At 42.0% G+C, this 144,179-nt stretch overlaps 6 protein-coding genes and 1 non-coding gene across 13 annotated transcripts in view; 2 read left to right on the forward strand and 5 right to left on the reverse strand.

The window, feature by feature from the left end:
• Positions 1–3,168: 3,168 nt before the first annotated feature.
• On the reverse strand, positions 3,169–42,416 carry LOC106568967 (lysine-specific demethylase 4A). 2 transcript variants are annotated; one of them, XM_045693910.1, is made up of 22 exons: positions 42,183–42,416; positions 36,155–36,311; positions 35,874–36,049; positions 35,496–35,610; positions 30,699–30,892; positions 30,444–30,493; positions 30,207–30,310; positions 29,970–30,107; positions 25,307–25,530; positions 25,016–25,167; positions 23,885–24,549; positions 23,131–23,659; positions 18,595–18,776; positions 18,138–18,357; positions 17,197–17,273; positions 14,108–14,163; positions 13,008–13,116; positions 11,709–11,897; positions 8,258–8,428; positions 7,430–7,549; positions 6,886–6,978; positions 3,169–5,079 (listed from the first exon to the last, which is right to left on the reverse strand). In XM_045693910.1, exons 2-22 carry the CDS (start codon positions 36,293–36,295, stop codon positions 4,939–4,941), a joined length of 3,846 nt encoding a protein of 1,281 aa, XP_045549866.1. In that variant the 5' UTR covers positions 36,296–36,311; positions 42,183–42,416; the 3' UTR covers positions 3,169–4,938. The 2 variants fall into 2 exon arrangements, with proteins under 2 accessions (XP_045549866.1, XP_045549865.1); XM_045693909.1 differs by having other exon boundaries at positions 14,108–14,190.
• Positions 42,417–49,370: 6,954 nt separating this feature from the next.
• On the reverse strand, positions 49,371–71,991 carry LOC106568966 (protein ABHD8). 3 transcript variants are annotated; one of them, XM_014139861.2, is made up of 5 exons: positions 71,655–71,991; positions 55,280–56,076; positions 54,448–54,618; positions 52,021–52,237; positions 49,371–51,785 (listed from the first exon to the last, which is right to left on the reverse strand). In XM_014139861.2, exons 2-5 carry the CDS (start codon positions 56,065–56,067, stop codon positions 51,570–51,572), a joined length of 1,392 nt encoding a protein of 463 aa, XP_013995336.2. In that variant the 5' UTR covers positions 56,068–56,076; positions 71,655–71,991; the 3' UTR covers positions 49,371–51,569. The 3 variants fall into 3 exon arrangements, with proteins under 3 accessions (XP_013995336.2, XP_013995335.2, XP_013995337.2); XM_014139860.2 differs by lacking the exon at positions 71,655–71,991 and adding an exon at positions 56,366–56,701; XM_014139862.2 differs by lacking the exon at positions 71,655–71,991 and adding an exon at positions 56,430–56,700.
• A 7,370-nt stretch (positions 71,992–79,361) lies between these two features.
• On the forward strand, positions 79,362–81,369 carry mrpl34 (mitochondrial ribosomal protein L34). 2 transcript variants are annotated; one of them, XM_045693915.1, is made up of 2 exons: positions 79,362–79,617; positions 80,836–81,369. In XM_045693915.1, the coding sequence occupies exons 1-2, from the start codon at positions 79,559–79,561 to the stop codon at positions 81,155–81,157; spliced, it is 381 nt and encodes a 126-aa protein (XP_045549871.1). In that variant the 5' UTR covers positions 79,362–79,558; the 3' UTR covers positions 81,158–81,369. The 2 variants fall into 2 exon arrangements, with proteins under 2 accessions (XP_045549871.1, XP_045549872.1); XM_045693916.1 differs by having other exon boundaries at positions 79,403–79,617; positions 80,839–81,369.
• Positions 81,370–83,635: 2,266 nt separating this feature from the next.
• LOC106568965 (DET1- and DDB1-associated protein 1) lies at positions 83,636–89,401 on the forward strand. Of its 2 annotated transcripts, none has more exons than XM_045693917.1 (5): positions 83,636–84,039; positions 84,873–84,953; positions 85,201–85,252; positions 87,179–87,240; positions 87,365–87,403. In XM_045693917.1, the coding sequence occupies exons 1-5, from the start codon at positions 84,006–84,008 to the stop codon at positions 87,397–87,399; spliced, it is 264 nt and encodes an 87-aa protein (XP_045549873.1). In that variant the 5' UTR covers positions 83,636–84,005; the 3' UTR covers positions 87,400–87,403. The 2 variants fall into 2 exon arrangements, with proteins under 2 accessions (XP_045549873.1, XP_013995334.1); XM_014139859.2 differs by having other exon boundaries at positions 83,901–84,487; positions 87,365–89,401.
• LOC106569005 (anoctamin-8-like) lies at positions 86,166–121,891 on the reverse strand. Of its 2 annotated transcripts, none has more exons than XM_045693914.1 (17): positions 121,569–121,891; positions 116,002–116,112; positions 114,686–114,818; positions 110,368–110,506; positions 107,362–107,458; positions 106,933–107,049; positions 106,592–106,719; positions 105,851–106,012; positions 104,510–104,662; positions 103,823–103,949; positions 101,485–101,540; positions 101,271–101,345; positions 100,513–101,169; positions 100,085–100,276; positions 96,661–96,792; positions 95,756–95,866; positions 86,166–86,284 (listed from the first exon to the last, which is right to left on the reverse strand). In XM_045693914.1, exons 1-17 carry the CDS (start codon positions 121,645–121,647, stop codon positions 86,225–86,227), a joined length of 2,529 nt encoding a protein of 842 aa, XP_045549870.1. In that variant the 5' UTR covers positions 121,648–121,891; the 3' UTR covers positions 86,166–86,224. The 2 variants fall into 2 exon arrangements, with proteins under 2 accessions (XP_045549870.1, XP_045549869.1); XM_045693913.1 differs by lacking the exon at positions 86,166–86,284 and adding an exon at positions 91,110–92,442.
• Positions 105,032–105,104, reverse strand: trnak-cuu (transfer RNA lysine (anticodon CUU)). The gene has a single exon. It is a non-coding gene; the product is annotated as a tRNA-Lys (tRNA).
• A 21,441-nt stretch (positions 121,892–143,332) lies between the features above and the next one.
• The window catches only part of LOC106568963 (plasmalemma vesicle-associated protein), a 6,008-nt gene continuing 5,161 nt past the window's right edge, over positions 143,333–144,179 (reverse strand). The window contains exon 6 of the mRNA XM_014139858.2: positions 143,333–144,179. This exon is cut by the window's right edge and continues 7 nt beyond it. Within this exon, the coding sequence (XP_013995333.1) occupies positions 144,174–144,179 (6 nt within the window). The 3' untranslated portion in view covers positions 143,333–144,173.

Raw genomic sequence — 144,179 nt, forward strand, 5'->3', positions numbered from 1 at the left:
GCAGCAGTCAGTTGAGAGTGAACGTATGTATCAATGTTCTCTATGTATTTAGTGTATGCAGTATGATGGACTGACAGTTTTAAATGTGTGTGATGTGAGAATGTACAGTATGTGTAATGAATCCTTTTAATGTAAGGCGATGCCAAAGAAAAATGGCCATCATGGATGGACAAAGTTTTATTCTATAATGGCATACGTTTTGTTACCCTCAAGGCCAATTTTTTCCCCCAACAAAATGTACAGTATATAATGAATGATTATTACATATGGCATCCCCTGCTTGTAGAATAATGACACACTGAATGAACCAATTACAAAACGGTTCCACTTCCCTAGAAGATTGTCTGTCACTCACTTGCACAGAGTTTGAGTCATTTCCTTTACATACCCACATAGTCAGTCTATGGCTGCCCAATACTTTGACTGGCACCGTGGCGTCATACATACAGTATAGCAGCTGACACGGCTAGAAAGCTAGAGTAAACTGCTCATCGAAGAAGACAAGAAACATCGCAGAAAATAGCACCCTAAATTTCCTGTTCAAAGAACACAATGTTCTGAGACATTGATCTTGATTTCCGACAAGGAGAAGAACCAGAGAACTGTTATCTTCAATGAGAGGGAAAAAATGTTATTCAGAATAACTTTATTTTCGTATAGTAGTAACTGTGCTGATATGCCATATTAACAGCCAAACACAGTCCTTGTAATAACACTAGCAACTATGAAATCTCGGTCTCCCCTCCATGCCGTTTCAGTACCAGTTGCAATCCATAATCCTTGTACCCAGAATGATAACTGTTTAAAATTCTTTGGCTTATGAAAACATTTAAGGTTGTTACTAGCCAAATGATGTCCTGCAAGGATGAAGTGGCCTTCTCTGAGTGACTGAATGACGGTGGCACTGGAATGCCTGTGACCGGAGTGAATGACATGGAGAGAGGAGATGGAGAGTGGTAACAATCGAGTCCACAGCTTGGCCTTGGATGCTTTTATTCTTATTACGCTCTTATATGCAATTATCTCATGTGACCTAATTGGCAGGGCTTGGTAATTCTGTTGGCAGCTTCTCTGGTTCTTTAGCCTCGGGCCAGGGTGAGCAGCCATGCACCGGGCAAGCCATCGTTGGAGGAACACTCGTCTCGTGCAATGATACGATCTGAGTGTATATCTTCTGATATACACTCAACGGCCACTTTATTAGGTACACTACCCCGTTCATGAAAACGGATCACTCCTACAGACAGTGAGTCACGTGGCTTGCTATATAAAGCATGCATCGAGGCATTCAGTTACTGTTCAATTGATTGTTTCAATTGGCTAAATGAGTGACCTAAGCAACGTTGTATGATTTTGTATGATTTTTCGGTACCACATACAGTACCAGTCAAAAGTTTGGACACACCTACTAATTCAAGGGTATTTCTTTATTTTTTACTATTTTCTACATTGTAGAACATTAGCGAAGACATTAAAACTATGAAATAACACATATGGAATCATGTAGTAAGCAAAAAAAAGTGTTAAAATCAAAATATATTTTAGATCCTTCAAAGTAGCAACCCTTAGCCTTGATGACAGCTTTGCACACTCTTGGCATTCTCTCAACCAGCTTCATGAGGAATGCTTTTCCAACAGCCTTGAAGGAGTTCCCACATATGGTGAGCACTTGTTGGCTGCTTTTCCTTCAGTCTGTGGTCCAATTCATCCCAAACCACCTCAATTGGGTTCAGGTCAGGTGATTGTGGAGGCCAGGTCATCTGATGCAGCACCCCATCACTCTCCTTCTTGATGAAATAGCTCTTACACAACCTGGAGGTATATTAGGTCATTGTCCTGTTGAAAAACAAATAATAGTTCCCCTAAGCACAAAGCATATGGGATGGCGTATCGCTGCAGAATGTTGTGTAGCCATGCTGGTTAAATGTGCCTTGATTTCTAAATAAATCACAGTGGCACCAGCAAAGCACCCCCACACCACCTCCTCCATGCTTCACAGTGGAAACTACACATGCGAAGATCATCCGTTCACCTACTCTGCGTCTCACAAAGACACTGCGGTTGGAACAGATTTCCATGGGTCTAATGTCTATTGCTAATGTTTCTTGGCCAAAGCAAGTCTTCTTATTGGTATCCTTTAGTAGTGGTTTCTTTGCAGCAATTCGGCCATGAAGGCCTGATTCACACAGCAGAGGTAACGGTAACTCTGGGTCTTTCTTTCCTGTGGCGTTCCTCATAAGAGCCAGTTTCAACATAGCGCTTGATGGTTTTTGCAACTGCACTTGAAGAAACTTTCAAGTGCAGTCGGATTGACTGACCTTCATGTCTTAAAGTAATGATGGACTGTCGTTTCTTTTTGCTTATTTGAGCAGTTCTTGCCATAATATGGACTTGATCTTTTTTCGTTTTAGGGGAAACTTGGTCGTTTACCAAACAGGGCTATCTTCTGCACACACCCATACCATGTCACAACACAACTGATTGGCTCAAACACATCAAGGAAAGAAATTCCACAAATTAACTTTTAACAAGGCACACCGGTTAATTGAAATGTATTCCAGGTGACTACCTCATGATGCTGGTTGAGAGAATGCCAAGAGTTGTGCAAAGCTGTCAACATTTTTACATTTTAGTCATTTAGCAGACGCTCTTATCCAGAGCGACTTACAGTAGTGAATACATACATTTCATTTTCATTTCATGCATTTTTTTGTACTGGCCCCCCGTGGGAATCGAACCTACAACCCTGGCGTTGCTCACACCATGCTCTACCAACTGAGCCACAGTGAAGGCTCAGTTGCAAAGGGTGGCTACTTTGAAGAAATCTAAAATCTATTTGTATTTGTTTAACACTTTTTTGCCTACTACATGATTCCATAGTTTTGATGTCTTCACTATTATTCGACAATGTAGAAAATAGTAAAAACCCTTGAATGAGTAAGTCCATAGATTTGGGCCTAACACATTTATTTAAATTGACTGATTTCCTTTTGAACTGTAACTCAGTAAAATCTTTGAAATTGTTGTTTTTATTCAGTATAGACGGGTAGACGTAATAAACTGGCCGGTGAGTGTATATCTTTCAATAGGATCTTACTCAAGTGAACTACGTCTGACATGATGTTTCAAATTAGTGTATGAAGGGGACAGGAAACAAGAGACGTGAAATGAGCTTTTCTCAGTCCGGTCTTTACTGCAACAGTTGATGTTTACAAATGTAATGCACAGAGTTGACGCTTCCCGTGTACATACCAAATCAATCCAAGCGCTTCAAACAGTAGCCATGGAAACAAAACGTAAATCGGCGGTGCGGCTCAAGAGGTGGAGGGGGGGGTGTGTGTGTGTGTCCTCCTGAGATAGACTTTACAGCTTTAAATTAGCTACATATACAATACTATCCAAAGATGGTCACGATTTATGTCAACAAGGAACTTTGACAAAGCATTAGGAGGAAGAACATTCTTCTAATGATATGAAAATATATTTTTCCTATAAAAACTTTCTGTAGTTGTCTCACTGGTTGTGATAGGACCACAAACCAACTAGTATACACCTAGGCTGTAATTGACCAACACTAACATTTCTGCACATGCTCAGTTATGTACCTGAACTTAACGGCCACCTGCATAAGCAATGATAGACGTGCCATGGGTACTTTAGGGAGAGAATTAAGTGCTTTTTTCTGCAGGAGTAGGAAGTTAACCCATGTTGGCATATACTATAGAGAATGACGGAGGCCTCTAGCGGCCAAAAAAGCTATTTTAACATGGGCCTCACTAAAATGTATTGAACTGAGTGGGACTTCCAACTTCATTGTCTGATTCCTCCTGGTGAACCTGTTGGAGTCATGTCCAGCCAGGTCATCAGGAGGGATCAGCCAATCGTGAAGAAAATGTACTACTGGAAAATGGAGATTGCACGGGGAACACCATTGAGGCAATCTAAGACGTCATAATGGGAACTATGTAGGGAAGCTCTCTTTCATTCTCTATGGCATATATACACACACACTACCAATGCAACCCAGGATGGCTTAGAAAAAAAAAAAAAACAATAACAAGAATTGAGAACCAACGTGCGTCCAAAAACCTATCCACATAACAAATAAATACATCATCTTGGGGATTTTCTGAGATTGTAAGCACAGTGAGCTGTGGTATCAAACAGTTGCGTTCTCAAACTCATACAACTTACATAAATTAAATGCAATAAATCCTAAGCTTTAAAGTTGTAAAGCTAAACTTAACAAGAAAACACTGCCCTTTGAACTTAAGGCTTGGGCTACTAACTTCTATATTCCTATTGTCACAGTAGACACTATCATTCCTGCACATTCCTATGAAGTCCATAAATGTATGTATTGCAAAGAGTATAAAGCAAAACATGTTTGGGGATTAAAAATAAAATCAGTCAACAGCATGTTACTGAAAATCGGATTGAATAATGGCCTGCATTGTGAAAAACCATTGTTTTCATCGTCCAATTAATGCTTTTGGATGGGTAAAGCTAGAGGTTAAAATGCCACCTTGAGTTCAGAGGAGAAACAAATTGTCCAAAAAGTGCAGGAGATAATGCAGAACTGAAATTCTAGAGTTCTATATATATTTTTTTACATCTACATACATACATATATAGATGTAAAAAAAAAAAATATATATATATATATAAACCTGCGGTTCCAGTTTAATGGGTAGTTCCAATTCCAACTATTTCAGCGAAAGAGGATAAAGATAACATTCACAGAAATGGGGGGGGGGTCATAAAGAGCAGTAACTCCGTTAAAGTCCCAGCCGTGGTTTACAAAAATGCCCGAGGGACATGGGAGAGTTTGTTCGTACTGGTACCCAGGGTTGGAGCCACTTGTCAAGGCTGTGGGTGCCCAGATATACCCCACTCTCTGGGAGTGTGGTGAGTTTATAAGGAAGTAGAGAAAGAGGGTTATTCCATGATAGCTCTGTATATGAGAGGCTCGATATAGTCCTCTCTGTAACGGGAGTTGATGACTCGCTGTCTTTTGGAGCCCTGCTTCACCTCCTTCTCTGTGAAGATCCCGTCGAAGCGCATGTCTGACGCCTTGGACTGAAGAAGTGAGAGACACAGGCCATGAGAACATTAGTGACTGCTTAGCTATGAGTTAAGGTGGCGCCATTAAAAAGGTAGTATCAACATATCATAAATAGAATTGAAGAAATACATTTACATACAGCACCAGTCAAACATTTGGACACACCTACTCATTCCAGGGTTTTTCTTTATTTTTACTATTTTCTACATTGTAGAATAATAGTGAAGACATCACAACTATGAAATAACACATATGGAATCATGTAGTAACAAAAAAAGTGTTAAACAAAATCAGAATAGATTATATATTTGAGATTCTTCAAAGTAGCCACCCTTTGCCTTGATGACAGCTTTGAACACTCTTGGCATTCTCTCAACCAGCTTCATGAGGTATTCACCTGGAATGCATTTCAATTAACAGGTGTGCCTTGTTAAAAAGTTAAATTCCACAAATTATTTCCTTATTAATGCATTTGAGCCAATCAGTTGTGTTGTGACATGGTAGGGGTGGTATACAGAAGATAGCCCTATTTGTTAAAGACCAAGTCCATATTATGGCAAGAACAGCTAAAGTAAGTCCATCATTACTTTAAGACATGAAGGTCAGGCAATACGGAAAATGTCAGGAATTTTTAAAGCTTCTTCAAGTGCAGTCGCAAAACCATCAAGCACTATGATGAAACAGGCTCTCATGAGGACCGCCACAGGAAAGGAAGACCCAGAGTTACCTCTGCTGCAGAGGATAAGTTCTTAAGAGTTACCAGCCTCAGAAATTGCAGCCCAAATAAATGCTTCAGCGTTCAAGTAACAGACACATCCACATAAACTGTTCAGAGGAGACTGCGTGAATCAGGCCTTCATGGTCAATTGCTGCAAAGAAACCACTACTAAAGGACAACAATAATAATAAGAGACTTGCTTGGGCCAAGAAACACGAGCAGTGGACATTAAACCGGTGGAAATCTGTCTGTTGATCTGATGAGTCCAAATTGGAGATTTTTGGTTCCAACCACCGTGTCTTTGTGAGACGCAGAGTAGGTGAACAAATGATCTCTGCATGTGGAGTTCCCACTGTGAAGCATGGAGGAGGTGTGATGGTGCTTTGCTGGTGACACGTTCTGATTTATTTAGAACTCAAGGCACACTTAACCATCATGGCTACACAGCATTCTGCAGCGATACTCCATCCCATATGGTTTGCGCTTAGTGGGACTATCATTTGTTTTTCAACAGGACAATGACCCAACACACCTCCAGGTCCAAGAGCTATTTCATCAAGAAGGAGAGTGATGGAGTGCTGCATCAGATGACTTGGCCTCCACAATCACCCGACCTCAACCCAATTGAGATGATTTGGGATGAGTTGGACCGCAGAGTGAAGGAAAAGCAGCCAACAAGTGCTCAGCATATTTGGGAACTCCTTCAAGACTGTTGGAAAAGCATTCCTCATGAAGCTGGTTGAGAGAATGCCAAGAGTGTGGAAAGCTGTCATCAAGGCAAAGGGTGGCTACTTTAAAGAATCTAAAATTGAATATATATTTTGATTTGTTTAGCACTTTTTTGGTTAGTAGATGATGCCATGTGTTATTTCATAGTTTTGATGTCTTCTATTATTCTACAATGTAGAAAATATTAAAAAGAAAAACCCTTGAATGAGTAGGTATGTCCAAACTTTTGACTGGTGCTGTAGATGGGTATTATAAACATGGACCAGATCCAATATTCCTTTGATAAATGAATGATTTGTGATCTCATTTCATATGACCTAATCTGATATAAATCAGTTCGTATAAAGGAACATTGGGAGAGAGTGCGTCTCACCAGTCGGGACTTGACTCGTTTGGGCAGCTCCTCGTCTAGACTGTAGACTTCTTCCCTCTTGGCAGACAGCGACGACCCGTCCTCAAACTCCATCTGAGTCAGCACACAACAACAATAAAAAAATAAATAATGTATGCATGTGTTCTGGATGAAGTGCATGTAAAATATGTGAATTAGTATGCGAAAAGAGTAGCAAGAATAAACAAAATGTTTACATTAAAGAAAACAACCCTGTCCTGGAGAGTTACCCTCCTTGAGGTTTTCCCTCCAACCCCAGTTGTAACTAAAACCCGATTCAGCTTATCAACCAGACAATTATTAGAATCAGGTGCGCTAGATTAGGGCTGGAGTGAAAACCTACAGGACCGTAACTCTACAGCAACAGGGTTGGAGAGCCCTGCTATAGAGCTTGAAACTGTGGACCACATCTGTGTTTGATGTGTTATTAGAACACATGTACTTGCTACCCTTATTACAACCCACGCTTTCCCTGTAAATCTGATGAACGTGGTTGGGGCGAGGAAGTTAATGTGGTCCCTATTACCTGGTACATTGGGATGGAGTGCGACGCGACAAACTTGGCCCCGTAAAGCAGGTTGTCGGTCCAGCGCACCTGCACTACGTCGCCCACTGTTGGCGGGCCCAGCTTCACGCAGTCCCGATTCTGAAACCAAACCATTGACAGGCTCATCATATAGGTCATATGGTTAAATACACCCGAGGGGGTAACACTAAAAAGCAGGATCAATGAGTCAGCTAGCTAACTTTGCTGAACCAGATAACTATTGATTTCTGGTTTGTTAAAGAAAAGATAAACATAGATACACGTTTTAGTTGTTGAGTCAATGAGACCATGCCCATTTAAAAAATGATATTTCAAAACATTTTAGCAAGATAGCTAGCTAACGCATTGATCCTGCTTTGTAGTATACCTGTCTGGACCATTAAAGCATGTCAATATAGCCAACAGCCCAAATGGATTGATTTGTTTCCACTTTTTAGGATTGGTGAATTTCTATGACCAATACTACCACTGTTTTTGCCATACTACAGTAGCCCACAGCTTGCACTGATAAAAACAGATTAATCTATTGGCACTGCTGCATTAGGGCTCCTCATTGTAATACAATGACATAGAGAAAGGTAGAGTTACAGTAGAAACTGTCGCATTTGTTGCCATGGCGATTGCAGCTTGTTAAGCATATATACATACATACATACATATATTTTTTTTCTTATTCAATAAAAAAAAAAACTTTACGGTCCATTTGTTACAGCGAACAACGAAAAATTTGTCTTTTGCTCCTTTTCAACACCTCCAGATAGCATTTTATGACGCCATCAACCAACAATACAGGTGACGCTTCCTCACCTCAATGTCCTCTGGGAAGAGGTTGTCGCTGTAGGAGCCGTCGTCGAAGACGACCTCGTAGAAGGTGGCGATGGTCAGCTCCAGCACCTCACACTGGTAGTAGCGGCCGTTTTTGTGCTTACAAATAACATTCTGGCCCACCTCTAGCTCTCGCATGGCCGCCTTATTGCGCTTGGAGATAAGAGGACAATAAATCACACATCACTCCAAATAGCAAGGCCGTTAGCCCCCAACAAAAACTGCTCCCCGGCGCCGATGACATAGATCTGGATTAAGGCAGCCCCCCCCCAAAAAAACGTTCTGATTCAGACGGATTTGGTGAAACGTGGAAGACACACACATCCCCTTTCCCTAGCACCATAAACGGATGACCATAAAGATAAGACACGTTGTATATTTCCAATAAATGAATATACCATCTGGCAAGCATAAATACATTTGAAGGTGGCCTCGTAAAAGCATGTGCTTTGCTATTGTTTAACTGTTTTCTACTTTTAAAACAGAGCCGTATATTTAAATTATATCATTTCAAAATATATGGCTCTGCTTTTAAAGTTAACAGCTAAAATATTGAAAACTAGAAAATGCATAAGCCGGTTAAATGTTTAGAAAAAAAATCTTGCTGCCATATTGAGCGAAGAGATTAAAAACAAATGTTTACAATTATCACACCATTCAATATAGCACCATAAAGATAACAGTTTATTTCCACTTAAAGATTAAGACACTTGGTAAGAATAAATAAATGTGAAGGTAAAAGTAATTTCAGTAGCGGTGAAATTCCATCTTCATGTTAGACATCTTTTTAAGTTAACTCAACAAAAAAGGTATTAAAATGCATGAGCCGTCGGTTTAGAAAAAAAACATTCAGAGAACATTCATTTGCATTTCATTGAACATCAGTCCTGTGTCCGCACTCATGTCTTATTTTACAACAATCAAATCTTGCCCGATTAGGGAAATAAAGCACTGAGGCTGAGCTTCGACAAAAACCAGAGACCCTTCAGCTCCTTAGGAGGGGAAAACGTTTAGTCTGCAACCCGCTGCACTGACTGACTACATCAGAGCAGCCAAAGGCACAGAGACAACCAGAAGTGTTGATCTTCGCTCCAACCGTCTCCAATTACAGGAGTATTAGTATAAAAGAAACATAAACCGTCCGGAATATTCAATCGTTCATAGATACAGCTTTTTATACAGAACACATACACACATTGTGATATCTGTATAACGTATGGGATTCTGAAAGTGTTTTCTGTATACTATATTAATATTTGTAACCTGACTGACCTTTTGTAATGACCCGAGGGGATAAATAAAAGTTGTACTGAATGGAATATTGTGTTGTGTTACAGCACTGATCTGAATGAACATAGACGATTAAACCGAAGGCCTAGGCTGTAAACAAACCTTAGAACTCTACCCGAGCTGAAAATGAATGACAGGCTAACCCACACGCCCCCCCCCCACACAAAAAAAGGACCAGGTATGCCACCGATTGTATCTGAAACTTGTTTGGACTCACTCACGCAATGCTCGCAACAACACTTCACATAAGGTGGCTGACATAAAATAAGCGTGTAAACACACAGGTTCCAAGAGTCACAGAATTCTTTCTTCATCATGTCAAAGTGTCTGTACCTGCTTGCAGGCATTCTAGGTCTCACTGTAAGGGATAGGACATCATGTTTCTATATGGTCACATGGTCTCTGGTTTGGAGTTTGTCGTTGTTGCGCAACATTTAGATAGGCATTTCATTAGGGAAGTGTGTTTTGATTTGTTTCGTCTAGTTTCAAACCGGCTTTCAACCTGAAAACTAAGCTGCAGGTATTGTCTGCTGTGCAAACAACATAGTGTCTTCAGAAAGTATTCATACCCCTTGACTTATTCCACATTTTGTAGTGCTACAGCCTGAATTCAAAATGGATTTTTTTTCTCCACCATCTACACACACACACAATAGCCCATAACGACCAAGTCAAAACATGTTTTTCAAAATGTTTTCACATTTATTGAAAATGAAATACAGAAATACTTAATTTACATACGTATTCACATCCTAGAGTCACAGATGTTAGAATCACTTTTGGCATTGATTAAAGCGGTGAGTCTTTTTGGGTATGTCTTTAATAAGAGCTTTGCACACCTGGAGAGTAGAATATTTGCACATTTTTCTTTTTACAATTCTTCAAACTCTGTCAAGTTGGTTGCTGATCATTGCTAGACAGCCATTTTCAAGGCTTGCAATAGATTTTCAAGCTGAATTAAGCCAAAATTCAGTGTTGTCTTGGTAAGCAACTCCAGTGTATATTTGGCCTTGTATTTTAGGTTATTGTCCTGCTGAAAAGTGAATTTGTCTCCCAGTGTCTGTTGGAAAGCAGACTGAACCAGGTTTTCCCTCTATGATTTTGCCTGTGCTTAGCTATGTTCATTTATTTTTATCACCCTCAAAAACATAGTCCTTGCCAATGACAAGCATACCCATAACATGATGCAGCCACCATCATGCTTGAAAATATGAAGTGGTAATTGGATTTGCCCCTAACATAACGATTTAGTAACTTACTGTAAACAAGTTGCATGTTTTGGAATATTTGTATTCTGTACTGGCTTCCTTCTTTTCACTCTGTCATTTAGGTTAGTATTGAGGATTAACTACAATGTTGTTGACCCATCCTCAGTTCTCCTATCACAGCTATTAAACTGTAAACTTTTTGAAAGTCACCATTGGCCTCATGGTGAAATCCCTGAGAGGTTTCCTGCCTCTCCGGCAACTGAGTTGGGAAGAACACCTGTATCGTTGTAGTGACTGATTGATACACCATCCAAAGTGTAATTAATACATTTACCATGCTCAAACGGACATTCAATGTCTGCTTTATTTTTTACCCATCAACCAATAGGTGCCCGTCTTTGTGAGGCATTGGAAAACCTCCCTGGCCTTCGTGGTTGAATCTGTGCTTGAAATTCACTGCTCGAGGGACCTTACAGATAACTATAGTCCATGCAACCTATTATGTGACTTGTTCAGCAAATTTGGACTCCTGAACTTATTTAGGTTTGCAATAACAAAGGGGTTGAACACTTATTGACTCTAAAAATGTCTAAATAAATAATTCCACTGACATTATGGGGTATTGTGTATAGGTCTGTGACAAATTCTCAATTTAATCCATTTTAAATTCAGGCTGTAACAACAAAATGTGGAAAAAGTCAAGGGGTAGGAATACTTTCTGAAGGTACTTGATTGTGGAGGCAATAGAAAATGGCAAGAAACTCAATATGCAGAAGTAAACCCACGTGTAGGAATAATTGCTGTGATATTTGAGATATGTATATATTTTTTTAAGAGTTAGAAAACTCTTACATAACCCTCTAGAAATATCTAATGCCCCAAAAGTGTATCATCATATGTTTGCACTACATGAACCCCTCCCCTGTAATAGCTACCTCCGGCAGGACGGGTGACTTATGCCTGTAGCAGGTGACGTGGACGATGAAGGGCCAGTCGTCAGGCTGCATGAGCTGGCCAGCAGCCTGGGCGCAGGTGGGGTGGACGGCGGTGGTGCAGCGGCCATGGGAACACTGCACACAACAGCCCACATCCCTCTTCACCCGCCGCTTACAGTAGAAACACTTCTGCAGGGGGGGGGGGTGGATAGGGAGAAGGGAGATGGAGGAGAGGGAGGGAGAGAAGGAGCAGCGGGAGTTGGAAAAGGAGAAGAGAAACAGCAGTCGGAGGAGTAGAAAGAGGAGTGAGGAGGGTCAGAGGGAGGGTGGGAAAAAGTGAGGGGGAAAACAAAAACAGAGGGGAGTTGGAAGGAGACATGGGCATTGAGAAAATTACAATGTCTCCTTTCTCACTGTTTCAAACTCCCAGGTGCCACATTTTCTGTCATTCCCAGTCCAGTTAGAAAATTGCCTTTTCTCATCTGGGCAAAACCCGTCCTCCGTGAGCCGGAAACCAATAAGTGGTCAAAGAGATGTGAATTAGTTAGTAGGCAAACGGAAGAGTGTCCTCCCCGCCTTGATAACCATCTTTCATAGAGGATACTCATGTTTATCCTACCGGAGTCCTCCACAGAAGAGTTTTGAAATCTGCCACGTTTAAAACTAAATTTATTTTTAGCACTTTACACACTTATTTGGGGCTCCACCCCTGTAAACCTAATTTGCTTGATGATGCGCGAGTGGAGAAGGAGAGTCATTTCATACAACCATACTTTCAATCAAGTTCCCTCTCCTCGCCGGCTCTCTTCGATTACCGTTGACCTTTTTCAAAAGGAGGCGAGAGAGGACGCACTGTAGACTAACATGGACAACCAAAGGAACCATACAGAAGGGGTCAGGACCAGAGTGACAAGTGAAAGCCATGGAAAAAGTGACTGACCTACCAACATGGCGGAAGTATGATTTTAGTATGAAAAATGTAAGAGTTTGTGGTCATATGTACATCTTTAAAAACATATGGGTGCTGGGCTAATGAAGAATACTTAGAAAACCCCCCCAGAAAGAACAGAGTATACTACGCTCATAATAAGGAAAACAAGTAGTCCTAAACTCACAACAGACAGTCTATAGGGAACTTGAATTCAGTATCTCTCAACAGTTGAAAAACAGTGTCAAATGACTCAACACCAAAACTGAAATGACAGGAAGTTGATACACATCTGTCACGTAGAAGTAACCTTGACCATGTTTGGGTCTTGTTGTGGTCTTGACTGTGGCTGTGGTGGAATGGTAGCTCACCAGTTGGAACCTGGCCAGAGGGATGTAGCTGAGGTCCACGGGATTGCGGTGGGTGATGTTCACGAAGCGCGCCTCCAGGACCGCGAGCGCACACAGCACGTGCACCCACCTGTGTCACAGGAAACAGGACAGCACATCAAACACAGAGTATGTGTGTGATACAACAGGGGAGAGTATCCACTGAGGAATTTTACTGGGCCTTCATTCCACCATTCAAGGAAACGACAACGTAGAAACGTTATTAATAACTATCAGTATGGCTCGGCTATATTAAACATATTTATTTGTATAAATACAAAAACGTTTGCGTCACATGTACTCTAGAGAAAAATGGTTTCATATTAGATCTTGTAATGCTACAGTATATAGGACATTTCCCTCATGCTAATGCTAAGCTACAGGACTGTTTTGCTAGCACAGACTGGAATATATTCCGGGATTCTTCCGATGGCATTGAGGACTTCACCACATTAGTCACTGGCTTTATCAATAAGTGCATCGATGTTATTAACTATGCATAGTCACTTGAATAACCCTATCTAGACTACCGTTCAAAGGTTTGGGGTTACTTAAAAATGACCTTGTTTTGAAAGAAAAGCACATTTGTTGTCCATTAAAATAACATCTAATTAAACAGAAATACAGTGTACACATTGTTAATGTTGTAAATGACTATTGTATCTGGAAACGGCTGAGTTTTTAGGCCCATTATCAGCAACCATCACTCCTGTGTTCCAATGGCAATGTGTTAGCTAATCCAAGTTTATCATTTGAAAAGGCTAATCGATCATTAGAAAACCATTTTGCAATTATGTTAGCACAGCTGAAAACTATTGTACTGATTAAAGAAGCAATAAAACTGGCCTTCTTTAGACAGGTTGACCAGACACTTGACTAGACAGAGGAAAAAGCTAGCTTGGTCTGCAGGCATTCCCTGCCTTTTACCTTTACTGACTGAAGTGTCCTAGCTGCAGCAGGTAGAGTAAAGTGAGACCACTGGCTGCAGACTAGAGTGGTTGTAGCGTTGTGTTTAACTACATGCATTTAGCCTGGACGCCTTCCATTAAATGGGTAGCTCCTCAAATCGCTGCACTACTCACTTGTCGTTGTTGGCTCTCTGTAGAGCTCCCCCTCGCAGTGAACACAGGCAGCAGTCCTGAGGGAGAGAAAGACACACAGATGACTGACCTAGTGTTAAACATCACATTTTGGTTACACATGATTTTACAGCCCTTTGCTTAGTATTTACAGTACATAGAAAAATGTCATAGTAAAATTGTAATTTCATAGTCATTTGCCTGGTAATAGGGCGGCACAATTGGCCCGGCATCGTCCGGGTTAGGGTTTGGCCGGGGTAGGCCGTCATTGTAAACAATAATTTGTTCTTAACTGACTTGCCTAGTTAAATAAAGGTTAAATAAAAAAATCACTTGTGTTTATTTGGGATTCATTAAAACATCCCCATTTCATGCAACGTGGTGCCAGTCAGTTACCTACCGACTTACATTCCTTCAAGTCATTACCAGAATGTACTCTTTATTTAAAAAATAATAATACTAATTAATTTCTCCAGGTTGTCTATGGCAATACCCTTTTGCAAACAAAGCTGGCCAGAGTACTGCTATTTAAAGTCCTTGCTGTGCTGCCTGGCAGAGGGTTTTCGATTATCTTGTAATGGGTGACTTTTATGGACCTAGGATGCTAACTCTTGGGTTGCCAGAGACAAGCACTTGAACATAAGTGAGACCTTCTGTCATTTGTCTGGGTTTGAGATTGCCTAACTTGCGGTCAGGACTGCATAAAATTACTGACCAATAAAATCACCTTGCACTCCAACTAATTACTCATGTGACTAAGATCAGCGATTCTGCTCCTGGCTTTGCTTAAATACATTGGGTACACAGAGACAAAAGCCAGAATGTAAATCACTTCTCCCTTTAAAAAAAAAACCACAGCCCTCTAGCGGTTAAGCTTGGTTATAACAAGTTGGGACTTCATCCAAAATGGACATATTTCACAGCTTGACAAGTACTTGTATTCTGACGCAGAAATACGTTTCACTAAATAGTCCAATAATCAAGAACCACACACCCATACTAAGATTCATGACTTGGCGTGCGAGACCCCATATTGGATAGGAATTGAACTATCCAATATGGGGTCAGCAAATTTAATGAGGTTAAATCCAGGGTTCTCCCCAAAGAATGTAGGAGGGGCGCTGCGCCACCCTGTGGACTGGCTGCCACACTATGTAATACAACTCCTGGGGAGAATCCTGAAATCCGATTTGGCCTGCTCTAACCAAAACAAGGAATGATGTAACGGTTTGTTATTATGTTGTGCATTTCAACTCTGGCGACTGTTCACATGTAATCCCAGGGTAAAACTGAGTGACGTGCCAAATATCAGAACCTTATTCAGAAATTTGTGAAAGGGCTACATTCAACCTAACACTCTTTTCTTAATAGAGTCAGGGAGTAGTGTGACTGTTGTGAACATAGATTCTCTCTTTTTCCAAGGCATAGATGTTGAATCTATGAATGATTCGCATGTGTATGAGCAAGAGTTAACATCCAGTTAAATGTGATTTGATGCTATACTTTGTTGTCAGCTTTCATGTTTCATGTATACGAGCTTAGCGACAACATATCTCCTATCCAACCTAATTGTCAGTATTTATTCTACCATTATTTTAAAAACATACCGTAGCAAGGTCTCTTTCGTAAGGGAGCCAGCCCCGCATCATACTGTATGGAGCTAGCGTATAAAGTAGGTGCTAAGATCGTGTAGTGGGGCTAGTGATATGGCTTCAGATTTACAGTGAGGGAAAAAAGTATTTGATCCCCTGCTGATTTTGTACGTTTGCCCACTGACAAAGAAATGATCAGTCTATAATTTTAATTGTAGGTTTATTTGAACAGTGAGAGACAGAATAACAACAAAAAAATCCAGAAAAACACATGTCAAAAATGTTATAAAATGATTTGCATTTTAATGAGGGAAATAAGTATTTGACCCCTCTGCAAAACATGACTTAGTACTTGGTGGCAAAACCCTTGTTGGCAATCACAGAGGTCAGACGTTTCTTGTAGTTGGCCACCAGGTTTGCACACATCTCAGGAGGGATTTTATCACACTCCTCTTTGCAGATCTTCTCCAAGTCATTAAGGTTTCCAGGCTGACGTTTGGCAACTCGAACCTTCAGCTCCCTCCACAGATTTTCTATGGGATTAAGGTCTGGAGACAGGCTAGGCCACTCCAGGACCTTAATGTGCTTCTTCTTGAGCCACTCCTTTGTTGCCTTGGCCGTGTGTTTTGGGTCATTGTCATGCTGGAATACCCATCTACGACCCATTTTCAATGCCCTGGCTGAGGGAAGGAGGTTCTCACCCAAGATTTGACGGTACATGGCCCCGTCCATCGTCCCTTTGATGCGGTGAAGTTGTCCTGTCCCCTTAGCAGAAGAACATCCCCAAAGCATAATGTTTCCACCTCCATGTTTGACGGCGGGGATGGTTTTCTTGGGGCCATAGGCAGCATTCCTCCTCCTCCAAAGACGGCGAGTTGAGTTGATGCCAAGAGCTCTATTTTGGTCTCATCTGACCACAACATTTTCACCCAGTTGTCCTCTGAATCATTCAGATGTTCATTGGCAAACTTCAGACGGGCATGTATATGTGCTTTCTTGAGCAGGGGGACCTTGCGGGCGCTGCAAGATTTCAGTCCTTCACGACGTAGTGTGTTACCAATTGTTTTCTTGGTGACTATGGTCCCAGCTGCCTTGAGATCATTGACAAGATCCTCCCGTGTAGTTCTGGGCTGATTCCTCACCGTTCTCATGATCATTGCAACTCCACGAGGTGAGATCTTGCATGGAGCCCCAGGCTGAGGGAGATTGACAGTTCTTTTGGGTTTCTTCCATTTAAAAGACACCTGGGAGCCAGAAATCTTTCTGATTGAGAGGGGGTCAAATACTTATTTCCCTCATTAAAATGCAAATCAATTTATAACATTTTTGACATCGTTTTTTCTGTATTTCTTTGTTGTTGTTCTGTCTCTCACTGTTCAAATAAACCTACCATTAAAATTATAGACTGATCATTTCTTTGTCAGTGGGCAAACGTACAAAATCAGCAGGGGATCAAATACTTTTTTCCCCCTCACTGTACTTGATTGCAGTACTACTGACCTCAGTTAAAGCATTGGCCTCACAGCGGGCACACATCCACTCATCTGACACTTGGTCTGCAGAAACTCCATAGCAACCTGTAGGGGACAGGAAAAACATTTAGAGGCCACTTTCCTATTTAAAGAGGTGGCTTGTCACATTTATTAGTACGGTAAATCCATTGACGAACGTGCAAATTATTGTTTAAATCGTTAATTATTTATGTAGATTTTGGAACGCTTGTTAGTAGTTGTAAATTCTGAACTCTGGAATGAACTGGATTTTCCCTGAGGGCATATCATTGATTACATCAAACATATTGAACACGTGCACTGTTCTCTAAACTATGGCTTGCCGTTTGGGTCTTTGCATGGCAAAAAAGATATATGTCAAACAGTTTTTGATGCATCAAATATGCTTGTTGACCAATCAGGACCTGAATACAACTGCACGCCACATACTTTAAAGTAGTCACATTAATTTTTTTACATAGTTACTACACATTGATTACACTATCACTCGCATTTCATATGTCACAGCAATTCACCGATATGTAAGCTATGACGCTGGTAAAGTTGTGTCTAGTGCACCTGTCGCTGCCGCACGAGCGCAGACAAAACCTCCAAGCTCTGGGACAGGGGTCATAAAAAAAGCTAGCTAGCTGATGGATTTGTTATTTGACGTAAAAGTGTTACTTGACATTTATCCTTTTTGACACGCAAAGACCCAAACGGCGTCCCATACTAAAGAGTGGTGTTAAACGGACTGCTGGCATGAATTAACTGGGATTCAGCAAGAGCAAAACATTCGTTATCAATGGAAAACGTGCTGTCTAAGAACCCGGTCTAAATGAACTAGAATTCATTGAAAGCGTAGCCCACAACACAACAATCAACTACTAATTAAATAAATGCTCAATCTAACAGGCTGTAAAACATGGTGAATGAAGCTGGATTACTCACTGGCGTGAACGCGGACACAGCACTGGGAGCAGCTGACCAGGAGGCTGGTACCGTCCTCCTCCAGGTGAGGGGTGGAAAGTTGGCCCACGCCGCTGTCGCTGCTGTTGTTGGACTTGTCATTGGTGGTGCTGAAACACATCTCCGGGATCAGGGGCTTGGACCTCTGTCTGCCCCCTCGCCGGCCTTTTAGAGTGTAGCTGGGGTTGCCGCTAGACTCCGACTGTCGGAGAGGAGGGAAAAGGGACCCGTATTAGTAGGGTTAAATAGTCATTTATATGATTGTTATTATGCTGACCGGGACTTGTTAGCTGAATGGTTTCAGTAAATCAAATTTGTAAAAAACATTTTTTGGACCTCATTATTATGTTTTGCGTTATCAGTCAAATAAAAACATTGTTTGGGTGCCTATGAACAACAACTGAACTGTAGTTCGAGAAAGACAATGGAGTTATCTTACCTGGTCATATGTGTGGAAAAGCAGGCAGATGGAGCAGTACGGGGCCTGCAGGCCCATGAGTTGGTTGTATTCCCTCTCCGCCTGGGGGTTGTAGGGTCTACTCTGCCACAGCTGGGCCAGGGGCTTGGCCCACTCCTCCTTCTCCTCCTCTGGTTCATCCTCCATATTCACATACAGCTCATCTGTAGGAGAGAATAATAGGGAGAGAGAGAAAGAAACAGAGTGAGAGAGATGAACGAGGGAGGTTAAGTGAAAGGAGAAACAAAGTAGGGCTCTGTTCGAACACTCTGAATATGTACAGAACTTGCGTTGAAATCAGGGCTTCAGATAAGCTTTTTTTGCCACTTATCCTTCCGACAAGTAGAACTGATTTTTTACTTGTCCAAAAGCTCAAGTCACATAGAGAAAATTGTATTTTATGACGCAAGGAACCAATTTACAAAATAAAATGCATTACTATATTTTTTACCATAGAGAAATCAGACAAAACATTTAGGCTACATTCTGCCTATTGGCTTCTTTGCATATTCAAGCCTGTCTCAAAATACAACACTGCCCCTGGAGGATGGTTGGCCACCCTTTGTAGCCTATAAAATATTGCAACAAAATACTTTTGTACATGTCCACGGTTCAAAACAGACTCTGGGACAACAGATCCAAAATTCATACAACCACTGCAAATTACAAGATGATTATTTTTTATTTTTTTAAATGTTAAAGGCTGATGCAACAGATCAGACCGTTAAGCTTAAAATATTGATAAGGTTTTATTTCATCATATTTTAAGCTCAACAATGCACACATGGCGGCAGGCTATTTACGAATGTTCCAAAGTGCAAAAAGCGGGAGGAGTTTCATGTGACAGAGATGAAAATATCCGTTACAAATTAGGAAAAGGGGGGACCTAAAAGAGGTCTCAACTAGCATGGGTTACTGATATGACTGATATGAAAAATAAAATAAAGTTGATTTGAAAACCAATAGAACTGGTTTCAAAGGAAAATTATAATTTAAAAAATTCCCTTAACATTTCTATGGTCGCATTGTACTAATAAATTGACACAAAACGTCCAGGTTTTAAACAACTACAGTTGAAGTGGAAGGTTTACATACGCTTAGGTTGGAGTCATTAAAACTCATTTTTCAACCACTCCACAAAATGTATTGTTAACAAAGTATAGTTTTGGCAAGTCGGTTAGGACATCTACTTTGTGCATGACACAAGTCATTTTTTTAACAATTGTTTACAGATTGTTCACATACACTAAAGTTGACTGTGCCTTTAAACAGCTTGGAAAATTCCATAAAATGATGTCATGGCTTCAGAAGTTTCTGATAGGCTAATTGACATAATTTGAGGTGTACCTGTGGATGTATTTCAAGGCCTACCTTCAAACTCAGTGCCTCTTTGCTTGACATCATGGGAAAATCAAAAGAAATCAGCCAAGACCTCAGAAGAAAAAAAATTGTAGACCTCCACAAGTCTGGTTCATCCTTGAGAGCAATTTCCAAACACCTGAATGTACCACGTTCATCTGTACAAACAATAGTACGCAAGTATAAACACCATGGGACCACACAGCCGTCATTCCGCTCAGGAAGGAGATGCGTTCTGTCTCCTAGAGATTAATGTACTTTGGTGCGAAAAGTGTGAATCAATCCCAGAATAACAGCAAAGGACCTAGTGAAGATGCTGGAGGAAACAGGTACAAAAGTATCCACAGTAAAATGAGTCCTATATCGACATAACCTGAAAGGCCGCTCAGCAAGGAAGAAGCCACCGCTCCAAAACCTCCATAAAAAAGCCAGACTATGGTTTGCAGCTGCACATGGGGACAAAGATCGTACTTTTTGGAGAAATGTCCTCTCGTCTGATGAAATAAAAATAGAACTGTTTGGCCATAATGGTCATCGTTATGTTTGGAGGAAAAAGGGGGAGGCTTGCAAGCCGAAGAACATCATCCCAACCGTGAAGCACGGGGTGGCAGTACCATGTTGTGGGGGTGCTTTGCTGCAGGAGGGACTGGTGCACTTCACAAAATAGATTGCATCTTGAGGAAAGAAAATTATGTGGATATATTGAAGCAACAGCTCCAGACATCAGTCAGGAAGTTAAAGCTTGGTCGCAAATGGGTCTTCCAAAATGGACAATAACCCCAAGCATACTTCCAAAGTTGTGGCAAAATGGCTTAAGGACAACAAAGTCAAGGTATTGGAGTGGCCAACCCAAAGCCCTGACCTCAATCCCATAGAAAATGTGTGGGCAGTACTGAAAAAGCGTGTGCGAGCAAGGAGGCCTACAAACCGGACTCAGTTACACCAGATCTGTAAGGAGGAATGGGCCAACATTCACCCAACTTATTGTGGGAAGCTTGTTGAAGACTACCAAAAACATTTGACCCAAGTTAAACAATTTAAAGGCAATGCTACCAAATACTAATTGAGTGTATATAAACTTCTGACCCACTGGGAAAGTGATGAAAAAAATAAAAGCTGAAATAAATCACTCTACTATTATTCTGACGTCTCACCTTCTTAAAATAAAGTGGTTATCCTAACTGACCTAAGACAGGGAATATTTACTAGGATTAAATGTCAGGAATTGTGAAAAACTGAGTTTAAATGTATTTGGCTAAGGTGTATGTAAACTTCCGACTTCAACTGTATGTTTATGGATAAATAGTTTCAAAATGCTGACTCAGCTCAGATTCAAGGTGGGTGATGTGCGGTGCGCAGCAGGCACTGTCCTTCACTCTCCGGTCTTGTGACCATTTGATCGGCATGAACCGTGCCTCAAGTACAGCACATTCGGAAAGTATTCAGACCCCTTGACCTTTTCCACTTTGTTACGTTAAAGCCTTATTCATCCATCTACACAATACCCCATAATGACAAAGCAAAAACATGTTTTTACAGAAATACCTTATTTACATAACTATTCAGTCAGACCCTTTACTATGAGACTCGAAATTGAGCTCAGGTGCAAGCAGTTTGCATTGATGATCCTTGAGATGTTTCTAAAACTTGATTGGAGTCCACCTGTGGTAAATTCAATTGATTGGACATGATTTAGAAAGGAACACACACGTCTATATAAGGTACCACAGTTGACAGTGCATGTCAGACCAAAAACCAAGCCATGAGGTTGAAGGAAAATCCGTAGAGCTCCGAGACAGGATTGTGTTGAGGCACAGATCTGGGGAAGGGTACCAAAACATTTCTGCAGCATTGCAGTTTCCCATGAACACAGTGGCCTCCAACATTCTTAAATGGAAGAAGTTTGGAACCACCAAGACTTCCTAGAGCTGGCTGCCGGATTCTCTGGTCTGATGAAAACAATAATAAACTCTTTGGCCTGAATGCCAAGCGTAACATCTGGAGGAAACCTGACACCATCCCTATGGTGAAGCATGGTGGTGGCAGCATCATGCTGTGGGGATGTTTTTCAGCGACAGGGACTGGGAGACTAGTCAGGATCAAGGCAAAAATGAATGGAGCAAAGTACAGAGAGATCCTTGATGAAAACCTGCTCCAGAGCACTCAGGAGCTCAGACTGGGGCGAAGGTTCACCTTCCAACAGAACAACAACCCAAAGCACACAGCCAAGACAATGCAGGAGTGGCTTCGGGACAAGTCTCTGAATGTCCTTGAGTGGCCCAGCCAGAGTCTGGAATTGAACCCGATGGAACATCTCTGGAGAGACCTGAAAATAGCTGTGCAGCGACGCTCCCCATCCAACCTGACAGAACTTTACGAGGCTCTGCAGAGAAGAATAGGAGAAACTCCCCAAATTCAGGTGTGCCAAGCTTGTAGCGTCATCCCCAAGAAGAGTCAAGGTTGTAATCGCTGCAAAATGTCCTTCAACAAAGTACTGAGTAAAGGGTCTGAATACTTATGTAAATGTGATATTTCAGTTTATATTTTTAAAACATTTGCAAACATTTCTAAAAACCTGTTTTTGTTTTGTCATTATGGGGTATTGTGTGTAGATTGACGATGAGGAAAAAAACTATTTTATACATTTTAGAATAAGGCTGTAACCTAACAAAATGTGGAAAAAGTGAATAGGTCCGGATACTTTCTGAAAACACCATGTCAACAGAATCAAGCCTGTGGATGTTAAGTATCCTTCATTATATTTGTCAAACATGACTGATGTTTAGCCTATATTTCTGTAATTAAAAGTCTCATTAAAGTTTGGCTACATTTTCTGGCACCGCATGTCAGCATCGGTTTCGACATGAGGCTGTAGCCAATATGCATCACCTATACTTTGACATGTAGGCTTTTGTATTTATGTACAAGAAAAATTGATTTGAATATTATTTAAATGTTGGCCTCACTGATCCAATTCTGATCAGAGTAATTGTTTGATATTGTGATGTGTGCATTTTTTTTTTAACGTAATCTATAGTCTTGTCCGACAATTAAAATTTTTTTTTTTTTTTTTTTAAACATGTCCCTGAGTTAATATCGAGCCCTGCAAATGGTTGCTTGTTGTAAAAGTCCATGACGGCAATACATCCAGGTACTCACCATCATCACTGGAGCTTTCCCTGGGCCTGAGTAGTGGGTGCTGTTTGGGCAGCTTGCGGAGGAGAGGATGCGGTTTGCTCTTGATGCCCTTGGATGCCGTCTGCTTACTCTGACTGGAATCCGTCTGCTTACTCTGACTGGAATCCGTCTGCTTACTCTGACTGGAATCCGTCTGCTTACTCTGACTGGAATCCGTCTGCTTACTCTGACTGGAATCCGTCTGCTTACTCTGACTGGAATCCGTCTGCTTACTCTGACTGGAATCCGTCTGCTTACTCTGACTGGAATCCGTCTGCTTACTCTGACTGGAATCCGTCTGCTTACTCTGACTGGAATCCGTCTGCTTACTCTGACTGGAATCCGTCTGCTTAATTGAACTTGAGTCCGTCTGCTTAATTGAACTTGAGTCCGTCTGCTTACTTGGACTTAAGTTTGTCAGCTTACTTGGACGTAAGATCGTCGGCTTACTTGGACGTACATTTGTCTGCTTCATTAAAGTTACATCCGCCTGCACAGGGGAAAGACATTGCTGTGGAAAGAGAGGGGAAGAGGATGAGTAGCCATCAGCTGGCTCGTGTCGATCCACATCTAATGGCGTTTTCTGCTGTATGGCAAGTGTGGAAACATCCATGTCACATTTTCATTTTGAACATATTCACCTCTTAATATCACTCAACTATCATCACAAACTACACTACTAACCAAACAGTAATAACTTCAAAAAAGATAACGCCATGAAAGAGGGCAAACAAACCTTCCGCCTGTCCCTTCGGACCTCCGCCTTGACCCTCTTGGCTGTCCTGGTGTGTGCTTGGGTCTGGACAGGCTCTGGACTGCTAGGGGACCTGGCTTCAGACCTCTCCTCCCAAGCCTGGGCCTCGCCAGGATGCTGCCGCCACTTACCGAGGCCTTGGGTCTGGGCTTTGGTTTCAACCGGTTCTTCCTTATAGGGAATCTGTGCGTCGGCCTGGTTCTGCTCTCCTTTGGTAGATGGGACGTGGGACTCCTGCTGCTCGGCCTTGACTTGGGCCTGGGGCTTGGCCTTGAGTTGGAGGTGGGGTTGGAGGTGCCGTGGCAGGTGCTCCCTGGCATAACTGTGCACATGGAGGTGGGTGTGGTGAATCTGCTGCTGGTTCTCACGAGCGTAGCTATGGACCTGCAGGGCCTCCTTAGGGCTCTGGGTCTTATGAAAGAGCAGGCTGGCCACCCCTAGCTTTCTGATCGGCTGGGTGGAGGGGCCAGTCCTGGCTGGAGGAGCCACGACTGGAAGGTGCCCGTTTCTGTGCGACTGGGGTTGAGCCAAAATGGCCGCCGCATGATTGCTGGTGGAGGGGATGGTGACTTTTTGCGGAGTAGGGCTTCTGCTGCTGTTACCCTGCATTGGGTCCGTCTTTACATTAGGGAGGTCCCTCAAGGTGACTGAAATACAAACATGTGTATAAGGAGAAGCAATGGGGATAGCATTTCCAAGTATCAGAGTCCCATTGAGAATCAGTGATGCCGATCTATTTACTACAATAATCTGATTTTTCACTTAATTTTTTTTTATACCAAACAAAAAACATTGATTTCAAAGTTTAACAAACCATAGAACTCTATGCACAAGGACTAATTTTAACAGTCTCAGTGAAATTCCGTTATAGGGGAATTGCCCTAATACACACACAAAAGAGGCCTAGATTCAAACAATTTGACATTTGGTGGTGGGATTTGAACACAAGCCTCCAGAGGCGCTGACATGATACATTAGTTAAATCAGAGGTAACATGAAAAAGTATCATACCATGCATCATCTGTTTCGAGGTTTCATATAATTGCACAAGTTTTACATTGTGAAATTAAGTGATGAGGTAGAAAAGCACAGTCTTACAGTCAGTGAGGTTACCTGTATCTTTGCACTCCTCTGCTCCCGTGCCCTGAGTGGTGAGGCCTAGTCTGGCTTTCTTTCCATACTCCTCTTCTTCATCTTTAGGGACCACCTCATCAGGTACATCCAGACACACTCGGTGCCTCTTGGTCCCTATCCTCTGTGTGGGGCTGATGGGCCACAAAACATTAAAAAGTTCATTCGTTTTTCATGTCAAGCATTTTAGAATGGGAATTTAAATCCATATACCGTAAAACAAAACAAAAAAATCTGCTCGACCAACGTAAAAATGAACAGATCTCTTCTGACCTCTTTCTCTCCCCCTCCGTGTTGAGCTCATCCACACATGGCTCATGGGAGATGGAGTCCTTCCCCTCCTCCTCCCCCAGGAACTCCTTGGCCTCTGGGGTGGGTCGTGAGTGGTCAATGGACCCCGTGTCCTGACCTGCCAGCCACTGCTCGTAGCGTTCCGGCTGGTACTTCTTCACAAACAGGTCCATGGAGATCTTCACCATGTCCTTCCTGCACGAACACTGGAGGCAAGAGGAAGGAACTATAAGTGCTAGAGAAGTAATCATGCCCCCAAAGAATGAAGGTAAAAAAAATAAAAAATAACACAAAAGTAAAACTAGTCAGTCTGATAGAGCAGGGGTGTCAAACTCATTTTAGCTCAGGGGCCACATGGAGGAAAATCTATTCCCAAGTGGGCCGGACCGGTAAAATCATGGTATATATAACTTAAAAACAACAACTTCAGATTGTTTTCTTTGTTTTAATACGATCAACATAAAACATAAAGCTGGAGCCTGAGGACAGTGTGTCCACAATAGTACAAGCACAACATCACTATTAATCATAAAACACCTCAAGTTTATTTGAAAATTCTAAAGAAAAAGAACACAATCAATGATTCACAGAAGTATATCACAGATCACAGAACTATATCAGGGTGTCTCATGCAGCACTTTAAGTGGGGTTGCATAGTTTATTTGACTCCTGATACCTGGCATCTTTTAGCTTTCACCAGCGCATCAATATCAGGCGTCACATCCTGAGTGACAGCCAACTTCAGGATGTGATTCAAGTGCTTGTGCGTGAGCCTTGAGTGCAGCTTTGTTTCATTTATGCTCATTACATTGAAAACTTGCTCACAAAGATATGTGGTTCCAAACATGCACAACAGTTTTGCAGCGAGGGCTGTCAAGTTGGGGTAACCTGGCAAGAGATTCTGATAAAATGTGTCCAAGCCAGCTGCAGCAAATTTGCCCTTCATATCTGAGTCACACTGCAAGTCTATTATTTCAAGTTGGATGCTGACGGGCAGATCAGAGGAATTCACGGTGAATGGCGAGCAAAAAACGTTGAAGTCTTTCTCCAGTTCACCAAAAATCTGAAAGCGTTGCTCAAACTCCCGTAACAGTCCCGTTATTTTATCTTTGAACCGCTTCATGTCTGCCACATATTGGGTCGCGCACACATTTTTCAGACAGGGCAAGTGAGCTACATCACCACCGGCGAGTTGCGTCTCCCACAATGACAGCTTCAACTTGAAAGAACGTATGCTGTCATAATACTGCGTGACGACTTTGTTGCGCCCTTGCAGCTGTTTGTTCAAGTTATTCAGGTGCTCTGTAACATCCACCATAAATGCAAGGTCCTGCATCCATTCTGCGGAATGAAATTCTAACACTGGTTTGCCCTTTTCTTCCACGAACTGTTCAATTTCTTCTCGTAAATCAAAGAAACGCCTAATCACAGCACCTCGGCTTAACCATCTTACCTCAGTGTGGTATGGCAGGCCATAGATGTGGTCTTTCTCTCCGAGAAGGCTGTCAAACTGATTCAGGCTTCTGGATCGGATGAAATTAACAGTTTGGATGACCACCTTCATGATGTTATCCATCTTTAATGACTTGCAACACAAAGCCTCCTGGTGCAAAATACAGTGAACAGTCCAAAAATCACGTCCTCCATTTGCAGATTGCACTTTCTCTCTGAACTTTGTCACAACGCCTGCTTTTTTCCCCCGATCATTGAGGGCGCACCATCTGTAGCCAGGCTGACAGCGCGGGACAAGTCCACTCCGACCCTGTCCAGCGCGCCGACGAGTGCGGTGAAATCTGTCATCGACACCAACTCCACGAAGTCCTCGGTGACGGTCAATGTGTCATCAAGAAGAAGCTGGGGGACAATGAAAGACCACTCTAAAATGTGCAGTTTTGTCACGCAACACAACGCCACAGACGTCTCAAATTTTTAGGGAGTGTGCCATTGGCATGCTGACTGCAGAGATGTGCACCAGAACTGTTGCCAGAGAATTTCATGTTAATTTCTCTACCATAAACTACCTCCAACTTCATTTTAGAGAATTTGGCAGTACGTCCAACCACTCACAACCGCAGACCACGTGTAACCACGCCAGCCCAGGACCTCAACATCTGGCTTCTTCACCTGCGGGACCATCTGAGACCAGCCACCTGGACAGCTGATGAAACTCTGGGTTTGCACAACCGAAGAATTTCTGCACAAACTAAGCTACGGACAACGAACACAATTGTATTTTATTGATGGCAATTTGAATGCACAGAGATATCGTGCCGGGATACTGAGGCCCATTGTTGTGCCATTCATCCTCCCCCACCACCTCATGTTTCAGCATGTTAATGCACGGCCCCATGTCGCAAGGACCTGTACACAATTCCTGGAAGCTGAAAATGTCCCAGTTCTTCCACTGCCTGCATACTCACTAGACATGTCACCCATTGAGCATGTTTGGGATTCTCTGGATCGACGTGTATGACAAAGTGTTCCAGTTCCCACCAATATCCAACAACTTCGCACAGCCATTGAAGACGAGTGGGACAACATTCCAGAGGCCACAATCAACAGCCTGATCAACTCTACAAAAATTAGATGTGACTTGCTGCATGAGGCAAATGGGGGTCACACCAGATACTGACTGTTTTTTTTTTTTAAAAGGTATCTGTGACTAACAGATGTATTCCTAGTCACATGAAATTCATAGATTAGGGCCCAATTCATTGATTTCAACTGACTGATTTCCTTGAACTGTGACTTTGAAATTGTTGCATGTGGAGTTTATATTTTTGTTTAGTGTATATTTTTATGTTATTGATAAGATATTTTGAACAATGATTCCCTACAGTATTCAGTGCTTGTTTTCTCACATCAATTGAAATTGAGCGAACAGTGTAGAATTTTAGCAACCAGGAAATGACAGAGGGATTTCTACATTGGCCGCTTGCCCTGGTTCCCACTAGATAACACAACCACCCCATTTTGATAAAATAAGCCAGCCCGGCGGGAGAAATCAATAGGCGAATATCACAGCCAATCACACAATGGCAGGTAAGTAATACGGTGAAACACTATCATTCCAATATTACTGCAGATATAATGAAACATTTCTGAAATGCCCCCAAAAATACAAATCCTATGTATAGCACCTTTAACTTCTCTTGGGTAGGGGGCAGTATTTTCACAGCCGGATGAAAAACGTACCCAAATTAAACTGCCTACTACTCGGGCCCAGAAACTAGAATATGCATATTATTAGTAGATTTGGGTAGAAAACACTCTGACGTTTCTAAAACTGTTTGAATGATGTCTGTGAGTATAACAGAACTCATATGGCAGGCAAAAACCTGAGAAAAATCCAACCAGGAAATTGAAAATCTGAGGCTGTAGTTGTTTAAAATTAATTCCCTTTCCAAACTACAGTGACTTAGGGGTCATTTTGCACTTCCTAAGGCTTCCACTATATGTCAACAGTCTTTAGAAAGTTGTTTGAGGCTTCTATGGTGAATTTTGAGGGAATAACAGCCGGTTCAAGCAGTGGATTGTCTGAGGTCATGTAGTTACTTCATGCGCATTCATGCATGGCTAACATTTTTTTATTTTTCTTCTGTAATGAATACGCTATTGTCCGGTTGGAATATTATCCATTATTTATGTTAAAAACACCCGAAGGATTGATTGTAAACATCGTTTGACATGTTTCTACAAACGGTAATGGAACTTTTGAGCTTTTCGTCTATTGATTTGCGCTCCCGCATCGTGCCTTTGGAATAGTGTTCTGGACGCGCCAACAGAGGTATTTGGACATAAATGATGGACTTTATCGAACAAATGAACATTTCTAGTGGAAGTGGGAGTCCTGCGAGTGCATTCCGCCGAAGATCAGCAAAGGTAAGGAAAGATTTATAACACTAATTTAGAGTTTTATTGATGCCACGACTTGGCGGGTAGCTGTATAGCTTTATTTGATCGTTGAGCTCTGTACTCAGAATATTGAACAATGTGCTTTCGCCGAAAAGCTATTTTAAAATCTGACACAGCGGTTGCATTAAGGAGTAGTATATCTATAATTCTTTAAATAATTGTTATATATTTTGTCAACGTTTATGATGAGTATTTCTGTAAATTAATGTGCACATTCACCAGAAGTTTTGGGAGGCAAACATTGTCTGAACATCATGTGCCAATGTAAAATGCTGTTTTTGGATATAAATATGAACTTGATCGAACAAAACATACATGTATTGTGTAACATGATGTCCTATGAGTGTCATCTGATGAAGATCGTCAAAGGTTAGTGCTTAATTTTAGCTGTATTTCTAGTTTTTGTGACGCCTCTCCTTGCTAGGAAAATGGCTGTGTGGCTTTTCTTGTTTAGGTGGTGTGCTAACATAATCTAATGTTTTGCTTTCGCTGTAAAGCCTTTTTGAAATCGGACAATGTGGTTGCATTAAGGAGAAGTGTATCTTTAAAATGGTGTAAAATAGTCGTATGTTTGAGAAATTTGAATTATGAGATTTTGGTTGTTTTGAATTTGCCGCCCTGCTATTTCACTGGCTGTTGGGAGTGTGTCCCGCAGGTGGGACAGTCACGTCCCACATAGCCAAGAGAGGTTAAAGGAGGAACACTGAAAGAAAATAAACCTCTTCCTTACCAGTATGGCTTGCTTTCCATACTCAATCCATCTTTCAGTGGCAAAGTTAGTGGACTCTGCACAGTTATAGCCGTGGTTAAAGCCGGCATGGTAGCTATAGGGAAACGTCACCATAAATTCACCTGGCTCCTGAGTGATCTGGAAAACAAACAGGAAATAGCAATGATATACTAGACTCTGTATAAAGCTTTATATATCAGCATAAGAGTTTGACATCACACATTAGGCTAGTATTACCTTCTCAAATGGAATGCCATATTTCCTCAATATGGAGGGAGAGATGAGGGTCATCTTGTGCCTCAGGAAGGCTTCGCAATTTTGGTGGCTTCCAGGGAAAAAACCTGCAGGGGAACAACAGAAAACAGTGTGTTGGATTAAAGCTTGTTAAAAGTCAGTTGTATTCTAATATGAAGGAGAAGAAAAAAGAAGAAAAAAAACCAGCATCACAACGTCACACATTATCATCCCTCTCACCTTGAGCCAAGCGCTCCATTCTTTTCCCATGCTCTGGAGGAACGCAGTACCTGTGAGGGCATCATAATGACAACAAATCAGTTAACAGCTGCCATTTATTTCTACTCGTTGAGTGTTGCTCCGATAACGACAAAGAGTCCCCAAACCACACCTACATGACCATCATCAGTATGTTGATGCTTAATAATGTGGCTCTTACACACACACAAAACTACCAGGTAAATGTATTATGTGAGTAATAGTGTAGTTAGTTACCAGGACTTGGGCGCTCCAAAGTGGAGGTAGTTGATACTGTAGAGATCCATGTCTTCGGTGTGCCAGGCGAAGGTGGTCTTCCACATGCCAAAGTACAGGTAGGGCGTGTTCACCCCCTCGATGGTGATGCCACTCTCGTACTCCACCGTGTCCAGGATGGTGTTCAGTTTGCCGATGTTCCAATCAGTCACATCCTGGAGAGAACGACAGAATAATGTAACTATAGTCGCTGGAGATTCGTCGTCATCGCAGCAGTGAAACAAAACCATTGCAACCTTGTGTATTTGTAGTGAATTCAAATTGCGGGTGCAAAACATGATTCTGAGAGAAACACTTACAAGTAATCTACACAACCACAAAACATCTCACTCTCATCAGCCAACATCCTTATAAACAGGAACGATAACAACATGTTAACTTCTCTAGGGTAGGGGGCAGTATTTTGACGTCCGGATGAAAGGCGTGCCCAAATTAAACTACCTGCTACTCAGGCTCAGAAGGTAGGATATGCATATTATTAGGAGATTTGGATAGAAAACACTCTGAAGGCTCTAAAACTGATGGAATGATGTCTGTGAGTATAACAGAACTCATATGGCAGGCAAAAACCTGAGAAAAATCCAACCAGGAAGTGTGGAAATCTGAGGTTTGTAGTTTTTCAATTGATTCCCTATCCAGTATACAGTGACTTAGGGTTCATTATGCACTTCCTAAGGCTTCCACTAGATGTCAACAGTCTTTAGAACGTTTTATGCTTCTACTGTGAATATGGAGCGAACAAGAGGGCCTGGAAGTAGATGAGTGAGAAAATGACATGAACTCAGAGGCGCGCACTCGCGTGAGAGTTAGCTGTGTTCCTTTTCTTTTCTTAACCTGTTGGGGCTAGGGGGGAGTATTTGCACAGCCGGATAAAAAACGTACCCGATTTAATCTGGTTACTACTCCTGCCCAGTAACTAGAATATGCATATATTTAGTAGATTTGTATAGAAAACACTAAAGTTTCTAAAACTGTTTGAATGGTATCTGTGAGTATAACAGAACTCATATGGCAGGCCAAAACCTGAGAAGATTCCATGCAGGAAGTGGAAATCTGATTTGTGGAATCACATTTGCCTATGAAACACACCGTGAGTTAGGATTCATTTAGCACTTCCTAAGGCTTCCACTAGATGTCAACAGTTTTTACAAAGGGGTTTGAGTCTTCTCCGGTAAAAACTGACCGAACGAGAGGCCTGGAAAGTTGGTCATAGAGGGAGGGCCATTACTACTATGACGTGCGCGCCCGTGGGTACCCTCTCATTCCGAAATGTTTAGTAAGACAATGCAATCGTCCGCCTTGAATATTATTGAAGCTCTGATTGAGAAAGGCCCTAAAGATTTGTTACACAACGTTTGACATGTTTGAACAAACGTAAATATATATTTTTTGCACATTCGTGACGACAAGTCCCGTGCGCCTCGTACATTATGAGTAGCCTTCGGAACGTGCTAACAAGAAGGAGCTATTGGGACATAAATTATTTACTTTTTTGAACAAAACTACATTTGTTGTGGACCTGGGATTCCTGGAAGTGCCTTCTGATGAAGATAATCAAAAAGGTAAGGGAATATTTACAATAGTATATTTGATTTTAGATGGTTCCAAGATGGCGCTAACCTGTATCGCCTAGCCTATTTTTCTGAGCATAGCACCTCGTTTATTGCAAAGTGTGATTTCCCAGTAAAGTTATTTTTAAATCTGGCAATGCGGTTGCATTCACGAGATGTTAATCTATAATTCTTTGAATGACAATATTATATTTTACCAAGGTTTTCGAATAGTAATTTTGTAAATTGTAGCGCTGATTCACCGGAAGCATTTGAGGAAAAATATTTTCCGAACGTCACGCGCCGATGTAAAATGCTGTTTTTATATATAAATATGAACTTTATCGAACAAAAAAATGCATGTATTGTGTAACATGATGTCCTAGGAGTGTCATCTGATGAAGATTGTCAAAGGTTAGTGCTGCATTTAGCTGTGTTTTGGGTATTTGTGATGCATGCTAGTTGCTTTGAAAATGGCAGTGTGATTATTTTTGGCAGGGTACTCTAACATAATCTAATGTTTTGCTTTTGCTGTAAGCCTTTTTGAAATCGGACAACGTGGTTCGATTCAGGAGAGGTGTATCTATAAAATGGTGTAAAATAGTCATATGTTTGAGAAATAGAAGTTATAGCATTTATGAGATATTTGTATTTCGCGCGACGCGACTCCACTGGCTGTTGACTAGGGTGGGACGCAAACGTCCCACGTTGCCCAGACAGGTTAACATTGGAATTGTCCGGTTGGAATATTAATGTTAAAAACGTCCTAAAGATTGATGCTATATATCGTTTGACATATTTCTACAAATGTAAATATAACTTTTTTTAACTTTTCGTCATGACATTTGCACGCACTTCCTGCATTTGGAGTAGTGGACTGAACGCACGAACAAAAGGAGGTATTTGGACATAAACTATGGACTTTATCGAACAAAACAAACATTTATTGTGGACCGGGGATTCCTGGGAGTGCATTCTGATAAAGCTCATCAAAGGTAAGTGAATATTTATAATATTATTTCTGAGTTTTGTTGACTCCACAAAATGGCGGGTTTGGTTTCGTGTCTGAACGCTGTACTCAGATTATTGCAAAATTTGCTTTCGCCATAAAGCTTTTTTGAAATCTGACACAGCGGTTGCATTAACCTGTTTGGGCTAGGGGGCAGTATTGAGAATTTTGGAAAAAATATGTGCCCATTTTTAACTGCCTCCTACACCAACTCAGAAGCTAGAATATGCATATTATTGTTCAGGTTTGGATAGAAAACACCCTAAAGTTTCTAAAACTGTTTGAATGGTGTCTGTGAGTATAACAGAACTCCTATGGCAGGCAAAAACCTGACAAGGTTTCATGCAGGAAGTGGCCTGTCTGACAAGGAGTCGTGCGTCTTGCATCTGTTTATTGAAGAGTAAGGATCTTAGCTGTAACGTGACAATTCCCAGGGCTCCAATAGGCTCTCAGAACCCGGGAAAAACCTGAACGATGACGAGGCAGCCTCTGGCTGAAACAGATTATCGCCTTATCCAAGTGGCCGATCAGAGGACCATTGAATGAGGCGCGTGCACGAATCGCCCCCGTGGAGAAATTTCATTCGGCTGTTTAGCTTATTGCAGATTCCCGGTCGGAATATGATCGCTTTTCTATGAGATAAATGGCATAAAAATTGGTTTTAAACAGCGGTTGACATGCTTCGAAGTACGGTAATGTAATATTTAGACATTTTTTGTCACGCCATGCGCCATGCGCACGACCGTTATTTACCATTCGTATAGTGTCTAGAACGCACGAACAAAACAGAGGATATTTGGATATAACGATGGATTATTTGGGACCAAACCTACATTTGTTATTGAAGTAGAAGTCCTGGGAGTGCATTCTGACGAAGAACAGGAAAGGTAAGAACATTTTTCTTATAGGAAATAGGATTTTGGTGAAGGCTAATCTTGCGGGTGTCTAAATAGCTAGCCGTGATGGCTGGGCTATGTACTTAGAATATTGCAAAATGTGCTTCATCCGAAAAGCTATTTTAAAATCGGACATATCGAGTGCATAGAGGAGTAATGCATCTATAATTCTTAAAATAATTGTTATGCTTTTTGTGAACGTTTATCGTGAGTAATTTAGCAAACTGTTAGTAAATTCCCCGGAAGTTTGCGGGGGGTATGCTTTTTCTGAACGTCACATGCTAATGTAAAAAGCTGTTTTTTGATATAAATATGAACTTGATTGAACAGACATGCATGTATTGTATAACATAATGTCCTAGGTGTGTCATCTGATGAAGATCATAAAAGGTTAGTGCTGCATTTAGCTGTGGTTTGGGTTTTTGTGACATTATATGCTAGCTTGAAAAATGGGTGTCTGATTATTTCTGGCTGGGCACTCTCCTGACATAATCTAATGTTTTGCTTTCGTTGTAAAGCCTTTTTGAAATCGGACAGTGTGGTTAGATTAAGGAGAGTCTTGTCTTTAAATAGCTGTAAAATAGTCATATGTTTGAGAAATTGAAGTAATAGTATTTCAAACGATTCAAAAATCGCGCCACTGAATTCAGGTGGCTGTTACATAGGTGGGACGAATTCGTCCCGCCTTGCCCATAGAGGTTAAGGAGAAGTGTATCTATAATTCTTTAAATACCTGTTGAATATTTTATCAACGTTTATGATGAGTATTTCTGTAAATTGATGTGCTCATTTACCGGAAGTTTTGGGAGGCAAAACATTTCTGAACATTACACGCCAATGTAAAATGGGGTTTTTGGATATAAATATGAACTTTATCGAGCAAAACATACATGTATTGTGTAACATCTGATGAAGATCAAAGGTGAGTCATTAATTTTAGCTGTATTTCTGGTTTTTGTGACGCCTCTCCTTTCTTGGAAAATGGCTGTGTGGTTTTTCTTGTTTAGGTACTGTCTTAACATAATCTAATGTTATGCTTTCGCTGTAAAGCCTTTTTGAAATCGGACAATGTGGTTGGATTAACGAGAAGTGTATCTTTAAAATGGGATATAATAGTTGTATGTTTGAGAAATTTGAATTGTGAGATTTTTGTTGTTTTGAATTTGCCGCCCTGCTATTTCACTGGCTGTTGAATAGTGTGTCCCGCAGGGGGACGCTAGTGTCCCACGTAGCCCTGAGAGGTTAACATTGTAAACACCATAGAACATTAAAAACAACCCAGAGGGGATTCGTTATTACTCACGGGGTCATAGAGCGTTCCGTTTACATCAGCCCCGTAGATGGGCGGGTTAAAGGTTACGTTCTTCCAGTACTTCCTCTCCAGCTCTTCAAAGTCGGTATAGCGAGGACTGCAGAACCTATGTTGGGGAAAAAATAAATAGGGCCAATCGGCACAGCTGAGTAGACATTTTTAAATGAGTGTCTGTAAAGCCACAGCCTGTCATACTTTCAACCATATTAACTTTTGTAGCTGTATCATTTCCAAAATCATATAGCATGTCCACAGAGTGGCTTTCCTAACCACAGACCAAACATACAGTATAGCTTATTCATACACTAGGTTCAGTATGTTATAAAATATATGTTACAGATGTTACAGTGTTGGTACAGTCAGACTCACTTGTCGCTGTTGGCCGTCTTGCGGAACTCTCGGACGGTCATGGGCTTCTTCTGGATGTTGTACTGGGTGAACAGACCTGACTGGCCCGTCACTACCTGCTGGATAGGAGCTGGGATCACCAGGTCATCTATATCGTCATAGGACTTCCTGGGTTTCCAATCCTTCGGTGGCACGATCTGTAAAAACAAGCATTTTGCACCACAAAGTTACAGTTCTGAAAGCAGGTAAAGGTAATGCAAAAAAAATTGTCACAAGGCAGAAGGGGTTGTGTCGTTACTTACTTTAGCCAGCCCGGCTTTGTGTGCTCCCTGGGACTCCATGTAGGCAATGTAGCGGCTGAAGTTCTGGAACTCCTCAGTAGTGGGGTGAAAGGTCATGATCCCTTTGGAGCCGGGAGCCTGAGGCCCCGAATCGGACGCCATCCTAAATAGAATGGCCCTGCAGATCAGAATTAAACAAGTTTCAAGATCACAAGAATAGCGACAGTTTAACAACAGTAGTCCGGGAGCATGCACGTTATTGATAATGCTAAGGATGTCCGTTGGGGAAGAAGAAAAAAAATCTGTGGAGACTGGGTGGCCAGATGGTGGGAAAACATCTGTGTGATGCATAATATGCTGGTTCATGACCAAGTCACAGCCCTTTGTTAGGCTGCTGAGTGTTTACAATGTGTTGGTCAGTTGTAAATAGCTATGTAAAACAACAAGTCAGTCGAAGTTGATTTAGTCCTTTGTCTCATGCATGTACCCATTGAGATCCTATTAAAATAACACGAGGGCTATGTCATAATCCCTCAAAGTCCCAGAATGGGGTCAAAATGGCAGCCATATTGGTCTGGGAGAAATCCAAACCAGTCTAATTGGAAAGAATGGCAGTAGAGGCATAATACTGACTTTACTTACGCAGGAAAATTAAAAGGCATGTGATATCAGAAATGGTGTAATAGAATTGTTGTCAACCTAAAATATTGTAATATAATTATAAATACAGTTTATATGGGTTTTATACCAAGTTTCAGTATAATAACCTCTAAAATATATGTAAACAGACCATTTTTGTTTTCTTGGAAAGCTGTGAGTGCTATTATATGATACAATATCAGTACTTGCTGTCCTAAGTCCTATCATCAACTGATTTCAGCCAGTGTATGGCTGTGGATTGACTGTATTGTTTGAACGGAACGTTGGCATATTGTCAGTTAATTTGAAAAATGTATGGAATCATTCCTGGTAAAACTGGCTGGCAAGCTAGTTAACAAAAATGTTAAAATGAAATCCACTTTCGAGAGGTGAAAGACGACGGCCAGAGCTTACCCACGATGTTGCACAACAATGGAAGTCAATAAGTCATCATTTTAGTCCAAGTATGATATTTTTGGGCTTGAAGTGACAAAACCGAACTGCCCGCTTCGTGCCAATGATGTGAGTTTTCCTAATAAATGAAATAATTTTTAGTCTGTTTCATTTGAAATGGTGCCACCCACCAGCATGGCATTAGAAACACCTGGAAAGATCACAAGTCACGACTGAGCAATATAATAGATCATCTTTGGATAAATGAAAATAGTTCACCAAGGCCTTTTACGATAAAAAAAAAAGGTCAGTTCCAGTCTAATTAACGGGGTGAGTCTCCCATAGACACCAATGCAACGCAGCTGGGTCTGGTCTACTTAACTTGGCTGCCTGAGCCATGGAACAAATTAAAATAGGGGGTGTAAACTTGTGCTTTTGGGCCCCCACTTATTTCCCCCTGCAAATGAACATAATGTCAAGTTACAGTTTATCTGTATAAAAAAATAAAAATAAAAATAAACATACGACCATTTATTTTAAAAATGTTACAACAACGCTCCCCCCAAAGAAATCTTCACCCACACGGGGCACCAGGCCATGCAAAACGAACGTGCCTATTGCATCAATAATTAGGCTATCCATATTACCGGAGCTTATAATATTTATATGGCAGATTCACAACCATAGAATAAAGCATTGATATATATAGTGCCTTTGGAAAGTATTCAGACCCCTTGACTTTTTCCACATTGTTATGTTACAGCCTTATTCTAAATTATATATTTTTCCATCAGCAATCTACACACAATACCCCATAATGACAAAGGGAAAAGAAGTTATACATTTTTTGCAAATGTAGCACACGCTCCAGCAGGTATATCTCACTGGTCACCTCCAAAGCCAATTCCTCCTTTGGTCGCATTTCCTTCCAGCTCTCTGCTGCCAATGACTGCAACGAACTGCAAAAATCCCTGAAGCTGGAGACTCATATATCCCTCACCAGCTTTAAGCACCAGCTGTCAGAGCAGCTCACAGATCACTGCACCTGTACATAGCCCATCTGTAAACACCCCATCTATCTGCCTCATCACCATACTGTATTTATTTATCTTGCTCCTTTGCACCCCAGTATCTCTACTTGCACATTAATCTTCTGCACATCTACCATTCCAGTGTTTAATTGTTATATTGTAATTACTTCGCCACCATGGCCTACTTATTGCCTTAACTCCCTTATCTTACCTCATTTGCACTCACTGTATATAGACTTTTTGTTTTCTTTTTTTCTACTGTATTATTGACTGTATGTTTTGTTTATTCCATGTGTAACTCTGTGCTGTTGTATGTGTAGAATTGCTATGCTTCATCTTGGCCAGGTCGCAAGTGAGAACTTGTTCTCAACTAGCCTACCTGGTTAAATAAAAGGTGAAATAAAAATAAAAAAATAAAATAAAAAACTGAAATACCTTATCTACATAAATATTCAGCTCAGGAACATCCTATTTCCATTGATCATCCTTAAGATATTTCTACAACTTGATTGGAGTCCACCTGTGGTAAATCCAATTGATTGGACATTATTTGGAAAGGCACACACCTGTCTATATAAGGTCCCACAGTTGACAGTGCATGTCAGAGCAAAAACCAAGCCATGGGGTTGAAAGAATTGTCCATAGAGCTCAGAGAAAGGATTGTGTTGAGGCACAGATCTGGGGAAGGGTACCAAAACATTTCTGCAGCATTGAAGGTCCTCAAGAACACAGTGGCCTCCATCGTTCTTAAATGGAAGAAGTTTGGAACCACCAAGACTCTTCCAAGAGCTGCCCGCCCGACCAAACTGAGCAATCGGGGGAGAAGGGCCTTGGTCAGGGAGGTGACCAAGAACCCGATGGTCACTAACAGAGCTCTAGAGTTCCTCTGTGGAGATGGGATAACCTTCCAGAAGGACAACCATCTCTGCAGCACTCCACCAATCAGGGCTTTATGGTAGAGTGGCCAGACGGAAGCCACTCCTCAGTAAAAGGCACAACAGCCCCCTTGGAGTTTGCCAAAAGGCACCTAAAGACTCTCAGACCATGCGAAACAAGATTCTCTGGTCTGATGAAACCAAGATTGAACTCTTTGGCCTGAATGCCAAGCGTCACGTCTGGAGGAAACCTGGCACCATCACTACGGTGAAGCATGGCGGTGGCAGCATCATGCGGTGGGGATGTTATTCAGCGGAAGGGACTGGGAGACTAGTCAGAATCAAGGCAAAGATGAACGGAGCAAGGTACAGAGGGATCCTTGATTAAAACCTGCTCCAGAGTGCTCAGGACCTCAGACTGGGGCGAGGGTTTACCTTCCAACAGGACAACGACCCTAAGCACACAGCCAAGACAACGCAGGAGTGGCTTCGGGACAACTCTCTGAATGTCCTTGAGTGGCCCAGCCAGAGCCCGGACTTGAATCCGATTGAACATCTCTGGAGAGACCTGAAAATAGCTGTGCCGCAACACTCCCCATCTAACCTGAAGAGCTTGAGAGGATCTGCAGAGAGGAATGGGAGAAACTCCCCATATACAGGTGTGCCAAGCTTGTAGCGTCATACCCGAGAAGGCTCAAGGCTGTAATCGCTGCCAAAGGTGCTTCAACAAAGTACTGAGTAAAGGGTCTGAATACTTATGTAAAATGTGATATCAGTTTATAAATTTGCTAACAATTTCTAAAAACATGTTTTTGCTGTGTCATTATGGGGTATTGTGTGTAGATTGATGAGGGGGAAAAAACGATGTAATCAATTTTAGAATAAGGCTGTAACGTAACAAAATATCAAAAAGGTTAAGGGGTCTGAATACTTTCTGAATGCACTGTAGCTAGCTCGCTGAAATTATGAGAACGAAGAACATAGCTATTTGATAATGTCCGTGTGCATGTCCAAATATTCATGACGTGTGGAATCCGACACAGCTTCACTAGAATTATCAAAAGGGCAGGAGTCAGACAGGTCAAATCTTAACATGTATAAAACTCATATAGGCATGGTTTAGCAGAAACTTATCTTTTGACACATAGACTGGTTTTCTGAAATTATTATTTTTACTTGACTTAAGGTGTCAGCATGCTTCAGTACGGCTGGCGCCTAGCTCGGCTTGGCAAACCGAACGAGTGTTCTCGCATACTGCCTTAAAAGACATTTACTTGAAAAACTAGAAAAAAAGCATCAATTTTACAGTTTGTCCATTTTGAGACACAGTAGACACTTACTCAAAATAATCCGAATGAATCTAAGATCATTCAAGAAATCTGTCATAAATTTTGCAGTTTTTGCCAAGGAGCGTTTGATGTTTTCGCTTAGTCGCGCGATTTTACATCTAACTAAGATGTTTGGTGCAGCATTTCTCAATGAAAAAAATGTGCATGGAAACGAGTCGACTCTCAATGAATGACAACAAAGACTTTATTGAATAATCCCTACTGTTGACCAATCACTGACAAAGGGGCGTAGACTTCAGCTTGCCTCAAGGGAAACAAAATGTGCCCGAAAAGCTGAAATAACCTTTACAGAAGTCCAAAATTAACAAAAACATCATAATATATGCTCCAACTCTTCTGAACTGTTTCGGCTGAGAAACATGCGGACGCCTTAACAGTATGCCTGTCTTAACTGAAATGGTGCTCACTTAACTTTTGGGGCGGCAGGTAGCCTAGTGGTTAGAGTGTTGGGCCAGTAACCGAAAGGTTTCTGGATCAAATCCCTGAGCTGACAAGGTAAAAATCTGTCGTTCTGCTCCTGAACATGGCCACTGTCCCCCGGTGGGCTGTCATTGTAAATAAGAATTTGTTCTTAATTAACTGACTTGCCTAGTTAAATTGTTAAAAAAAATTAAAATAGCTGGCTATGGTTAGCTTAGCATGCTAGCTAGTTACATTGACAGCTGACATTCAGTGCCCTATGTGTTGACATGTCTCTGCTACAAGTGAAAAGCACCACAACATTCCCACCCAAAATTCCTGAATATGTATTGTGTCAGTGTTAGTCTTCCAGGTGGAACCAATTATTTATATACGCTAGATGACTGACAGGGGGCGTTGTTTTGAAGCCACCGTGCCTCCCTCTTGGGACTCCCCCACCGTTGTAAAAAACACTTTGGAAGCTATTAAAATATATTTATAAATCTATACATTTATTTTTGCCATATTTATTCTATTACAGAGCTAAACATGAAAATAAAAATATATAAAAACATTTCTTAAAGTATACTTTTTTAGATAGTAACAATTGTACTGTCTCCACCACAACAAAAATACATGTAATGTTATCCAAGAAGCATTTAAATAAAATACTGTAGAATTCTATTTATTCCTATGGAGGACTACTTTTCTGAAGACTGCCAATATGGCCGACCAGTGGCTTCAAAGCCTCTCATTAGCCAATACATAGCATCAGCAATATATTAATCCTAAACAAGAATTCACGGTCTAGGACTGAAATTACTCAAAATATATGTGGCAACTTCCTCTGAGGTGGGCCTTTAAAAATCATTATTATACACAATACACAGCACTGGCCAACCATAGTTGACCAACTCCCTGACCAAAATGGCTGACATTTATCCTATCATAGGAAGGTTCATTACCATTCTAGTATTATAATTCTATATACCAAACAGACCAAAAGAAAAACAGCAACCTGATTGGTCGAGAGCAGTGTCTCTTAAAGTCAAGTTCGGCCTACCCTGAAGTGCATCTAGTTAACAGTTCTAGTTAACGGCTAACAGCTTATAGCAAATGTTCTAGCCTAATGTTATGCGTGTCATAAACAATATAAATAATAACACGTCAATAAGAAATCATGTTTTATACTAACTAAATATCTTGCTTATAATACATAGAAAATAGCTAAGTTAGCTAACTAGCAAGCCATCTTATTGCTAACGTCTGCTAGCTAGCTAGCCATTGCAATTTCAACGACGTGTTCATGATGAACAAATCCACATATGGCGTTAAGTTACAACTTTAAAATAATATAACTTACCAACAATGTTAAATAGCTTCAACCGATAATTATTGGGCAGTTGTTGTCTTGATATCAATAGTAATTCCGATTTTACCCCGAAGAGAAGGACCTGTCCTCCATTACTACCAGTACGCAAGCGCACGCTCAGATGTTTACCATCATACGCATAAATTCAGACGTAGCTAGCGAGCCAATCACTGAACGATTTTGTCGACGTGCAATATCAGCCAACATCTTTTTCCAAATAAATTAGATTATACTAAACAAATATAGATTGAGACTGGGTTAAAAGAAAACGACATTATCGTTGGTTGATGCATGGTGGCATTTGATGTGAAAAGGCTCGTCTCTTGATGAAGGAACACTAACCGTATTCTAAAACGGTATGATAAGAATACAGTAAGTAATCTAACGTAGCCGAAGAAAACGAAACACCTGAAACAGGATTGGCCACATATTGTGGTGCGTTCAGTTCGCTTAAATGTTTGCTACGTTGCCGAACCACAGTTCTTGAACAGACTTTGAGGTACGTTTGCTCCGGTTTGGTGGGTGGGTGTGGTTTGAAGCAACGAGTTACGTATTTAAAGGGCAGTGGCCATGCTGACACCTTTGTGATTTGCTGAACTAAAAGGACTACAGTTCCCAAAGTACAACTGATTTTACCAAGCTACGGCTGTGTCAAGTCGTGGTTGTGTGATTGCGTTGTGTTGAACAGAAAATATCATACAACTGTCTCCTTAAGTGCACATATGTGACCTACCGGCTCTTTTGGGTCTTATGTAGCGACATTTAAAATTTTGTTTTTTACATTTGATAAACTTGTAACAACACTTTTGAGAAAATGGCCCTTGAATGTTTTGGTGCATCTGCTGTAGAGCTCTTCTTTGTCTACACAACCATCCGTTCACACAATCTAAAGCCTTAGCCCCAGACATCTCTTTTAAGGATTCACATGTGTGGCCAAGTGCTAAACAAGTGAGTATGGCAATGTACTAAACAACCAAAGATTTCAAGACTAAAGGCTGGTTTATACTACGTCTATCGACATGTTTGTATATAGTTGTCGCAGTGACATCATGAAAATTCTATTGTCGTTCGACATCAAACTTGTTGTTGCTGTTATGAAAAAGTATAAACTCAAAAATGACAGGCTGCATGACATCAGCAGCCTGGTGGTCCAAGATAGCATAAATTGTGTAATTTAACACCAATAAAGTAATCTGTTAAAACATTTTTTTTAGTATATGTCAATCTAGCAAACCAGGCAACTAAAAGCAACTTTCTAAACAATGTTTTGGTTCGTTTCTAGCTTGTCTCCGGATTACATCTTCAAAATAAGGGCAAACATGGCATCCGTGACAGAGAGGGAGAAGCGTTCATCCATGTATACGGGTAGCTAGCTACATTTTCAGATATTATACGTTTCTAATTTCGTCAGAAAGTTGTTTTCATTGCAAATTAAAGCGTACTGTTAGCTAGCTAGCTAACGTTAGCTGGCTGGCTGGCTGGCTCGCTAGCTAACGTTACGTGCATGATCTGTGTAGTAACATTATTCGTATCTCAGAACCATTTACATTGCTAGTTATAGCCTAATGGTAGCTAGCTAGCTAACATTGAACCTAGTTGGTTAGCTTTAGCTATCTGTAGATTCATGCAGGGTAGTAACATTATGAGCTGGGATGATGGTTCATTGTTTAGCTAGCTACATGTCCAAACAAAAGACTCCACTATGCAAGTAAGCATTTCACTGAACCGTTTACACCTTCTGTATCCTGTGCATGTGACAAATAAACTTAGATTTGATATAGTGTGTGTTTACCAGAGACGGTAATGTGAAGAACAACATGACCTGCACTAAAGTTACATTTACATTTTACATTTTAGTCATTTAGCAGACGCTCTTATCCAGAGCGACTTACAATAGTGAATGCATACATTTCATACTTTTTTTGTTTGTTTGTTTTTTTGTACTGTTAAATTATGATATAACGTTAGGCCAACGAGACAGTGTCCAAGTTCTAAAATTCTCCAGTATATGCCCTGCTTTTATTTTGTCACACTCACAACCCTAAGATATTTTCTCTAATTACTTCGCCATTAACTTGTAAGTAATTATATTTTTGTGAGTTTATTTTCTAGTAATAATGAATACAAATTAGCCAAAATTAATACGTCAGCTTTATGATATGGTCATTATTTTCTCAAAAGTGGAGTTACAAGTTTATCAACATTCAAATAAGAATTACTTTCCCATCGTTCCTCAACTGTAGTGTATGATATCCTCTTACATCTAGACGTTCCGCTACCGGAACACCTCTTCCAATATCCAATGATAGGTGTGGCGCGAAATACAAACTCCTCGAAAATCCGAAAACCTCCATTTTTCAAACATATGACTATTTTACACCATTTTAAAGACAAGACTCTCCTTTATCTAACCACACTGTCCGATTTCAAAAAGGCTTTACAGCGAAAGCAAAACATTAGATTATGTCAGCAGAGTACCCAGCCAGAAATAATCAGACACCCATTTTTCAAGCTAGCATATAATGTCACAAAAAACAAAACCACAGCTAAATGCAGCACTAACCTTTGATGATCTTCATCAGATGACACTCCTAGGACATTATGTTATACAATACATGCATGTTTTGTTCAATCAAGTTCATATTTATATCAAAAACCAGCTTTTTACATTAGCATGTGACGTTCAGAACTAGCATTCCCACCGAACACTTCCGGTGAATTTACTAAATTACTCACGATAAACGTTCACAAAAAACATAACAATTATTTTAAGAATTATAGATACAGAACTCCTTTATGCAATCGCGGTGTCCGATTTTAAAATAGCTTTTCGGTGAAAGCACATTTTGCAATATTCTGAGTAGATAGCCCGGCCATCATGGCTAGCTATTTTGACACCCACCAAGTTTGGTACTCACCAAACTCAGATTTACTATAAGAAAAATTGGATTACCTTTGCTGTTCTTCGTCAGAATGCACTCCCAGGACTTCTACTTCAATAACAAATGTTGGTTTGGTTCCAAATAATCCATAGTTATATCCAAATAGCGGCGTTTTGTTGTGCGTTCAAGACACTATCCGAAGGGTAAAGATGGGTGACGCGCCCGGGCGCGTTTCGTGACAATAAAATTCAAAATATTCCATTACCGTACTTCGAAGCATGTCAAACGCTGTTTAAAATCAATTTTTATGCGATTTTTCTCATAAAAAAAGCGATAATATTCCGACCGGGAGTCGTTGTTTTCGTTCAAAGACTGAAAATAAAAACATGGAGTCGTCTCGTGCACGTGTGCGCCAGTCTCATTGTTCTCAGATCGACCACTTACCAAATGCGCTACTGTTTTTCAGCCATGGCTTGCAAAGTCATCATTCCACGTTCTGGCGCCTTCTGAGAGCCTATGGGAGCGTTAGAAAATGTCACGTTACAGCAGAGATCCCCTGTTTTGGATAGAGATGATCAACAAGGCCAAGAAATGGTCAGAGAGGGCGCTTCCTGTTTGGAATCTTCTCAGGTTTTGGCTTGCCAAATGAGTTCTGTTATACTCACAGACACCATTCAAACAGTTTTAGAAACTTTGGAGTGTTTTCTATCCAAAGCTAATAATTATATGCATATTCTAGTTTCTGGGCAGGAGTAATAATCAGATTAAATCGGGTACGTTTTTTATCCGGCCGTGAAAATACTGCCCCCTATCCATAACAAGATATACCATTTTCTAGAGCTGAGTCTACTTTTATCAAATGTTGCAACATAAGACCAAATTGAACCGGTCGGTCACATATGTGCACTTCAGGAGACAGTTGTATGATATTTTCTGTTTAACACAACGCAATCACACAACCATGACTTGACACAGCCGTAGCTTCAGGTGTACTCTGGGAACTGTAGTCCTCTTAGTTCAGAAAATCACAAAGATGTTTTTAATTATGTTTCATTTTTGTTGTTGTTGAAGGCTGATCTCACCAAATCAGACTTTGGTGTAGGGTACAGTACATTCTGACTTGGTCCCCCTTCCCGGTGGCTCAAGTTAGTTTTTTAGATCATAACACATTCCCTTCACCTGAAACTAAAGCATGTAGAAAATGTAAATGTAATTCTCACTAAAAGATAAGACATTAAATAATACATTTTCTTTCATTCACCCCAACTGACATAAGTGTAACTCTTGCGATTGCTATATCAACAGAGTTAATTGGACATTGTTTCAATACAGCTCATGCAAATAAGAACAGTACACAGTAAAAAACAAAACACCATAAAAGCATTCATATTTCATCAATACTCTAGATATTGAGGGCCACTATACATACTAGTAACAACTGCTAACCAGAAGAGTATTGTCCTCACTAAAGTGCCTTGAGAGGAAGCTACTAGACTATTGAGATGCAGCCCCAGTGCGTGTCCTCAAGGTGAGGTGTTGAATGTGCCCCCCAGGGATCGGGGGAATGCGAAGGGAGAGAAGTCCTTGTGGGCGAACATGATAACGTCGCTCGGTTTTTGGTAGTAACCGGAAGTATTCTGCAAGAAGTCGGCCATCGTGGCAGCGGAGATCCGGCTGCTGCCGTAAGTATGAGGCGTGTTCGCCTTCAACTCCTCCTGTAACACCATGTATAACACACACACTCACAAGTCAGGTCATGTTGGAAACTTAGGGGTTAGTGGTTTGAGAGTAAGGGGCTAGGCCAGGGTGAGAGTAGGGGAGTAATGGTAGGGTATAGGGAAATAATAATCCAGGAAAGTGCATCTACATGTCCTCCTAAACACACCAGACACCTCTTCTCAAACACTGGATTATCATCCCTCACCTCAGACACAAGTACACCCAAACATGTAAATAGGGGAACACTCTTAATAGTGTGTGTGTGTGTGTGATGTCCTCTTACACGTCAGGTAGGAAGTAGCAGTGCCAACACTGAGGAAGATCTATTAACCTGAGCCACGGTGCACCCGGCTACGGCCCGTAACATGAACAAGAAAAAGTGGTGAGGGAGGAGCGCCCTTCTCAAGTCGAACAGTAATCTGCGCCGCTTGGTCAAAAGTAGTAGGCTTGATTACCAACAACGATGAGACGGCCTATAGGGAGGAGGTGAGGGCACTCGGAGTGTGGTGTCAGGAAAACAACCTCTCACTCAATGTCAACAAATCAAAGGAGATGATCGTGGACTTCAGGAAACAGCAGAGGGAGCACCCCCCTATCCACATCAATGGGACAGCAGTGGAGAAGGTGGAAAGTTCCTCGACGTACACATCACGGACAAACTGAAATGGTCCACCCACACAGACAGTGTGGTGAAGAAGGCGCAACAGAGCCTCTTCAACCTCAGGAGGCTGAAGAAATTTGGCTTGTCACCTAAAACCCTCACAAACTTTTACAGATGCACAATTGAGAGCATCCTGTCGGGCTGTATCACCGCCTGGTACGGCAACTGCACCACCCACAACCGCAGGGCTCTACAGAGGGTGGTGTGGTCTGCACAACGCAACACCGGGGGAAAACTACCTAACCTCCAAGACACCTAGAGCACCCGATGTCACAGGAACGCCAAAAAGATCATCAAGGCCAAAAACCACCCGAGCCACTGCCTGTTCATCCCACTACCATCCAGAAGGCGAGGTCAGTACAGGTGCATCAAAGCTGGGACCGAGAGACAGAAGCTATTTTTCAATCTCAAGGCCATCAGACTGTTAAACAGCCATCACTAACAAAGAGAGGCTGCTGCCTACATACAGACTTGAAATCATTGGCCACTCCAACAAATGGATCACTAGTCACTTTATTAATGGCACTTTAATAACGATGTTTACATATCTTGCATTACTCATCCCATATGTATATACTGTATTTTATACCATCTATTCCATCTTGCCTGTGCCGCTCAGTCATTGCTCATCCATATATTTATATGTACATATTCTTATTCCATCCTTTTAGTGGTTTTTGTGGAATTGTTAGATTACTTGTTGATATTGCTGCAATGTCGGAACTAGAAGCACAAGCATTTCGCTTCACTCGCAATAACATCTGCTAACCATATGTATGTGACCAATAAAATTTGATTTGATTTGTCAACAAGGCAGCATGGTGCATCGTTCAGAATCATACATCGCTTTTCCATAAAATATGTCTTTGAATTTTCAAACTCGTTTTTCTTTGGGAAGGCAGATAGTGTTTTTTATCAAAAGCAATCACTTTTGCATGTGAAAGCACAGAATCCTACCCATTACTCCATGTGCTTAACCTACGTCACTTTTGTTTTGAGCTGACTTCGACGTCGGCCAGAGCAGGTCACCTGGCTGATGCCCGGGAGGCAGCCCGGATCCAAATTGAGTGCAATCAACTTTCATCCTTTGCAAAACACCTTCACGGGTGCCCAGGCGATATTAATCAACAACCTCACTGCCAAGTGGCTGGGATGTCCTCCACTGAGTCCACCATCCTCTTCACCCCAAACACCTCCATTGTTTCCAGATACATAGACAGTTAGGCTGTTTGGAAAGAGAAACATAGAGTACATTCCTCTTAGTCCTGAATAATTTACTTGCGGACAAAAAAACATCTACTTTTTTCAGTGGTTATGTCACGGTTGCGTGGTGGTGCTTAGCACCTGCAGATTTCCCCTTCCCCATTAATCAAGATCCACGACCCCGCTCTAGCTTGCGCTGGAATGCATGTCCCCGCTCCTGCACATGCTGGGATTGGGCTCAAAGGTTGGGCTCAACTGGGCTCCAGTGCTAGCGGGCACGTAGTAATGGGATCCTGATACCGGAACTAGCAAGATGTCAGCCCCCAAGAATCGACGTAGGCGACCGTGAGTAGATTACCTTAAAAACAACGGTCGGGCTATCTCTAGTTCTCATTATAGCTCAATAGTATACCTGGGATGGCGTGCTTCCCGACTGGAAACCTGGCCCCTTGGGGTATCTGGTCAATATAATGGATCATCAGTGGTTAACGTCCAAAAGCGGAAGTTGCATCACAGGCTCTCTTTCCAAAACGGGATCATCCAGTTGTTGGGGACTCGGCAGAGGCTACAGTAGCCTAAACAGAGGTGGCTCCCCAGGCCTCAGAGCCAGAAATGTACACTCAAAAAGTCATGGTTACTTTTTGTCTGTCACAACAAAATTGTCCTCATTCATTCGTACATACAGTCATTCACAGAAGAGCAAAAACAACCATATAATGCAAACATTTGTTTTAATTCATGCCAGGAAAGGCACATTCATACACTCAATTGAACAGTTCGATATATCAGAATTGTATATGCATATACATTCAGGCAGTGCATGAGTTCTGATGTCCATGAATAAATGCATCAATTACATTCAAACATATTGAACCACAAATGATAGCACACTGGATAGGAACACTGACCGATTTGTATACATTTAGCGGAGGAAGCAAATGTGCGCGCACCCTGCAGTCCATATTGCTGTTGGATCAATCTATACAGTGCAAAAACAGACATTACATCAGAAGCACTTCATGGTAGTGGACAGTCCCCATGAATTAATTTTCTTTTCAACAGCTGGGTCGAACTAGTTTGTTCCTCAACCTATTTGTTTCCATTACTTATTAGTACATTATCTTAGTCTACAGTTCATAACTTCTCTTTTCTCTGCTGAAATTGCATCTTTTCTCAGAATAATGCATATGCAATAAACAGTATGCAGCAGTCGAAAAGACCGAACTGGAAAAATGCCTTACTGTACTTCATACTTCTTAATCGCAGATGAATCACACATTCTCATTATGAGACACGAAAACATTCACAAATGAGCACCTGATAACGTTATGTCCTTTAGCTTATTATCATGGTTGACCTTTGACATTGCAAGCAGTAAGCACATACAGATTGACTGGAGGGCAGTGGAGGAAAATGCTTTGCTACACTAGCTTGTAGACTGGAGAACAACATCATTCTAAATGGTGTTACATCAAATTCTGAGGTAAAACGAGTTGAACTTGCAAGATTGGATGTTTAATAACTGGCATCACTATTATTAAATAATAGTTATGGAATACTCTTACATAATTTTAATGACTACTTATCACTAAAGCTTTGGTCCAACTTCTTCTCTGTCCATAATGCCCCTTAGATTATACTCTCAGAGGACACGGGAGGTTTTTGGATTTCTCGACTGTCAAAGTATGTTGTCAAGAAAATCCTCGAAATATCTTAAAAAGCCCATTCATGAAACAACTTCAAATGGTCTAGTTAGGTTAGATAATGCATACGCAAGTGTAGACGCATACAGTAAGCATAGGTTTCTAAATACATAACATTGGACAACACCGCAAAATGTTCTTAAGGCAAAATACTCCACTCCATGTTGTGCATAGATGAATCATTAGGTTTCAAAAGCAAACCGATACCCTAAACTTCAAGCGTGAGTTAATGCACAGTGTACAGCAAAGTTGACAGATGCTGACTGTAACTGACAGATACGTAGTTTGCTCAAGGATATGTTTTAACAGCTTTCCTTTGGCGTGATGATATTTGATGAGGCTGTTGAAATTGTATGGTGAATTTGTTTAGGTGTGTGGTGTGGTGTATGTCTTTATTATGCCTGCAACATACTTTATGTAATTATTTATTGCATGTTTATTTGCCATAACAATTTCCAATCCATTCACCACTACTTCCATCCAGTCAACACTTGAGTCTATAACCTGCTTAATAAGGGATGATTATTGAGGATGACCTCATGCAAACTGGGCGATCTTATTCCCATAACACACCACAGTCACCCATTGGCTAGCATTATCTGGATAGTTTCTCAGTTATCCTATTTAGTTAATGGTTCCCTTGAAGAGAATCCATAATATGGACCCAGTCTTGTAAGATCCTTAACTTTAAACTGATGACAGGAGGACACCAATCAGCAGTGATATATTAATCACAACATAATGGACGATAGATAGTAAGGCAATCCACAGACCATTTAATAGTCATGCCCTCCTCACTTTGGTTGACAATGGCCCACTCACCAACCCAAGTTTGGTACTTCAGAGCATTACGAATGGATATTGTGTTTTAAAAACATCCTCTGGACCCAAGGTCTATCTGATTACAAACACCACATTACAAACAGCACAGACAGCTGTCAAAGGGGAAACAGAAACACCCATCTCTGTCGTTGTATTAGATTCCACCTCTCTTCTTTCCATAATTTCCTGTCTTCTTTCGACAGTGCTAAGTCCCATTCAAATGCCACTCTAGCTTGGCGCACCAGTTGCCTCCCCTCCACTTCAACAACCAACTCTGGCCCGGTTAATAACAGCTCTCAGCCTGCGTGCAGCCCTAAGACCACATGCCACCTGCCAAAGACAGGCCCTCGGATTGGGTTTGCTCATGTAAAATGAAACTCCTTACTGGTTATTTGTCCATGGGCTTGTTTGGTTTTGGTGTCTGGACGACAACGCCATTGACCGTAACAGTCTTGTCAGGATCAGTCTTAGCTGTGTCCTTTTTGGACATGTCGGGCTCCCATAGGAAAAACTCGTGCAGGAGAGTGTTGACTGTGTCAGGGCACTCCATCATCACCATGTGACTGCCCTCCTCAATGACTTTCAGGAACGCAAACAGAAGGATCTGAAATGAAAAGGATAATAGTTACAATCAAGATACAAAACAGTGGTACAGATAACGTTGACCATATTCAATCTAATATTAGTCATTGAAGATGACAGGCTTGTGATATGATAGGAACTGTTCATAATTCATATCATAAAACATACATTGATATCATTTATCTTTTGTTCATGAGTAGTAGAGCTTCTGAACTAAATTCACATGGATTGGTATTCATTCATTTATGTCTCCTTACCTCTGCCATGCGTTGGTCCTCATCCATAGGCACAAACTTGTCGTACATGCCGTGCACCAACAGGATGGGCACAGTAAGCTCAGCATGGTACACCTCATCCCCCTCGGGCCAATACTGCCCACTCATCATGGCTCGCAGCACAAATGGATTCACATTGAAGGCATTGCCCTGCTTCAACAGTTGCTTCTCTTTGGCTCCCTGACGGGCAAACCCAGCCCTGAACATGTTGGAAAAAGAGGTCAGACTCATAGCCCAATGATATATTTTTGTTTTTGTATACCCTTATTTTTCCAGGTAAGTTGACTGAGAACACATTCTCATTTATAGCAACAACCTGGGGAATAGTTACAGGGGAGAGGAGGGGGGGATGAATGAGCCAATTGGAAGCCATCAGTATTATCTGATATTCTAAATTCTGTGTAAATTCCCCTTACTTTGTGTATGCAGTAGTAGTTAAGCATTGACAGTTTACGTCAGGGGTCCCCAATTACATTCAGCTGTGGGACGATTTTACCTTGGTTGGTCAGGGACCCAGAACATAGTTATAAATAATTGTGCACTACAAAAAAGGTACCGCAAGAACCCCAAACAGATATATTATTTGACAAAAACAGAATAATTTCAAATCTTGATTCCCTGGGGATACGATCACATATGCGTCTCTCTTTATGCGCGGGAAAACTTGGGAACAGATTTCCTAAATTAAAATAAGTTTGAGCTGATTTCCTGGGGCCTCGTGTAACATTTGCGTAAATATCTGCGTGCGTAATTTCTGAAAAATAATGAGATTTATCAACTTGGCGCACACTAGAGGTCGGCCGATTATGCTTTTTCAACGCCGATACCGATGCCGATTATTGGAGGGCCAAAAAAAAGCCGCTGCCGATTAATCGGACGATTTTTTGAAAATATAGATATATTTCTAATAATGACAATTACAACAATACTGAATGAACAATGACTACTTTTATTTTAACTTAATATAATACATAAATAAAATCAATTTAGTGTGAAATAAATGATGAAACATTTTCAATTTGGTTTAAATAATGCAAAACACAGTGTTAGAGAAGAAAGTAAAAGTGCAATATGTGCCATGTATAAAAGCTAACGTTTATGTTCCTTGCTCAGAACATGAGAACATATGAAAGCTGGTGGTTCCTTTTAACATGAGTCTTCAATATTCCCAGTTAAGAAGTTTTAGGTTGTAGTTATTATAGGAATTATAGGACTATTTCTCACTATACCATTTGTATTTCATATACCTTTGACTATTGGATGTTCTTATAGGCACTTTAGTATTGCCAGCCTAATCTTGGGAGTTGATAGGCTTGAAGTCATAAACAGCACTGTGCTTCAGGCATTGCTAAGAGCAGCTGGCGAACGCAGTAAAGTGCTGTTTGAATGAATGCTTACAAGCCTGCTGATGCCTACCACCGCTCAGTCAGACTGCTCTATCAAATATCAGATCATATACTTAATTCTAATATAATAAACACACCGAAATTATGAGCCTTTGGTCATTAACATGGTCAAATCCGGAGACTATCATTTCAAAAACAAAACGTTTATTCTTTCAGTGAAATACGGAACCCGTTCCATATTTTATCGAATGGGTGGCAACCCTAAGTCTAAATATTGCTGTTACATTGCACAACCTTCAATGTTATGTCATAATTATGGAAAATTCTGGAAAATTAATTACGGTCTTTGTTAGGAAGAAATGGTCTTCACACAGTTTGCAACGAGCCAGGCGACCCAAACTGCTGCATATACCCTGACTCTGCTTGCACTGAACGCAAGAGAAGTGACACAATTTCCCTAGTTAATATTACCTGCTAACATGAATTTCTTTTAACTACATATGCAGGTTTAAAAAAATATACTTGTGTATTGATTTTAAGAAAGGCATTGATGTTTATAGTTAGGTACAATTGTGCAACAATTGTGCTTTTTTTCGCGAATGCGCTTTTGTTAAATCATCACCCGTTTGGCGAAGTTGAAGTAGGCTGTGATTCGATGATAAATTAACAGGCACCACATTGATTATATGCAATGCAGAACAAGCTAGTTAACCTTGTAATATCATCAACCATGTGAGCACATTTTCAAGTCAACTTTTGTGTGAACTGGTGCACAAATGTTTTGCAGTCTATTTTGGGGGGGTGGACAAATACAATTCCTTGTGGGCAGCCGACTATTCGGGAACTCTAGTGTACAGTATACTTTCTGTATGAAGAGTTTCTTGGTTTTGTTTTGTCGACAGCGATAGATTGGTGTTCTCTTTGTTGAGCGATTTGTTGTTATTTTGTCTACAAAATGTTGTTTTGTCTAGCAACGGGTTGTTGTTTTGTCTAGCAACGAGTTGTTGTTTTGTCTGCACTGCAATATTGTTTTGTCTACAAAGAGATGGGATGATTTACTTACTTGAGAAAGCTCCAGGCCAGACAGGGGGAGAGGCAGTGCAGCACACAGGAAGGCAGCTGGAAGATGGAACAGAGGCTGGGCTCCAGAGCTGTGGGCCCCCCTCCATTGATCATCACCACCTTGTGAACCTGGTCTGGATACTCATGGGCCAGGAATGTACAGAACGATACCCTGAAAAGGGATATAATCAAACAAGTGAAAATAACGTCTTGGGAACCTGCTCTGGGATTGGTCCATTCATCATGACATCATCATAACCCTGCTCTCTGATGTGTCCTTCATCATGACATCGAATAACCTGCTCTCTGACTGGTCGCTTCATCATGACTTCATCATAACACAGCTCTCTGATTGGTACATCATGCCATCGTCATAACCCTGCTCTCTGATTGGTTCTTCTTCTTCAGACATAGTCAGGACCAGTTTATGGTGTGTTTCAGGGCATGTTCAAATTGTCACGTCGGCTCCCGCTCTTCCCTCCCCCTGGCGCTTGAGGGCACCAGATTACCCTGCATCACGCACTCCTGCCATCCATCACACACACCTGCCTTCCCTCGTCACTCGCATCAGCATTATTGGACTCACCTGGACTCACTTTTCTCCTGTTTATTTCCTCCCCTATATCTGTCAGTTCCCCAGCTCTGTTCCCCACTACGGCATTGATTGTTTTTTGTCTTAGTTTCTGTTTGCTGACGCTGTGCTTGTCTCTCCAGCATCATTCCGCGTGACACAAATACTGTAATTATTTTACTATCATGATATTCCTTCTGTTAATTGACCTAAGACATAAGATGATACTTGACCATTTTAACAGGGAAGCAAGCATACTGACCCATAGGAGTGCCCGACTAGGATGTTGCGTTTACGGGCGTATTTCTTGAAGATGGCGCGCATGTCCTCTGCCAGGGCATAGAAGGTGTAGGCCGCCGTGATGTGGGGTGCTGTGCTGGCCCCGTGGCCCGCCAGGTCAAGGGCGATGACCTCATACCCCAGCCGCGAGAAGAAGTCCAGCTGGCTGCCCCAGATGTCCAGCGAGCCGCCTACCCCATGTACGAAAAAGAGTGCCACATCTGAGTGTGTCCCCTTGCAGCTGGAAATCTCCCTCTCTGAGTCAATCATCAATGTGCGCTTAGGCTTGCGATGGCGCCGGCGAGGAGGCGCTGCGGGTTTCTGATCCCCGACCGTGGGTAGAGGAGGCGCGGGTTTGGGTTCAGGGGAGGTGGGCACTTCCTTATAGTCGGCCAGTTCCACCTCCACGGTGCTACAGGGCTCTAGGTCTCCATCCTGGCACTGGAGGATCTGCGAGTGCAGCACGTCACCCAGGTTCTCAATGACTAGCTGACCATTGCGGTAGACAGTGATCTTGCGCTTGCAGTGCACACTGCTGCTGTTGTTGCTTCCACTGCCCTTCTCCTGCTCTGGTTCCTTTACCTGGTCCTCCTCCGTTACCACTGATGACTGGCGCTCAGGGATGATGTGGCGAACCCTTAGGACTCTCCCGGGCTTCACCTCCACAAACTCAAAGGTGTCAGCTGGCTCAGAGGACTCGACGGGCATCACCAGGCTGGCAGCCTTCCCAGTCAGACAGCACAGGATCCCGTCTGTAATGCTGGTCAGCATGGTGCCTGCCTGCAGAGACACATACCCATGAGGAATGTCAATGAGCAATTTTAACAAAAATGAGTTTCCATTATTGTTCTGACCGTACACATCACAACACATAATAGGGACGATCTGGTAGGCTTAACAGACAACAAAGATCAACAGACATCTTTGAACTAAAAGATCCCACTGGCTCTCACCACAACAATTCACAACACGAAAAAAACGTCAAAACAGTTGTTTGAACCTGACATTTGCTCCATGATAAACACGCTAGGGTTTCTCAATAATCAAGCTTTCAATTAAAAAAACTCACCAGCATAAATTACCAGTTTAACATTGGGTTCAAAGTCAGTCCATAGACAACAGTAACACAATACCTGCGTTGAAATTAGTTCCAGTATGAAGAAGCAGAATCAATTGACATAGTGACCTAGTCAAAAAAACTAAGAATGATCACGGATCTTCCAAAATGGCCCATGGTCCCTAGAGTATAAATAGAATGTCAGCAAAGACACAGCGGGGTTCATGCCAACTGCTCACTCTATGTATTACATGTGCCAATGGAGATTGGTTATTAGTACACCAGCAGACGATGGTCTTTCCCAGGATGGTTATGTCCAGTCATGGCTCAAGAGGTTTTTGGCAGTCTGGTAAATTGAGAATTTCATGTCACACGGTTTAAATATAGACACACAGATTATCAAGGGGAAGCAGAACAGAAGTGTCATATCTACAGTATGTGTTGGAACTTAGATAAAGGCTTCATGGTTTCCTATGTTACTGTGTCTCCGCTAACTAAACAGAATATAAACTGTTGGTTGTGTTCTATTATTAAATGATCTTATGTAAAGCTGGAGTATATGATCTACCTATGCTCACAGATTATGACGCCTGCAACGCTAGACATCTGATTGAATTGCATTTCTAGTCAACGTTCACCGATATTATTAGATCATGCTCATAGCTACAGTCGGTGAGGTCTGGGGAAAACTGCGGCAGCCATTCTCGATCCTCAGAAAACTGTTGCCTACACAGAAGGGAGGCTTTTCTAATGATGAGTTTGTGGAAACCCTTCGTATAAAAGCTGACCTGACACTCTGGCTTTAATCAACACATATATTTCTCTCCTGGTATTCACTCCAAGGTCACACCATTGACTTATATACATGTCAAGCCACACACACACTAATAATGGCAGAGCTCTGATTAATGTCCATAGCTCTCTCACTCACCCACCTCCAATCCCCTTCAACCCCGGATTCATATTCTAGATTCATACATTATTTATTCACAGTGAGGGGAAATGTCTAAATTCAATCAAATAACATTTTATTTTATACCACATACACATGGTTAGCAGATGTTATTGCGAGTGTAGTGAAATGCTTATGCTTCTAGATCCAACAGTGCAGCAGTATCTAACAGGTAATATCTAACAATTCAACAACAAAACCTAATACACACAATCTAGTAAAGGAATGGGATGAGAATATATAAGTATAAAATATATGGATGAGCAGTGACAGAGCGGCTAAGATGCAATAGATAGCATAGAATAGATAGTGAAGGATACAGTATACAATATATACACATGAGATGAGTAATGCAAGATATGTAAACATTCTTAGTGGCATTATTAAAGTGACTAGTGTTCCATTTATTAAAGTGGCCAATGATATCAAGTCTGTAGGTAGGCAGCTGCCTCTCTGTGCTAGTGGTGGCTGTTTAACAATCTGATGGCCTTGAGATAGAAGCTGTTTTTCAATCTCTCTGTCACAGCTTTGATGCACTTGTACTGACCTTGCCTTCTGGATAGAAGTGGGGTGAACAGGTAGTGGCTCGGGTGGTTATTGTCCATGATTATCTTATATGCCTTCCTGTGACATCGGGTGTTGTAGGTGTCCTGGAGGGCAGGTAGTTTGCCACCGGTGATGCGTTGTGCAGACCGCACCACCCTCTGGAGAGCCCTGCGGTTGTGGGCGGTGCAGTTGCCATACCAGGCGGTGATACAGCCCGACAGGATGCTCTCAATTGTGCATCTGTAAAAGTTTATGAGGGTTTTCGGTGACAAGCCAAATTTCTTCAGCCTCCTGAGGTTGAAGAGGCGCTGTTGCGCCTTCTTCACCACACTGTCTGTGTGGGTGAACCATTTCAGTTTATCGAGGTACTTAACTTTCCACCTTCTCCACTGCTGTCCCATCGATGTGGATGGGGGGGTGCTCCCTCTGCTGTTTCCTGAAGTCCACGATCATCTCTTTTGTTTTGCTGACATTGAGTGAGAGGGTATTTTCCTGACATCACACTCTGAGGGCCCTCACCTCCTCCCTGTAGGCTGTCTCGTCGTTGTTGGTAATCAAGCCTACCACTGTAGTGTCGTCTGCAAACTTGATGATTGAGTTGGAGGTGTGCATGGCCACGCAGTCGTGGATGAACAGGGAGTACAGGAGCGGGCTGAGAACGCACCCTTGTGGGGCCCCAGTGTTGAGGATCAGCGGAGTGGAGATGTTGTTTCCTACCTTCACCACCTGGGGGCGGCCCATCAGGAAGTCCAGGACCCAGTTGCACAGGGCGGGGTCGAGACCCAGGGTCTCAAGCTTAATGATGAGTTTGGAGGTTACTATGGTGTTGAATGCTGAGCTGTAGTCAATGAACAGCATCTTACATAGGTATTCCTCTTGTCCAGATGGGTTAGGGCAGTGTGCAGTGTGATGGCGATTGCATTGTCTGTGGACCTATTGGGGCGGTAAGCAAATTGGAGTGGGTCTAGGGTGAAAGGTAGGGTGGAGGTGATATGATCCTTGACTAATCTCTCAAAGCACTTCATGATGACAGAAGTGAGTGCTACGGGGCGATAGTCATTTAGTTGGGAACAGGGACTTTCTTGGGAACAGGAACAATGGTGGCCGTCTTGAAGCATGTGGGGACAGCAGACTGGGATAGGGATTGATTGAATATGTCCGTAAACATACCAGCCAGCTGGTCAGCGCATGCTCTGAGGAGGCAGCTAGGGATGCCGTCTGGGTCGGCAGTCTTGCGAGGGTTAACATGTTTAAATGTTTTACTCACGCCAGCCACGGAGAAGGAGAGCCCACAGTCTTTGGTAGTGGTCCGTGTCGGTGGCACTGTATTGTCCTCAAAGCGCAGAAAGAAGTTGTTTAATTTGTCTGGGAGCAAGACGTCAATGTCCGCGAGGGGGCTGGTTTTCTTTTTGTAATCCGTGATTGTCTGTAGACCCTGCCACATACGTCTCATGTTTGAGCTGTTGAATTGCGCCTCCACTTTGTCTCTATACTGACGCTTTGCTTGTTTGATTGCCTTACGGAGGGAAAACTACACTGTTTGTATTCGTCCATGTTTCCAGTCACCTTGCCATGGTTAAATGCGGTGGTGCGTGCTTTCAGTTTTGCGCGAATGCTGCTATCAATCCACGGTTTCTGGTTAAGGAAGGTTTTAATAGTCACAGTGGGTACAACATCTCCTATACACTTCCTTATAAACTCACTCACCGAGTCAGCATATACGTCAATGTTATTGTCTGAGGCTACCCGGAACATTTCCCAGTCCACGTGATCGAAGCAAACTTGAAGAGTGGAATCTGATTGGTCAGACCAGTGTTGGATATACCTAATCACGGCGCTTCCTGTTTTAGTTTCTGCCTATAGGAGGGGAGCAACAAGATGGAGTCATGGTCAGATTTGCCAAAAGGAGAGCGGGGGAGGGCCCTGTATGCATTGCGGAAGTTAGAGTAGCAGTGGTAGAGTGTGTTACTCGCTCGTATACTGCAATCGATATGCTGATTGAATTTAGGTAGCCTTGTTCTCAGATTAGTTTTGTTAAAATTCCCAGCTACAATAAATGCAGCCTCAGGATATAGTGAGGGAAAAAAGTATATGATCCCCTGCTGATTTTGTACGTTTGCCCACTGACAAAGAATGGTAGGTTTATTTGAACAGTGAGAGAAAGAATAACAAAAAAAATCCAGAAAAACGCATGTAAAAAATGTTATAAATTGATTTGCATTTTAACCTCTATGGGCTAGCGTCCCACCTACTCAACAGCCAGTGTAATCCCGTGGCGCGATATTCAAATACCTCAAAAATGCAAAAACTTCAATTTTTCAAACATATAACTATTTTACACCATTTTAACCTGTTATTGCTAGGGGGCAGTATTTTCACGGACGGATAAAAAACGTACCCGATTTAATTTGATTAGTACTCCTGCCCAGAAACTAGAATATGCATATAAATATTAGCTTTGGATAGAAAACACTCCAAAGTTTCTAAAACTGTTTGAATGGTGTCTGTGAGTATAACAGAACTCATTTGGTAGGCCAAAACCTGAGAAGATTCTGTACAGGAAGTACCCTGTCTGACAATTTCTTGGCCTTGTTGATTATCTCTATCTATTACAGGGGATCTCTGCTCTTACGTGACACTTTCTACGGCTCACATGGACTCTCAGAAGGCGGCAAAATGCTGAATCGTGGCTTTGCAGGCTCTGGCTGAAACAAAGTAGCGCGTTTGGATAGTGGCTGGTTACAGTACTGTGAGACTCAGGCTCGTGCCCGCGTCGACCGAAAGCTTTGTTTTCTTTCCTCTGTTTAGCTAAACGGAGATTCCCGGTCGGAATATTATCACTTTTTTACGAGAAAAATGGCATAAAAATGGATTTTAAACAGCGGTTGACATGCTTCAAAGTACGGTAATGGAATATTTAGAAATCTTTTGTCACGAATTGCGCCATGCTCGCGACCCTGATTTACCATTTCGGATAGTGTCTTGGAACGCACGAACAAAACGCCGCAATTTGGATATAACGATGGATTATTTTGGACCAAACCAACATTTGTTATTGAAGTAGCAGTCCTGGGAGCGCATTCTGACGAAGACAACAAAGGTAATGAAACTTTTGTAATAGTAAATCGGAGTTTGATCAGGGCTAAACTTGGTCGGTGTCTAAATGGCTAGCCGGGATGGCTGGGCTATCTACTGAGAATATTGCAAAATGTGCTTTCACCGAAAAGCTATTTTAAAATCGGACATATCGAGTGCATAGAGGAGTTCTGTATCTATAATTCTTAAAATAATTGTTATGTTTTTTGTGAACGTTTATCGTGAGTAATTTAGTAAATTCACCGGATGTTTGCGGGGGTATGCTAGTTCTGAACGTCACATGCTAATGTAAAAAAGCTGGTTTTTGATATAAATATGAACTTGATTGAACAAAACATGCATGCATTGTATAACATAATGTCCTAGGGTTGTCATCTGATGAAGATCATCAAAGGTTAGTGCTGCATTTAGCTGTGGTTTTGTTTTTGTGACATTATATGCTAGCTTGAAAAATGGGTGTCTGATTATTTCTGGCTGGGTACTCTGCTGACATAATCTAATGTTTTGCTTTCGTTGTAAAGCCTTTTTGAAATCGGACAGTGTGGTTAGATTAACGAGAGTCTTGTCTTTAAAATGCTGTAAAATAGTCATATGTTTGAAAAATTGAAGTTTTCGGATTTTAGAGGAATTTGTATTTCGCGCCACGCCCATCATTGGATATTGGAGCAGGTGTTCCGCTAGCGGAACGTCTAGATGTAAGAGGTTAAAGACAAGACTCTCGTTAATCTAACCACACTGTCCGATTTCAAAAAGGCTTTACAACGAAAGCAAAACATTAGATTATGTCAGCAGAGTACCCAGCCAGAAATAATCAGACACCCATTTTTCAAGCTAGCATATAATGTCACATAAACCCAAACCACAGCTAAATGCAGCACTAACCTTTGATGATCTTCATCAGATGACAACCCTAGGACATTATGTTATACAATACATGCATGTTTTGTTCAATCAAGTTCATATTTATATCAAAAACCAGCTTTTCACATTAGCATGTGACTAGCATGTGAATAGCATTCCCACCGAACACTGCCGGTGAATTTACTAAATTACTCACGATAAACGTTCACAAAAAACATAACAATTATTTTAAGAATTATAGATACAGAACTCCTCTATGCACTCGCTATGTCCGATTTTAAAATAGCTTTTCGGTGAAAGCACATTTTGCAATATTCTCAGTAGATAGTCCGGCATCACAGGGCTAGCTATTTAGACAACCAGCAAGTTTAGCACTCACCAAAGTCAGATTTACTATAAGAAAAATGTTATTACCTTTGCTGTTCTTCATCAGAATGCACTCCCAGGACTTCTACTTCAATAACAAATGTTGGTTTGGTCCCAAATAATCCATTGTTATATCCAAATAGCGGCGTTTTGTTCGTGCGTTCAAGACACTATCCGAAAGGGTAAATAAGGGTGACGAGCATGGCGCATTTCGTGACCAAAAATTTCGAAATATTCCATTACCGTACTTCGAAGCATGTCAACCGCTGTTTAAAATCAATTTTTATGCCATTTTTCTCGTAAAAAAGCGATAATATTCCGACCGGGAAAGCGTGTATACGTACAAAGAGACAGAAAATAAAAACATCTCGTGCCCTCGTGCACGAGCCTGAGTCTCAGAGTACTCTGACCGGCCACTATCCAAACGCGATAATGTGTTTAAGCCTGGGGCTGCCTCGATATCATTCAGCTTTTTCCCGGGCTCTGAGAGCCTATGGGAGCCGTAGGAAGTGTCACGTTACAGCAAAGATCCTCAGTCTTCAATAAAAAGAGCCAAGATGAACAACAACTTGTCAGACAGGCCACTTCCTGTTCAGAATCTTCTCAGGTTTTTGCCTGCCATATGAGTTTTGTTATACTCACAGACACCATTCAAACAGTTTTAGAAACTTTAGGGTGTTTTCTATCCAAAGCCAATAATTATATGCATATTCTAGTTACTGGGCAGGAGTAGTAACCAGATTAAATCGGGTATGTTTTTTTTCCGGCCGTGTCAATACTGTCCCCTAGCCCTAACAGGTTAATGAGGGAAATAAGTATTTCACCCTCTCTCAATCAGAAAGATTTCTGACTCCCAGGTGTCTTTTATACAGGTAACGAGCTGAGATTAGGAGCACACTCTAAAAGGGAGTGCTCCTAATCTCAGTTTGTTCCCTGTATAAAACACACCTGTCCACAGAAGCAATCAATCAATCAGATTCCAAACTCTCTACTATGGCCAAGACCAAAAAGCTCTCCAAGGATGTCAGGGACAAGATTGTAGACCTACACAAGGCTGGAATGGGCTACAAGACCATTGCCAAGCAGCTTGGTGAGAAGGTGACAACAGTTGGTGCGATTATTCGCAAATGGAAGAAACACAAAATAACTGTCAATCTCCTTCGGCCTGGGGCTCCATGCAAGATCTCACCTCGTGGAGTTGCAATGATCATGAGAACGGTGAGGAATCAGCCCAGAACTACACGGGAGGATCTTGTCAATGATCTCAAGGCAGCTGGGACCATAGTCACCAAGAAATCAATTGGTAACACACTACGCCGTGAAGGACTTAAATCCTGCAGCGCCCGCAAGGTCCCCCTGCTCAAGAGAGCACATATACATGCCCGTCTGAAGTTTGCCAAAGAACATCTGAATGATTCAGAGGACAACTGGGTGAAAATATTGTGGTCAGATGAGACCAAAATGGAGCTCTTTGGCATCAACTCAACTCGCCGTGGAGGAGGAGGAATGCTGCCTATGACCCCAAGAACACCATCCACACCGTCAAACATGGAGGTGGAAACATTATGCTTTGGGGGTGTTTTCTGCTAAGGGGACAGGACAACTTCACCGCATCAAAGGGACGATGGACGGGGCCATGTACTGTCAAATCTTGGGTGAGAACCTCCTTCCCTCAGCCAGGGCATTGAAAATGGGTCGTGGATGGGTATTCCAGCATGACAATGACCCAAAACACACGGCCAAGGCAACAAAGGAGTGGCTCAAGAAGAAGCACATTAAGGTCCTGGAGTAGCCTAGCAAGTCTCCAGACCTTAATCCCATAGAAAATCTGTGGAGGGAGCTGAAGGTTTGAGTTGCCAAACGTCAGCCTCAAAACCTTAATGACTTGGAGTAGATCTGCAAAGAGGAGTGGGACAAAATCCCTCCTGAGATGTGTGCAAACCTGGTGGCCAACTACAAGAAACGTCTGACCTCTGTGATTGCCAACAAGGGTTTTGCCACCAAGTACTAAGTCATGTTTTGCAGAGGGGTCAAATACTTATTTCCCTCATTAAAATGCTAATCATTTTATAACATTTTTGACATGCGTTTTTCGGGATTTGTTGTTGTTATTCTGTCTCTCACTGTTCAAATAAACCTACCATTAAAATTATAGACTGATCATTTCTTTGTCAGTGGGCAAACATACAAAATCAGCAGGGGATCAAATACTTTTTCCCCTCACTGTATATGGTTTCCAGTTTGCATAAAGTCCAGTGAAGTTCCTTGATGGTCGTCTTGGTATCCGCTTCCGGGGGGGATATACACGAATGTGACGAGGAGAATTCTCTTGGGAGATAATATGGTCGGCATTTGATTATGAGGAATTCTAGGTCAGGTGAACAAAAGGACTTCTTGTATGTTGTTACAATTACACCATGACTCGTTAATCATGAAACATACCCCCCCTTCATCTTACCAGAGAGATGTTAGTTTCTGTCGGCGCAATGCAATGAAAATCCTGTTGGCTGTATGCACTCCGACAGCGTGTCCCCAGCTAGCCATGTCTCCGTGAAACAGAGTATGTTACAATCCTGGATATCTCTTTGGAAAGCAACTCTTGCCCTAATTTTGTAGACTTTGTTAACTAGGGACTGGACAGTAGCGAGTAATATACTCGGAAACGCTGGGTGGTGTGCGTGCATCCGAAGCCTCACTAGAAGACTGCTCCGGCAACCTCTCCTCCGACGGCGTTGTTTTGGGTCGGCCTCTGGAATCAGTTCAAATGCCCTGGGAGGTGCAGACAAAAGACCCACTTTGGGAAAGTCGTATTCCTGGTTGTAGTGCTGGTTGTGCTGGTAAATTGACGTCTCTCTGATATCCAAAAGGTCTTCCCGGCTTTATGGAATAACACTTAAGGTTTTCTGGGCTAACAATGTAAGAAATAATACATTAAAATACTAAATACTGCACAGTGTCCTAAGGACTTGAAGCGAAGCTGCCATCTCTATCAGCGCCATCTTGCAGTTATTAATATTCGCTTTTGCTTTTCAAACAGAAAAATATTCTATATACAGTTGAAGTCGGAAGTTTACATACACTTAGGTTGGAGTCATTAAAACTCATTTTTCAACCACTCCACAAATTTCTTGTTAACAAACTATAGTTTTGGCAAGTCGGTTAGGACATCTACTTTGTGCATGACACAAGTAATTTTTCCAACAATTGTTTACAGACAGATTATTTCACTTATAATTCACTGTATCACAATTCCAGTGGGTCAGAAGTTTACATACACTAAGTTGACTGTACATTTAAACAGCTTGGAAACTTCCAGAAAATTATGTCATGGCTTTAGAAGCTAGGCTAATTGACATAATTTGAGTCAATTGGAGATGTACCTGTGGATGTATTTCAAGGCCTACCTTCAAACTCAGTGCCTCTTTGCTTGACATCATGAGGAAATCAAAAGAAATCAGCCAAGACCTCAGAAAAAAAATTGTAGACCTCCACAAGTCTGGTTCATCCTTTGGAGCAATTTCCAAATGCCTAAAGGTACCACGTTTATCTGTACAAACGATAGTACACAAGTATAAACCCCATGGGACCACGCAGCCGTCATACCGCTCAGGAAGGAGACGCATTCTGTCTCCTAGAGATGAACGTACTTTTGTGTGAAAAGTGCAAATCGATCCCAGAACAACAGGAAAGGAACCTTGTGAAGATGCTGGAGGAAACCGGTACAAAAGTATCTATATCCACAGTAAAACAAGTCCTATATCGACATTACCTGAAAGGCCGCTCAGCAAGGAAGAAGCCACTGCTCCAAAACCGGCATAAAAAAAGCCAGACTACGGTTTGCAACTGCACATGGGAACAAATATTGTACTTTTTGGAGAAATGTCCTCTGGTCTGATGAAACAAAAATAGAACTGTTTGGCCATAATGACCATCGTTATGTTTGAAGGAAAAAGGGAGAGGCTTGCAAGCCGAAGAACACCATCCCAACCGCAAAGCACGGGGTGGCAGCATCATGTTGTGGGGTGCTTTGCTGCAGGAGGGACTGGTGCACTTCACAAAATAGATGGCATCATGAGAAAGGAAAATTATGTGGATATATTGAAGCAACATCTCAAGACATCAGTCAGGAAGTTAAAGCTTGGTCGCAAATGGGTCTTCCAAATGGACAGTGACCCCAAGCATACTTCCAAAGTTGTGGCAAAATGAACAACAAAGTCAAGGTCTAGGGTGGCCATCACAAAGCCATGACCTCAATCCAATATAACATTTGTGGGCAGAACTGAAAAAGTGTGTGTGAGCAAGGAGGCCTACAAACCTGACTCAGTTACACCAGCTCTGTCAGGAGGAATGGGCCAAAATTCACCCAACTTATTGTGGGAAGATTGTGGAAGGCTACCCAAAACGTTTGACCCAAGTTAAACAATTTATAAGCAATGCTACCAAATACCAATTGAGTGTATGTGTAACAGTATAGCTTCTGACCCTCTCCTCGCCCCAACCTGGGCTCGAACCAGGGACCCTCTGCACACATCAACAACGAAGCATCGTTACCCATCGCGCCACAAAAGCCGCGGCCCTTGCAGCGCAAGGGGAACAGCTACTTAAGGTCGCAGAGCAAGTGACGTCACCGATTGAACCGCTATTAGTGCACACCACCGCTAACTAACTAGCCATTTCACATCGGTTACATATGTAAACTTCTCACCCACTGGGAATGTGATGAAAGAAATAAAAGCTGAAATAAATCATTCTCTCTACTATTATTCTGACATTTCACATTCTTAAAATAAAGGGGTGATCCTAACTGACCTAAGACAGGGAATTTTTACTAGGATTAAATGTCAGGAATTGTGAAAAACTGAGTTTAAATGTATTTGAGTAAGGTGTATGTACACTTCCGACTTGAATTGTACGCTTGCTCTGAGAATGTGATCCGGAGCCTCCTTACGAATGGTGTGACGCAATTGTGGAGCATCTGGAGGCTTGTGGAGGCATAATCGAGCTCCGTAACGCATTGCTGTGCGCATCCCAAATGTTTTAATAATGTGGAGGGCTCCGTATAGCTCCACATTGACATGACTGTTTGACGGTAGGTGGGGGAGAGAGGTCCTATATATACAATAAGTTCACTACCTTGAACAATTCTTTCACAACAACTCTACTACGTGAAGAGCAAAAAGTATGTTTGCTCTGACTTCTGCATCGCAGTAAATGCAGTACGGCTACTGCAGATATCGGATTGGCCATGCAGAGCCTTTAAGTCTCATTGATCTCTACACATCTACAGTACCAGTCACTGGGTACTCATTAAAAGAAAATCGTACATTTTTATATTTTCTACATTGTAGAAAAATTGTGAAGACATCAAAACTATGAAATAACACATATGAAATCATGTAGTAACTAAGAATTAAACAAATCAAAATATATTTTAGATTTTAGATTCTTCAAAGTAGCAACACTTAGCCTTGATGACAGCTTTGCACACTCTTGGCATTCTATCAACCAGCTTCACCTGGAATGCTTTTCCAACAGTCTTGAAGGAGTTCCCACATATGTTGAGCATTTGTTGGCTGCTTTTCCTTCACTCTGCGGTCCAACTCTTCCCAAACCATCTCAATTGGGTTAAGGTCGGGTGATTGTGGAGGGCAGGTCATCTGATGCAGCACTTCATTACTCTCCTTCTTTGTGAAATAGCTCTTACACAGCCTGGAGGTGTGTTGGGTCATCGCCCTGTTGAAAAACAAATGATAGTCCCACTAAACGCAAACCAGATGGGATGGTGTGTGGCTGCAGAATGCTGTGGTAGCCATGCTGATTACGTGTGCCTTGAAGTCTAAATAAATCACAGACAGTGTCACCAGCAAAGCACCCCCACACCATCACACCACCTCCTTCATGCTTCAAGATGGGAACCACACATGCGGAGATAATCCGTTCACCTACTCTGCATCTCACAAAGACACGGCAGGTTGGAACCAGAAATCTCAAATTTGGACTCATTAGACCAACGGACATATTTGCACTGGTCTAATGTCCACTGCTAATGTTTCTTGGCCCAATCAAGTCTCTTATTATTATTGATGTCCTTTAGTAGTGGTTTCTTTGCAGCAATTCGGCCATGAAGGCCTGATTCACGCAGTCTCCTCTGAACAGTTGATGTTGAGATGTGTCTGTTACTTGAACGCTGTGAAGCATTTATTTGGGCTGCAATTTCTGGTAACTAGGGTACATGGCTGGTAACTCTTATGAACTTATCCTCTGCAGCAGAGGTAACTCTGGGTCTTCCTTTCCTGTGCCGATCCTCATGAGAAACAGTTTCATCATAGCTCTTGATGATTTTTGCATTGACTGACCTTCATGTCTTAAAGTAATGGTGGACTGTCGTTTCTCTTTGCTTATTTGAGCCATTCTTGCCATAATATGGACTTGGTCTTTTACCAAATAGGGCTATCTTATGTATACCACCCCTACCTTGTCACAAGACAACTGATTGGCTCAAACGCAGGAAAGAAATTCGACAAATTAACTTTTAACAAGGCAACAAAGCAAAGGGTGGCTACTTTGAAGAATCTCAAATATAAAATATTTTTTGGGTTACTACATGATTCCATATGTGTTATTTCATAGTTTATACGTCTTCGCTATTATTCTACAAAGTAGAAAATAGTCAAAATAAAGAAACACCCTGGAATGAATAGGTGTGTGTCCAAACTTTTGACTGGTACTGTAATTGAAATGTCCACCTGTGTAATGTATGGCATGCAAATTCTGAAAATCAGCAGATAAAACAGCTTTATGCATATATTCCAATTCCAGTATACAAGTGTGTTATTTGCTGACCTAGCAAAGTTGATTACAGTTTTTCTCAATTGCTCACAAGACATTTTTGGATCTGTGTTGAAACATACTGTATCTACAGCAGAACTGCAATAATCAAATGCTCAAATACATTTATAGGCCTTCTGACAACTTTATTGCTTTTGTACCTGACTTTCATATCTTAGACCACCTTTTGCAAAACTTTAAATACAAATTCCTAAGTGTTTCTTCACAGAATATTAACACATTCTTTCATCATAAGAGAAATATGTGCAATATGGTGTTTACCGATCTGGCAATAAGTAAAAGCTACTGCATAAAATTCTAAATCACCTCATCAGTGTCATACCATGTACAATATAGGAAAATGGGGAATCTAGGCAATGGGGAACGTCAAATTATTATAATTTTTTGACAATATTGTGGACTAGCAGAGATGCAGAAAATGAAGTTAGGTTACTTCTAAGTAACTTTGGGTTACTACTAAGTCATCTGCATCATCTCCAACATCAACTTACATTATAGAGCTTTGCTTAGTGCATTAAGGTCTATACATTCATATCAGTTGTTTTCTCCATTGTATTCATCTTTCCTTATTTCTATTGTGGATTGTGTTTCTGTGCGCCAATGGAAAGTCTACAAAACTATGAGCAAACCAGCCTATGTTTTGAATACATGTGACTGGATTGTGATGATACCGATGAATGAATCCTGCACACAATGTGTTTGTTTTTTGTTTTCTATCAGGAATAATATTTGATTTGATGTGTATGGAAAGGTTTGGTGAAATATGTATGAAAGGAGAGTAATTATTGCCCATGATGCTGCACCTTTGGATAGATGTACGTTGATCATCTTGAATTAGTGAATGCAAAACATGTTTTATTGTTCTACTGGGATTTTTAAAAGACACAGACATTCTGTTTTGTCTGCTTAGACTCAAGAAATAAGTATGGTTGCGTTAATCTTTTGATGAATGTATTTGCAATTTTAACGGTATACTATAGTTTTGATGAATGCATTTATGTTTTGAGAAAGCAACTACATTTTGAAAAACGCATTTGCTGCTTTGCAAAAGGCCACAGAGCTCAGTGTCTAGTGCACTTTGTTTAGAAAATCGACAACATTGTTCCAGAAAATGCTTGTACGCAATCGAGAAAAACGATGAAAATTAGGTGCACAGGACAAGTGAGCAAAGGAAAGTTCATTTGAACACACATATGGGAAATCGGAAAGCGGGTCATGGTAATGGGGAGAGAGGAGGGGGCATTGATCCTGGTAAATGATGCCTCTGCATGAGGTGCAGCTTACTGCTCACTGTTTCTATGCATCCCCACACACAGGGGAGCTCATTAACGTATTGAAATGGCACACAGGGATCAATGTCTGGCTGAGAGGGGTAGAGGCAAGGAGAGAAGGTAAAAGGGAGAGAGGGGGGGGAGAGAGAGAGATCATTTATTGAGAGTGTTGTGAAGGTCGGTGCATCCTGTACTATCCTGTTTCATGAGCCAAGTGAATTTTGTGATTTCCCTTCCTTGGCAAATCAAAATGGTGGGCCTCTAGGAGCAGTGAGCGCGTCATTAATCATACGATCAAATGCTACCATCGCAACATTCATTAGACACAGCTGGCCTCTAAATCATTGCAATACGTTTAGGGGTCAGGATACTGGATAATGTGTGTAAGCACTATGAAAGCCCAGACATGACCTACAGGCATATATGTCTATACACAGATACTGTATGTATCTCATGTAATAACTGATATCATATTGAGGTTGTCATCATCCAATCATATCAGGTTTGATATAAGACTGAAAAGAAAGTATGTTGGAGGTGGACTTCCCTCCAGGGGATGTGGTGGCCACTCTTGCAATGAACCAGCGCTTGAATGATAAACTGCGAGGAGACTTGCACTACACTCCAAGATCACTACATTACTCCACAACCAGAGATTAAAATGCAAAAGGCCATCCGACTCAACGTTCCTTGCCATTTAAATCTCACTGTCAAATTAAGGTCGAATATGAAAGTGAAACTTGAATATGATTGAGTTTTCCAGTGGACTGCCCTAAATTCTCTCAACCATGTTATTCAGCCATTTTACTATTTGATCTGCAATGCAGAATTAGGTTGATTATCCAAGCGTCATGTTTAACACACATTTGGTACACTATGTGCTCTACTTTTCCACCCACACAGTACATCAATACATTCTGATGCATATATGTACAGTATTCAAAATACAAATGTATAACTCATAACTAGTTGAATTATGTTGGTACTAGGGCATAATACTACCTGTAAACATCAGAGATTACATAATGTACCATTTAGAGCAGACAAATGAAGCCTTAGCCAAATGAGCATGCATACATTATTTTTTCAAAACTGTTATGAAAGATTTAACCATTTGCAAACAAAATATATATATATATATGCCAACAACATAAATCAATATTGAGTGGGTGTGTTGCGCAATGTATGTCACAATGCCAAAGCATTATGATTGACACCTATTTATCTGAATTCCCATTATGAAATCTGAAATATTCTGTTGTGGGTATGGTATCAACATAAAACCCTATACCCAGTAATTGCCATATAACGATTAATGATGTTAATGATGCATGTGACCATTTTCTAACCAAATCCTTACCTTACTGATGATTAAGGATGAGAAATAGGAACTCCTCTTCCATAAGACGCGAGTCAATAGGTTGATAATAATGAACTGCAGTTGAAAATCTGTTGCATTGGTATAATTCAAAAGCAATCTGCAATATGCTAATTGGGCATCTGCAGATGGTTTACATCTTACTAATCAACAAATATAATACGGCTTTAAATCTAAGTAATGCCCACTCGGTAGGTGTGCCAATTTAAATTTTAAAATGCCCATGCTGATGACAGATCAATGCTCTTTCGATCAGCATCGTTCGGCGTTGCGCACACGGGCGAGATTCTACCAACCCTTTTGGTCTTGTTGTATTCTGGTTGTACTCAGCATCTACGGAATTTTCCTGTCAACTTCCTTCTGCATTTGAATGACAAGAAAGATAGCGAATAGGCTACAAGCCTTAGTCCTACGAAAGCCAATAGGATGTCTTGTATTCCAGTTGCTAAGCCCGAGTGGGTAAACTAACAACAGATTCCCATACCGGGGGTGGTGTGTGTGTGTGTGTGTTACCAAGCAATTTAACTATACCAAATAGGCTATAATACAAATGAAAAAACTTTGAATGTAGCCTTATATGCATCAATACGTTTTATTAATGATATCTGAAAAAAAAGTCATGGATGATAATATTCTTGGTTTGTAACTGCAAAATCAGTTTTATGTTTATGTGTTGCCATGGTGTTTCTTTCAGTCCAGACCTCACCAGAGTTTTATTTATTTTTAACCTTTTCCCTTGATGACCTTGACAAGTGGACCTCCCTAAGGGTGATGAGTATGCCTACGCTGCCTATGACAGCTCCCTGTCACTTAGCGGAAGATTCACTTCCATAAGCAGCATCGACACCAAAACATCTGGGGTTCCCTCCATCTCCTCTAGAGAGCTGCCAGTAAGCTCTGTGGCCCCTCAGGATGGAATGCTTCTGGCTGAGGCCCCACTGCAGCAGCCTATAGTGATGAGGTGCTGACCACTGGTGGAAACATACACTCCTTCGAAGTAGCCTTGTAGCAGGGGAGAGACCAAGGCAGCAGAGAAAGAACTGTCCTCCACCAGCCTCTCCACTGCTACAGGTGGGAGGAAGAAAACCGTAGGAACTGTCTGCTTCCAGGGACTCTGGAGAGCACTGAGAGGCAGAGGAAAGGAGAAGAAGCCTGTAAGCAATTACTAGTAATCATACTGTAATACTTTGTTGTACTCTTGTTCATTTCTTAAATATACAATGGTAAATCTCATGAGATTTGTATCAAATAGATACTTGGAAAACATGATTAGATATTTGAATGCAGTTGTCATTGTAACAACACATCCTGTTAACACAGAATATTATATAGAAAATATGTTGTGAATAACTGTCATTTCTTTTTTCAGGCTCACCGAGTGGCGATAAAATAGCCTACAGGCTGTGACCGCCGTAAATCTCCCCGGCAGGAACACAGAACCTAACAGAAGGAGGCTGGGGTTGTGGTGGGAGCAAGAAGCCAGAGCATAGTAGCAGAACTTTTTAGATTTTCCAGTGATGAAGACATGGGTATCTCATGGTATGGTGGGGTATGCAAAATAGGTCAATTTTGAGCACCTTGATCTCGTGAATGTTTTGGCATTCAGGTCCAAAAAGTCACTTTCGAAATGCTTCTACAATGGGCAAATATATATGGAAGATTTTGTTCAAAATAAAAAGGGGTGCGGTCAAAAAGTGATTGAATTCAAATAGTTTACCCTACTGTCTAATATGAGAAAAATCCACTGTGCACATACATGAAATGAAACTGACAAGTAGGCTACAATACTAGAAATGCAGGATTTAAAGTATGAAATTGCATTATTCTTAGAACAGACTAAGTCAGAAATGTTACAAAAGATATTCAGAGTCATTAGAAAAGCATCTGCCTGTCAAACTGTTACTGGAGGCCATGAAACGCCCTGAAGTTTCAGACCTAAATTATTCTGAGACATGAATATTCAAAGACAAGGCATAACATTTGATTTAAATTAGCATAAAATAACTAGGTTCCCACATGTGTAATAGGCTACAGTAGTCTAGCGTAACCATACTCGTTGTTTTCATGTACCCTAGGTGCTCGATGAGGCTAATAGTAGCCCTAATAAAATAATCTTAGAATCTCTGTCATAGGCTAATGGAAAATATTTTTACATATGGTAATAAATAAATGCACTTACATACAGTACAAGTCAAAGGTTTGGACACCTACTCATTCAAAGGTTTTTCTTTATTTTTACTATTCTACAGTAGCCACCCTTTGCCTTGAAGACAGCTTTGCACACTCTTGGCATTCTCTCAACCAGCTTCATGAGGTAGTTACTGTAACGTAGACGCTGGGAGTCGGGAAGCAAGTGCAGGTGGTGAATTTAATAATAAACGGAACATAAGAAACACGAGTAGCGTACAGAAATGAAACACAGTCAAGACTGCCTGGGGATTGGAAGTAAGGGAGTGACAGATATAGGGGAGGTAATCTGTGAAGTGATGGAGTCCATGAATGCCAGGTGCGTGTAATGATGAATGCCAGGACTGGTGGTTAGTAAACCGGCGATGTCGAAAGGCGGAGGGGAGGAGCAGGAGTAGACGTGACAGTACCACCCCCACAGAAGCGTGGCTCCAGCCACAGGACGACGGCTAAGAAGGAAATCACAGATGTTGGGGTCCAGAGTGTCCTCCAATGGAACTCAACACCCCTCCCAGTCCACCAGGTACTGGAGCCGACCCCCACGACGTCGGGAGTCCAGTAGGGATCTGTCGGCATATGCTGGACCTCCCTCGATGTCCAGGGGGAGATGGGGTGTCATGGGGGACAGCATCAGCCAGGGGACCAGGAACCACCGGAAGGGAGACATGAAATGAATGTGAGATAAGCTGTAGCCTATACGTCACCTCACTGACCCTCCGGAGAACCTTCAGGCCCCACAAACCGGGGCTCAGCTTCTTGCAGGGATGGCAGAGTGAGAGGTTCCTGGTGGAGAGCCAGACGCGATCACCAGGATGGAACGCGGGTGCCTCACTGCAGTGGCGATCCGCCTGCTCCTTCTGACAACGGACGGCACGCTGGAGCCTCACTCCAAACCTCTGCATGCCGGAGGAACCAGTCATCCACCGCAGGGGCCTCGGTCTGGCTCAGAGTCAATGGAGCCAGGGCAGGCTGATAACCCAGGACACACAAGGGAATAAGTCCGGTGGAGGAGTGACGTAATGAATTCTGGGCACATTTCGCCCAGGAAAAAAATAAAAAATAAATAAAATGAATGAATAAATATATATATATATATTTTATAAATATAATCGGGCCCACTCCCCATGCCGGTCCTGGTGGTGACTCCTCAGGAACCTCCCCAGCTCCGGGTTAATCCTCTCCACCTGCCCGTTGGAATGAGGCCGGTACTCGGAAGGGAGGCTGATCATGACCCCCAGTTTCTCCATGAAAGCCCTCCATACCGTGACGTGAATGGGGGGCAACGGTTGGAGACGATGTCCTCCGGAAGACCTGATGGAACAGTGCCTCAGCAACCTGGAGAGGGGTAGGGAGACCAGAGTGAGGAATAAACCGCCCTGATTTAGAAAATCTGTCCACAACCACCAAAATGGTGGTGAAACCGTCAGAGGGGAGATCGGTAACAAAGTCAATGGACAGATGAGACAAGGGATGCTGAGGCACGGGAAGGAGTTGCCTTGCTGGAGCGTACCGGGGAGACAGTTTGGGCACACACAGAACAGGAGTTGATGTAACGAGTAACGTCCTGCGCCAAGGTAGGCCACCAATACTTTTCGGAGAGCGATTGTATAGTACGGGGATCCCAGCTTTTTTGTAAATGACATCGCCGAAGTCGCGGATCGGTAGGATGGTCAGTTTTACGAGGGTATGTTTGGCAGGATGAGTGAAGGATGCTTTGTTGCGAAATAGGAAGCCAATTCTAGATTTAACTTGGGATTGGAGATGTTTGATGTGAGTCTGGAAGGAGAGTTTACAGTCTAACCAGACACCTAGGTATTTGTAGTTGTCCACATATTCTAAGTCAGAACCGTCCAGAGTAGTGATGCTGGACGGGCGGGCAGGTGCAGGCAGCGATCGGTTGAAGAGCATCCATTTAGTTTTACTTGTATTTAAGAGCAGTTGGAGGCCACGGAAGGAGAGTTGTATGGCATTGAAGCTCGTCTGGAGGTCAGTTAACACAGTGTCGAAAGAAGGGCCAGAAGTATACAGAATGGTTTCGTCTGCGTAGAGGTGGATGAGAGACTCACCAGCAGAAAGAGCGACATCATTGATGTATACAGAGAAGAGAGTTGGCCCAAGAATTGAACCCTGTGGCACCCCCATAGAGACTGCCAGAGGTCCGGACAACAGGCCCTCCGATTTGACACACTGAACTCTATCAGAGAAGTAGTTGGTGAACCAGGCGAGGCAATCATTTGAGAAACCAAGGCTGTTGAGTCTGCTGATGAGGATGTGGTGATTGACAGAGTCGAAAGCCTTGGCCAGGTCAATGAATACGGCTGCACAGTATTGTTTCTTATCGATGGTGGTTAAGATATCATTTAGGACCTTGAGCGTGGCTGAGGTGCACCCATGACCAGCTCTGAAACCAGATTGCGTAGCGGAGAAGGTACGGTGGGATTCGAAATGGTCGGTAATCTGTTTGTATAGGTCTGCAGCAGTTTGGGTCAAGAGTGTGTCCCCCTTTGAAGAGGGGGATGACCACAGCTGCTTTCCAATCTTTGGGAATCTCAGACGACACAAAAGAGAGGTTGAACAGGCTAGTAATAGGGGTTGCAACAATTTCGGCAGTTAATTTTAGAAAGAAAGGGTCCAGATTGTCTAGCCCAGCTGATTTGTAGGGGTCCAGATTTTGCAGCTCTTTCAGAACATCAGCTGACTGGATTTGGGAGAAGGAGAAATGGGGAAGGCTTGGGCGAGTTGCTGTGGGGGGTGCAGTGCTGTTGACCGGGGTAGCCAGGTGGAAAGCATGGCCAGCCGTAGAAAAATGCTTATTGAAATTCTCAATTATAGTGGATTTATCGGTGGTGACAGAGTTTCCTATCCTCAGTGCAGTGGGCAGCTGGGAGGAGGTGCTCTTATTCTCCATGGACTTTATAGTGTCCCAGAACTTTTTTGAGTTTGTGTTGCAGAAAGCAAATTTCTGCTTGAAAAAGCTAGCCTTGGCTTTTCTAAATGCCTGTGTATATTGGTTTCTAACTTCCCTGAAAAGCTGGATATCACGGGGGCTGTTCGATGCTAATGCAGAACGCCACAGGATGTTTTTGTGTTGGTTAAGGGCAGTCAGCCCTTGGTTCTCTCTCCAGACCTATATCTGTTCCTGGTTCTAAATTTCTTGAATGGGGCATGCTTATTTAAGATGGTGAGAAAAGCATTTAAAAAAAATAACCAGGCATCCTCTACTGACGGGATGAGGTCAATATCCTTCCAGGATACCCGGGCCAGGTCGATTAGAAAGGCCTGCTCGCTGAAGTGTTTCAGGGAGCGTTTGACAGTGATGAGTGGAGGTTGTTTGACCGCTGACCCATTACGGATGCAGGCAATGAGGCAGTGATCGCTGAGATCTTGGTTGAAAACAGCAGAGGTGTATTTAGAGGGCAAGTTGGTTAGGATGATATCTATGAGGGTGACCGTGTTTACGGCTTTGGGGTTGTACCTGGTAGTTCATTGATAATTTGTGTGAGATTGAGGGTATCAAGCTTAGATTGTAGGATGGCTGGGGTGTTAAGCATGTCCCAGTTTAGGTCACCTAGCAGCACGAGCTCTGAAGATAGATGGGTGGCAATCAGTTCACATATGGTGTCCAGAGCACAGCTGGGGGCAGAGGGTGGTCTATAGCAAGCGGCAACAGTGAGAGACTTGTTTTTAGAGAGGTGGATTTTTAAAAGTAGAAGTTCAAATTGTTTGGGTACAGACCTGGATAGTAGGACAGAACTCTGCAGGCTATCTCTGCAGTAGATTGCAACACCGCCCTCTTTGGCAGTTCTATCTTGTCTGAAAATATTGTAGTTAGGGATGGAGATTTCAGAGTTTTTGGTGGTCTTCCTAAGCCACGATTCAGACACGGCTAGGACATCCGGGTTGGCAGAGTGTGCTAAAGCAGTGAATAAAACAAACTTAGGGAGGAGGTTTCTAATGTTAACATGCATGAAACGGAGCTAGGCACTGCAGGGCCTGGATTCACCTCAACATCGCCAGAGGAACAGAGGAGGACTAGGGTAAGGGTACGGCTAAAGCTATGAGAATTGATCGTCTAGGACGTCTGGAACAGAGAGTAAAAGGAGCAGGTTTCTGGGGGTGATACTTTGAATAATATGAAATATATTTTGATTTGTTTAATACTTTTTTGGTTACGACATGATTCCATGTGTGTTATTTCATAGTTTTGATGTCTTCACTATTATTCTACAATGTAAATTTGCAAGGGTTATTGATGACGGAAAATGTGACGATCTCCCAAGCTCCTAAGCCTGTGTAGGGACCAGACATGGATAATTTATTGGTTCTACTAAGCTAACATATGGATTTTTTTAAGATGGTCATACCATGGATCATTTAGCCATTTCATTTTGAATTTTAGGACTCCTTCAAGTATAAAATGCATTTGATAAAATATTGAATTAGGTTTTTACCCTTATAGCCCATAGAAGCGCATTGAATAACACATTCAGAAATGGCAAAAAAGACAGTCAAAAAACATTAAGTGTGTGTCCTATATGTAGGAGTTATAATAAAGCTCAGGAAATGTTTTTTTGACACATATTTAACCCCTTACTTTTGTTGGCACCAATCTACCTCCATACTTCCATTCATTTGTATGGGTTACCTTCAGACGAGTCCGGAGAAAACCATTGTGTTCCTGAGTCTCCCCTTTCCAGAGTGGTCATATTAGTTTGTCGGCCAAACAGTTCAGAAGCACCAGACGTTTTCACGAAAATACTGATTTTCGGGATGTCTCATGGTCTGACAAATAGACTCTTAAGGATTTAACAGATGAAGGAGGGAGCATTTTGATGGCTGATTTTCAGGTAGTTAATGAGTATTTGTAGCTTATAGGATATTTTTATTTTTCATTCCGCACAGTAGGCGGCTGCAATACAACCTTTTGGATGTAGTCTGCCATAAAACCCCCAATGAAGAAGACAAATAAATAAAAAAATACCAAAGATTTTTATAACTAACCCAAGATAGACCAGAGGCTGTCGTTTACAATTGGAGCAAATTCATCATAGGGTGAGTTAGTAGATAGCTAGAAGTACATTTACGAACGCACCCATAGTGGGCAGAGCCAAGCACGCGCTAGTGAGATCATATTGGCATGTTCTAGCATTTATTAAGTGCGCAATAACAATTGGCCCTTGAATTCCTTCTAAACAACGCAATGTTGTTTTACTTTGGCAATGGGTAAAGTCTACAAAATACAGTCCACTCTGTTTGTTACAGATTCTAGTGTTGGAAACAGAAAACTGTAAGGAGATCAAATGTTTCACCGTTGAGAACATTTTCAGAATGTCGGCCAAAATCGATCTCGCTTCATCTTCTCCAACTCACGGCCACTGGGCTTCCTCTTATCACTTTACAGCTACCCTGGGTACGCTCTGACTTCATCGTATACCGTGGAGTATATTTTGTAGTGATTGGAAACGCCAACCGGATACTTCATATTTATACATCCGGAATTTAAAAATAATAATAATACATTATAAATCCGGTGAAATATTTGGCTCGTATCTGTAACACGCATTTCGATTGGATGAAAAACGCAAGCCAATCATAGCTCTGAATGGAACGAGGCTATTTCGCAATTCGATTACATTCATGGTTTAGAAACTGTGCGTTGATGTTGTTTCAATGTCAATGAAAAAACGTGAATATTGTATATGATGAATACTATAAGGTCGTCGGTTTACCGGTTTCATGGAGTGATATGTTCCACCAGGTAATTACATTCTTCAAATTAATATAAAATGGAATGTTTGAGAAGTCATGGCAAGGTATTTTGAGGTTCAAACTCGGCAAACTAGCGCTAGCTAGGCTAACTCTGGATATGTACACCTTAACGGTACATTCTTGGGCTAGATATGTACCTAAATGATGCTGCAGCAGTGTTGCAGGCTTTCTTTGCACGTTTGATTGTGGCTTCGACTGTAACGAAGCTAGTTTAATTACACCCACCTCTAACCATGTCAAATATGTTGCTTGTGTGATTAATCAGGCTGTTAATTTTCATTAAAAGCCAAGTATGTTGAATAAAATGTACATTTGAACTTACTATCGTCCAATACGCTTGTCCAGTTGCAGGTGGTGAATTTGAATTTAGAAAAAGCTCCATTATTAAACTTTTTTTTTTTTAATTGCTCGATTAAGTAATCAAACGATGTGCACGCCGCCAGCTTCTCTATTTCAAATCTTATCTCATTGTTTGAGACAGGTGGGTGTCCACTCCAAAGGGCTGCATGTCATGATACCTGTCTTTGAAATAGACAATGTTGGATTACTTCTTGGAGCAATTTTCTATTTTTTTTTTTTTTATAATGGATCATTTTCTAAGTTCAAACGCACCAAATGCAACTGGACACAGACATTTTTGAAGATACATATTTGGCTGAATCGAGAACCAAGATAGTATCACCAATACCAGGTTAGTTGAAAAATCTATAGCACCGTTTTGTATAGGCAAACCTGTAACTTCCCGTAATAACCAAAGATTTTTGGTATCCATATCACATTATCTGGTGTACAATCTGTAGCTAGAGTAAACAATACTTTCCTGTGGATATTTTGTCTCAAAATTCAACCGGTATAGTAAGTTAAAATGATGGTTTTTCTCAACAATCTGGCTTGATTGATTTTGCACGCCAATGTTTCAGGCTGTATATACCAATTAATTGTGAATTATAGCCTGATAAATCAGACAAATATTGCCTGCTTGTGTTTTCCTTCCAATGATTGAACTTTGAGTGAACTAGCTATCCATGAACACATTCTAACTAACCCTTATGACCAAGTCTGCTTTAAAAAGCAAACTAAGCTAGCTAGATATAAACTTTCACAAACCAACAGCCATATTTTCCTAAAGCTTGAATGCCTTAGCACTCTGCTGAATAGTTTACATGGTTAAATCATGAAACTGACATTTCATACTCTTATTATCCAGCAGGATTTTTGCACTACAGCTTCCAGGATCCAGTGGCGCCCAGCTGCGATCACTGAGTGATGGGGTTCTGTCCCGGGCCAGTGTACCTCCCCTGACCTCTCGGTGTGGTCCTCTCACATCACAGGCAGAGGGGGCAGGAGTGTTCCAGCAACTCCCCTGGCACCACCAGCAGGTTCGCACAGGGAAGCGGGGCACCGAGTACCAGCCCAAGAATATAAAGCGGAAGCGGACCCACGGCTGGATCAAGAGGATCAGCACGCAGGGTGGCATCGAGGTGATTCTCCGTAGGATGCTAAAAGGACGGAAATCCCTCTCACACTAAGCACCCAATGGACTATTTTGTCAGTAAACTTATCAAAGTTGTGGTGCAAAGGTGCCCAGGTTTTACTACCATGTGGAAGATGCAAAAAAAAATAGGCACAAAACATGGCGATGCCTTCCAATTATGTAGTCAACACCATGCACATTTACATTAAAACATTCCAAACGGTCCCTTTACAAGTAAGAATGTTGAATAAACTTCATTTGAACTTACTCTGTTGATTGTCTGTGGTGTCGGTAGAAATTTGACAAAATATCCACAGGAAAGTATTATTAGCATGACTTTGAAACGTGGGTCTCTGTGTGTAGCAATCAAGATTTGTTTGCTCATGACCAAAGGCACATGCACAAGATGGAAGTACATGCACGTGATGCATGCATGTAACCAACGTCTGCAGGTGTTGACATGGTTTTCCGCATGTTCCAGGTGATATACATTTCAACGGCAGTACCTGCGCTCTAAAAAGTGGGGTAAACAACACTTTCCTATGTATATTTTGTCAAAAATGTTGAGTGGCTGAAGGACCAACCACACAGGTAACCAGTAGAGTAAATTCAGATGTAATTTTATTCAACATTCTGGCTTGTAAGGAAACTTTTATGTGAAATCAAGTTATGATTTATTAGGCAATCTAAGAACCTGCAGACATGTTGGTCCAGTTTTGTGTAGAGCTGGCTGTCTTGAGTTATTGGATATGTGAAGGCAGCAGTGGCGGTCAGTGCCATTTAAGATGAGGGAGGACGCAAAAAAATTATCATGAGCGTGGCCTTATTTCCCTTACAGCATGTTGGATGACTCATTCATATTCCATTCACCCAGTTCAGTGTAACAGCGATAGGTTTAGGCTAAACATCATTAGGTTGCACAACCTAGCCTATGAATGAAAGTTTACAATGTAGGCTGAGAGAGAAATTTGACGTGACAGTGACACATTCAATACCACCTTGCACACTCTTGCCTGCATCTAGCTGTAATAGGTTGTAGTCATTAGTCCAACAGTTGCAAACGAGTTTCTATTGAACAAATTCAGTTACGTTTATCCCGTTCCGTTTTTCAACAGAATCGGCGGAGTAAATACACCCCTGATCACGCGTAAACACAGTTCACTTTCATATCAGCCACGTCATATTCCTTCTCTCATCTATGCACTCTCCTCCTCTCACCTTATCCCTTCACATCAGCCGAAAAAAATCTTTCCAAGCCAAACCATATAACCACTACACACAGCCTACATCTTTGTCACCATATTAGCTAAAGTAACGTCATAGTCAAAATAGCAAATAGAACTAACACATTAGTAAACCCGCTACAATCATTCAGTAACATTATAGTGTACAGTCAATAAGCAGTTTAGCACTTACACCGGCGGGCCACAGTGGCAATACATTTGTAAAATCAAAAGCTTACCTTGACAGAGTTCCAGTGTTGTATTGGATAGTCATAGCCAGCTAGCTAACATAGCATCCCTCTGTTTGAGTAGGCTAAACTAGCTAGCAGCATTTTCTAGTTAAGTAAGTGAAATTGAAAGTGAAAAACATTGACAATCTCTCATTTGCTTCTTCAGTTTGGAAGAAATACATTTGTTCAAAACTGTTTAACTATTGTCTTTCTCTGTCTTTGAGTCAACTCACCACGTTATGCACTGCAGTGCTAGCTAGCTGTAGCTTATGATTTCAGTACTAGATTTATTCCCTGATCCTTTGATTGGGTGAACAACATGTCAGTTCATGCTGCAAGAGCTCTGATAGGTTGGAGGACGTCCTCCGGAGGTTGTCATAATTACTGTGTAAGTCTATGGAAAGGGGTGAGAACCATGAGCCTCGTAGGTTTTGTATTGAAGTCAATGTACCCAGAGGAAGACGGAAGCTAGCTGTCCTCCGGCTAGACCGTGGTGCTATCCTACAGATTGTTGTTGAGGCTACTGTAGGCCTTCATTGCGAAACAGTATGTTTTAATCAATTATTTAGTGAGGTGAAAATATTTAATATTGTTTTATCAAAAAAGGACAACTTTTTATATGTTTTATTATTTTTATTTTTATGAAATTCACTGAGGAGGATGGTCCTCCCCTTCATCCTATGAGTAGCCTCTACTGGAAGGCAGATGTATTTGACCATGAAAAGGATTTTCAATGTCTTTCTCATCTATTTCAGACTCAATCTTGGAAAGACTTGGTAGGTTGGTGCAGTAAGTCCATTTAGCATAAATGGCATATGGAAGCAACTGTGACAAAAGTAGTTTTACTTATGCACCTGTCAACATGCAGAGGATTGCGGTTGAACTAGTTCCTGAATTTGAATATTGGACTTTTAATATGCAAGTGCTGGGATATAAGCATCTGTGCTGTTTGTGTAAGCTATTTAGTTGCTGCGGAAATAAATACATCTTCGGACCTTCATACCATGCTGATACACAGTTGTCATTCAAGTTTGTATCTTGCTTAAGTAAAAGTACTGTGTTTCAGGGGGGGGAATAAGCATTTTTATTAGCATGAATGAGTGATGGAAGAAAACCAGAAAACCATGGTTAACGTATTTTATATCTCTATGTCTGTGTTAATATCTCCTTGTGAGAATAATTTCACAAACTTTGATACTGAATAACAATGAATTTGTATGCCATGGCTAGCTACTGCTTATCACTGCCTCTTCGCCATCAAATCACTTGACGGGATCTGAAGCCTTTCTTCCTATTGGCGGGCTGGTTTCTCGTGTGAAAACTAGTGAACCATTGAGCATTGTCCTTTTACGACCGCCCATCCTCTCCTGCAGCCAATGGAGCACCAGGCAAGAAGAAGAGGAACGCCCATATACGGACCAGCAACAAATATGGAGTATATGGAATTGTTATGCTAACTTGCGTGCGAGCTAGCCAGCCGTCAAGTATGCATGATTATTCGATTCAACATAGTTTGACTATCTCAAACCGAATTTCACAAAAAAACATCTCATGATTTGATTGTGTCATAGTCTACGCGAACTTGTAAACAACCAGCGGTTTCTTAGCTACGACAAAACACTGTCTAGTAGCAAGCTAGCTAACGTTAGTGAGTTGCTAGATAGAAATAACGGGTTGTCTAGTTAGCAAACTGGTGTTCTTGCTAGCTTATAGAATACTTGTAAATGACTAGGAATTGATGCACACATTCCTTGTACTTTGTGCAATCTTGAATATTTCAGATAGCCAACGCTGTAAAGCGTATTTTGCTTTAATTAAGCTAGCAAGCTACGCATGTTCGTGTTACTGTAGCTAACATTTTCCACGCGCATCAGCTAACGCATCATCTTTTAGTCTGTTGTCTTTCTGTGGTAGAAAGCCACCATGGATAAGGTAACGTCTTTTTCTTTTATGTAGCTTTCAAGCTACAAAATATTATGTTTACAGTTGACTGCTAGCTAACTAAGTTACCCTGTTTTGACTATGAAATAGTTCAATTTTGGCCCAGTGTTTACTTATTCGTCATCAAGCTGGCTTAGCTAACAGCATATGACAGCTAGAAAAAAGAAAGTTGAATAATATATGCTTAATGTTATGTTGTCCCTTGATAGCCTAGTTAGCTAGGCCAATGTCATTTGGGTAGGTACCACAATTGTTCAGTTGGCTACCCAGGAAGATATTTCCCAATCCCAATGTTCAGAATTTAAGTATCCTAAAAAGCTAGAGTAACGTTAGTCAGCTAGGTTCATTTCTCACATTTGCATTCTTTCCTAAACAGGCAGAGTTTTTAAAAGGACTACCTGTCTACAACAAAAGCAATTTCAGCAGATTTCATGCAGACTCTGTCTGCAAAGCGTCAGTAAGTGTCTTCTTGCCCTTAGTTCTGTATGTCAAAGTAATTCCAAATTAATGTGATTGTTTTTGCGTTGTCACCAGAGAGCATGAATTGCTAATGGCCAAAATAGATATTGAATTTAGTGCCAAACAATGCATATTGTAATTGGTCTTTATATTTCTCGCCTGTTGTTTGGGTTAGTCAGTTAGTGGACACATACTTGATTTAGACTCTCTCACCTATTTCTCACCTATTTCTGTCTATCTTTCAGAACCGGAGGCCCTCGGTGTATCTCCCAACTCGGGAGTATCCATCAGAACAGAGTGAGTGTCCCATCAGATTCAAATGATACTCTGTTCTCACAGTATATGCGTGCTAGTGTGTACTTCGGATCTGAATGTTGTGTAGTTTGACAGATAAAGGTTACACATTATTGATTAGCCTTTAGACCCAACGTTGCATTGTATTGGATTCAATAGAAGGATAGTATAACTTTACTGGTTGTCCATGTGGTTGGTTCTTTTGCAGGTAGGAATGTGAGACAATATATCCACAGGAAAGTATAATTACATCAACTTTTCAAAGCGCTGGCAGTGTGTTCAGATTTCGATCACCTGAAGCATGCGCAGAACCATGTATACACGTGCACGAGCTCGGGAAGTATGCATGTGTCTTATGCATGCATTTTTATCACCTGAAACACATGCTTCAGGGGATAGTAATCTGAACGCATTACCAACGGTTGAAAAGTTGATGTAATGATACTTTCCTGTTGATATATTGTCTCACATTCCTACCTGCAAAAGGACCAACCACATGGACAACCAGGAAAGTAAGTTAACTCATTTTATTTAACATTCTGTCTTGTAGAGGATACTTTCCTCATCCAAACGCTCATTGATATACAGTACCAGTCAAAAGTTTGGACACACCTACTCATTTAAGGGTTTTTCTTTTTTTTTACTATTTTCTTCATTGTAGAATAATAGTGAAGACATCACAACTATGAAATAACACACATGGAATCATGTAGTAACCAAAAAAGTGTTAAACAAATCAAAATATATTTGAGATTCTTCAAAGTAGCCACCCTTTGCCTTGATGACAGCTTTGCACAGTCTTGGCATTCTCTCAACCAGCTTCACCTGGAATTCTTTTTCAACAGTCTTGAAGGAGTTCCCACATATGCTGAGCACTTGTTGGTTGCTTTTCCTTCATTCCAAAGTCCAACTCATCCCAAACCATCTCAATTGGGTTGAGGTCGGGTGACTGTGGAGGACAGGTCATCTGATGCATCACTCCTCCTTGGTCAAATAGCCCTTACACAGCCTGGGGGTGTGTTTTGGGTCATTGTCCTGTTGAAAAACAAATGATAGTCACATTAAGCGCAAACCAGATGGGATGGCGTATCGTTGAAGAATGCTGGTTAAGTGTGCCTTGAATTTTAAATAAATTACTGACAGTGTCACCAGCAAAGCACCATCACACCTCCATCTCCTCCTTTCTTGGCATTTTCCGAATTGACTGACCTTCATGTCTTAAAGTAATGATGGGTTTCTCTTTGCTTATTTGAGCTGTTCTTGCCATAATATGGACTTGGTCTTTTACCAAATAGGGCTCTCTTCTGTATACCACCCATACCTTGTCACAACACAACTGATTGGCTCAAATGCATTAAGAAGGAAAGAAATTCCACAAATTAACTTTTAACAATGTACACCTGTTAATTGAAATGCATTCCAGGTGACTACCTAATAAAGCTGGTTGAGAGAATGCCAAGTGTACAAAGCTTTCATCAAGGCAAAGGATGGCTATTTTGAAATGTAAAATAGAAAATATATTTTGATTTGTTAAAAAAAAATTGTTGTTACTACATGATGCCATATGTGTTATTTCATAGTTTTCATGTCTTCATTATTATTCTAAAATGTAGAAAATAGTCAAAATTAAGAAAAACCCTAGAATGAGTAGGTGTGTCCAAACTTTTGACTGGTACTGTAATTGAAATGTCCACCTGTGTAATGCGTGCCATACAAATTCTGAACATCAGCAGATAAAACTGCTTTATATGCATATATTCCAATTCCGGTATACAAGTGTGTTATTTGCTGACCTAGCAAAGTTTATTACAGTATAGTAAAAATAAAGACAAACCCTTTGAATCAGTAGGTGTGTCAACTTTTGACTGGTACTGTACATTCTCTTGTGATTTTTATATTGTTTTTTGATCTGATATTTTTTCTTCTAAGTCATTGTCACAGAGAAGACAAATATCCTATTGAGATATCTTCACCAACAGTGGGACAAAAAGGTAAAATATTGAGGAAGTTGATACCTTCCTAATGCATTGTTTCTTCACACGATATAGACACTGTATTGTAGTTTACTGTAGGTGAGCTAGTTTTCCAACCCCTCTCTGTATTTTGTCTCGACAGAATGCGGCCAAAAAGCGGGAGCAGGATCAAGCTGAGGGGGAGAACACTGCACCCCCACGGAAAATTGCCAGAACCGACAGTCGGGAATTGAATGAGGACTCATAGAGTGCTGTACACACACAGAACTACAGATAAAGAAGCACACAGGCAACGTTGCATTTGACAGACAGGACATACCACTTCCTACATCGTACAACATGATCTTGGGATGTTGACAGTTTTGTCTTTGTATTTTATTTACTTTAGCATTTTTTTATTTTCCCTTAACTGTCCTTTTATAAGTCTTCGATTGGCACATAGCTGAAAAGCTCTGTCTTTATAACAATAACATTACCTCCTCCACCCTAGGACTCATATTTAATTGTTGCTTGACCATGTTTTTACGTGAGGAGCATTTTCAGTGCCCTTGTTTGCTTTCATTAGTTTATTTGTACTATATGTGTATTTTGTCCTGCATGTTTTAAAGTCATGTCCATTTTTAATCAATTAGGTTCTATGCCATTTATGTACATCCTTCTGGGCTTGGAGTAAATAGAATATGGTCTCCACAGCCTCTTATTTTAGTTTGAGAAAAATACGATGATGGAGGTATACCATAACACTGAAGGATTTTTGTGAGATCCCCAACAATTGTTACCGTTACTGAAAAGGGAAGACTGTGTCTAGACTTCAGATTGAATTAGTCTCAGGTTGTTATGGGGAATGCTGCCTCAGAAGGCTGCATTCCTGAAAGTGTTGACGTCTCCTAGTGATTTATTTGCCTTAATGGAAATGTTTCTTGATCAATTAAGGACCCTCACTCTGTTTACATTGTGACGACAGTGGAGGAAATGCACACACTGTTGAGTTAACGAGGGGATTAATGGTGTGAATATGGAGAATGCTCCTACAGGCTCATATTGGGGCAAACCCTTTTGCAGTATTAAAAACAGACCAATTTTGCAGCAATACATAACACACGATGCTCGATGTTTGTCAATGTGCATAAACGTTGTTTCCCCGTAGATGTGCTACAATCTACCACTAGCAGCTAGATTGTCATCACATCTAGAAAAGTTATCTTGATGCAGATAAGTGTCTGGATAGTATAGGGAAGTGGACTTACCTGACTCTTAACATTACATGGCTCCACAAGTAAAAGCATAGCTGCTGAGTTGCAACTTAGCTCAATCGATCTGTGTGAACCTATAGGATATGCCTTGCTAAAAGGACTTAAGTCAATATGTGGGGTAAATGTGCCATTCAGGTGTATAGAATCTTGTCTCAGAAATAACCCGCTGATGTTAAACTGTTGATGTGGGGCATAGTTTGACAAGTGTAAATACTAAAATGGGGCGTATTGTTCCTGATATGCTCTCTATCCCTCTGTTGCTATTTACAACGATCTGGTAGTGTAGTTGTGAATCCTGTCCAAAACTATGGGCTGTGTATACATGGTTTGTTACCTTAGACCATTATCAGGTAATAGTTCAAGGACTCGCAGTGTCCAGAACCTTTAGAACCATTAGATAATCATATCTTACCTGAAACAGTCACACTTAATTGTTGTTTGAACGCATGTACAGTATAAACTCTGCAGGCCATATGTTTTAGGTGGCGTCAGCTCATCTTGTTTGAGGTGATCTTGAGGCTGGCTGACGATCAGCTACCATTATGTTCCTTGGTGATGCTAGCTGTCTACATGTGTTGATGTTGAGAATTTTTTGTTTGTTTTTTTGTTGATAAAGTAAGTTAACCTTAATAGACATTGTGTGCTGTGATTTAAACTGTGTGAATGTGGGGCTTGGCACATTCACACAGTTCAAATCACAGCACACAGTGTCTATTAAGGTTATCACGCTGTTTACTATTGAGAATTGAACGAAGGAGTGCTTCATCTTACTTTATAAAGAAACAAACACATTCTCAACATTAACACGTTGACAGCTCGCATCACCAAGGAACAGAATGGTAGCTGATCGTCAGCTAGACTGAATTCATATGGAAATGACCCTCTGAAAAGATGTTCTCAATAAAGTTACCTGGGTATTGTGTTGATTTGCTTATGAATGTTTGTTTCTACTGAGCATCTGTGAGGTGTTTTTTTCTCATGTTGGAATTCACTGTAACATATTTCGTATACACACAAAGGGGGCTAGTCAAGAATGTAACTACAGATGGTAGGAATAGGCAGGCTACATGATAAAGAAGTCGCCATGCTAGCTCATGTTATAGTTATATGTGCGAATATACCTGAAGGGGAGCCTGCTTCTTGTTAGTCGCCAGACACACCTGTCAACTAATCAACCAGCTCACCAACTCCGGAAAGGGGTGGGGCTAGCCCTTTAAATACCCCGTCTGCAGTGATTAAGTCCTCTCAACCAAACAGCACGGACCACTAGAGAGGGGTTATTGACTACAGTGCCAGGTCGCTACATCTATCAAATCATCATCTGTTACACCGTCTGAAGCCCTTGTAACAGGATTGCTTCCGTCCCTCTCCTTGCCCCAGCCTGGGCCTGAACCAAGGACCCTCTGCACACATCGACAACAGTCACCTTCGAAGCAGTTACCTATCGCTTCACAAAATCTGCGGCCCTTGCAGAGCAAGAGAAACAACTAGGCCTACTTCAAGGTCTCTCTGAGTGAGAGACGTCACCCGATTGAAACGCTACTAGCGCGCACTGCTAACTAGCTAGCCATTTCACACTGGTTACACCTACAAAGACCAAAGACACAATCTATTCAATAAAAGGTCATCAGGCTACCCTCGTGTTCTTGCAGACATATCCATTGCCTTGCCTCCTACCCAGACTTTAAGCTACACTACATGATCAAAGTATGTGGACACCTGCTCATCTAAAATCTCATTCCAAAGTCTTGGGCATTAATATGGAGTTGGTCGCCCCCTTTGCTGCTATAACAGCCTCCACTCTTCTGGGAAGCCTTTCCGGTAAATGTTGGAACATTGCTGCGGAGACTTGCTTCCATTCAGCCACAAGCGCATTAGTGAGGTCGGGCACTGATGTTGGGCGATTAGGCCTGGCTCGCAGTTGGTGTTCCAATTCATCCCAGAGGTGTTCGATGTGGTTGAGGTCAGGGCTCTGTGCAGGCCAGTCAAGTTCTTACACACCGCTCTCAACAAACAATTTCTGTATGGACCTCGCTTTGTGCACGGGGCATTGTCATGCTGAAACAGGAAAGGTCATTCCCCAAACTGTTGCCACAATGGCGGTGAGCTTTACACCATTCAATCCGACACATGGCATTGCTCATGGTGATCTTAGACTTGTGTGCGGCTGCTCGGCCATGGAAACCCATTTCATGAAGCTCCCAACTAACCGTTATAGTGCTGACGTTGCTTACAGAGGCAGTTTGGAACTCGGTAGTTTGTTTTGCAACCAAGGACAGACGATTTTTATGCGCTAAGCGCTTCAGCACTCAGCGGTCCCATTCTGTGAGCTTGTGTGGCCTACCACTTCGCAGCTGAGCTTTTGTTGCTCCTAGATGTTTCCACTTGTTGCACTTCACAGTTCCACAATAAAAGCACGTACAGTTGACCAGGGCAGAAATTTGATAAACTGACTAGTTGGAAAGGTGGCATCCTATGATAGTGCTCTTTAGTAAGGCCATTTTACTGACAATGTTTGTCAATGGAGATTGCATGGCTGTGTCCACATACTTTGTATATATATATATATTCCATATATAGTGTATTCTATTTTATATCATAGTTATCATCCTTGGTGTGGTAGAATGTGTTCAAAACGTGATGCATTACAATTCCTCTGGTCTCATGAAGTTTATTGGAGTGTGTTTTGCATCATTGAGGTACATTCACTATTTCATGTAATAAAATAATTAATAGAAAAACAAAGAAAAAGAGAAAAATAGAATATCTGTCAGTCACAGTGAATGTACTCATTCTGTACTATTGCAGGAATAGAAGTTGTCTTTGGCTAATAAGGTGCTTAATAAGACATTTATTTCAGGCATGCAGATGTTTCGCCATGCTTTTTACACATCAAATCTGATGAATGGAAAGACAAAATATGGGATGGAATAAACTGCCATCCAGATCTTACAGAATTGCTTCATGATGATCAGAACCACAAGTCATGCAGTCTTATAACTGCATTTAGTTATGGTACTAGGGCGGGCCTCATTCAAGGGGGTAAACTGTTACAATTTGTACATAGTATCCACTTAGGGTGTCAGTATATAGAACAGATATAGCCTATATTTACTGTCATATCATTTGGATGGTGGAGAATGAACCCAAAACTTGACCTTACATTCTGACCTTACATTACATCTTAGCTTATTTAGTTTATTCAGTATGACCTAAACCATGTTGACAAGAATAACAAGTTATTGTTCTTTGCATCCCTTTCTTACATTTTACATATTGCCATGATGATTGACTAACACTTTGAGCCAGAAGTGTCAGTATCGTTAGATTGTCTTGTTTCTCCCCTCTCGCTCTCAGACGAGGGTAACAACTCACCTGAGGGAGTTGTATTCAGGTCCTGCCTGGTGGGCTGACTGTTAGGAGTCGTTTGGGGGGTAGCATCGCCTGGTTTGGACGGCTGAGGCCCGTTCACACACACCACTGCCCCCTCTGATCTGCTAAAGCTGAACATCTTCCCTGGGCTGAAGGTCCTGTTGGGGGACTGGGACCTCTCCTGGTTCATGGATGCAGCCGTCACCACAGTCCCCGGTGCTGGTGTTACCGACAACGGCTCCTTCTTCAACTCCGGAGACTTCCGGAACTTGAAGCTGAGGAAGCCTGCTAGTTTGGCTTCTCCCCCGGTTAGGGACTGAGGGGAGAGGGCCGTGCCCGAGGAGAACTTCCCCTGCTGGGGGAAGATCTGCTTGAGCTTCATTACATTGCTGTTGCCCAGCAGAGAGCTGGGTCTCTTGGGCTTGTCCACAGGCTTCCACTGGGTCTTCTCATGGTGATGCTGGTTGTCAGCCTTGTGGTACTCGCTTTCCTTCTGGGCCTTGGCCTGGAGCTCCACCTGACGCTGCAGCTCCTCCTCCTCAAGCTGCCTCCTCAGCTGCTGCTGGGAGTGCTGCTGGGCCTGACGCTCGTGCTTCTGCATATGAACAAGGTAATACTGTATGTATAATATGTGGCAGAAAGAAAGCAGAATTGGCAAGCAACACTATCTGTAACCACGTTCCCATCCACAGTTTTTATGCGAGTAAAGTCATATATCATAAGTTTCAGTGTAATTTTCTAAATGCCGACAGATCATTTGTTCATTCGAAATGATGGGATCTTTTTGTGTCGGTAAAATGCATTATGCTGGAAATGGCGGTGGAAATGCCTTGATATGCAAATATTGATATAATAACCATCACATCATCGTACATTTGGAGACACCCGATGATATGGTATGTGGTCCTCCCACTACGACTCGGGAAACAGTTATTAGGCTACACTACAGTTTGTTAGGTCGGCACTACTCGCTGCCATTTCCGACTCACTCTTCCACGCCGAAACTCCAGCCATGTCTTCCTTCAAAAACACAACAGCCCAAGAAAGTCTTCTTCTTAGGCCTTGGATATCATTCACCGTTTAGTCCACTTTTTTTCCTACTTCAAACTTTGAATTTCGGCGGGTCTTTGGACAAACGTCAGTGGTGCGTGAAAATGTCACCATAACATGCTGACCACACCACTCTCATTACGCATGCGAGCACTGCAAAATAAATGTACACATACATGTCATTCAATCATTTCATCCAAACTGCTCACGAGCGTCTGCATAGCCAGGTGCTACAATATAACTTGGTTCTATTTTTGACGCTTGACCCGCTGCAAGTCCCGCCTCGCTGCAAGTCCTGCCTCTACCAACTCCTCATTGGTTTTAGGAGCATATACCCACGTGGGTGATTGAAAGCTGAACTGAGGTCCATACTCTAGTCCAGTTGGTGGTCGCAATGCACCTTAAAGTTGGTTGCCAACTGTCATATAAAGTCCACAGAAGAAGACTGAAGTAGGAGAGATTATTAGAAACTAACAAAATGTCCCATTTTTTCTGTGGATTAACTGTCGGAGTAGAAAACACACAATTTTGACTCAAAATGGGTCAAAATTCTACAAATATCCAGGAAAAAAAGGACCTTGTGCATTTCAGGTAAAATAACACCCTAATGTTTATATCCCAGGACAAATTAGCTAGCAACAGAAAGCTAGCTAGCTAAATTACCATTCATATTTAATGCTTTTCGACCTGTCCCCAAATTAATATAGTTGGTTCAGAGTTCGGTTTGATATTTCAACCTGCGTGTCCTGATCGTGTCTGGTGTAGGTGGACAAAATCAACATGCGCGTGAGCGGTCTGGTCAGCATGTAAGAGTAGAGCGTTCGTTCTCCGCTGATCAAATTTGATCAACTAAATTCTCAAAAGAGCAGCATGGCAACTTGTCTTGTAGTGCTGTTTTGTACAGTTAACTGTACAAAACACAATTATTTGTTGCCACTCCTGTCCCTGTCGCAGAATGCTTCCTTATGACTGCATGTGATAACATAGCCTACCACAAGGGATTTTATTAACCAGCTTCATGAGGTAGTCACCTGGAATGCTTTTCCAATAGTCTTGAAGGAGTTCCCACATACGCTGAGCACTTGTTGGCTGCTTTTCCTTCAATCTGCAGTCCAACTCATCCCAAACCATCTCAATTGGGTTGAGGTCGGGTGACTGTGGAGGTCAGGTCATTTGATGCAGCACTCCATCACTCTCCTTCTTGGTCAAATAGCCCTTACACATCCTGGGGGTGTGTTTTGGGTCCTTGTCCTGTTGAAAAACAAATGATAGTCCCACTAAGTGCAAACCAGATGGGATGGCATATCGCTGCATAATGCTGTGGTAGCCATGCTGGATAAGAGTGCCTTGAATTCTAAATAAATCACAGACAGTGTCACCAGCAAAGCACCCCCTCACCATCACACCTCCCCCTCCATGCTTCACGGTGGGAACCACACATGCGGAGATCATCCGTTCACCTACCCTGCGTCTCACAAAGACGTGGCGGTTGGAAGCAAAATTCTCAAATTTGGAATCATCAGACCAAAGGACAGATTTTTACCGTTCTAATGTCCACTGCTCATGTTTCTTGGCCTAAGCAAGTCTCTTCTTCTTATTGGTGCCCTTAAGTAGTGGTTTCTTTGCAGCAATTCGACCATGAAGGCCTGATTCACGCAGTCTCCTCTGAACAATTGATGTTGAGATGTGTCTGTTACATGAACTCTGTGAAGCATTTATTTGGGCTGCAATGTGAGGTGCAGTTAATTTACGATTTCTGAGGCTGGAAACTCTAATGAACTTAACCTCTGCAGTAGAGGTAACTCTGGGTCTTCCTTTCCTGTGGCATTCCTCATGAGAGCCAGTTTCATCATAGTGCTTGATCGTTTTTACGACTACACTTGAAGAAACTGTGAAGGTTCTTGACATTTTCTGGATTGACTGACCTTCATGTCTTAAAGTAATGATGGACTGTTGTTTCTCTTGGCTTATTTGACCTGTTCTTGCCATAATATGGACTTGGTCTTTTACTAAATAGGGATATCTTCTGTACACCAACCCTACCTTGTCACAACAAAACTGATTGGCTCAAACATATTAAGAAAATAAATTCCACAAATTAACTTTTAACAAGGTACAACTGTTAATTGAAATGCATTCCAGGTGACCAATGCCAAGAGTGTGCAAAGTTGTCATCAAGGCAAAGGGTGGCTACTTTGAAGAATCTCAAATATAAAATATATTTTTATTTTTCATTTGACTTTTTTGGTTACTACATGATTCCATATGTGTTATTTCATAGTGTTGATGTCTTCACTATTATTCTACCATGTTGACAATTGTAAAAATAAAGAAAAACCCTGGAATGAGTAGGAGTGTCAACTTTTGACTGGTACTGTAAACTTACATGAAAAAGTAAATTTTGTGTGCACTACATCATCACGCACAGTTTTATTTTTGGTGGAAACATACCACTGGTGGGGAAATTTGCAGATTCTAGAATACATGCAAATCTGTCACCAATTGGATGGAAACCTAGCTTGTGACCATCTTTGATTTGTTTCATGACTGTGTAAAGTTAGATGCCATATGCTGACATCAGCTTTCATGACTGTATGAAATATGTTATGTAATGACATTATGACAGCATTATGTTATTATGAAGGCCAACGTTACCAGAGGGTTCAAATGAAGTGTCATACATACTTTTGTCAGTACAAAAGGATTCCCTACAGTGGCTATATGTATCAGAAAATGCAAAGAAAATCCACCAAAAGGACACAAACTTGGAGGATGATAGTGATTGACAAGGGTGAGATGCAAAGTACAGCTTGCTCTGTGGATTTAACCAAAAGATTTTTAGAGCTATGCAACTGTACCTTGAAAGCCTCCCTTCGACGGTACTCTAGTTTGGCCATCTCATCTGCGACCCATCCAGGAATATCAGGGATGGCCACATGGATGACGTATTTGAGGAGGATGGCAAAATGCTGTATATCCCAAAACAAGAAAGGAAACAAACACTGACATGAGAACACAGAAAAGTATAGATTGCTGGTATAAAATCCTAGATGCCATTGCCTGCCGTTGTGCCCTTGAGCAAGGCACTTAACCCCCCCCCCCACAACAACTGCTCTGCGGGCATCCAATGTGGCAGCCCCCTGCTCCAACCTCTCTAACCTATAAATGTACGTGCGTCTTCCGGAGGGTTTGGGATAAAGCGGAAGTCAAATTTCGGTTAGACCTTGTGTACAATTGATGAATAATGTGATCTTAACCTATACCAGAGCGGATAGAGTATGTGTGATGTTGCAATGCTGTGTGTGGTGTGTAGAGGGAGCTGCTTGCTCTTCTCAAGCCCGGCTAGATCAGCCAATAAAGCATGAGACGCTTACTCTCAGGGTTGTGGGTTTGAGACGCACATTGGGCACAAACATTTTAGCAATAGTTTTTCTCAATTACCTGTCCTTTCCTTTTTAATTTTGAAGACAGCACAATGTGGATCTAACTTCTTGTACAATGCTGCAATTGATATTCAAAACAAGATGTCATCTTTGAGTGAAGGCTATTCACTTGTGTTTAAAGACAACACCTCCTCCTTCTTTTTTTGCTATGCTCCATTGTTTTATATTCTGTAATCTTTGTGGATTTATGTACAGTGTCCTTGGTTTTGATAAAGGTAGTATATAAAAAGTACCACAATTTCTACGATTGTTGTCTGTAGTTGTGGCATCGATCTACTAGGTGTCACAGAGTGAAGACAAAATGGCTGGCTGCGTTTTACCTCCAGTACCACGATGGAGATGATGACCATCTCAGGGCTCAGCCAGGGGAAGAGACGCTGCAGCTGACCACACTGGCCAATGAGATAACAGTTCACCATAATGGCTATCAAGCCCATGGCCTCCATTGCTGTCTGCACACAGAGAGAGTGAAATCTCTGAGGAAAAATAACTTTATGAAATAAATAACTGTTAGCATGCTTTTTTGCAGAGATGCTTGAAATGCCTGATTCTAAAATGGTTCTATGAGCTTAATTGCAGGTGGGGTAAATATACACTGAGTGCACAAAACATTATGAACACCTGTTCTTTCCAAGATATAGACTGACCAGGTGAATCCAGATGAAAGCTATGATCCCTTATTCAAATCAAATAAAATGTTATTGGTCACATACACATGGTTGGCAGATGTTAATGCGAGTGTAATGAAATGCTTGTGCTTCTAGTTCCGACAGTGCAGTAATATCTAACAAGTGATCTAACAATTTCCCAACAACTACCTAATACACACAAATCTAAAGGGGTGAATGAGAATATGTACATATAAATATATGGATGAGCGATGGCCGAGCGGCATAGGCAAGGTGCAATAGATGGTATAATTACAGTATATACATATGATATGAGTAATGTAAGATATGTAAACATTATTAAAGTGGCATTATTTAAAGTGGCATTGTTTAAAGTGACTAATGATCCATTTATTAAAGTGGCCAGTGATTGGGTCTCAATGTAGGCAGCAGCCTCTCTGAGTTAGTGATGGCTGATTAGCAGTCTAATGGCCTTGAGTTAGAAGTTGTTTTTAAGTCTCTCGGTCCCAGCTTTGATGCACCTGTACTGACCTCGCCTTCTGGATGGTAGCGGTGGGAACAGGCAGTGGCTCGGGTGGTTGTTGACCTTGATTATCTTTTTGGCCTTCCTGTGACATCGGGTGCTGTAGGTGTCATGGAGTGCAGGTAGTTTGCCCCCGGTGATGTGTTGTGCAGACCGCACCACCCTCTGGAGAGCCTTGCGGTTGAGGGCGGTGCAGTTGCGTGATACAGCCCGACAGGATGCTCTCGATTGTGCATCTGTAAAAGTTTGTCAAGGTTTTGGGTGACAAGCCAAGCCTCCTGAGGTTGAAGAGGTGCTGATGTGCCTTTTTCACCACACTGTCTGTGTGGGTGGACCATTTCAGTTTGTGATGTGTACGCCAAGGAACTAAAACTTTCCACCTTCTCGAAGTGCAGTACCTTCGATGTGGATAGAGGGGTGCTCCCTCTGCTGTTTCCTGAAGTCCATGATCATCTCCTTTGTTTTGCTGACGTTGAGTGAGAGGTTGTTTTCCTGACATCACACTCCGAGTGTCCTCACCTCCTCCCTGTAGGCTGTCTCGTCGTTGTTGGTCATCAAGCCCACTACTGTTGTGTCGTCTGCAAACTTGATGATTGAGTTGGAGGCATGCATGGCCACGCAGTCGTGGGTGAACAGGGAGTACAGGAGGGGGCTGAGCACGCACCCTTGTGGGGCCCCAGTGTTGAGGGTCAGCGAAATGGAGATGTTGTTTCCTACCTTCACCACCTGGGGGCGGTGTGTCAGAAAGTCCAGGACCCAATTGCACAGGGCGGGGTTGAGACCCAGGGCCTCCAGCTTGATGATGAACTTGGAGGGTACTATGGTGTTGAATGCTGAGCTGTAGTCAATGAACAGCATTCTTACATAGGTATTCCTCTTGTCCAGATGGGATAGGGCAGTGTGCAGTGTGATGGCGATTGCAACGTCTATGGACCTGTTGGGGCGGTATGTAAACTGAAGTGGGTCAAGGGTGTCCGGTAAGGTGGAGGTGATGTGATCCTTGACTAGTCTCACAAAGCACTTCATGATGACAAAAGTGAGTGCTACGTGGCGGTAGTCATTTAGTTCAGTTATCTTTGCCTTCTTTGGTACAGGAACAATGGTGGCCATCTTGAAGCATGTGGGGACAGCAGACTGGGATAGTGAGTGATTGAATATGTCTGTAAACACACCAGCCAGCTGGTCTGCGCATGCTCCGAGGACACCGCTATGGATGCCGTCTGGGCCAGCAGCCTTGCGAGGGTTAACATGTTTAAATGTTTTACTCACATCAGCCATGGAGAAGGAGAAGGGGTGGGCGCAGTCCTTGTTAGCGGGCCGTGACGGTGGCACTTTATTATCCTCAAAGCTGGCAAAGAAGTTGTTTAGTTTGTCTGGAAGTGTGACGTTGGTGTCCGTGACGTGGCTGGTCTTTTTCTGTTGTCCGTGGTTTCCTGTAAACCCTGTCACATATGTCTTGTGTCTGAGCCGTTGAATTGCGACTCCAATTTGTCCCTGTACTGGCATTTCACTTGTTTGATTGCCTTGCGGAGGGAATAACTATACTGTTTATATTCAGCCATATTCCCAGACCTCTTTCAATGGTTAAATGCGGTGGTTTGCATGAATGCCGCCATCCATCCATGGTTTCTGGTTAGAGTAGGTTTCAATAGTCACAGTGGGTACAACATCTCCAATGCACTTCTTTATAAACTCACTCACGAGTCAGCGTATAGATCGATGTTGTTCTCTGAGGCTGACCGGAACATATCCCAGAAGATTCCAGTTTACATAGAGTCCAATGACTCCACAGGGATGCTGGCCCAAGTTGACTCCAATGCTTCCCACAGTTGTGTCAAGTTGGCTGGTGGACAGTTGAGTGTGAAAAATCCAGCAGCGTTGGAGTTCTTGACACAAACATGTGCGCCTGGCACCAACTACCGTACCCCGTTCAAAGGCACTTTTTTCCTTTTGTCTCAAGGCTTAAAAATCCTTCTTTAACCTGTTGTCTCCTCCCGTTCATCTACACTGATTGAAGTGGATTTAACAAGTGACATCAATACACTCAGTGTAAATCTATATACTGTGTGCTATTCAGAGGGTGAAAGGCAACACAAAAGGAAAAAAAAGTGCCTTTGAACGGGGTACGGTAGTTGGTGCCAGGCGCACATGTTTGTGTCAAGAACTGCAACGCTGCTGGATTTTTCACACTCAACTGTCCACCAGCCAACTTGACACAACTGTGGGAAGCATTGGAGTCAACTTGGGCCAGCATCCCTGTGGAATGCTTTCGACACCTTGTAGAGTCCATGCACAGATTAATTGAGGCTGTTCAGAGAGGGTGCAACTCAATATTTGGAAGGTGTTCTTAATGTTTTGTACACTCAGTGTACGTCTATATACTGTATGTCTAAATTATGTGAATATACTCTATGTCCTGGGTTATTCCAGGATAAACTCATATTGGAGAGTAGGAGTGCTGACCTAGGATGATTTTTGCCATTTAGATCATAATGAATAGGATTATATGAACAAGGGGGACCTGATTCTAGATCAACACTCCTACTGTGAAACATATTTTCAATACGGGCTCAGATGTGAGCGACCAATGACCTGCCACTGTCCAATGCTCTCCACCCTCTGGCCAAAGGGCCTCTGCAGGCCTGTGCAGAGCTTCAAGGCGTCACTCCGGATTTCGATGATGTTGTTGATGAGGGCCCACATGGCAGCCAGCGGGAAGGCGGAGGAGAAGAGCACCACGTAGCCAAACTGGATGAACATCTCCTGGTAGTCCTGCAGGGTGTCCTGTTGGGTCAGAGGTCAAAGGTTAGAGGTTAAAGTCACAGTCACAAAGTCACATAGAATAGCATTTGTGTTTCAAATCACTTTTTACTTTAAATTTCAATGTACTGCTGCATGCACCAGCTACTAACACTAGCCAGAAATACTGTCCAAGTCCATTAAATTAAACTAAACTCGTGTCCAATATAAACCGACAGCAGGTCAAGTTCATAACAACAGATCTGATGACTAAGACACACCTCATATGTCTGCATGCAGCTCTCAACCTCTGCTTGGCTGAGAATGACAGACTTGGGCTCATCAGGCGGTTCAATCCAGGACTTTGTTGCCTCTTTCTCTGGGATTGGACTCTTCCATCTCTGACATACTAGCGTGTCATAGCCATTTGGTGGGGAGACACTAGTCTCCTTGGTCTCAGAGGACTCATAAGTGTCAATGTCAGTGACTATCTCAAAGATGCTGGAAGGATCCATGCCCTCCTCCACCAACGTGGGACTGTCCTCCAAGAAGCTGTCCTCTGGCTGGGTCGCCAAGGCAATGTCCCTGGCAACATGCACCTTCTCATTGAAGCTAATCTTCCGTTGCTTCAGTGTGTAATTTATGTCCCACTCTGCCTCTGTAAACCTATAGCCAGCTTTTAGATCTCCTCTCTTCTTCTGTTCTGTCTGTCCAGGAAGTGTGGCAGGGCCTTTGGGGCTTAGCAGGGACTGGATAGTCCATGAAGCCTGGGCCTTTCCTAGAGCCAGGCGGCTGTACTTGAGCACTATGGCCTGGAGAATCTCCCACACGACCTTGGGGGTAAATACTCCTAGTTTGTGATGCTCGTACAGATAAGGCTGGAGCACTTCCTTGATGTTCTGGAGGAACTGGCGGAAGATCAGGAGAGTGGCTAGCGTCTGTGAGGAGACAGTGTGAGATATTCAGTTGCTATTCTTTGGGGAAAATAATTTTGTTCAATCATGTTTTCCATTATCCGAATCTAATTGACAGATTTTACCTCCTTCAGTCGCTCCATGTCCTTGAGGTAGAATCCGATGTAGAAAAGGCTAAGGTAAGAATTGATAAACTCAAACTGCAAAATGAAGAGAAGGACTTTAAATCAGACATGCCATTTATAAACATATATACAAAAGTGTTAGTCAATAATACACCCCTGTGAATAACAGTGGTTAGTATGGTCTAAATAAAAAAATAAGAAATATCTAACTTACAAAAACCATTTTAATGATGAGATTATTCTCATAGGCACTCTGAAGTCTGTAGTTCTCTGTAAGAAAATAATACCAATCATCAAAAGACATTGCTCCATTTGATACTGATTACTGAACAAACCTGTGTGATCACTTTGTACAACACTACGTACCTGGTTTGAGGAGTTAGCGAGGTAACTTTGGTCAATTTTTGAGTTCAACTCGGGATAACCGGTACTACGAAAGTGGCTCACATTTTAGACAGGTACATTTATATGGCAACGATTCCTTCAGAACTAACCTGCTCCAGGGCTGGCTAACTCAGGGCTAACTCTATTAATCCTGAATGAAATGTCTGAGCTGCAAGTTGAGGACCAATTAAAACAGATTTCCTCCCTTTGACAAAGATTGCATCATCGGCATCTTCATTTGAGGAAAAGGACTGATTTAAATATTGTTTTTGTGTGTGTTAAGAAATAGTCATGTTAAAATACTTAATAAAAATTATTTTATCGATAGGAATGGGGAAAAAAGCACACATTAATAAGCACAACAAAAACAGCATTAACAATAAGTAATAAAATAAAGACGGGACTTCTAAAAGCCTATTTCACACCATAGCCTGCTAAATCTGCAAGATAACTTTTCTTAAATTTTGACTTCGGCACAAAGGAAAATGTGGCACTGAATTGCCCATGGATGTTTCAGCATGGCCTCAATGAAGAGTTTGGCATTCGACTAGCCACGTGCGACATGCACGCACAGTTACAAGTCTGCTAGAGTTAGTGGCAGGTGGACGAGCAATATCTACCGTCAGTGGCGTTGCGGTGCCTGGAGAAGTGGGTATACTCTAATTTTGCTAAACAAAATCCAAACGGCCCGCCCGGTGAAGGAAAGGCGCCCTTGTGTGAAAAATTCTATGAGAAACCGTGACGTATTCTGAATGATCTAAAATGATAAATCCCATATTGGTGTTTCACAGTCAAGCCAACCCAAGTTGTATTGAGCAAGTAGGCTAATAGTAGGCCTACTATTGAAATAGATAAATGAGGCTGTCAACTGAGTCAGAAATTCACAGGTTTCAGATTTTTTTTCGCTCTCAAAGTCACACTTTTATTCATAGAAAAACAACACATTTTATGTTCTAGTCCACAACAATGCTTAAACCACATCAGGTGACCACTTTTGATGTCTGGGAAGAATCTGAGACATTTACATTTTTTTGTGTTGTTACCCTTTTATTCAAGTGTGCAGGCTCCTAGCACTGATGTTTGGTTAGCGGTGTTTCAGTAGCGCACATGAGATGGAGTTTGCAAAACAAATGGCCACTGTATTGATGCAAATAATCAATATATTATTCTGCCAGGTAGGCATAGGCTACTTTATACCTAGTTAACATTTAATTGAGAAGATTTTTGGGAAAGCCTTTCCATCTACAAGAAGACAGTTAGGCCTATCATTTGCTCCAATATATTTTTCCTATTCCTTAATTGTTTGAAACATGGACGTTTTTACTTCATATTGTGAGGCATGTCTTACCTTGTTTCAAAGTAGCCAAGCCAAAAACCGATCAATTTTTTTAAACACTTCCTCATATTTGCTCTCCTGTTCTATTTGTTTTCAAATCAACTTTCTTTCATTGTCTAGCAGCCAAAGGCATTATCCCAGTCACACAGTATTAGCAACCCATGATAGTTGTTGCATCTTTAGATCTCCCCCTTTCTAAAATTCAAACAGATATCTCTGTCCATGAAACCGCTTGCTTGCGGTGAGCATTTTAGAACGGTGTTTTCCTACAAATTGCATTTTGGAACATTTGCGTGCAGGGCCTACACTACCACCATATGCACATTGCTGCACTTAAAATGTGAAAAAATACGATTTTATAAAAATTCTAAGCGAAACATTCAGATCTTTTCCATCAGCCTTATTAATTTATACTTCGTGTACCTCCACATCACTAATTTGATACACATCAGTGGGGATTAAGAAATTAGTATATGCAATGCCGACTGAAAAAAAAGTGGGTATACGGCATATACCTGCGTATAGCCTCCACTACACCATTGTCCACAGTCGTAATACGGATGAAAAGCTAACTGAAGCTGGCTATCTTTTGAAAACCCTTTGTAGATCTAGCTTGCATCGTAGTATACCCATCTATAGAGATCAAAGCCAGTATTCTTAAAGCATCTCAGACTAAGAATGCTGATCTAGGATCAGTTTTGCCTTGCATATCATAATGAATAAGATTACATGGACATCCTAGACACGTACTTCTATTCTGAGATGGGTGCTCACTGTTCCAATCATTCCTCACCTGGTGCTGATGTTAATGAATCTCAGCTGCATAGCTTACCCATATAATTGAGCCAATGGGCAATCTTCCTATACACCTCATCACATACAGTCACAACGATGGCCAGCAACATTTTAGGAATGAATCTTGTGATACTGGGTAATTCCTTAATTTCCATCACAAACTCCTATAAAAAAAGGAGATAAACCACAACATAGGTATATTTAATTACAGAAAGACAGGTTAATTAGCACTGTAGCCATTCTCTTTTATTTTAAAAGTGCTTACTTCTCAAAATGTAATTGGCTTGCATGTGATTTAAATGGGATAGTGTATTTAAATGGGGCGGCAGGTAGCCTAGTGGTTAGTGTTGGGCCAGTAACTGAAAGGTTGCTAGATTGAATTCCTGAGCTGACAAGGTAAAAATCTGTCGTTCTGCCCCTGAACAAGGCAGTTAACCCACTGTTCCTAGGCTGTCATTGTAAATAAGAATTTGTTCTTAACTGACTTGCCTCGTTAAAAGAAAAAAATCTATATATAAAAAAATGCACTAATCGTACCTGACATTAAAACTACCAAGTGCTTTGATGAAAGGAGCTCCCCTCTAAACGTGTCAGCAATACATATTATTAATGGGAATTAAGCTGCCGCCCTGAACCTTTTTGCAATACCAGACCATGTTTGATGATCATAACTTTGGGAATATGTCTGATGAGACTATTTCCTGTTGACTTTCCTGTCTCTTACCTGCATCTCCAGACAGACAAGCATGGCTAAGAAGACAAAGCAGAGACAGAGAAGACAGATGGGGAGGCTGACCATCCACCTGAACATTGTCCTCTTCCAGGGTGGGTAGTATAACTCCTCGCAGCCTGTTATTGGACTGCATCGCTTCACACCCTGCACACAGAGATGCAGGCTTAGTCGAACACCAACTAAAATACTTGCGCCCAATGTGGGGCTCAAACCCACAACGCTGAGAGTAAGAGTCTCATGCTCTACTGACTGAGCTAGCTGCTGCTTTTTAAGCCACAGGAGGCATGTGTCCCCCAAAAATAAGCCAGTAGTTGAGAAGCATCTAACACATTTCCACACCATGTGGCGCTCAAACCGACAACCCTGAGATGAAGAGTCCCACGCTCTACCACATGAGCTAGCCAGGCCTGATAGAAATAGTGACAACGGCCTGTTTAGAAACCACAGGAGTCATGTGTCCCCCAAAGACACAATGGTAGTTGAGAAGATCAGGAACACCAGCTAAAATATTTACGCCCAACGTGGGGCTCGAACCCACGACCCTGAGATTAAGAGTCTCATGCTCTACCGACTGAGCTAGCCGGGCCTGATAGCAACAGTGACAACTGCCCGTTTAGAAATCTCAGGAGGCATGTATCCCTGTCCCAACCCTTGGAATTCACACAACACTCTCCAAGCCTAGAGCTCATATTACTTATCACTGTAGACCTGTAAACTCTGGCCCTGGAACAACCCTGGAAAAGCTATTTGAGGCTGGTGATGGAATTTGTACTCTGGCCATAGTCCTGAAGGAACCAAAAAGCACTGGTAGTAATCTAAGGCTGGGATTCAATCTAAGGTGTGTTGTAGAGCGCTATCGACAATACGTCTTTTAAATGCAATGTTCCCACAGCAGATGTTGGCTCAATTCGGAAAGTACCTTTAAATGTCAATGGCTCCACAACGCGCCTCAGATTGAATCTCGGACTAATCTCCAGAACTAAAGTATTGCGTAATTGGTCCGCTGCTCGATCAAGTTCTGGGTCCAAACATTTTAAGAGAAGAGATGAAGAGATGCTAGAACAAGGAGCGGAACCAGAACGAGGAGCTCCACCCTCTCTCTTTGCACGTTCCATCCCCGAAAGTTCCATCCCCTTCTAAAATTCGAAAGATTCTAACACCTTTGAAATCGTGATATGTCCAAATAACCAGTGACTGCTGCTCATTACCCCACGCATCCCATTCCTTCCCGACAGATTCTACGGTACCAGTTATGTTTACATAGATGTGTCCGCGAGAGATTAATCTCAGCCTAACTCTGAAATTAATAGGATGCAATAATAGGACACTCACCCGAAACTGGCGACGGGGCTCCTCAAGGGGCTCGGCAGGTGTGTCCAGTGTTCCCCACATGTATGCCAGCTCGGCCTCTCTCCGCTTCCATCTCTCCAGGAAGAGCGTCGCCCACACCACGTTGAAAAGGGCAAACACTACACAGCAGATGTCCTGGCTGGTCTGTTGGCGAGTGGGTGAGCCACATGAGATACATACAAATCATAGGGACCTTTGTACAGTAACTCAAAAGAACAATGGACTGTATCATTTTACATTGAAGTCATTTAGCAGACGTTCTTATCCAGAGCGAATTAGATGAGAAAAGTGCCTTGCTCAAGGGTACATCGACAGATTTTTCACCTTGTCGGCTTGGGGAATTGAACTACTAGGCTACCTGCCATGTCACAGGGATAGTAAGAGCTGTGGTGGGTGATACAGTTTTGAAGTATAGGCCAACACATCCATGTTTTGTTACATGCTGTTTTATGCATTGATTGTGAAAAGAAACACCTTCACATATTCCCACAACAGGTGAGTCATTTGTATTGTATAACTGTGAAATCCCATTGTGTATGTTAGCTACATTTAGCCTAGTCCACGATCTGTTTGTGCTATCTTGCCAACTCCTATGTCACTGTCACTGGCAGATTAGGTAGTAGGCTGAACTACATTGTGTATGATACATTAGTTACTGTATATTGACAGGTTTATTGGCCAGTGTGTGGTCTCCATTGAGGCATGTGATGCTGGATCATCTACCTGGTCAGCCTCTGCCAGGATCCACATCAGGAAGCCAACGACTGCAGGGTACAGCATGGAGTTGGTGTAGAAGCCCAGCCAGGCAAAGTACATTCCGATTTTCACCCCAAAGTAATCACAGACGTCATCTAACAGACATGGACCAACAGACATGGACCAACAGACATGGACCAACAGACATGGACCAACAACATGGACAAAAGACAGACAAAATGGGTTATTGGCTTCAGCTAGTGAATGATCATTTGAAGAAATGTGTATCTTTCCATTGATATTGCATTTGTAGTGCAGATAATTGTAACAATATGTAATGCTGTATTGTCTCAACAGGTGCTGCTCACCCAAAGGCTGTCTCTCACAGACAGCTTGGACCCATGACGTCATCAGCTGACTGAGGATCCGTTGCTCGTGTAGAGGAAACACTTGACAGATTACTCCTCTGGCCACCAGCTCTGGAACTATAATAAAAAGTGAATACCATTCATCAGATGATTTTATCCATTGCAACTGACGGTCATATGCGTATATTTAAAAAAAAATGTTTTTTTTAATGTATGTGTGGTCCAAGGAATCTAACTCCCTATCCTGACGTTACAAACTCTACCAACTGAGCAATAGAGGAATACATTATTCATGTCCCTACTCTCCAAACATATTTAAACGTTTGAGATCAATCAACATAGTTATCAGTCAATAATGAAGCCGTCTTACTGTATATGTTGTTATGCTGTAGAGAAAGGGATTGATGAAATACAAAAATAACAGTTTACTGATTGGTTGTCCCTCCAGGAAGTGGATGTTGTGAAGGACCGCCCCTGGTTTGGCACGTAGGTTATCCAGCCAGTACTTGATGATACTCTGACGCTCCTAAAGACAAGGTAAGAGCGGAACAACCACATAGATTAAGGGAACAAGGTAAAAGTCAGCAACAGCACATACACTATATATGCAAAAGTATGTGGACACCCCTACAAATTAGTGGATTCGGCTATTTCAGTCACACCCGTTGCTGACAGGTGAATACAATCAAGAACACAGCCATGCAATCTCCATAGACAAACATTGACAGCAGAATGGCCTAACTGAAGAGCTCAGTGACTTTCAACGTGGCATTGTCATAGGATGCCACCTTTCCAACAAGTCAGTTTGTCAAATTTCTGCCCTGCTAGATCTGCCCCGGTCAACTGTATGTGCTGTTATTGTGAAGTGGAAACATCTAGGACCAACAATGAAGTGGTAGGTATGCCAGACAAGCTCACAGAACCGGACCGCCGAGTGCTGAAGCGCCTAGCACATAAAAATCATCTGTCCTCGGTTGTAGCACTCACTACCGAGTTCCAAACTGACTCTGGAAGCAATGTTAGCACAAGAACTGTTTGTCGGAAGCTTCATGAAATGGATTTCCATGGCTGAGCAGCCACACACAAGCCTAAGATTACCATGTGCAATGCCAAGCGTCGGCTGGAGTGGTGTAAAGCTCGCCACCATTGGACTCTGGAGCAGTGGACAAGCGTTCTCTGGAGTGATGAATCACGCTTCACCATCTGCTGGTCTGACGGACGAATCTGAGAACGCTACCTGCCCGAATGCATAGTCCCAACTGTAAAGTTTGGTGAAAGAGGAATAATAGTCTGGGGCTATTTTTCATGGTTCGGGCTAGGCCCCTTAGTTCCAGTGAAGGGAAATCTTAACACTACAGCCTCCAATAACATTCTAGACAATTCTGTGCTTCCAACTTTGTGGCAACAGTTTGGGGAAGGCCCTTTCCTGTTTCAGCATGACAATGCCACCGTGCACAAAGCGAGGTCCATACAGAAATGGTTTGTCGAGATCGGTGTGGAAGAACTTGATTGGCCTGCACAAAACCCTGACCTCAACCCTATCAAACACCTTTGGGGTGAATTGGAATGCCGACTGCGAGCCAGGCCTAATCGCCCAACATCAGTGCCCGACCTCACTAATGCTCTTTTGGCTGAATGAAAGCAAGTCCCTGCAGCAATGTTTCCACATCTAGTGGAAAGCCTTCCCAGAAGAGTGTAGGCTGTTATACACTGCTCAAAAAAATAAAGGGAACACTAAAATAACACATCCTAGATCTGAATGAATGAAATAATCTTATTAAATACTTTTTTCTTTACATAGTTGAATGTGCTGACAACAAAATCACACAAAAATAATCAATGGAAATCCAATTTATCAACCCATGGAGGTCTGGATTTGGAGTCACACTCAAAATTAAAGTGGAAAACCACACTACAGGTTGATCCAACTTTGATGTAATGTCCTTAAAACAAGTCAAAATGAGGCTCAGTAGTGTGTGGCCTCCACGTGCCTGTATGACCTCCCTACAATGCCTGGGCATGCTCCTGATGAGGTGGCGGATAGTCTCCTGAGGGATCTCCTCCCAGACTTGGACTAAAGCATCCGCCAACTCCTGGACAGTCTGTGGTGCAACGTGGCGTTGGTGGATGGAGCGAGACATGATGTCCCAGATGTGCTCAATTGGATTCAGGTCTGGGGAACGGGCGGGCCAGTCCATAGCATCAATGCCTTCCTCTTGCAGGAACTGCTGACACACTCCAGCCACATGAGGTCTAGCATTGTCTTGCATTAGGAGGAACCCAGGGCCAACCGCACCAGCATATGGTCTCACAAGGGGTCTGAGGATCTCATCTTGGTACCTAATGGCAGTCAGGCTACCTCTGGCGAGCACATGGAGGGCTGTGCGGCCCCCCAAAGAAATGCCACCCCACACCATGACTGACCCACCGCCAAACCGGTCATGCTGGAGGATGTTGCAGGCAGCAGAACGTTCTCCACGGCGTCTCCAGACTGTCGCGTCTGTCACATGTGCTCAGTGTGAACCTGCTTTCATCTGTGAAGAGCACAGGGCGCCAGTGGCGAATTTGCCAATCTTGGTGTTCTCTGGCAAATGCCAAACGTCCTGCACGGTGTTGGGCTGTAAGCACAACCCCCACCTGTGGACGTCGGGCCCTCATACCACCCTCATGGAGTCTGTTTCTGACCGTTTGAGCAGACACATGCACATTTGTGGCCTGCTGGAGGTCATTTTGCAGGGCTCTGGCAGTGCTCCTCCTGCTCCTCCTTGCACAAAGGCGGAGGTAGCGGTCCTGCTGCTGGGTTGTTGCCCTCCTACGGCCTCCTCCACGTCTCCTGATGTACTGGCCTGTCTCCTGGTAGCGCCTCCATGCTCTGGACACTACGCTGACAGACACAGCAAACCTTCTTGCCACAGCTCGCATTGATGTGCCATCCTGGATGAGCTGTACTACCTGAGCCACTTGTGTGGGTTGTAGACTCCGTCTCATGCTACCACTAGAGTGAAAGCACCGCCAGCATTCAAAAGTGACCAAAACATCAGCCAGGAAGCATAGGAACTGAGAAGTGGTCTGTGGTTACCACCTGCAGAACCATTCCTTTATTGGGGGTGTCTTGCTAATTGCTTATAATTTCCACCTGTTGTCTATTCCATTTGCACAACAGCATGTGAAATTTATTGTCAATCAGTGTTGCTTCCTAAGTGGACAGTTTGATTTCACAGAAGTGTGATTGACTTGGAGTTACATTGTGTTGTTTAAGTGTTCCCTTTATTTTTTTGAGCAGTATAGTAGCAATGGGGGGACCAACTACATATTAATGCCCATGATTTTGGAATGAGATGTTTGACGAGCAGGTGCCCAAATACTTTAGGAAATGAAGTGTATATCAGAGATGTTTAAATATGTTTGAAGATTATGCCCATAACGGATACAAACCTGTGAGGTGAAAAAGCACAACTCGCTCTCTATGTTCTCATAGATGTTATCTTCCTCACAGGAAAACCTGCGTGTTCCGCCTCCGTACTGTGGTTTCACCACTTTGTGCATTCCCAACAGCTCTGCACCACGCAGCAAGCTGAGGAGAAATGGAGAATGAGGGGAATTAGGATTTTAGCGGGTCAGATATTGCCTTTAATTTACAGTCCTGTTTCAGTCTCTATTTACCTATCCTGATCCCATATCTGACTTTGCTGTCTTGCCAACTCCTCCTATGGTCACTGTGATACCGAACATTGCAACACAGAACAAAAATATCTGGAACCAGGTCACTATTTACGAATTTGATGTTTACGAATGATGTGGTAACAATGTGAGTACTTCGGCTGCCAAATAGTGGTGCTTGTTTCAAACAATTACACAGAAACAAAATAGTACTTATTAGGTAATTATCAAGTTTTCAAGTTTTAATGTCATATGCACGAGTACAGTGAAATGCCTTTCTTGCAAGCTAACCCCAACAATGCAGTAATAAATATCAATGTAGCACTAAAAATGACATACAGTAGAACACACAAGAAATAAAAAGAAGAAATGAGAAGAACATGAGTAAGTAAGCATACTATACAGTATGCCCATAGGGGCACAGGGGCATTGGGGCACAGGGGCATACCATACAGTATGCCCATAGGGGCACAGGGGCATACTATATAGTGCCGTCGGAAAGTATTCAGACCTATTCACTAAGAGACCCTGTGAGCTAACAGACCAGCCCAGTGTCTCACAGATACAGGAGCCAGATGATTCTCTGCGGCGAAACGCCTTACAATTCAATTCAGCAGGCGACACAAAATCAAATCAAATCAAATTTTATTGGTCACATACACATGATTAGCAGATGCTATTGCGAGTGTAGCAAAATGCTTGTGCTTCTAGTTCCGACAGTGCAGTAATATCTAACAAGTAATCTAACAATTCTACAACAACTACCTAATTAATACACACAAATCTAAAGGGGTGAATGAGAATATGTACATGTACAGTTGAAGTCGGAAGTTTACATACACCTAAGCCAAATACATTTAATCTCAGTTTTTCACAATTCCTGACATTTAATTCTAGTAAAAATTCCCTGTCTTAGGTCAGTTAGGATCACCACTTTATTTTAAGAATGTGAAATGTCAGAATAATAGTAGAGAGAATTATTTCTTTCAGCTTTTATTTCTTTCATCACATTCCCAGTGGGTCAGAAGTTTACATACACTCAATTAGTATTTGGTAGCATTGCCTTTAAATTGTTTAACTTGGGTCAAACGTTTCAGGTAGCCTTCCACATCTTGAGATGATGCTTCAATATACCCACTTAATTTTCCTCCCTCATGATGCCATCTATTTTGTGAAGCGCACCAGTCCCTCCTGCAGCAAAGCATCCCCACAACATGATGCTGCCACCCCCATGCTTCACGGTTGGGATGGTGTTCTTCGGCTTGCAAGCTTCCCCCTTTTTCCTCCAAACATAACGATGGTCATTATGGCCAAACAGTTCTATTTTTGTTACATCAGACCAGAGGACATTTCTCCAAAAAGTACAATCTTTGTCCCCATGTGCAGTTGCAAACCGTAGTCTGGCTTTTTTATGGCGGTTTTGGAGCAGTGGCTTCTTCCTTGCTGAGCGGCCTTTCAGGTTATGTCGATATTGGACTCGTTTTACTGTGGATATAGATACTTTTGTACCTATTTCCTCCAGCATCTTCACAAGGTCCTTTGCTGTTGTTCTGGGATTGATTCACACTTTTCGCACCAAAGTACGTTCATCTCTAGGAGACAGAATGCGTCTCCTTCCTGAGCGGAATGACGGCTGCGTGGTCCCATGGTGTTTATACTTGCGTACTATTGTTTGTACAGATGAACGTGGTACCTTCAGGCATTTGGAAATTGCTCCCAAGGATGAACCAGACTTGTGGAGGTCTACAATATTTTTTCTGAGGTCTTGGCTGATTTATTTTGATTTTCCCATGATGTCAAGCAAAGAGGCACTGAGTTTGAAGGTAGGCCTTGAAATACATCCACAGGTATACCTTCAATTGACTCAAATGATGTCAATTAGCCTATCAGAACCTTCTAAAGCCATGACATCATTTTCTGGAATTTTACAAGCTGTTTAAAAGCACAGTCAACTTAGTGTATGTAAACTTCTGACCCAGTGGAATTGTGATACAATGAATTACAAGTGGAAAAATCTGTCTGTTAACAATTGTTGGAAAAATTGCTTGTGTCATGCACAAAGTAGATGTCCTAACTGACTTGCCAAAACTATAGTTTGTTAACAAGAAAGTGGTTGAAAAACGAGTTTTAATGACTCCAACCTAAGTGTATATGTAAACTTCCGACTTCAACTGTAAGTATATGGATGAGCGATGGCCGAGCGGCATAGGCAAGGTGCAGTAGATGGTATAAAATACAGTATAAACGTGATATGACTAATGTAAGATATGTAAACATTATTAAAGTGGCATTATTTAAAGTGCCATTTCTTGAACACTGCAGGTCCTCGCTGCTACTCAGAAGCATCATGCCCATAGGGGCGCAGGGGCATGTATACAGTGCCTTAGGAAAGTATTCAGACCCCTTGACTTTTTCCACATTTTGTTAAGTTACAGCCTTATTCTAAAATTGATTCATGCCATCTTGCTGTGCGGGAACCAGCCCAAATCTCTGGGTACTCATCGACTCTGGGGCCGATGAGAGCTTTATGGACGCTACCATGGCGTCCGAGCTGGGAATTCCCACTCAGCCCCTCTCCATTCCCATGGACATTAGAGCGGTGGACGGGCACTCTATAGGCCTGTTCACCCACAATACCACCCCATCAACCTACGTGTGTCAGGGAACCACAGCGAGCAAATCCAATTTCTGCTTATTAAGTCTCCTCATGTTCCCGTTGTATTGGGATTCTCTTGGCTCCAGCGACACAATCCCTTTATAGACTGGTCTGCTCGTGCCAACATGGGCTGGAGCCCGTTCTGCCACTCTCATTGCCTGAAGTCAGTGCAGCCTGCCCCGGGACATCTTCCTGGCGGCTCGGAATTTCTCCGGACCTCTCCGACCATTCCTGCGGAGTACCAGGACCTCCCGGAGGTGTTCAGTAAGGCCTGCACCAACCCTATGACTGCGGGATTGACCTTCTCCCTGGCACCACTCCGCTCCGGGGACAACTGTACTCTCTGTTGGGTCCTGAGACCAAGGCTATGGAGACCTACATTGAGGACTCCCTAGCTGCAGGGTTCATCCGTCTTTCTGCCTCCCCCTCCGGCGCAGGGTTCTTCTTTGTGGAGAAGAAGGACAAAACCCTGCAGCTGTGCATCGACTACCAGGGCCTCAACGACATCACTTGAAAACCGCTACCCGCTACCACTCATCTCATCGGCCTTCGAGCCGCTCCAGGGGGCCACCGTGTTCTCCAAGCTGGACCTACAGAACGCATACCACCTGGTGAGGATACGGGAAGGGGACGAGTGGAAGACTGCCTTCAACACGGCCAGCGGTCACTACGAGTATCTGGTCATGCCATTTGGCCTTACCAATACCCCTGATGTGTTCCAGGCTCTGTTGAATGATGTTCTCCACGACATGTTGATCAGGTTTGTCTTCATCTACCTCGATGACATCCTCGTTTTCTCCCGCTCCGCACAGGAACATGTGCTCCACGTCCGACACGTTCTCCAACGCCAACCGGAGAACCAGCTTTTTGCGAAAGCAGAGAAGTGCGAATTCCATCGCTCCACCATCCCCTTCCTGGGCTACATCATCGCTGCAGGAAGTGTACAGATGGATCCCGGGAAGGTGAGAGCGGTGGAGGATTGGCCCCAGCCTACATCCAGAGTGCAACTGCAACGTTTCCTGGGATTTGCCAACTTTTATTGCCGCTTTATCCGGGGTTACAGCACCCTGGCTTTTCCTCTGTCTGCACTCACCTCTCCCAAGGTTCTGTACCTTATGGACTATGATCTGGATTACTGACCTCTGCCTGCCCTTGACCGGTCGTTTGGCTTGCCTCCTGTTCTAGTAATAAACTTTTGTTACTTCGACACTGTCTGCATCTGGGTCTTCTCCTGAAACGTGATAGTATGTGAGTGCATGTGCATGTGTCAATATAAATGTGTGTGCATGTTTTGTGTGCATTGGAGTGTCAGTGTGCAAGAGTGTGTAGAGTTCTGTGAGTGTGCAAAGAGACAGTGCAAAAGGGTCAGCTCAGATAGTTAACATATAACCATTTAATTTCTGACAAAAATGTCAGGTCAGAAGTGGGATATCTTACTTCTCGAATGAGCTTGTAATGCAGAACGCATATCCCTGTGTGTGTTGATGCTGTCTGATCTGGATTGTAGCTTGTGGGATTCCCAGTCGGATATGGTTCAACAGCCATAGCAAGGTGTGGTCGTCTATGGAGTCTACAAAAAAAAGAAATGGTCAGTTTCTATATCAGCTTTTGCATTCATTTTATGTAGGAGCCAATTTCCATGCATTAATATTGAACCTGTCGCAATTGCTTGACCATTTTTTTACACTTTATATTCTAGTCATTCATCAGACACTCTTGGAGCCATTTAATGAGTGTATTCAAATAAGGATGTTGAAACAACGACATTCTCCAGAGCTTGGCAGAAGTAGCAGCAGTAACCGTGGGAGGACGGAGCCGTGGAAAGGTAAATCCAATCAAATAAGGTAAACACCTGAGAGTATATGGGGCAAGGCACCACTGCATTAATGTCATCCCTTCTAGCAGGAATCAGTGCAATAATTAATATACAATTTTGATCCATGTTGGAAACTTGGTTTGACTTTGATTACTGAAATTGATCCATGTGTAGCATGCATTCCCACAGCACGTGCAGAATCCTAGAGTACCTTACTCTGTAATAAACATACAGGTAATGCAGGGCTGCCCAACCCTCTTCCTGGAGATCTACTGTCCTGTAGGTCTTCAGTCCAACCCTCTTCCTGGAGATCTACTGTCCTGTAGGTCTTCTGTCCAACCCTCTTCCTGGAGATCTACTGTCCTGTAGGTCTTCTGTCCAACCCTCTTCCTGGAGATCTACTGTCCTGTAGGTCTTCTGTCCAACCCTCTTCCTGGAGATCTACTGTCCTGTAGGTCTTCTGTCCAACCCTCTTCCTGGAGATCTACTGTCCTGTAGGTCTTCAGTCCAACCCTCTTCCTGGAGATCTACTGTCCTGTAGGTCTTCAGTCCAACCCTCTTCCTGGAGATCTACTGTCCTGTAGGTCTTCTGTCCATCCCTCTTCCTGGAGATCTACTGTCCTGTAGGTTTTCAGTCCAACCCTAATTTAGCATATCTGATTCAGCTAGTTAAGGTCTTGTTGGGCACCTAATTAGTAGAATCAGGTGTGTTAAATTAGCGTTGGACTGAAAACCCACAGGACGGTAGATCTCCAGGAAGAGGGTTGGGCAGCCCTGAGGTAATGGATGTGATTCAGTAGTCCCCGTGAACTGTTCCATGTCACGTCTCTGAGTGATTGGCTCATTGCCCACAACAGATAATAAGATTCCCGTCCACATTTCCCATCATGATTGAGGGGACTGAACCATAGAAGGTGATTGTGGTGATTAAGTGTACCTGAGAATGTCATTAGGATATCACAGTCTTCCGTGGGAACCATTTTCAGCCAGGATTTATGGGACATGATGTACTGCCTGGCCTGCGAGAGGCGTTTCCCAAACAATTTTTCTAAAGGGGGAGAGGTAGAAGGGAGGAGAGAGAGGGCAAAGGGGGGATGCATAGACAGATGGAGGGTAAGAACAGTTCTCATTAGTGCGGTGTAATGGGGAAAGAGGTGACAGAAGGAGAGAGGGAGGATTCTACCAAAGTGCCAAATCCTCACTGCCAGCTTTGTCACTTTTCTACTCATCAACAAGGCCAAAGCAGTTTGTTACGCCTTTCTCTCCTCAGACAATTTGAAATGCGCACAGATCACCCCAAATCATGAAAGAATCAGAAAAGGCTCACCATAGTTTTTTGCACAACAGAACATGAGGCTCACCATTACATAAACACCAAACAAGTGTTTACTCTACTAAGCTGCAGTACTTGTAGGGTAGCTTTTGAAAACTGCTCTTGAAAACCAACCACTACATTGGAGGTACAAACCACAGGCTACAACTTAATCAGGTCAAACAACAGGATAACAATGAGAATATCGAATGCTCTTGTCAGTGCATTTACCCACTGAAGTGGGAGCTCACTCATAAGCCACCTATTACTGGCATGAAAAGTAGTCCTGTTCTCTCTCACACACATACAGACACCCACAAACACCACTAGGCTGTAGTGGGTGAGCCGTGTATAGCTTGTGCTGTGAAATGTATCCTATCCTTCCCCTTTCTTGCACAACCATATCTTATACTTTTATCTTCACTGACAAGTTACAATGTTTAAACCTATGACAGCTCCATACCCGGGATTTCTAGTGCTGGGACTGTTAAGGGACTAGTAGCTATACTATACTAAACATAAATGTAAACGCAAAATGTAAAGTGTTGGTCCCATATTTCATGAGCTGAAATAAAAAATCACAGAAAGGTTCCATATGCACAAAAAGCTTATTTCTCTCAAATTTTGAGAGAATAAAATCAAGAATTATCAATCAAGAAGCTGATTAAACAGCATGATCATTACACAGGTGCACCTTGCGCTGGGGACAATAAAAGGCCATTCTAAAATGTGCAGTGTTGTCACACAACACAATGCCACAGATGTCTCAAGTTTTGAGGGAGCATGCAATTGGCATGCTGACTGCAGGAATGTTCACCAGAGCTGTTGCCAGAGAATTTAATGTTAATTTCTCTACCATAAGTCGACTCAAACATAGTTTTAGAGAATTTGGCAGTACATCCAACCGGCCTCACAACCGCAGACCATGCTTTTTTTTAATGGTATCTGTGACCAACAGATGCATATCTGTATATCCAGTCATGTGAAATCCATAGATTAGGGCCTAATGAATTTATTTCAATTTACTGATTTCCTCATATGACCTGTAAATTGTTGCATGTTGCGTTTATATTTTTGTTCAGTATAGTAGCAGCACGTAAAATACATCTATCAGCAAATATAGAAAACGTTCCTTTGTGATTGTACCTGTTCTTTCGACCAGACGACTCTAGGTCGACTAATTTCTTTTTGTGATTTTCTTTTTTAATGATTGGTCGAAATTTTAAAACGTGTATTTTTCCGTATATAGACATATCCTATGTGTTTTTCTTTTAGTTTTTCTTGTGTGTTTTTAAAAATAATTTTACCCCCTTTTTCTCCCCAATTTCGTGGTATCCAATTGGTTGTTAGTCTTGTCTCATCGCTGCAACTACCGTACGAACTCGGGAGAGGTGAAGGTTGAGCGCCGTACGTCCCCCGAAACACAACCCTGCCAAGCCGCATTGCTTCTTGACACAACACCCGCTTAACCCGGAAGCCAGCCGCACCAATGTGTCGGAGGAAACACTGCACACCTTGCTACCGTTTCAGCGTGCCAGAGTCGCCACCAGAGTCGCTAGAGCGCGATGGGACAAGAACATCCCTGCCGGCCAAACCCTCCCCTAACCTGACGCTGGGCCAATTGTGTGCCGCCCCATTGGTCTGCGTGCATATTAGTTGTGCCAAACAGGTGCTGTTAGATTACAATATCATTTTTATGACTGTTTGGAACAATGTAAACAACACTATAAAAATGATAAGCGTACCAGAGAGTCTGTTGTAATGTTTAAATTCAATTTTTTTTTTACCTTTAACCTAAATACTAAAAACAGTTGAATGCAATTTCCAAAATGGAACGGTTTATTTATTATTTACGCAAATTTTTCAAGGTTCTCTTTATTTTATTTATTTTCAAACTAAAATGTATGATTTTATTTCAAATATGGAATGACTCATATGGTGTGTGATGACATGAACGAAGGAATGCTTGATTGACACAGTAGCCTATATAAGTATTGAAATATAGGCCTCAGTAAGTTACGGTATTAAGACTAAACACGATGCGCTCTTTGGCCTACAGCTCGATGGTGGTTATACAAGGCTGCTATACTAAGCCTACTAATGATAATGACATTACTTATTATTATAATGAGGATCATAATAGTAGTAACAACAATAAGAAGGAGATCAAGAAAAAGGAATGTTATTATTATAAATATAATTTTTCTGACAATTTGGAAGAGTGTAAACATCACTAAATACATTCTAAGTAATACCAGAGAGGCTGTTCTAACGGAAAAAAAATTGTAAAGCCTTTATTACAGCATTGCAAAGATTAAAAACAGACGGATTTGTGAAATTGTTTATCCGACAAGTTGTGGTTGCATGAGTCTTGGTGCTCACGGAATCAGTAGGCTATTAAACAAACACTCAAACAGAAGCAGGATCTGTCTTATTTCTGTAGATATATATGTATGATTTATAAAGCCAGACACATTTAACAGTTAGGCATTGATTATAAACCTAATTAAGTTGGCGTTTCCTCTCTCCTCTCACTTTTCTTAGACAATTAAGGCAAGTGCTGTTTTCTCGTCTCCTAACTCCGCTGCTGCCTCCGCCGCATTGTTCTCAACACCAATATGCAGGTTAACTTTGCTATTATGCACATAGCAACATGGTCTAGGAAAAGGCGCCAATTCAACAGCGCACTGATGTTTCAGAACTGCGGACAGCGACCGCTATCCAATGCGGGAGCAAGCACATTTGTTATAAAATAATATTATTTTTATTAGTGTTGCACCATTGTTCTTATGTAATATAACCATATACAATTTCAGTAGCACATGTCTTAGTAATGGACTGTGCCATCCCCATGGCCTCCACAATGGATTAGTCCACTCAGACAGGCGCGAATCAAACAGGTGTCTTGTACACCATGAAATTATAATTTTTTGCTACTGCTCGACTAAAGAAATCTTGGTCGACCAACAGCCTATCGACCAAACAATCCACCAGTCGACTAAATGGGGTCAGCCCTAGTACCTAATGCCTTTACTATGGTGTTATTTTCCTAACCAAAGCTTTAATTTGAAGACCAATTCAATTTTGCCCAATTTTGTTAATTGTATGTGTGTAAGTGTATGAGTGTGTGTGTGTGTACTGAATGGAGAATACTTTAGTCTAACAGTAACATTTTTACAAATGCAGTCCAAAGCCTTTAATATGGGCTGTCCCCTCATCCAATAGCACATTGGGCCCATATTCATATCCTAGATCAGTGATCCTACTCCGAGATGCTTTATGAATGCATGCTCTGAGCATCCATCATTATCCCCCAGTAATTATTTTCAATTACATCATTACTCATAGGCTTCCCCCACATTGCTAGATAACAGTGACAGCTAGGCATTGGCAGCAGAACACTTCAAGAATATAATATATTAGATTACAGATGATGGGATTCTTATCTATTGACCTCCATCTCCAAATTCACAGAAAGGCCAAATCCTGTGCCATACTGTTTCCTCTGCTGCTCTTTGAGGACTTTCTTCAACCATTGCAAAAAATACCAGTCAGTCAGCTCTCACCTCTACCACATAGTTGTGACAGAATATGCTATGCAGTAAAATGTATCTGTGATGTTCTCGCCTTGACATCTTCATGATATGTCATCATTGTGTCCTGGGTATATGTTCACTGGTAGAGTAAACACATGCAGAGTAGGCTAAGCGTGTTCACTGGTAGAGGGGAACGGGGAAAGGGGGATACCTAGTCAGTTGTCCAACTGAATGTATTCAACTGAAATGTGTCTTCTGCATTTAATCCAACCCCTCTGAATCAGAGAGGTGCGGGGGGCTGTCTTAATCGACATCCACGTCTTTCGGTGCCTGGGGAACAGTGGGTTAAACTGCCTTGCTCAGGGGCAGAACGACAGATGTTTGCCTTGTCAGCTCGGCAGGTAGCCTAGCTAACCACTAGGCTACCTGCCGCCCCCAGTAAACACATGCAGAGTAGGCTGTGTGTTTGGTTGTTTCAGTTTAATGTAAATGTTAAAGATGCAATATGCAGGAATCACTACCTAATTTCCTGGTTGCTAAAATTCTAATAGTTTGCCTAATTTCAGTTTATGTGACAAAACAAGCAAGTATAGTGTAGAGCAGTGTTTCCCAAACTCGAATATCCTGGATATTGCAGCTTTAAGTATAGGCCTACAAAAATGTGGACTTGGAAGAAATATGTGTGGTAGCTTAATGTCATGCACAATGCAGTTTTTCAGGAGAACAAAGTTGTAATAAAATAACCACTGTAGGCTACTAAAATCCAACATTAAATATTTAGTTTTTAATCTTACAGTTTCTGTTTAAAGTAACTGTCCAGTGTTTCCAGATTTCTATGAAATATGACCTATAATTAATTACAATATGAGTGAAATAGTTTTTCCTTTCAATTTTTCTGTGTTAGAATGGTGTGGGCATACTCCAACAACAGAATGGTGTGGGCGTATACCGGTCATTAAAAATATTCATGCAAGTAGAGCGCTGATTGGCCAGCTCATCCTCCTTAGGATGATGACATTATCATATGTGAGGAAATATCAAGCATTTTTAAACAGTCTGTTTGAGACACAAGTTTGAGGTTGGGCTTTTGAAGTGTTTTTTTCCCCCTCACATTTATGCTTTGGCCACAAATAGGAGTATAGGATGAGTCAACAACATTATTTGTGTATGAGTTAACAGAATATTAACTTTTAAAAGTGAGATTTTTACTGGACAATTACTTTACCACTTTGACAGCTAGACCACTGAAATAAATAATCAACATCTAATATTTATCAAAATACAAAGGCTACATTAAAACAATATAATGAATGAAAATGCAGTTGTATTGCCTTGGACTAGGCTACACCTGTGGGACCACAAAAGCCAGCCCAGCCGCAACTTGGCCCTCCTCATTCTCATTGGAATGCGCACAATGTTATAGGACACGATGCACTACCAAATAAATAAAACATGTGGCATGAAAGATGAAGGCTAAACTATGGGATTAACCTCGAAGGTTGGGGTCAATTGCATTTTTCGTGAATGTATGAGAACACGGCATCATAGTCTACCACCACAAATAGCATCATTTATAATTATCCTCTCTGTAACCATCGATCTCGAATTTACGCACCCTGTCACGACGACAAATGCTGTGTTCCTCAAGACACTTACCCAGTACACCTGACGACATTGAAGATATTTGCTCTTGCTTAGTTATCTTGTTCTCTTCGGTGGGCACTGTCTTCTCCATCCTCTCCCCTGCACTGTCGCTGTCTGCGGTACAGTTCTGTTAACAGACGCGGCGGTATTAGGTACCGCACGCTCACGTCATAAGTTTGGTGCATGAATTCACTATCAAGTGCAGGTCCTGTGCTGGAAAGACAGCACTGCAACTATGGAAGATGATGTTCCATGAGCGTTGTATGAACAAGGTTGGGGATACTCGCCTAACCTACCTGATGATGGACTGCACACGCCAGTCTTCCTTGACTGAGCAGTGAAGAAGGAGGAGTTAGGAGGTCGACACTAAGTCCCGTCTAATATAGGAATGAAGACAACTGATGGTAGAGCTACAGCAAAGGTGGATCTCTTTTTGCTTTGCAATATCTGTCTTCAATGATGCGTGATAACAAATATATAAATATCTGCTACCTTCCATTGGAGTCGAGTAAAACATTATGTGAGGTGGTTTTGTGACATGAACGGGCTATAAAAGGGCATCTTCTATTGCAACTCCATCCATCATGTAGGCTAGACATAACATAAAAGGCTAATCAGACAAAGATTCCTGGAAGCACTGTGGAGTTATATCTGTGTTGTAGCCTTCATTCAGGTATAGGATTCATGCGTCACAGACAATTTGCTACTTATTGAACATACTGTATGTATAGTGCATTCAGGAAAGTATTCTGACCCATTGACTTTTTTCACATTTTGTTACGTTACAGTCTTATTCTATAATGCATAAAATCGTTTTTCCCACTCACCAATCTACACACAATACCCCACATTGAGGAAGAAAAAACAGGTTTTTAGGCATTTTTGCAAATGTATAACCCCCCGGAAATATCACATTTACATAAGTATTCAGACCCTTTACTCTGCACTTTCTTGAAGCACCTTTGACAGCGATTACACCCTCGAGTCTTCTTGGGTATGACGCTACAAGCTTGGCACCCCTATATTTGGGGAGTTTATCCCATTTTTCTCTGCAGATCCTCTCAAGCTCTGTCAGGTTGGATGGGGAGCGTCGCTGCATATTTATTTTCAGATCTATCCAAAGATGTTCAATCGGTTTCAAGTCCAGGCTCTCGCTGGGCCACTCAAGGACATTCAGAGACTTGTACCGAAGCCACTCCTGCATTGTCTTGGCTCTGTGCTTAGGGTCATTGTCCTGTTGGAAGGTGAACCTTCGCCCCCAGTCTGAGGTCCTGAGCGTTCCGAAGCAGGTTTTTAATCAAGGATCTCTCTGTACTTTAGTCCGTTCATCTTTCCCTCTATCTTGACTAATCTCCCAGTCCCTGCTGCTGAAAAACATCCCCACAGCATGATGATGCCGCCACCATGCTTCACCGCAGGGATGGTGCCAGGTTTCCTCCAGACGTGATGCTTGGAATTCAAGCTAAAGAGTTCAATCTTGGTTTCATCAGACAAGATAATCTTGTTTCTCATGGTCTGAGAGTCTTTAGGTGCCTTTTGGCAAACTCCAAACAGGCTGTCATGTGCCTTTTACTGAGGAGTGGCTTCCGTCTGGCCACTCTACCATAAAGGCCTGATTGGTGGAGTGCTGCAGAGATGGTTGTCCTTCTGGAAGATTCTCCCATCTCTGCAGAAGAACTCTGGAGCAGGGGTCTGGTCACCTCCCTGACCAAGGCCCTTCTCAGTTTGGCCAGGCAGCCAGCTCTAGGTGTCACGTCCTGACCATAGTAAGATGTGATTTTCTATGGTAGAGTAGGTCAGGGCGTGACAGGGGGTGTTTTTCTATGTTTTCTATTTCTATGTTTAGGTTCTGGTTTTTCTATTTCTATGTTTTTTTGGGGGGTTGATCTCCAATTGGAGGCAGCTGGTCCTCGTTACCTCTGATTGGAGATCATATTTAAGTAGGGGTTATTCTTCCTGGGTTTTGTGGGTGATTATATCTTTTGAGTAGTGTTTGTTTCTCTCTGCGTCACGGTTTGTTGTTTTGTAAATTCAGTTATTTATGTTTTGCAAAGTTTCACGGATTTAATAAAATGTGGAACTACAACCACGCTGCACTTTGGTCCGATCCTTTCGACAGCCGTGACACTAGGAAGAGTCTTGGTGGTTCCAAACTTCTTCCATTTAAGAATGATGGAGGCCACAGTGTTCTTGGGGACCTTCAATGCTCCAGAAATGTTTTGGTACCCTTCTCCCAGATCTGTGCCTTGACACAATCCTTCGACCTCATGGCTTGGTTTTTGCTCTGACATGCACTGTCAACTGGGGGATCTTACAGGTTTATGCCTTTCTAAATCATGTCCAATCAATTGAATTTACCACAGGTGAACTCCAATCAAGTTGTGGAAGTATCTCAAGGGCGATCAATGGAAACACGGTGCACCTGAGCTCAATTTCGAGTCTCATAGAAAACAATCTGAGTACTTATGTAAATAAGGTATTTTAGTTTTTTTATTCTTATAAAATGTTCAAAGATATTTAAAACCTGTTGTCGCTTTGTCATAATGTGGTATTGTGTGTAGATTGATGAGGGGAAAAAAAAGATGTAAATTTTTTTTGAACAAAGCTGTAACGTAACAAAATCTGGAAAAAGTCAAGGGGTCTTAATACTTTCTGAATGCACTGTGGATGTGTAATATATCCATGTATGAGATGTAGTCATGTTCCCTCTATACCCATCATGTGACACTTCAACGGCTCCCTTATGAGAAAAAAAACATACATTTCATGTGATCACGTGATTTAATGTGAAGCAACATAAAACTACATGTTACATGTAGGTGACACGTGAGAACATGATCTCATGTGAAATTTACAGTGAGGGAAAAAAGTATTTGATCCCCTGCTGATTTTGTATGTTTGCCCACTGACAAAGAAATGATCAGTCTATAATTTTAATAGTAGGTTTATTTGAACAGTGAGAGAGACAGAATAACAACAAAAAAATCCAGAAAAACGCATGCATAGGTTTCTTCCTAGGTTTTGGCCTTTCTAGGGAGTTTTTCCTAGCCACCGTGCTTCTACACCTGCATTGCTTGCTGTTTGGGGTTTTAGGCTGGGTTTCTGTACAGCACTTTGAGATATCAGCTGATGTAAGAAGGGCTATATAAATACATTTGATGATTTGATTTGATGTCAAAAATGTTATAAAATGATTTGCATTTTAATGAGGGAAATAAGTTTGACCCCTCTGCAAAACATGACTTAGTACTTGGTGGCAAAACCCTTGTTGGCAATCACAGAGGTCAGATGTTTCTTGTAGTTGGCCACCAGGTTTGCACATATCTCAGGAGGGCTTTTGTCCCACTCCTCTTTGCAGATCTTCTCCAAGTCATTAAGTTTTCGAGGCTGACGTTTGGCAACTCGAACCTTCAGCTCCCTCCACAGATTTTCTATGGGATTAAGGTCTGGAGACTGGCTAGGCCACTCCAGGACCTTAATGTGCTTCTTCTTGAGCCACTCCTCTGTTGCCTTGGCTGTGTGTTTTGGGTCATTGTCATGCTGGAATACCCATCCACGACCCATTTTCAATGTCCTGGCTGAGGGAAGGAGGTTCTCACCCAAGATTTGACGGTACATGGCCCCGTCCATCGTCCCTTTGATGCGGTGAAGTTGTCCTGTCCCCTTAGCAGAAAAACACCCCCAAAGCATAATGTTTCCACCTCCATGTTTGACGGTGGGGATGGTGTTCTTGGAGTCATAGGCAGCATTCCTCCTCCTCCAAACACAACGAGTTGAGTTGATGCCAAGAGCTCCATTTTGGTCTCATCTGACCACAACACTTTCACCCAGTTGTCCTCTGAATCATTCAGATGTTCATTGGCAAACTTCAGACGGGCATGTATATGTGCTTTCTTGAGCAGGGGGACCTTGCGGGCGCTGCAGGATTTCAGTCCTTCACGGCGTAGTGTGTTACCAATTGTTTTCTTGGTGACTATGGTCCCAGCTGCCTTGAGATCATTGACAAGATCCTCCCGTGTAGTTCTGGGCTGATTCCTCACCGTTCTCATGATCATTGCAACTCCACGAGGTGAGATCTTGCATGGAGCCCCAGGCCGAAGGAGATTGACAGTTATTTTGTGTTTCTTCCATTTGCGAATAATCGCACCAACTGTTGTCACCTTCTCACCAAGCTGCTTGGCGATGGTTTTGTAGCCCATTCCAGCCTTGTGTAGGTCTACAATCTTGTCCCTGACATCCTTGGAGAGCTTTTTGGTCTTGGCCATGGTGGAGAGTTTTGAATCTGATTGATTGATTGCTTCTGTGGACAGGTGTCTTTTATACAGGTAACAAACTGAAATTAGGAGCACTCCCTTTAAGAGTGTGCTCCTAATCTCAGCTCGTTACCTGTATAAAAGACACCTGGGAGTCAGAAATCTTTCTGATTGAGAGGGGGTCAAATACTTATTTCCCTCATTAAAATGCAAATTATTTATAACATTTTTGACATGCGTTTTTCTGGATTTTTTTGTTGTTATTCTGTCTCTCACTGTTCAAATAAACCTACCATTAAAATTATAGACTGATCATTTCTTTGTCAGTGGGCAAACGTACAAAATCAGCAGGGGATCAAATACTTTTTTCCCTCACTGTATGTGAAATAAATGTGACAACATGGAGATGCATAATGTCAACATGTGCGAACATGACCTCATGTGAAATAAATGTGACAACATGAGGATGCAAAATATCAAGAGGTCATACCATGACGTGACAACATTTGAGCACATGTGAGAACATGACCTCGTGATTTCTTTTACAACATGGGGATGCAACATTTCAACATGTGATACCATACCTTATGTAAAGGCCTCTCTTTTGTCCCCACATATGAAACAAACTCTTTTGAGCTAAAGACTTATCTTTTTCGATCAGGCATATATTTGGCAAGTCTAATGACTCCAATGATACACAAAGGCCCTGTGTTCAAACACAAGAGTATATTTGTACCTCAAGTATTGAATCCTTCCATTCACACCTGTAGAATTGCGGAACAGGATGTTTTCATCTTTTGTCAGTCCAAACCAACTCATTCTCCAAAGAATGTGAGCCGAGATGGAAGACTAGCCATTCAGGAACTTGCTAGAGATACTCGGAATGTCATTAAACCTGCCGATAAGGGAGGTCTATCAGACTATATGGCAGAGAGAGATGCTGATCGCCAGCTTGATGATGAACATTTCTATAGGAAACTCAGAACTGACCCTACGTCTGACTTCTAGACAAAGATAACCAACTATCTGACATTTGCTCTTGATCAGAACTGGATCTCTAGGCATGAATTTGACTACCTTCATTGCAAATTCTCTGTCATACCTGTTTTCGATACGCTACCTAAGATCCATCAGAGCCTATATAAACCGTAGGGCAGACCCATCTTTGCCAGCTACAAAGTTTCTCCCTGCAGGTGGTCACTGAGTCTGAGGTGCTAAAGGAGCTCCTTAAACTTGACCCCAAAAAAACATCTGGGTCAGATGGATGTGTCACTGCAACCTTAAAAGTCCTCATTGATGTCTCTGTTGCCCTTGATTCTAAGCAATGTTGTGCTGCTATTTTTTATTGACTTGGCCAAAGCTTTTGATACTGTAGACTAGAGGTCGACCGATTAATCGGAATGGTCGATTAATTGGGGCCGATTTCAAGTTTTCAAAGCAATCGGTAATCGGTATTTTTGGACACCGATTTGCCGTTTTTTTTTAACACCTTTATTTAACTAGGCAAGTCAGTTATGAACACATTCTTATTTTCAATGACGGCCTAGGAACGGTGGGTTAACTGCCTTGTTCAGGGGCAGAACGACAGATTTTTACCTTGTCAGCTCGGGGATTCAATCTTGCAACCTTACGGTTAACTAGTCCAACGCTCTAACCACCTGCTTTACATTGCACTCAACAAGGAGCCTGCCTGTTACGCGAATGCAGTAAGAAGCCAAGGTAAGTTGCTAGTTAGCATTAAACTTATCTTATAAAAAACAATCAATCAATCAATCAATCATAATCACTAGTTAACTACACATGGTTGATGACATTACTAGTTTATCTAGCCTGTCCTGCGTTGCATATAATTGATGCAGTGCGCATTTGCGAAAAAGGACTGTCATTGCTCCAATGTGTACCTAACCATAAACATCAATATCTTTCTTAAAATCAATACACAACTATATATTTTTAAACCTGCATATTTAGCTAAAAGAAATCCAGGTTAGCAGGCAATATTAACCAGGTGAAATTGTGTCACTTCTCTTGCGTTCATTGCACGCAGAGTCAGGGTATATGCAACAGTTTGGGCCACCTGACTCGTTGTGAACTAATTTGCCAGAATTGTATGTAATTATGACATAACATTGAAGGTTGTGCAATGTAACAGGAATATTTAGATTTAGGGATGCCACCCGTTAGATAAAATACGGAACGGTTCCGTATTTCACTGAAAGAAAACGTTTTGTTTTCGAGATGATAGTTGCCATATTCGACCATATTAATGACCTAAGGCTCGTATTTCTGTGTGTTTATTATATTATAATTAAGTCTATGATTTGATAGAGCAGTTTGACTGAGCGATGGTAGGCACCAGCAGGCTCGTAAGCATTCATTCAAACAGCACTTTCGTGCGTTTTGCCAGCAGCTCTTGAAGCATTGCACTGTTTATGACTTCAAGCCTATCAACTCCCAAGATTAGGCTGGTGTAACCGATGTGAAATGGCTAGCTAGTTAGCGGGGTGCGCACTAATCGCGTTTCAAACGTCACTGGCACTGAGACTTGGAGTAGTTGTTCCCCTTGCTCTGCATGGGTAACGCTGCTTCGAGGGTGGCTGTTGTCGATGTGTTCCTGGTTCGAGCCCAGGTAGGAGCGAGGAGAAGGACGGAAGCTATACTGTTACACTGGCAATACTAAAGTGCCTATAAGAACATCCAATAGTTAAAGGTATATTAAATACAAATCGTATAGAGAGAAATAGTCCTATAATTCCTATAATAACTACAACCTATAACTTCTTACCTGGGAATATTGAAGACTATTGTTAAAAGGAACCACCAGCTTTCATATGTTCTCATGTTCTGAGCAAGGCACTTAATCGTTAGCTTTCTTACATGGCACATATTGCACTTTTACTTTCTTCTCCAACACTTTGCTTTTGCGTTATTTAAACCAAATTGAACATGTTTCATTATTTATTTGAGGCTAAATTGATTTATTGATGTATTATATTAAGTTAAAATAAGTGTTCATTCAGTATTGTTGTAATTGTCATTATTACAAAAAACAAATAAAAATCGGCCGATTAATCGGCAGCAGCCCCCCCCCCCCCTCCCCGGTCCCCCAATAATCGTTATCGGTATCGAAAAATCATAAATGGGTCGACCTCTACTGTAGACCATTCCATTCTTGTGGGCCAGCTAAGGAGTATTGGTGTCTCTGAGGGGTCTTTGGCCTGGTTTGCTAACTACCTCTCTCAAAGAGTGCAGTGTATAAAGTCAGAACATCTGCTGTCTCAGCCGCTGCCTCTCACCAAGGGTGTACCCCAAGGCTCAATTCTAGGCCCTACGGTCCTCTCAATTAACATCAACAACATAGCTCAGGCAGTAGGAAGCCTTATTTATGCTCAGCTGGCGCCTCTCTGGATTTTGTGTTAAACGCTCTAAAACAAAGCTTTCTTAGTGTCCAACAAGCTTTCTCTGCCCTCAACCTTGTTCGAACACCTCCAAAACAAAGGTCATGTGGTTTGGTAAGAAGAATGCCCCTCTCCCAAATGGTGTGATTACTACCTCTGAGGGTTGAGAGCTTGAGGTAATCACCTCATACAAGTATTTGGGAGTATGGCTAGGCGGTACACTGTCCTTCTCTCGGCACATATCAAAGCTGCAGGCTAAAGTTAAATCTAGACTTGGTTTCCTCTATCGTAATCTCTCCTCTTTCACCCAAGCTGCCAAACTAACCCTGATTCAGATGACCATCCTACCCATGCTAGATTATGGAGACGTAATTTATAGATCGGCAGGTAAGGGTGCTCTCGAGAGGCTAAATGTTCGTTACCATTTGGCCATCAGATTTTCCACCAATGCTCCACACATCACTGCACTCTATACTCCTCTGTAAACTGGTCATCTCTGTATACCCGTCGCAAGAACCACTGGTTGATGCTTATTCATAAAACCCTTTTAGGCCTCACTCCCCCCCTATCTGAGATATCTACTGCAGCTCTCATCCTCCACATACAACACCCATTCTGCCAGTCACATTCTGTTAAAGGTCCCCAAAGCACACACCTCTTTGGGTCGCTTGTCTTTTCAGTTCACTGTAGCTCACGAAAAGAATGAGCTGCAACAAACACTCAAACTGGACATTAAGCCTATTCTGTAAAAACTCCCAGCATTCGTCAAAGATCCTACAGATGTGAAAAACAAAATATCAGAACTGTCTAATCTCCCTGACAACATCATGTTGGCTCTACATAAATATCTCTCATGAAAAAGGCCTAGATGCACTGGGATATTATCTACAGGAACGTGACGGAGAAATGTCACCGCCTAGTGAATTTATCTGTGAACTGGCTTCTCGAGTTCTCAAGCTCAACTACATTACCTTTTAAAAACACTTTGTCCTTCAAGTTAGTGGAAATGCTATGGGCTCCACCTTTGCCCCTAATTATGCTAATTTATGTGTGCTATTTTGAGCAAAAGTTTATCTGTGATGAGACCAGGAACCCTTCTCCATGATCCTCAAATGATTCAGGTATATAGATGAAATTCTCTGTGTGTGGATTGGCACTGAACAATAACTCCATGAATTCACTTCCTTTTTGAACAGTATGAACACTGACCTGAAGTTCTATGTTGAATATGACCACAAGCGGGTCCATTTCTTGGACATGTGGATAGAGGTTGCTAATTGGGAACTTTATCGCCACTCTATATCAGAAAGAGACCGGCAGAAACACTTTTCTCCTAGAAAGTAGCGCTCATTTTAGTGCCCTTTAAAGAGGGTTACCCAAGAGCCATTTCTATAGGCATTGACGTGTGTGTCATTCGACAAAGGACTTGATTGATAAAGCTGTCAACGTGAAACAAACGTTTTCTGGACAGGGGTTACTCCACCCACTGTGCGTAAGATGCGTACCGAATTGCGCTCTCTAAACCTTGCCAGGATATACTAAAAAAAAGTGTTAACTTGTAAGGAATTCTATTACTTGCATATCTACATTTACCCCCAAAGCCTATATGATTAAAAACATAGTAATGAAGCACTGGCATATGCTCACCTCAGACCCAGAGCTCGACCAGGAATTCAAGGAACCCTCCCTTTAATTGTCTACAAACGGGGCCCCAATCTTCGCAGTAGACTAGTCAGAGCCAGCTTCAACATGGGCTCTAAACAAACAGTCCTTACTCCACTGAGAGATGGAAACCACCCTTATGGCAATTGTGCTCATCGCAGGATGATAATAGACTGAATCTACCGCACACCCAAAGCTGATTTGTTAAGGCGCTAGAGACAAAAGGCAAAACTGGAGAAACAGGAAAAAGTCTCTGCACACTTCCAGTCAGATGCAAATGTATTTTAATTATAGCTGATCATATCAGAGCATATCACCACAAACAATAGTGGGGGACAGATTATTTCCACACAGTGAGCCACAAAGAAGGCAAGATGTAGCCTAATCATTTTTTTTCTAGCACAAATGTTTTTGTTTTCTTCTACTGCGCTTTTGTTGTTTGAGGAATGTTAGAACATTTGCAGAGAAAACAAAATAAAACATCCCCTTATTTGAATAGATAGTGTGTTATATTCAGAATACACATCCATACTTTACACATTTGGATACCTGTGTGTATGTTTGTTTACTACATGTACGACAAACATTTATTGCAACCTGCTATGCCCTGCACACAGAAAAAGAAAAAGCCACAAGTGTTTTTCATTTATACTATCAGTGCCTAATTGGTGCTTCGTGTGCTTATTCAAATGATGGTTTGTGTGTACTGTATTGACGCAATAACACCAATTTTTTAAAGAGTTTAAAGAGTTTTGCAAGAATTGTTTGCTTTTGCAAGAAATGTGTAACGTTTTGCTGGTTTGGTGTACAGTTTTGTGGTTAGTGTGTAGAGTTTGCAAAAATATCCTAGTTTCAAAGATAGTACCTAAGCAATCAGAAAAAAATGTAAAAGTTGTTTCGACTATTTTCACCGCAACTCAGTAGCCGGTAACCTACTATAAAATTACAGGATTTGTTTAGATGTGCCATAAGAGCATCCTATAAGTTTAAATGCAATTGCAAGTGAGGCGTGCCAAGTTCATTTTAAGTTAAAAAGTACCCAAGTGCATTGCGATTCACATTAAATAGCAAAACACTATTACTGTGGAAATTTTGTGTAAAATGACAGAAATGTATCACAAAATTAATAGCAATGGCTACCAGTGTAGTTTCATGTTGTCACATATTAAACCACATGATTTCAGATGTGGAAAATCACATTATTTCACATTGTCACGTCCTGACCAGTAAAGGAGTCTATTTGTTATTGTAGTTTGGTCAGGATGTGGCAGAGGGTATTTGTTTTCATGGTTTTGTATGTGTTTAGATAGAGGGATATTTTGTGTAGAGTGTTTCTGGGGTTTATTGGTGTAGTGTCTATGTAGAGGGGGTAGTTGATTTAGGTGGTTCGGGGTGTGTGTGTATTGTAGAGGGGTATTGGATTTATGTGTTCCGGGGTGTTGGGTATGTTCTTGTGTTTGTATTTCTAAGGGGCTGTTCTAGTTTTGTATTTCTGTGTTGGCCTGGTATGACTCTCAATCAGGAACAGCTGTACATCGTTGTTGCTGATTGAGAGTCATACTTAGGTAGCCTGTTTTCACCTGTCACTTTGTGGGAGGTTATTTCCGTGTTTAGCGTTATGCCTTACAGGACTGTCTATCGTCGTTGTGTTTTTGTATACGTGTTTGTTTTTGGTTTACCTTCTTTGTCCAAATAAAAGAAGATGAGTGTACATATACCCGCTGCGCTTTGGTCTCAATCCTACGACTACCGTGACACACATGACATGTGAAAACGACATGTCACATGTGAAATCATGTGAAAACACGCATTTTTGGAACACTTCAAGTGACATTTCACATGTGAAAACGTGTTTTTGGAACACTTCACGTCACATTTCACATGCGAAAATATGTGTTTCTGGAACACTCCACTTATAAATATATTTTTTTTACTTCAAGTGATCACATGTTTTCACGTGCAATTGCATGTGTTATCACTGTTCAGTTAAAGTGTCATTAGTTTTACACTGTTGTGCTGTAGAATTTGGGAATTTGTTTATACTGGATTAAGTGTAAATGTTCATTAATTGTAATTTTGTTAGTTATTCTCCAACTTTCTTTTTAAGTATTGGTTCTGATAGCTTATATTCTCTTGTAAGAGATTGTCAGTTGGATATGCTCTCTGTAAGGTATAAACAAACCATTAATCTAACTAAAATAATCTTTTCACAAATAAGCAAAAGACTGAAAGTGTTACTTTGTTCTGCGGTCTCCCCTACTATGTAGAGCAGGGGGTCAAACTCATTTTCCTTGCGGGCCACATTCGGAGGGCCGCACTTAAATTATTTCCTCACTGTCAACATTTTCAGAAAAAAATACTCTGTAGTCTATCTATCGCTTTTGGAATTTTCGATGCTCCCTGACTGTCTAGCTTTCGTTTCGCTGACTCTTAGCAAGCTGGACAGAGTAAGACTATAAATGTGTCCATTATCATTTCTATACAGTTTCCATTTGGTTTTAGTAATTTCAATGTCGATTAAGATATATATATATATATATATATACTGCTCAAAAAAATAAAGGGAACACTTAAACAACACATCCTAGATCTGAATGAAAGAAATAATCTTATTAAATACTTTTTGTTTACATAGTTGAATGTGCTGACAACAACATCACACCAAAATAATCAATGGAAATCCAATTTATCAACCCATGGAGGTCTGGATTTGGAGTCACACTCAAAATTAAAGTGGAAAACCACACTACAGGCTGAGCCAACTTTGATGTAATGTCCTTAAAACAAGTCAAAATGAGGCTCAGTAGTGTGTGTGGCCTCCACGTGCCTGTATGACCTCCCTACAAAACCTGGGCATGCTCCTGATGAGGTGGCGAATGGTCTCCTGAGGGATCTCCTCCCAGGCCTGGACTAAAGCATCCGCCAACTCCTGGACAGTTAACCACCTAACCGAGGAACTCAATTTAACCTTGCGCAATACCCTAGATGCAGTTGCACCCCTAAAAACGAAAAACATCTGTCATAAGAAACTAGCTCCCTGGTATACAGAAAATACACGAGCTCTGAAGCAAGCTTCCAGAATATTGGAACGGAAATGGCGCCACACCAAACTGGAAGTCTTCCGACTAGCTTGGAAAGACAGTACCGTGCAGTATCGAAGAGCCCTCACTGCTGCTCGATCATCCTATTTTTCCAACTTAATTGAGGAAAATAAGAACAATCCGAAATTTATTTTTGATACTGTCGCAAAGCTAACTAAAAAGCAGCATTCGCAAATGGAGGATGGCTTTCACTTCAGCAGTAATACATTTATGAACTTCTTTGAGGAAAAGATCAGGATCATTAGAAAGCAAATTACGGACCTCTTTAAATCTGCGTATTCCTCCAAAGCTCCATTGTCCTGAGTCTGCACAACTCTGCCAGGACCTAGGATCAAGGGAGATACTAAAGTGTTTTAGTACTATATCTCTTGACACAATGATGAAAATAATCATGGCCTCTAAACCCTCAAGCTGCATACTGGACCCTATTCCAACTAAACTACTGAAAGAGCTGCTTCCTGTGCTCGGCCCTCCTATGTTGAACATAATAAACGGCTCTCTATCCACCGGATGTGTACCAAGCTCACTAAAAGTGGCAGTAATAAAGCCTCTCTTGAAAAAGCCGAATCTTGACCCAGAAATTATAAAAAACTATCGGCCTATATCGAATCTTCCATTCCTCTCAAAAATTTTAGAAAAAGCTGTTGCGCAGCAACTCACTGCCTTCCTGAAGACAAACAATGTATACGAAACGCTTCAGTCTGGTTTTAGACCCCATCATAGCACTGAGACTGCACTTGTGAAGGTGGTAAATGACCTTTTAATGACGTCAGACCGAGGCTCTGCATCTGTCCTCGTGCTCCTAGATCTTAGTGCTGCTTTTGATACCATCGACCACCACATTCTTTTGGAGAGATTGGAAACCCAAATTGGTCTACATGGACAAGTTCTGGCCTGGTTTAGATCTTATCTGTCGGAAAGATATCAGTTTGTCTCTGTGAATGGTTTGTTCTCTGACAAATCAATTGTACATTTCGGTGTTCCTCAAGGTTCCGTTTTAGGACCAATATTGTTTTCACTATATATTTTACCTCTTGGGGATGTCATTCGAAAACATAATGCTAAATTTCACTGCTATGTGGACGACACACAGCTGTACATTTCAATGAAACATGGTGAAGCCCCAAAACCGCCCTCGTTAGAAGCCTGTGTTTCAGACATAAAGAAGTGGATGGCTACAAACTTTCTACTTTTAAACTCGGACAAAACAGAGATGCTTGTTCTAGGTCCCAAGAAACAAAGAGATCTTCTGTTGAATCTGACAATTAATCTGGATGGTTGTACAGTCGTCTCAAATAAAACTGTGAAGGACCTCGGCGTTACTCTGGACCCTGATCTCTCTTTTGAAGAACATATCAAGACTGTTTCAAGGACAGCTTTTTTCAATCTACGTAACATTGCAAAAATCTGAAACTTTCTGTCCAAAAATGATGCAGAAAAATGTATCCATGCTTTTGTTACTTCTAGGCTGGACTACTGCAATGCTCTACTTTCCGGCTACCCGGATAAAGCACTAAACAAACTTCAGTTAGTGCTAAATACGGCCGCTAGAATCCTGACTAGAACCAAAAAATGTGATCATATTACTCCAGTGCTAGCCTCCCTACACTGGCTTCCTGTTAAGGCAAGGGCTGATTGCAAGGTTTTACTGCTAACCTACAAAGCATTACATGGGCTTGCTCCTACCTATCTTTCCGATTTGGTCCTGCCGTACATACCTACACGTACGCTACGGTCACAAGACGCAGGCCTCCTAATTGTCCCTAGAATTTCTAAGCAAACGGCTGGAGGTAGGGCTTTCTCCTATAGAGCTCCATTTTTATGGAATGGTCTGCCTACCCATGTGAGAGACGCAGACTCAGTCTCAACCTTTAAGTCTTTACTGAAGACTTATCTCTTCAGTAGGTCCTATGATTAAGTATAGTCTGGCCCAGGAGTGTGAAGGTGAACGGAAAGGCTGGAGCAACGAACCGCCCTTGCTGTCTCTGCCTTGCCGGTTCCCCTCTCTCCACTGGGATTCTCTGCCTCTAACCCTATTACAGGGGCTGAGTCACTGGCTTACTGGTGTTCTTCCATGCCGTCCATGGGAGGGGTGCGTCACTTGAGTGGGCTGAGTCACTGACGTGGTCTTCCTGTCTGGGTTGGCGCCCCCCCCCTTGGGTTGTGCCGTGGTGGAGCTCTTTTGTGGGCTATACTCGGCCTTGTCTTAGGACGGTAATTTGGTGGTTGGAGACATCCCTCTAGTGGTGTGGGGGCTGTGCTTTGGCAAAGTGGGTGGGGTTATATCCTGCCTGTTTGGCCCTGTCCGGGGGTATCATCGGATGGGGCCACAGTGTCTTCTGATCCCTCCTGTCTCAGCCTCCAGTATTTATGCTGCAATAGTTTATGTGTCGGGGGGCTAGGGTCAGTCTGTTACATCTGGAGTATTTCTCTTGTCTTATCCGGTGTCCTGTGTGAATTTAAATATGCTCTCTCTAATTCTCTCTTTCTCTCTTTCTTTCTTTCTCTCGGAGGACCTGAGCCCTAGGACCATGCCTCAGGACTACCTGGCATGATGACTCCTTGCTGTCCCCAGTCCACCTGGCCATGCTGCTGCTCCAGTTTCAACTGTTCTGCCTGCGGCTATGGAACCCTGACCTGTTCACCGGACGTGCTTGTTGCAACCTCGACAACTGCTATGATTATTATTATTTGACCATGCTGGTCATTTATGAACATTTTAACATCTTGACCATGTTCTGTTATAATATCCACCCGGCACAGTCAGAAGAGGACTGGCCACCCCTCATAGTGTCAGTCAGGCTACCTCTGGCGAGCACATGGAGGGCTGTGCGGCCCCCCAAAGAAATGCCACCCCACACCATGACTGACCCACCGCCAAACCGGTCATGCTGGAGATGTTGCAGGCAGCAGAACATTCTCCACGGCGTCTCCAGACTCTGTCACGTCTGTCACGTGCTCAGTGTGAACCTGCTTTCATCTGTGAAGAGCACAGGGCGCCAGTGGCGAATTTGCCAATCTTGGTGTTCTCTGGCAAATGCCAAACGTCCTGCACGGTGTTGGGCTGTAAGCACAACCCCCACCTGTGGACGTCGGGCCCTCATACCACCCTCATGGAGTCTGTTTCTGACCGTTTGAGCAGACACATGCACATTTGTGGCCTGCTGGAGGTCATTTTGCAGGGCTCTGGCAGTGCTTCTCCTGCTCCTCCTTGCACAAAGGCGGAGGTAGCGGTCCTGCTGCTGGGTTGTTGCCCTCCTACGGCCTCCTCCACGTCTCCTGATGTACTGGCCTGTCTCCTGGTAGCGCCTCCATGCTCTGGACACTACGCTGACAGACACAGCAAACCTTCTTGCCACAGCTCGCATTGATGTGCCATCCTGGATGAGCTGCACTACCTGCGCCACTTGTGTGGGTTGTAGACTCATGCTACCACTAGAGTGAAAGCACCGCCAGCATTCAAAAGTTACCAAAACATCAGCCAGGAAGCATAGGAACTGAGAAGTGGTCTGTGGTCCCCACCTGCAGAACCACTCCTTTATTGGGGGTGTCTTGCTAATTGCCTATAATTTCCACCTGTTGTCTATTCCATTTGCACAACAGCATGTGAAATTTATTGTCAATCAGTGTTGTTTCCTAAGTGGACAGTTTGATTTCACAGAAGTGTGATTGACTTGGAGTTACATTGTGTTGTTTAAGTGTTCCCTTTATTTTTTTGAGTAGTGTGTATATATATATATATATATATATATATATATATATATATATATTTTACACAAACCAACCACATTTGTATTGTACTGTAAGAGAAGAAAGAACATGAGCCATTCAGAGTACTTTTATGTCAAAAGGACCCCTTACCTCACATCAAAAAGTCTACCCTGTCATAACTCTTGTGCATAACAGAAAATGGTGAGCATGAGCTGATGTTGTGATCCGCAAGTCATTATTATAGATGCAATTGGCAATGAGAAACCGGTCTTTGCAATAGATATAGCTTGTGTTTAAAAAGTCCCTCTGAAATCCATTGGAGGCACCACTTTGTAGAAGATCCTACTTCTCAATTCCATCAGATACAGTATTTCAGATCCTCCATTACGATATAATGGCCGCTAGAGAGAAGTTGTGTTGAAGTGTGAGAAAGGCATGTTTCCCATCCAAAACAGTTTGTACATATATTATGACGACATTTTGTGACGTTTTTGTTCGTTTTGGTGTTCGGCAAGGTTTTTTTGGGCTGTTTGTGCACGCAACATGTTTTTGTTATCCGAAGTCTACGGCCCTTCGACGGTGATTGGTCAACAGTAGGGATTCTTGAATTAAGTGTTTGTTGTCATTCAACAAGAGACAACTAGTTTTCATGCACATTTCTTCACTTGAGAAATACTGCACCAAACATCTTAGCTAGATGTAAAATTGCTTGACTAAGATCTCCTCTGCAAAAATGTCCAAAATCACAGATTTCTTGAGTTATCTTGAAGAAGTGTATACTGGCTACGGCATCTCAAGATGGACAAACAGTACTATTTTTCTCTAGTTTTTCAAGCGAAGGTCTTTTAAAGGAGTATGCGTGGCAAAAATGTTCACTTTGCCTGGCCACGTTCTGTTAGGAACAAACTGAACTTAGTATGCAGACGCCTAAAGAGATACACTTCTTATTGGTTGGTATAGAGGGCAAGAGCCAGAAAACCCTGATGAGGTGCCAGGCTGCTTGCTACCTTTAGCCCCTAACCTCCTCTAGGGAACACTGGGTGAAGGATCTGGGCCGGTATGCATAAAGGGTTTTAGAGTCAGAGTGTTGATCTAGGATCAGGTCCCCATGTCCACATAATCTTATTAATTATGGTCTAAAAGGTTCAACTGATCCTAGATCAGCAATGGGCCCAGATATGGGGTAGTGTCTGACTGGTGATCTGTAGTCCACTGTCTCTCCCTACTCTAGCGAAATACAATTGGGTCTCTCTGTTTGATGGAAAATCAATGGGGTTGATAGATTACAGTAAATCTAGTCTGGTGATATGCTAAAATCGAGCAGAATTGCCATTGAGGATTATTGATGATCTTGTTAGCCTTTTGTTGAGGAGAGGCCATGAGTCTATGTACCGGGAAAAAGGTTTTAATCATGTATTTAGAATTCATTGTACATTTCCGTTTAGTCTTAGTTTGAATAGGATTGTAACATTCGTTTTGAAATACAAGTGAGAAATTTAGTATACATTTTCAATTGCTTACAATAACTTTACGATTAGAAATGAAAAGATACTACACTTCCGAGCAGCGATACAGGACTGAAGGTCCCCCTCAAAAAAACATAGATGACTGGGTCATCTAAAATGAAATGTGCCGATGTAACTGATAGTAATGCAATGACAAGTGCTTGACCTGACACAAGAGGCCAAGGTGAGCTCAGGTTATGTATGTTGGACAGATCCAGGGACGCCATCGAGGCTCATTGTTTCCTTCCAGCTGCTTCCACTGTTTACCACAGCCTCGACTATCAACAAGAGAAAGGTTTTGCCCTCTAATGTTTTTACCAGTCTGGCGGCCACGGGACTGAAGGGGCCAGCCAAATAGGAAGTGTAATTAGCAATCATGGTCAAGAGGGAACGTTAGTAGCCAGAGACAAAAGGGGTCAGAGTTCTGCAACCCCGGGTAGGAAGGAGGTAGCAATAATAAGCGGCCATTCCTTTCCTGCACTTTGGGCGGAGTGGGGAGACGTGGCGCCCCTGGCCTTTCTGGGCTCCAAATGGCCACTAAAGTCCCCCAGACCAGAGCAAACCCAGTATTCTCAGACACCATTGTGACACCAATCTGCGTCATCTAGAAGGGTTTTGACCTAATCGGCCTCAGATACCTGGGAACGCCCAATAGCAAATGACCCGTGGCAGTAGAAGACAAGCAGAGATAACCTAAAAAGGTTATTGTGAATACTACCCATCATGCTTTCATGTTACTGAACCTACAACACTACAGCGGGATAAGTAGGCAATTCTTCATGCAGTTGAAGTCGGAAGTTTACATACACTTAGATTGGAGTCATTAAAACTCGTTTTTCAACCACTCCACAAATTTCTTGTTAACAAACTATAGTTTTGGCAAGTCGGTTAGAACATCTACTTTGCATGACACAAGTAATTTTTCCAACAATTGTTTACAGACAGATTATTTCACTTATAATTCACTGAATCACAATTCCAGTGGGTCAGAAGTTTACATACACGAAGTTGACTGTGCCTTTAAACAGCGTGGAAAATTCCAGAAAATGATGTCATGGCTTTAGAAGCTTCTGATAGGCTAACTGACATCATTTGAGTCAATTGGAGGTGTACCTGTGGGTGTATTTCAAGGCCTACCTTCAAACTCAGTGCCTCTTTCCTTGACATCATGGGAAAATCAAAATAAATCAGCCAGGACCTCAGAAAAAATATTGTAGACCTCCACAAGTCTGGAGCAATTTCCAAATGCCTGAAGGTACCACGTTCATCTGTATCTGTACAAACAATTGTACGCAAGTATAAACACCATGGGACCACACAGCGTCATACCGCTCAGGAAGGAGACGCGTTCTGTCTCCCAGAGATGAACGTACTTTGGTGCGAAAAGTGCAAATCAATCCCAGAACAACAGCAAAGTACCTTGTGAAGATGCTGGAGGAAACAGGTACAAAGTATCTATATCCACAGTAAAACGAGTCCTATATCGAGATAACCTGAAAGGCCACTCAGCAAGGAAGAAGCCACTGCTCCAAAACGGCCATAAAAAAGCCAGACCACGGTTTGCAACTGCACATGGGGACAAAGATCGTACTTTTTGCAGAAATGTCCTCTGGTCTAATGAAACAAAAATAGAACTGTTTGGCCATAATGACGATCGTTATGTTTGGAGGAAAAAGGGGGATGCTTGCAAGGCGAAGAACACCATCCCAACCGTGAAGCACAGGGGTGGCAGCATCATGTTGTGGGGGTGCTTTGCTGCAGGAGGGACTGGTGCACTTCACAAAATAGATGGCATCATGAGGAAAGAAAATGATGTGGATATATTGAAGCAACATCTCAAGACATCAATCAGGAAGTTAAAGCTTGGTCGCAAATGGGTCTTCCAAATGGACAATGACCCCAAGCATACTTCCAAAGTTGTAGCAAAATGACTTAAGGACAACAAAGTCAAGGTATTGGAGTGGCCATCACAAAGCCCTGACCTCAATCCTATAGAAAATCTGTGGGCAGAACTGAAAAAGCGCTGCGAGCAAGGAGGCCTACAAACTTGACTCCGTTACACCAGCTCTGTCAGATGGAATGGGCCAAAATTCACCCAACTTATTGTGGGAAGCTTGTGGAAGGCTACCCGAAACATTTGACCCAAGTTGAACAATTTAAAGGCAATGCTACCAAATACTAATTGAGTGTATGTAAACTTCTGACCCACTGGGAATGTGATGAAAGAAATAAAAGCTGAAATAGATCATTCTCTCTACTATTATTCTGACATTTCACATTCTTAAAATAAAGTGGTGATCCTAACTGACCTAAAACAGGGAATTCTTACTCGGATTAAATGTCAGGAATTGTGAAAAACTGAGTTTAAATGTATTTGGCTAAGGTGTATGCAAACTTCCGACTTCAACTGTAAATCAAATTAAGATGAGTAGACACAGGTTTAAAGGGATGTTCACCTATAATACATTTTAAAAAGATTTTCTATTCTTTTGTTGGTTGTTGTTGATTGATCCAGTTTTAAAGTCCATATTTTGGTTGTTTGGTTAGTTTCAGCAGCATCTGTCTACTAGCGCACCTCTGGGCAGGGCTGGACAGGGCTAACTGTAAGTAAGTGGACATTTCCACCCCAAAGTTAGTCAAGTTAGCCAGCTAGGTAGCTTGAGTTATTAAAAAAAAAAATAATACAGTCAACCAGGTTAGATACCACTCCTACACTATTTTGCTAGATACCAGTAACACTGCTTCATAAAGTCAGCGTACGTTTGATGAGTTTAAGTTATTTATTTGAAATCAGCAACATCTGCAGTATTGATGTCTCTATCTCAGGTATTTTCAATGGAAAGAGTAAGAGACAATGTGGTCCAGTGTGGCAGAGTGTGCTAAAGTGGAATCAGATCAGAACACAGACATACAATCTCCTCATGGCTTCTCTCAAGGTGAATTGGAGGTCCAATCGTCCTGACTGGAAAAACACTTGATGTTAATTAAACAAAGGATTTCCTTTAGACAGGATAGAGGTCTCTCGTCCTGAACTCTACCATATATTAGTTGGTAAACAGTCAAACCACTTTACGTATTTAAAATGTTTGAATTAACAGTTGGTTCCCTTGGGCATTGTTTCCAACAGGGTGTTTGCCACCAACATTTCTCAGTCGTCCTACTGTTCTACTTTAATTGTGCTTAATTTATGCCAGATGGTGTGCCAGATAGGGTTTGATTTGATTCAGGAATTGAACAGGATGTGCTAATTTAATAGAATAACGCCGTGCAAATGGTTTATGGGTCGTTTGAGATTCCTTTGAGACAAATTGAAATGGAACTGTGGCACGCAATGGATGATCCTCTGTAGCTCTGTTGGTAGAGCATGGTTCTAGCAATGCTAGGATAGTGAGTTTGATTCCCGGGGCCACCTATACATACAAAAATGTATGCATGCAAGTTGCTTTGGATAAAATGTAAGTTGCTTTGGATAAAAGCTGTTGGCCTAATGGCATACTGTATAATATCTGGGTTGGCATGTTGCTAGATGTAATTTAAGCATGCTATTGTCCCATTGAAGCAAGAATGCTGTTATAGACTGATAAAGTTAGTGTTTGTATTATTGGACAAGGGGTTGCTGGGATACTCTTTCCAATAGTTTATATATCCCATAGACACAGCAATAACAAAATAAAACATTGTTTGGTGTTCAAGGCTATTTTAGGGGCTGGTTTTGGGGAAAGAACATACTGAAGATTTGATGGATAACTTTATCCGTCCGTCTCTCAATGTTTTTTATAAGAGTTGTTTCATGTTCTTATTAAGTGTATGGAAATATATAGTCTGTAGCCAGCCCAAGAGGTATTGTTAATGTTGGGTTTTGTATACACCAGTGTTTGTACCTTTCCCTCCCATCCGCTCCAATTGGTCTGACAGGTTGGCAGACATAAACATAAACATCTTGGTCGGATAAAATTGTCTTCCAGTAAATGATGTCTGTAACGTGACGAAGGGGAGGGACTGTCAGCAGTGGGACTATTATCCTCACAATGGGTGACGCAAGTGGGGACAAACAATTCATATCCGTCTTGGATGGGGTACATGTTTCTGAAATCAGCGGTGTGAAATTCAAAGTAGTGCCTTAAACATTGAGGTCATCACACATCATTCATAGAACAGGAGTTACAATAACTACCCTTTTGTTTTAATAAAAGTATGTATAGTACATTAAAAACAGATTATTTATGACTTTCATGCCTTTTTCCTGACTAAATCAACATATTCAAATAATATACATTCGTATTTGTTTATCAATGACATTCAAGCCCCCAAAAAGTGCAAAAATGTAATACATGTCACAATAGCAACAGATCTTCTTTTATGATATATTACAATGCAGCTGCTGCTGATAGAAATTATATTATACATACACGGGGTGTACAAAACATTAATAAGGACACCTTCCTAACACTGAGTTGCACCCCCAGTCTCAATTCTTCGGGGATTTGACTCTATAAGGTGTAGAAAGCATTCCATAGGGATGCTGGCCCATGTTGACTCCAATGCTTCCCACAGTTCTGTCAAATTGGCTGGATGTCCTTTGGGGGGTGGACCATTCTTGATGCACACAGGAAACTGTTGAGGGTGAATAACCCAGAAGCGTTGCAGTTGTTGACACAAACTGGTACCTACTACCGTACCCCGTTCAAAGGCACTTACATCTTTTGTTTTGCCCCTTCACCCTCTGAATGGCACGCATACACAATCCGTGTCTCAATTGTCTCCTCCCCTTAATCTACACTGATTGAAGTGGATTTAACAAGTGACATCAATAAGGGCTCATAGCTTTCACCTGGATTCACCTGGTCAGTCTGTGTCATGGAAAGAGCAGGTGTCCTTATTGTTTTGTACACTCAGTGTATTAACATACCATAACTCAATATGAGGAGACTGGGTTTTATAGTAGAGGGTCCCATTCCTTCTCCAATTTCCTCTGAGATTCCATGGATTACCC

Source organism: Salmo salar, chromosome ssa14, assembly GCF_905237065.1.
Source record: "Salmo salar chromosome ssa14, Ssal_v3.1, whole genome shotgun sequence".
Lineage (NCBI taxonomy): Eukaryota > Metazoa > Chordata > Actinopteri > Salmoniformes > Salmonidae > Salmo > Salmo salar.

Bases quoted from the DNA above. Each gene is read 5' to 3' on its own strand.
- LOC106568967 (XM_045693909.1), bottom strand. From the start codon at position 36,295: ATGGCGTCCGATTCGGGGCCTCAGGCTCCCGGCTCCAAAGGGATCATG. The intron at 36,050-36,154 runs GTAAGTAACGAC...TTGTTTTTACAG, and splicing joins ACAAAGCCGGGCTGGCTAAA to ATCGTGCCACCGAAGGATTG. The intron at 35,611-35,873 runs GTGAGTCTGACT...TCCCCAACATAG, and splicing joins AAGACGGCCAACAGCGACAA to GTTCTGCAGTCCTCGCTATA.
- LOC106568966 (XM_014139860.2), bottom strand. The intron at 52,238-54,447 runs GTAAGTAAATCA...CAACATGTTCAG, and splicing joins CTGGCCTGGAGCTTTCTCAA to GGCTGGGTTTGCCCGTCAGG. The intron at 51,786-52,020 runs GTAAGGAGACAT...TTTTCATTTCAG, and splicing joins AGGACCAACGCATGGCAGAG to ATCCTTCTGTTTGCGTTCCT.
- mrpl34 (XM_045693915.1), top strand. From the start codon at position 79,559: ATGATGAATACTATAAGGTCGTCGGTTTACCGGTTTCATGGAGTGATA. The intron at 79,618-80,835 runs GTAATTACATTC...CTTATTATCCAG, and splicing joins GGAGTGATATGTTCCACCAG to CAGGATTTTTGCACTACAGC.
- LOC106568965 (XM_014139859.2), top strand. The intron at 84,954-85,200 runs GTAAGTGTCTTC...TCTATCTTTCAG, and splicing joins ACTCTGTCTGCAAAGCGTCA to AACCGGAGGCCCTCGGTGTA. The intron at 85,253-87,178 runs GTGAGTGTCCCA...TTTTCTTCTAAG, and splicing joins GGAGTATCCATCAGAACAGA to TCATTGTCACAGAGAAGACA.
- LOC106569005 (XM_045693913.1), bottom strand. From the start codon at position 121,647: ATGGAGAAGACAGTGCCCACCGAAGAGAACAAGATAACTAAGCAAGAG. The intron at 107,050-107,361 runs GTAAACTGTTAT...TTTTTATTATAG, and splicing joins CCTGGAGGGACAACCAATCA to TTCCAGAGCTGGTGGCCAGA. The intron at 106,013-106,591 runs GTAGATGATCCA...ACTCGCCAACAG, and splicing joins TCCTGGCAGAGGCTGACCAG to ACCAGCCAGGACATCTGCTG.